Here is a 144,179-nt window from a genome sequence, read left to right on the forward strand (position 1 = left end):
AGTTCTTCATCCTCCATTGGGGCAACTCTCTGATTCTCCACCTTGGCAGCATTCCATGTTCCAGAGCGTTCTTACCTCTCCCACCAAAACATCACACTTTATTAGCTCTGTATCCAGGATATTTGGTCTAGTTCACGATAAGGCCAGCACCACACTCATAAAGGAAGAACAGAGGAGCAGGTGACAGGGTGCAACTCACCAGAAACACCGTTCCTCTTCTGTACCCTTATTCCCGCTTCCTTTATCTCTTCCATTTCCTAATCCCAAAATCAGCCCCCTCCCTTTCTCCTTGTCCCTACATGGGCATTAAAGGAGGGAAGGGCCACATCATTCTGTGTGACCGCTGTCCACAGTTACACATGTCTATCAAACCCAGACTTGCTTTCGGTTTGGTCTTCGACTTGCTTTTCAGAGCAAAGGGATGACATAAGGGGCCTGAGGAGCTTGAGGGGAAGGATCCTCTGAGAGAGTAGTGTTATTAAAATACATGCATCATGGAAGGAATGGCCCACCAGAATAGTCCTCTAAGAGCTTGCAGTTGAGTTGTGATGGAGGTAACTGAGAATGGTGACATCCACTCAGGTGTCTCGTCTCCCGCCTGAAAAAAACGTTAACAGAAAGAGAACGGTCAGCGTGCAATCTAGACCTAGTACAGTCTTCAAGGAAGAATTCACCAACGTGTCTCCAATATCGTCCAAGGCTAAGGAAGAAGTTGCCCTAGACCAGAGAACATAAGCATCATGGGTCCTAAACTAGCCCATCCCCACCGTGAAGAAGGGTGCCCGGGGGCTCTCACAGGCATGAGTCGTTCCAGGGAGCCAACTCACTCACCTTCTTCTGGGATGGCTGACCCACCAACTCACTCCCCTTTTCTACGGGGTTGCTGACCCACCTGCGTATAGACCTCAGTGTGTTAGAATAGCTCCCTTTATGATTTAATAAACTGGTGTTCCGGTTCACAGCTCAGCTTTTTGTGAACTTGGTTGATGTGAATCAGGCATCCTGTATTTCATGACGTGGGGAACTACTGACAAAATCACGTCTGGGACCACTTTGACCCCACCGAGCTGCTGCCCTCACCTCACCCCCAGCCAGGCCTCCCTCTCGCTGAGGTCTTTCAAGTGCCTCTAGTTCATACCTTTTTACTTTAGGCTTTCAAACCTAAATATCAATAAATGCATTTTCAAACGTCTCAAAAAGCGTTCCTTGTCGCGTCATTCACAGAGACGTGTCCCAAACGCTACGCTACGTTCGGCAGGGCCCTCGGCGTAATGGGCCCAAGTGCAATACAGCACATCTGAGTTTTCGTGGACCTTGCTAGTCTGTGATTTCGGGATGTCTCGTTCCTTTATTCAACAAATATTCAAGGACTGAACACTGTGTGCCAAATGCTGACGTGTTCGTCAAATATGAATCCACGTTTATGTATCTTGGGACGGCACTAAAATGATGTATCATGAAAGGAGGCCAGAATAAAAATGAGTGAGGCTGATGCTTCACGAACAGAGGAAGCCAGTTCTGCTCTTGTTGGCTAAAGGAGGGAGACACAGGAGACACTCCGATTGGCCGCCTTAGGTTTGAGGAGGATCCTGATTCACGCGTGCAAACGCGTTACTTCATGTTTGAATGACGAACGGTCTGGAGCCCCAGCACTCCAGGGTTGATCAAAGTGAGCCAGTCGAGGCCCCGTGGCCACGGAGACCACACCGACAAAGGCCGCAAGGGGGGGTGGCTTGACACTTCCTGGGACGGGTCCTCCCCGTGGCAGAGAAAGAAGATCCTGGGCCCCTAAGTCTCCCAGCCACGGTTCTCCTTTTCCCGCATCGACTGAAGTCATCGGGAGCCACCTGCCGCGTGTGGCCACAACCCAACACGTGGGGGGGGGCCCTAAAGCCCGCCGGAGAGCCAGCGGCTTCACAGCCAGGTCCTCGCTAGACTCCACCCAGGGCGCTGGCAGTGGCCACGGAAGAAGCATTTTAGTGCTTCCCAAATGGCTGCAGCTACTTAACCTAAACGGGTGGAAACACACCACTGCAATATTGGAAGCGACAGGTTAGAACAGAACTCACGCTGAGGGAAGAAATGTGTGTTCACGCAGGGCGGTCATCTTAACTCGCTGCTTAAGTATGACGGGTTTTGGTTCTTCTGAAGCTCCGTAGGTTCTTTTCTTTTTTTCTCTTCTTTTTTAACACTTATTCATTTTTGAGAGTGAGAGAGACAGAGTGCGAGTGGGGGGAGGGGCAGAGAGAGAGGGAGACCCAGGATCCGAAGCAGGCTCCGGGCTCCGAGCCGTCGGCCCAGGGCCCAACGCGGGGCTCGAACTCACGGACTGTGAGATCGTGACCCGAGCAGGCGTCGGACGCCCAACTGACTGAGCCACCCGGGGGGCCCCACGAAGCCCTGTTGTTTCTGATGGTGGGAAAGGAGCACTGTCCAATTTTTCTGCCAAAGGAGAAAGAATGGGTTTTCTCCCCTACTCTCCGAAACCGTGACAGACCAGGCCACAGAGTCGCTTCGTTATGATCTCCCAAACAGCTTCCGAATGCTTCGGACACCATCAAAACCACTCTGCCCACTGAACAGATGAGGAGATGGAGGCCAAGATAAGGCCGGGCCCAGAGGAACACGCTGGAGGAGTCAGGACTCGAACTCAGGTCCCCCACTCTATAGAGCTTTCAGACAGCCGGCTGTTTTTAGGGCAGCCGGGGACATCTGCAGGTGACCAAATCAAGGCCAACAGGTCGTCCGGAAGGTAGAGCGGCACACTGCGGCTGCGGCCGCTGCCTCGTAGCAGGCATTCGGTGACACAACACGTGTGGGACAGACCCGCGGGGCTGGGCTCTAGCCTCTAGCCCGGCCGTGCACACTGGGCCTTCCAGATGTGACACGCGACTTCTAGAACAGGTTCGTCGGTGTCCTCCGGCACGCAGGCATTCGGCAACGTTTCGATTCAATTGACTGCAGCTGTGCCGGCTAAGACCCAGCGGGCCACGGCGGACCACTCCAGAAGCTGAGAGGCCCGCAGAAGCCGAACTTCTCCCCACGCAGAGCAGCTGTGGGGGACCAGGAGGCCGGCTTCAGCCGCCCCCAGGCCCGTCTGAGCCACGCCCTCGGGAACCGGGGCTCCTCTTGAATCCGAAGCTAAGGCCGGCTAGAAATCTCATGGTTAAAAGCCCCCCAAATCAACGTGTTCTGCAAACCGCGGAGGCTGCCGAAGGAGTCCCAGGGGGGTAAAAGACTGGAATTTCTGCCCCTTTCAACCAGTCCGGGCACGCCGGCCACTCTACTCATTTTCTCCGACGGTAGTTTCGAGGCAGACCTTTTCCCACCCTAGCCTTGAACTTAGGGCTTGCGTTGAGATTTGCAGTTATTTCAGCCTCGAGCATGGGAAAAGTTACCAGAAAGAAGAGTAGGACGCAGATTCTTTTATCTATAGAAATAGATATACATATAGATATAGATAGATGATATGTAGATATATAGACACAGAGAGACAGAGATAGAGATACAGAGATAGATAGATATATAGATATAGATAGATATAGATGAGATATAGATATAGATAGATATAGAGATATATAGAGATATATACAGATATAGATGATATATATAGATACATATAGATGATACATATAGATGATATAGAGATATAGATAGAGATAGAGATAGAGATACAGATATAGATATAGATATATAGATATAAAGAAGCAATGGCTTCTGGAACAGGGCCACAGCATTTTCTCCACACCCTTACAGAACAACAGTAGGATTTCGAATGCCCTGCCAGATCGTTTCACTTCGGTAGGAGTTTTCCCAGTTGGTTAAGAGAAGGGTAGAAATAAGGACAGGGATATTCCTGATTCCAAAGACTTCTTTTCAAAAGGTTGCTTCATTGCAATGTTAAATATGGGATCTTAATCTATAAAAATTTGCTGAAATAGCAAATCTCCTGGATGCTGTCATTCTTAAACTTTTAAAAATGCAGTCCTCTGTGACTTCTCCAGATCAGTAACCGGGAAGTGGCTTAAGCACTGACCTCATAACGATAAAGTGGTCCCGTGATTTATGCTGTCGAGGGGCTCAAACCCCACGAACCGTGAGATCATGCCCTGTTTGTTTCTTAAAGAGACCCAGTTGTTTAACATTTACTAACCTACCAGTGGGTGCAATCTAATTATTTGACTAAAAAGTCTTCATTTTTACAGTCCTGCTACTCAATTATTGCTGTAAGGGAGCACTAAATAATACTGTGAATTAAAATACAGAAGTTACTTAAGAAAGCATAATATTCACAAGCTAGAAAGCCTAAAAAATCAGACCTTTAAAATTGTTCTCAGAGAGCAACAGGTACTTTATGTAGTCAAAGAAAACATAACGTTCCTTAAATGCAAATATTTCTCCTATATAACACATTCACACAGTGGTAAGTTGACAAAGGTTTATTCTGTGCTCAGCTTTCTGCTGGTAAGCTCGTTCACGGTAATTTGTATGATATTTACAAATGGAATAGAGTGGAAAAGAGTTCTTGACAGTTCTTGACAAAGAGAGTTCTCAGCCAGCATGTAAGATTTAAAATAATAATAATAATCCCTGGGGCGCCTGGGTGGCTCAGTCAGTTAAGCGTCTGACTTCAGCTCAGGTCATGATCTTGAGCTTCATGGGTTCACGCCCCACCTTGGGCTCTGTGCTGACAGCTCAGAGCCTGAAGCCTGGTTGGGATTCTGTGTCTGCCTCTCTGCCTCTCCCCCTGCTCATGCTCTGTCTCTCTCTCTTTCTCTCTCAAAAATAAACATTAATGAAAATTTAAAAAAAAATCTGCACAGGGATGTATGGAACAGAAGTTTGAGGCAGGGCTTCACTACATTTCAGTCATCAGGGGATAAGACATTATATTGCACTTTTTCAGTACTGAATTAAAGTGAGCATAGTTTTCTACAGCATAAAATGTTTTGGATGCATAAAAATGTATAGAGAATAACATCATGAGCTCCCACGTATGAATACCCATCCATTCCTTCTCTGTCCCCGACCCTCAGCTACCAACCTTAATTTGATGTTCATCATCATCCAGCATATACTTTTACTTTACCCATTAAAAGTACACATCTTTTAAAACTTTATACAAATGGTATCATATTTATCCTGCAGTTTCCTGTGAGATTCATTGATGACAGCATAGCTCTAGATCTTTTATTTTTTAATTTTTTTAATGGGGGGGGGTGTGCGGAGAGAAAGAAAGAGAGAGGGGGAGAGGGAGAATCTCAAGTAGGCTCCACACTCGATCCTACGACTGGGAGATCATGCCCTGAGCAGAAATCAGGGATCATGCCCTGGTCGGATGCTCAACCAACTGAGCCACACAGGTGCCCTGAGCTTATATATATATATTTTTTTTATTTTATTTTAGAGAGAGAGAGAGCATGCAAGTGGGGGGGGGAGGGGAGAGACAGGCAGAGGGAGGGGGAGAGAGAGAGACAGATAGAGAGAAAGAGAATCCCAGGCAGGCTACACACAGTGCAGACCCCAACAAAGGGCTCAATCCCAACGCCCCTGATATCATGACCTGAGCTGAAATCAAGGGTCAGACGCTCAACCGACTGAGCCACCCAGGCGCCCCCTCTAGATCTTTCCTTTTAACCTCTACACAGTATTTTGTTGTAGAATATTCCACAATATTCCATTCTTCTGTTCAAGGTCATTCCTGTTGTCTCCAAATTTTGTACTGTGCTACTATGAACATTCTGGGACACATCTCAAGCACGCGTGTGTTTCTCTGGGGCAGATATTTAGGAACGGAACTGCTAAGTTATACAGTACTCATCTCAACTTTGCTTACTATTGGAAAATTGTTACCGAAGTGTTGCACCAGTTTATGCTCCCGGTAGCACCGGGTAAGAATTCTTGCTTCACATCCCACCCCCTCCCCCGCCCCAGCGCTTGGTGTTTTCAGAATCCAGGTAGATTTCTAAGGTACTAATTCCGGTATGTAAGATGGCTGTTTTGCACTGAATTCAGGTATTTTAAAACTAGTTCATTTAGCTGAAGGAATACATCTTCATGAAGTCCAACTTCACTGGCTGTTCTCAATACACGTTAATAGTCCTATCTGGAGGTCATATGCTGAAACCATCTCCCCAGAATTTAGTGCGCTAATTTGTACGTGTGAAAATGAGGTGATCAACAAACATCGGATAGGCGCTCGCTAAGTGCAAAGCAAAACTGAAGACCTAAATATATCATGCATGAGCTTTAATATATATAATACATTTTGAACTAAAAAGGAAAGCCTATTGTCACTTCTACTGATTTTCTTTTCAACAGTACAAAGGGTTTAAGTTTTCTCTTTAACACTGGTTCCTTTTTTTTTTAATGTTTATTATTTATTTTTGAGAGAGAGACAGACAGACAGAGTGTGAGTCGGGGAGGAGCAGAGAGAGAGGGAGACACAGAATCCAAAGCAGGCTCCAGGCTCCGAGCTGTCAACACAGAGCACAACACGGGCTCGAACCCACCAACTGTGAGATCATGACCTGAGCTGAAGTTCAACACCTAACGGACTGAGCCACCCAGGCGCCCCAACACTGGTTTGTTCCTAAGCGTTTTGCTGGCCTTGGGCAGGCCCCATGAAACCAATCGCAAACTGACCATTTCAAATCAATGTAGGGAAGTGTACCAAAATGTGATAAAAAATAACTTGCTTTGACAATTACTTGCTTGAGACTTGATTCGTTAAGCACTCTCGAGTTTACTGCCCCTAGGGGAAGCAGGTTCCTATGTTCTAATACCTATTAATAATGAGCATTTTTCTCAGAGAAAGTCTATTGAGTGAAACTGGATTGATTTCTGACCAAGCCCCAAACAGAATCACTAATTTCTCTTCCAGTGAAGCATTATACTCCCTTACATTTGCAAAAATATACTCAGAAATGTCCTCGCTTCTTAAGAGAATACTAGAGCCCAGATGTCAGGATGGCTTTCATAACAACTCCATGAGATTCATACGCAATTTTGGAAATGTCACCAATAACGTTTACTCTTCAGCCAACATCGGAATAAAAACTGGAATACCCATTTTAATTTGCAAGGAGCTCTTTGGAGATTAGCTTCTTTCTAACTAGTTCACTGAAAGCACTTGCCCAAAAAAAAACTCAAAGTAAATGTAAAGGCAAAAGAAATGTTTCGTTGTGCGATGAGATGCTCACTGAGGCATCTGAAACATCTCTCAGTTTTTAAAAAACAGAAGATTCAGTTGAACCAACTTGATAGATTTTTGTTCCTTCTCTATGTTAAGCCCAAAGTTCTGGTTCCCTAGTGGGCTTTGGAAGAGGTGAAGTCTGGTGAACCCAACTAGGTGCCCTTTGCAAAAACAATGGTTCAGAAAACCATCTCAGAGATCTAGCTGTTTTCCGGGTTTCCTTGGGCTCCATGATATGGAAGCAGATTTTTTTCAGAGTGTAGAAATATCCACTCACCAATGTGGCTATCCATCTAACCCCTGAAACCTCACTTACAGCTATCCTGGGGGAAGAAACTGTTTTTAAGTTTATTTAGTTTGAGAGAGTGACACATTGCAAGTGGGAGAGGGGCAGAGAGAGGGGGGAGACAGAGAGAATCCCAAGCAGGCTCCACACCATCAGCACAGAGCCCGATGTGGGGCTCGAACTCATGAACCGTGAGACCACGACCCGAGCCGAAATCAAGAGTCAGACACTTAACCGACTGAGTCACCCAGGAGCCCTAGAAAAAAAAAAAAAAGTCAGTTCTTCTTTATTTAAGTAATCTCTACACCCAACATGGGGCTTGAACTCACGATTCTGAGATCAAGAGTCACATGCTCTTCTGACTGAGCCAGCCAGGCACCCCTGGAAGAAGAAACTTTTTGAGCACAACATTTTATCCTAGTTCTAGTCAGATCTCTCCATCTCTGTCTCTCAGGGAATTATGAAGCAAGGCTCAAGGTAAACATCTATTTTTCCCCATTTTCTTAGCATTGTTTATTAAACAGTCCCCCATTTCCCCACATGCCATGCTACATCCAATAATACAGCAAATTCCATATGTGTAAGACTTTGTTTCTGGTTTCTCTTCTCTGTTCTATTGTATCTGGCTACCATGAGGCTAATTCTCACTGTTTTATTTATTACCGCATTATGACGAACCTGAAGGTCGACATTTAACTCAAAATACCTCTGGTATCTTTCGGGTGTCGCTAATAAAGGAGAGGAAAGGAGGGTTCAACATATAATTGATACTATACTAAACTGAAAAAAATACACGACTAAATTTAAGGTCGAATATTTTTAATGTGGAATTAACACAAGTACATTTACATTGTAAGTACATTTACAATGTAATTAAATTTTGAAGACTTAAAGGGAAATTGCTGCTATGTTTTATAGTAACACACATTTATAGCCCAATAAAATTAATACAGTGCATTTCCATGTACAAATACATATACAAATGTAGCATTCATTGTACAGTGATTAAGACATTAAAAGACTATAACTGTATGTTTGAAACTACAGAACTCAGTATCGTCTTAAAGGATTAAAATCGCTAGTTTAATACCCTAAAAATGAAGACGTTTTGTGCAGAGGGGCATCATCAATCAAAAATTTTATCTCCTAGCTGTGTCTTCTAACCACAGGGTCAGCACTCAAGAGAAACGTGCTTTAGTCTCATTTTGTTGTTGTTATTGTCGTAGAAGCATTAAGCGAAACATCACATTTATGGGCATTTTCATGAGCGAGTTATACATCAATCATCATAAATTCGGCAAATTGGACATTCGAAGACTTATAATTTGCGGGTACCTTTGAATAAAATACAATCGGTTTGTCATACAGACTGTTACATCAAATGATACCACTGGCATTAACTATGATCTTAACATGACACATAAACCTACTTAAAAGATACATTTATGTCTAATATAGTTATTGTGGTGTTTATCGTAAAACCAATAATCAAAAACCATGCGCCTAATGTGCCAACTTGACAGGAAAACTCACAACCCGGGATTCAAAAGGCAGCAATTTCAAACCATTGTCTTCAGTGGTCCGTAAAAGAAAATGCTCCAAGCATAAATTCAACACCGCATGCACAAGCTGGCCCTGGGCTTTAAAGCGAGTGGTCACGCTTTTTACATATTTAGAAGAAAGACATCTCTACACGGATCACCAAAAAAAAAAAACCCAAAAAACAAAAAAACACAAAAAAAACCCACAAAAAAAAACCCTAGGAAGAGACACAATATAACTTAAGAACACCTTTACCAGAACTGCTTTTTCTACAAAACGCAAAAGCAAGTGAAGACACTGGAAACGTAGAGCTTTGTACCAGGAACACCTCTTGTACAAATAGGAGTCTTTCACTTAAAGCTGTGACACGTGTATCCAAGTTTCAATGCGTAAAATGTAAACTTCAACACATCCTAACCACAGGATGTTTGGCTTTGGATCTTTCCAGAGCCGTAAGACAGCTCTGTCAACCCTAATACCAGTCAAAGTGCAAAAGAGGTCCTTCAGAACACATCCCTTTGGGACGTTAGAGTCCCACAGGTAACAGAAGTAAATAATGAAATAAAACCATCAGCCCGCAAAGGGGTTTAAACTCTCTGGTTATCTCTCTTCTCTCTTTGGAATTTCGTTTTGTTTTGTTACTGAAAAGTTACCCCGAACATTACAGGGAAAGCGTTTTGCCTGGAAATGTTCCGAGTGACTGATCTCTGGGTTTTAGATGGAGTCCGAATGCGTGCCGTGGAAAACCCTACTTGGAAGCGAAGTAACCTGCACTTGTCACCTGAGGGGGGGGGGGGGCGGAAGGTGTGAAGATGATTCTTGCAAGAATGAGACAAACTGCGAATGACGAAGTCCTTCTCAGTCCTGAGGAAATTCTGTGAGTGTCATGGGCAGCACAGATCATCCTGACTCTTGTGCTATGTATCTGTAACGCTTTTAAGAAATATAATCTAGTTCACACCTCCAAAGGAAATCTTATTTCGAAAAGTCTGTTCATTCTCCTTTCATTCAAGGGGAACTTAGTTTCCTTGTGTTACTCAGAGCAGCAGCTACAAAATAATGAAGAATGATCAACGTGAGGATTCAAAAGGTGCATCCTAAATCCAAAGGTGATGTCTCTTGCTTGTTTATTTCACTACGAAAGGTGTTATTCTGGTACAAGATTATTTCTTGAAGCCATCTAGTTTATGAATGGCATAGCTTTACTGGCAGCAAAATAAACAGAATTCACATCTCCTACAACCGGATTTCATAAATATTATATGAGTTATGCTTGTGTGCATATAGATAACAGGAAACATGTTAAGCACGTAAGTATCAAAGAGATGTTTACCCTGTATTTGCCAGATTCCAAATAAGATAGCCTCGTATCTATCTTTAAACCTAAGTGCTGCCGACAGTTGCCTGTGTGGTCAACTGTAATTTCCTAACCCACTAACTGGCACACATTCAATTTTTGTAGGCCACAATACACTATTTTGCTCCATGCGGTGTCACAAGGGTAGATCTCAATCCAGACCACTTGATATTATAGCATTCAACAAAAATCTACCAATGAGTATTAATGTGTCAAAGGACTTAAGTCATAAATGCACGTGATGGGAAAGGCATACATGCTCTCAAAAGGTGTGAAGTCAGAACTTTCTAGAGAATAGGGACCAAGGGGACCTAGAGCCTGGATCCAGTAGCATACCGCGTTGAGAGCACTAAATGCTTTAAGTGCTGGTGATCTATCAATACGTTACATTTCTACCCTCCTGATGGCATGAAACAAAGAAAAGGCTATTGGAAAACTATGCGTACGGTAGAAAATTAAAAGAACTAGAAAAGATAATGCGGTTTTTGCCAACTAAAGCATACACGTTAACAAACACAGAGTAAGCCCTTTGCCGTCTGGCAAACAAGCACTGGCCCAAAGCCAATGTGAGCTGTTCGGCCACGTGCTTTCCAAAGGGTAGTGACACACACTGAATCTACGGTGATTGGTTACAGTCATGGAATCACTTCAAATTAAAGCTAATCGAATATGTAATTTTACGTGTCCCACAGTTCAGTTAGCTGAAATGTAATGTAATTAACTTTGTCCCGAATTAAGTATGAGGGCAATCTGGCTCTACATTTAAAATGATGATACAGATGATGGAAAACCTACCAAGTCTTCCTGTATTATATATATGGAAGCTACATGAACATACTTGGTGTTTTCAGTTTTGAATCTTGGAGACCGGAGCACAAGAAATGCCATTATTTTCCAATACACACATGGCTTTATTGGTTTTTGAACTGCTTCATAAAAAATGATTTATATACGTTACTTTCAACAGCTTCTCCAGCATGTACTTTCAGGGACTCCTGTATTTCTTCTCTCATGAATCATTTATTTTATTTTTTTTTGAGAGGTGGGGAGAGGGAGAGAGAATCCTAAGCAGGCTCGATCTCATGAACTGGGAGATCATGACCTGAGCCGAAATCAAGAGTCGGACGCTTAACCGACTGAGCGACCCAGGCGCCCCTGTCGTCAATCATTTAAATAAGCATAAAGCAGTTAGCAGAAAGCTGGCCATGTTGATTTTCAAACTTTTCAATGTAGCAGATGGAATCAGTGAAATCTGGGGGGAAATGTGATTCGGTACAACTATCTGACTTCTGAAAGTGTTGGCTTTTAGTATCTTAGATTTTATCTTATTCTAACAGATTCAAATTTTTACAGTTGTATGTGCAACTTTCAATTCAGCATGTGCAAGGTTTCTATTTGATACTCTTCTTTTATAGTTAGTGCTTCTTCTGCCTCGTATAATGCAAGAAAGAAAGAAACTGTTAACTACTTGAAGTTATGAAGATATTGTCCTGTGCTTTCAGATTTCAGAAGCTTTCACTCTGGGTTTTATGTTCAGGTCTATGATCCAACTCAAACCGCTTTTTGTATACGGTATGAGATGTACGGATGAAGGTTCATTTCTTCTCCGATACGGATACCCAGTTGCTCAAGCACCGCTTGTTAAAACAACCTGCCTTTCCCCATCCGGCTGGCTCGGTACCTTGATTGAACATTTTTCGATTATGTGCATGTGGATCCATTTTAGAAATCTCTATATCTTTCTACATTTACATCAATACCACATCGCATTTGTTACTATAACCTTATAGTAAGTCCTGAAATCAGATATGTAAGTCCTCCAGATTTTTGAGATTCTTTTGTTCTGGATTTTTTGCCTTTCCATATGCATTTTTTTTTATTTGAGAGAGAGAGAACATGAGTCGGGGAGAGAGGCGGAGGGGAGGGAGAAGGAGAGAAAATGAATCTTAACCAGTCTCCACGCTCAGTGTGGAGCCTGATGCAGGGCTCGATCTTCGACCATGACATCATGACCTGAGACAAAATCAAGAATCAGACGCTTAACTGACCGAGCCACCCAGGCACCCATCCATATGCATTTTAGAATAAACCTGCATTTTTTTTAATACTCAGATTTTGAGTGCGTGAACTCTATAGGTCAATTGGGTGACGATGGATTTTTTTAAAGTTTATTTTGACAGAGTGAGAAAGCAAAAGTAGAATAGGGACAGAGAGAGAGAGAGAGGGAGAGGGAGAGAGAGAGGGAGGGAGAGGGAGAGAGGGAGAGAGGGAGAGAGAGAGGGAGGGAGAGAGGGAGAGGGAGAGGGAGAGAATCCCAAGTAGGCTCTGCACTGTCAGAGCCCCAGTGAGGGCTTGAACTCATGAACCGTGAGATCATGACCTGAGCCAAAACTAAGAGTTGGACACTTAACTGATTGAGCCATGCAGGTGCCCCAGGGGACAATGGATTTCTTAACAACACTGAGATTTCTTAACAACACTGTGATTTCCAATCCTTAAACATGGTATCTCTCCCTCCCCTTTATTAAGTTCTCTTATATATATCTCAGCAGTGATTCGTGGTTGTCAGTATAGAAGGCTTAGACATCTGTTGTTAGATTTATCCCTATTTATTTTACATTTTATATTACTAATGTAAATGGTATTGTTTTTTGAAATCACAGTTTTTTCAATTCTCTGTGGCTAGGATCGAGAATTACAGTTTATTTTGTATAATGATTTTGTACACTATGGCCTTATAAAATTTTATTACTTCTACTAGGGTCTTTTTGTGTAGAGGTTCCTTATGGTTTTGTACAAATATGTGATCTGCTCGGCATGACGGCGCTGCCTCTTCCCTTCATTTTGTTCTCTCTTTATCTTGAGTTATGAAAATGGCTATAATAGAAATGGTGAGAGTGAATATCCTTGGCTTGTTCCCAATCTCAGGGCGAAGGCTTCCAATATTTCACCATTAAGTATGATGTTAGTTGTGGTTCTTCATGAGTGTACATGATCAGATTGAGGAAATTCCCTTTATTCGTCTGGTCAGAGTTTTTATCACAGATGAATATGGACTCTTGTCAGCTATTTAAACGATGACATAATTTCCCCCTCTGTTACGTTCATATGGTGAATCACGGTGACTTTTAAGTTTGTAATACAAGTATCTGAACATCCAATTTGAAATAGTTCTAAGTTCTCTTGTGCTCTCTTTTTTGTCCCACGTGTTCCTTGGAGGTGCGTTGCTTACCACCCAGAGATCCACGGACATCCATTTCTAATGCTTTTTAAGACTTTATATGATTACAGTCTTCTGAAATTTATTGGGACTTATTGTAATGACCCAGCATATGATCTATCTTGGTGAATGTTCCATGTACACTTAAAAAATAATGGTGTATTCTACAGTCGTTGGGTGCAGGTTTTAAGTAAATGTCAACTAGTTCAGATATGTCAGACTCTCCTGATTACTAATTATGTAAATCATTCAATAATTATCTAAATAATTCAACAACCGGTGAGGAAAAACTCTAAAAGGTGACCCAGATTTAGGGTACCTAAAAAAGCAAACAAGAAGTGACCTTTATTTATTTAATCTCTATACCCAACCTCTATACCATTTAATCTCTACACCATCTAATCTCTATCCCCAACGTGGGGCTTGAACTCACGACCTTGAGAATTAGGTTAGACCTCTCTCTAACTGAGAATTCTATTACAAGTCCCAAACTAGGAATTCAAAGGAAATATGTGCATATGATAATAATGTTCACAAAAAGTCTGTGTTTTCGTGGGGGTTTTTTTGGTGATACCTTTTGATAGAGAGCTCAGTATTACTTAGGGGGAAAATGTAGAAGAATACTGGTTTATTTTCAAATACAGAAATTTTATGTATTAAGTGTAGGGTTAATAGAAGGGAATATTAGGTCAGCACTCATTACTTTATGCTACCTTCATATATTACGTCTTGGACACAGACACGAGTGTGTGTGTGTGTATGTGGCCGAAAGCTAACAGAAGGAAACAACATACTCAGAACTGAGTGAAATACACTGGTAAAGCGTTCTTGGACAGTATAAGGCTGGTACTTTAAAAGCACATCATCAGTATTTAGTTCTGAAGGATCTCTTACAAGACACCTTGGTATCTGAGACTCTCTTCCATACCAGTCACCCTCGTAGGGAAAAGTGTAACATGTTTTAAAAATCTTTCTTCATTATTTTAAAGCTATGAAAGGAAAAATAAAATAAAATCCTAGCCAACATAATATGCTTGCAGCTCTATTTCTAAGTGCAGAGAACTTCTTGCCTATGTCGACTGCATCCTTGGTGAAGCTTTAGAACTGCTAGCCTTTAAACAAACAGTATACAGTCTGTTCATATTATACCTGTAACTTTGGCATTCCGAAACCTATAGTCACCAATTAAAATCTGCGAAGTGTTCCCGGGAATCAGACCTTCTTTTCTTCTGTTTAGATTTTTCACCAACCTAAACGATAAATGAATTAGTAGCCAACAGTGGTAAAATACGGTAACGACAACCACAAAAACCACATGTAATCCAATGACCTTCATGACACTGTGCTTGAGTCCTGTGAGTGACCTACAAGGGACTTAGGTTACTAGCAAAAATGCTGATTACTTTAATGATCCGTCATTACTTTTCACCCTGGCCTGTACTCGTCCACCTTTAGAGTCAAAGTACACACTCCATGTAGCCTTTCAGCTAAAGTCATGGGCACAGTGAAGACAACAATCATTTCATAGCAAAGTTCCAAAAGACTTATGGAAGTTTCGTTCACTCAGTCCTCTCCCAAACAAGATTTCCTTCCTGCTTTGGACTCTCTATAATTACACCGTATATTCGGCAGAACCATCTTGGCAATCGGTGCTAAGTGAAGTCAAATGCATTAGAGTAGAATGGTAGGACTAAAAAGTCAATATGTGAATTGACAAAGAGAAGGTGACTGTGTCGTAAAGTAGCAAAGCATGGATCCTGGCACACACTGGTAGGCATTCATTAAAAATGAGATGAGTTAATGAGTGACTTCAACGACCAAATGTAGTGGGGTCTGTAGCCATTACAAAGCCAGGTCTCTCAGTTGAAATGTCTGAGCCAAGGGTAAACCACAAAAGAGCATGCAGACTCATAGCATTTCATTCTTTCAAAGCATGTTTCACTCACCAAAGGTTAACATTCCTTTCAGTGAGCTATATAGGCATAGCTGAAGCAATGAAAATGAGATACTGATAAGAAATGTGATATTTCTGCTTCTTGGGACTGTATAACAAAGATACAAGTAAAGCGGAACATTTGATTAGATATGCATGTGCCCCCGGCAAAGGTCATCATAAGCACTGAGAACACACTTACCATTGACCTTCGGCATCTTCATGGAGAAACTGAAAGACATCTCCATTTCTGATCAGGAGGTCTTCTGGGCCTCTCTTCCTGCCATCTGCTAGGGCTTTGTAATTGCCTGGAGACTATAAGGTTGTTTTGAAAGATCACATTACAAATTTGACTATAAAACGGCCTGGGTAACTGCATGCGCTATGACATAAAGAATTCACTCTTCAGTGGGAATAGTGGTGGCTACAGCAGCCCAGCGGGGATGAGCAAACACGGAACCGTTTGTGATGGGGGAAGAAAAAGCAGAACATGGCCTTATGGAGCCTGAAGAATTCATTTTTATTTGCAACAAGGAGAAGTAGAGCACGAGCTACACAGAAACTAACAGAGCACGATGACTTTAACTTCTATGAATTATAAGCACAAACCCACGGGGCACCTGGGTGGCTCCGTCGGTTAGGCGTCTGGCTCTTGATTTCGGCTCAGGTCGTGATGTCACAGTTTCGTGAGCTCAGGCCCCGCATCGGGCTCTGCGCTGTGAGCCCAGAGCCTGCTTGGGATTCTCTCTGTTCCTCTTTCTCTGCCCCTCCCCCCGCCTCTCTCTCAAAATAAATAAACTTTAAAAAAAAAAAAAAAGCATAAACCCAGAAAAAAAACCCAGTGTGAAACTAATTTTTCAATACGGTTACTTGTAAACTGCTCCCATGGAAAATTTATCTAGACACACACAAAAGGCAGCAGCCCTAAGCAAAGACTCACTAACACCCTCAAAAGGATTTCTGGGATCTGTATCATTTTGCACAGGTAAAAGTAATGAACACAGACATTCTGGGTCCAATAAAAGCACATTAAACCATACTGTTGTGCTTAACTTGGCCTTAATCTTTTGACAGCTATCATGTGAGCTTGACTCATTAAGAAGCTAAATAAATTATCTAAGGCCCACTGATTGCACTTTGCTACAACGTAGAGAGAGACGAAATAATTTTCAAGTCCAGAAGTATTCTTTTTTTAAAGATTTTATTTTTAAGTAATCTCGGGGTGCCCGGGTGGCTCAGTTGGTTAAGCGCCCGACTCTCGATTTCAGCTCAGGTCATGATCTTGTGGTTCGTGGCATCGAGCCTCACGTCAGCGCAGAGCCTGCTTGGGGTTCTGTCTCTCCTCTCTCTCTCTCTGCTCCTCCCTCGGCTCGTGCTTGCTCTCTCAAAATAAATACATAAATAAATAAACTTACAAAGAAAAAAAAGAATTTATTTTCAAGTAATCTCTTGAATTTTAACCCAATGCGGAGCTTGAACTCACAACCCCAAGATCAAGAGTCGCGTGCTCCACCGTCGGAGCCTGCCAGGCTCCCCAAGTCCAAAGGTGCCCTGAGATGAGGAATTTTCCAGCACAGCAGCTCACCCATTGAAGACGGGCATTTAAAAAGGGTACCGTAACTAAAAATCTTTTAAACGAAAGAGTCACGTGGTATCGATTCTTTGCCCATGCCAAGGAATTAACCTGAAAACAATACCCACATCACTCGGGCCAAACATCTTTTGAGCAGTACTTTTTGCTCTCTCGTATGTTCTCCTTAGTAGCGCAACTCAGGGAATAACGGCGAGGAGACAGAGCTTACAGGGTCTTCTCCATCCCCATCCCCTGTGATGAAAGTCACGCTGCCTACACGCTTCGTTTTCTGCCACCGTGGCTGGGAAAGCGCTTACTCAGCACCTTGGTAGCTCCTGACGAGCCCTTCACAGAGCATCTGCAGAAAACATCTAAACCCGAACTGGCTTCCTCTGAATTTTTGCTCACGTCTGAACTCTCTCTCCCGTCCTCAGATAGTATTTAATTAAGGAAACTCCCGTCCAAATATGTATTACGGTCACTGTTGCATTCAGAGAAAGACTACTGTTACTTTTTTTGAAGGTTTGATTTATTTTTGAGAGAGAGAGTGAGGAAGCACAGGGGAGACAGAGAGGGAGACAGAGGATCTGAAGCGGGCTCTGCACTGACAGGAGAGAGCCCGATGCGGGGCCCGGACCCACGAACGAGATCATGAGCTGGGCTGAAGTCAGATGCCTAGTCAACTGGGCCACCCAGGCGCCCCTAATTCTGTTACCTTTTTAAAGAAAGCATTCCAGGGTCGGCGCTACGCAGCTCTGTGACTATCCACACCACTAACTCCCTTAGCCCAACATGAGAACGGCCCAACTGCATTTGCTGCTCTGAAGGGCACCGAGGAGAGGTCCGCTCCACGGGAGTGTTCCCACCCTCCAAGCTGCTGACCTCGGAAAACTGTACACAGAACCCTAAACAGTCCTAACTGCCCCTCTCCTAATAATCGGCTCGGATCCTAACCACAGCACACACTATTTCTTCCAGAAGTTACTTTTACTCTAAAACAAACTTTTAGTTTTATGGGGTGCTCCCTTGCTCCGTCAGGCCGATGTGGCACCACTGACACATGTTTTGGCCACCCACAAAAATGCGCTCCCCAGATGTTATCAAAGAGTTTCATACGTGTAAAGTTTATTCCTTAGGTTTTCCAATCTAGAATCGAAACTGATCGTTAAAGTAGACGTGACTCTCTCCTGTGCTCTCTGATTTTATCTCCGCCGCTGCGATTGAAGACAGGGGTGAAGTTCAACGAGAGAGAAAACTGGTCCATGTACAGAGACTCGGAACTGACAGACCAGATGTCCCATCAACCTCAGCAAGAGCGCCACAGGGAGCTCAAACCGGTTCTACCGGCAGAGAGGAGTGCTTACTAATGAATGTTCACGGTAAGACTGGTTTCAAATCTTTTGGCTACGAAATACACCTAACGGCCTCGAGGATCTGGACGGAAGACTGCCCCCGCGTGCCTCACTATTGCATCAGTAAAACTGCCCCAACCGTTTTTCTTCATTTATTTACTTGCATATGTCATTACTGACCATTAGGGGCCTTTCTTCCTCTTCATTGTCATCATAAGAAGAATAGAAATAGTTGCTTGACCACTCCTCAGGGTCTTCAGAAATTTCTGCAGGTGATGACATCTGGGTCCAAACTAGAAGAAAAACATGGAGGGGGGCAGTTCCTTAATGGTGCTGGTCTAACACAGGGAGTGAAGTAAAACTAACTGCAGTCATCAAGGCTATAACCGTCAATGGCCCAGAACAGTATCTTTATATAATAACACCTCCAATTAGACGGTACTAGTTTAGAATTTCTGATATTTCAGAAAGGGCCTGGGATGTCATATACTTCTGTTACTTCCTAGGATGGTTGCAAGTTGGAGTTGGTGGGAGAATTATTAAAACTAATAAGTTAAATAACATTCCAGAGAATATTGACCCTTTCAACATAGAGAATATTATAGAGAAGAGAATATAATCCCCGCCAAAGTTGTTTTCTATGGAATTGCTATTGGTCCTACTCAAACAGCACTTACAACATCCTACCTAATAATATTATTATCTCTGACCTGTCTTACTTCCTTACTAGGCAAAGACTGTGGGTCACACATTGTATATCCGTAAGAGTCCTGCATGTAAGAGGTGCTTAATTCATAAAATATATCAGGGGCGCCTGGGTGGTGCAGTTGGTTAAGTGTCCGACTTCGGCTCAGGTCACGATCTCACGGTTCGTGAGTTCGAGCCCCGCGTCAGGCTCTGTGCTGACAGCTCGGAGCCTGGAGCGTGCTTCGGATTCTGTGTCTCCCTCTCTCTCTCTACCCCTCCCCCACTCATGAGCGCGCTCTGTCTCTCTCTCAAAAATAAATATACATTAAAAAAAAATTAAAGGGGCGCCTGGGTGGCTCAGTTGGTTAAGCATCCAACTTAGGCTCAGGTCATGATCTCGTGGTTTGTGAGTTCGAGCCCGCATCGGGCTCTGTGCTGACAGCATAGAGCCTGCTTCCGATCCTCTGTCCCTCTCTGTCTCCGCCCCTCCCCAGCTCTCACTGTGTCTCTCAAAAAAAAATAAATAAAATAAATAAAAACATTAAAAAATAAAATAAAAATATATTGAATTGATACAGATTAAATAATCTCATACAGGCAGAGAACTAACAGAATCTCATCTTGGCCACACTAAACCATTCATGTTATCTTGGAAAAATCACGTCAAATTTCTCTAACTTGGTTTCCTCATCTGGCAAATGAAGGCAACGGTACCAGGCCCTCATCCTGACTGTTCAAGGGGCCGCAGCATAGATGACCTGAAGGAAGTGACTTTCAGTTGAACAAGGCTGCCATTGCTTGTTTCTCTTCGACTAGGAGAGAACTCGTCCGGACTGAGGACCTTCTTATTTACGTATCAAGTATCAGACATTTGCTAAGCATTTCTCTTAAGCATTTTTCTAGAAAAGTCTATGCTGTTTATCCCAGAGTTGTATAGATGACCCTGCCAGGTGCTTCTACAGCAATCTATTATATTTCTCTATTATAACACAGTAATTCCTTCTTAAATGACCGTTCTACCCTCCTGGCTTCATAGGGATGGCAACTGAGTGTATCTTTTTGTTTGTTTGTTTTTTAAAGTAGGTTTCACACCCAGTGCAGGGCCCAGTGTGGGTCTTGAACTCACATCCCTGAGATCAAGACCTGAGCTGAGATCAAGAATCAGAGGCTTAACCGAATGAACTACCCGGGTGCCCCACAACCGAGTGCATCTTAAACAGACTGTATGCCCAAAGCTTTGCACAATTCCTGGCACACAGCCCGGGTTATAGGTGTTGAATTAACCAACTTGTTTGAAATCAGCTTAAATGACACAATTTGCAAAAAAATAAGTAAAGATTCTAGCTGTAAATGACTCTTCTCTATTCATTAAAGCTATGGTGAGTGAAGTGTGCATTCCTTGAAGCCAGGACATGTTTCACTCATCCCTGTGCTCAGTGGGTTAAGCGTCGGACTTCGGCTCAGGTGGTGATCTCGCGGTTTGTGGGTTCGAGCCCCGCGTCGGGCTCTGTGCTGACGGCTCAGAGCCTGGAGCCTGCTTCCGATTCTGCGTCTCCCTCTCTCTCTGCCCCTCCCCTACTCATGCTCTCTCTCTCTCTGTCTCCCTCTCTCTCAAAAATAAATACACATTAGAAAAAATTAAAAAAAAAAAAAGAACCACATAGAGAACGTGTTAAATCACACATGGCTGGGTCTCACTCCCAGAGTTTCTGACTAAGAAGGTCTGGGGCAGACCCAGGGAGTCTGTCTTCCTTAAAAGTTCCCACGTGATGGTGATGCTACTGGTCCAGGCACAGCTCTGACACCCAAGGGGCAGGGCCCGCCAGCGTTATCTTGCACGCGGAAAACAAAAGGACCTTATGAAAATGGGTTAATTTTGCTTTCTCTATACTAAGGTAGCGGACAGGAAGATTTTCCAAATTAACAACGGGAGGAAACACTGTGCACAGCCATGAGTCTTACCTTCCCACGGCCACTATGCATACCTGTGTTCGCTTCGGCCTGAACCAGTGGGACGGTCTCCCGGACGTCCACCACAGTGCTGCTGTGTTCTGATTCAGTCTCCCCGGCACCCATAAAGGATCCGTGTTGCCTTCTGAGACAGTAAGTGTGTAAAAACAAGTGAGCTTTTATATGCTTTAAGAGTCACAAGAAATTAAAGATGGACGTTTTCCCACTGATCTCGTGCGTTAGGAACATGCTCTAAGAATCATTCAAACCCAGCTGATCGCCCCCTGAATTTCAGCCCGTGGAATGGTAGTAATATCAGAAAAGCTGATCCAAGCCAGCAGGATCTCTCTTTAACACAGAAGGAAAAATGTACTCCCTTCAGGGCCCACGACAGGCATATTGTTTAAAATTCTTAGCATGTGCTGTATTATATGATTGAAATTTGCTGAGAGGTAGACCTTTTTTTAAAATAATTTTTTCAGGGGCGCCTGGGTGGCGCAGTCGGTTAAGCGTCCGACTTCAGCCAGGTCACGATCTCGCGGTCTGTGAGTTCGAGCCCCGTGTCGGGCTCTGGGCTGATGGCTCAGAGCCTGGAGCCTGTTTCCGATTCTGTGTCTCCCTCTCTCTCTGCCCCTCCCCCATTCATGCTCTGTCTCTCTCTGTCCCAAAAAATAAAATAAAAAACGTTGAAAAAAAAAAAAGGAGAAAAAAAAAAAAGGAAAAAAAAATAATTTTTTCAAAGTTTATCTATTTATTTTGAGAGAGAGAGAGAGAGAGAAAGAGAGAGAAAGATTGATTGATTGAGAATCCCCAGCAGGCTCCATGCCACCAGCACAGAGCCTGACAACACGGGGCTCGAACTCAAGAACCGTGAGATCATGACCTGAGCCGAAATCAAGAGCAAGATGCTTAACCGACTGAGCCACCCAGGCGCCCCTGCTAAGAGGTGGACCTTAATGCTCTCGTGACACACACAAAAGGATGGTTGGGATTAATATTTCACAACGTGTATGTATATCAAGCCAAGTTGTAAATATATATCGTTTTTAATTGTCGACTATAATGCAATACAGTTGGGAAAATGGAAACAAAAAAGTCCCATAAAAGGAGGAATTTATTGGCTCTTGTAACTGAAAGTCTAAGGATTAACACTGGACACATATGGATCCAGGAGCTTAAATAATGCCATCAGGAATCTTTCTATTTCAGCGTGGCTCTTCCTCTGTGCAGCAGTGACTGCCGGTCCTTGGTTACTCTTACAACTCTCTTTCTCCAATCAGATTGAAGGTGACCAAAAACATTTTGAACAGAAAGCCACGAGTGCAGCCATTGTTTGCCAACACGCTACTCCCTCCAGGATATACTGAGGACAAAGCATCTGTAATCATGTTTAAAAATTAGCCCAGGGGCGTCTGCGTGCCTCCGTCAGTTAAGCATCTCACTCTTAATTTTGGCTCGGGTCATGATCTCATGATCGTGGGATCAAGCCCTGCATCGGCCTCTGTGCCGGGTGTGGAACCAGCCTGAGATTCTCCCTCTCTCTTCCTCTTCCCCTCCTGTGCTCGTGTGCGCACACACATTCTCTCTCTCAATAAACAAACAGGTAGATAGATAGATGAACATCCTCTCAATAAAGAGGTAGATGGATAGATGGAAAGAAGGAATAAAATAAAATAAAAATTAGCCCAAACTCTGGGGCGCTTGGGTGGCTCAGTCGGTTAAGCGTCCGACTTCGGCTCAGGTCATGATCTCACAGTTACTGAGTTCAAACCCCACGTCGGGCTCTGTGCTGACAGCTCAGAGCCTGGAGCCTGCTTCGGATTCTGTCTCTCTCTCTCTCTGCTCCTCCCCCACTCATGCTTTCAATCTCTCTCTCCTTGAAAAATAAAGAAACATTTAAAAAAATTAGCCCAAACTCTCCTATTATTTTTAACATCCAGAGAAACAATAGGATAATATTAAGGACCATTAGGCTCCACGTATAAGGATAGAGCTGAGAAGATGATGTATTTATGGAATTTGATGAGTTACTCCTAAAAGAGAGGGTAGTTTATGTCAGAGATACTTTATAATAACAGTGTCTCGTGGACATACAGAAAACAGAAGACGGCAGGAGTGATAATTTCTTAAAGAATAATCACTTACGCATCAATCTGCTGAGTAGGAAGCTGATCCTGTTGTGTTAACTGATTGTGTTGCTTTCGTTTTTTAGCTGTGAAAGAAAACAAAGCTTATGGGAGCACCATTCACAAGCTGTACTTCTTCCATGAATCATGCACACGCATGCACATACATGTACACACACACACACACCCCATTCCCATTAAAATTAACCTTCACAGACCGGAAATAACCAGGGGAAAAGGCCGGTCTGGATGTGAAATATGGAAAAGGACTGAACTACGTAGTATTTTATCGAGAAATTCAAGTTTATAGCTGTAACCATCACCCTGCGAACATTACTTGAGGTCCCTGGCAGAGTTCACTCATGGGAAGGACCTAGAGTTAATACAGTTAGTTTGCTGTGTTACTTCTCAAGCAGTGGAGTTCAGTTGCCAGTGTAAAGTCCATTCACCAAGAGAGTTCAAACAACCCCTTGAACCTTGGTCTTCTACTAATTAGTTTAACAAACCGTTTCACTATAAATAGTATAAAGTAAATATCAGCCCCATTCCCGGTACAAATTATCCCAAAACAGGAGTCAATGAGCTGTTACTGTACTTCTTGTTCTGAAGAATGCAAGCTTGAAATTACCTGTCATCAGTTCCTGTTGCTTGAACAAAATACTTCTTATCTCTTTTAACCATGTCATTTTCACATCGACATTCGGAGCCTAAAGATTTTCAAAAGGGAGGAGGAGAGGACAGGTTTCCTTTGACAAAGAACGCTTCACGACAAAACAAATGTAACTGAGTATATCACACATGATCTACATCCCAAACCACCAAATTCAAACTCTACCATTTGATTCTTAAAATTTCTAAGAAGTAGGTAGCCATCAGATGAGATGAGATCGTCAAAACCCTTTTGAAACCGCCCTTAAAAAAGTAATGCTCAGGCAAAAAAAAAAATAATGCTCAGAGAAAAAGCACAATACAATCTAACTTATTTTTCCTTTGTAGGAGGGTACTTTTAAAAATATAAACGTTGACGGGAACCCTCTTGCCCGTCATTCTTGGTGGGAATGCAAACTGGTGCAGCCGCTCTGGAAAACAGTGTGGAGGATCCTCAAAAAATTAAAAATAGAACTACCCTAGGACCCAGCAATAGCACTGCTAAGAATTTACCCAAGGGATCCAGGAGGGCTGATGCAGAGGGGCACTTGGACCCCAATGTTTATAGCAGCACTTTCAACAATGGCCAAATAATGGAAAGAGCCTAAATGTCCATCAACCGATGAATAGGTAAAAAAGTTGTGGTTTATATATACAATGGAATACTACGTGGCAATGAGAAAGAATGAAATACGGCCTTTTGTCGCAATGTGGATGGGACTGGAGAGTGTGATGCTAAGTGAAATAAGTCATACAGAGAAAGACAGATACCATATGTTTTCACTCTTATGTGGATCCTGAGAAACCGAACAGAAGACTGTGGGGGAGGGGAAGGGGAAAAATAGTTTCAAACAGAGAGGGAGGGAGGCAAAACTATAAGAGACTCTTAAATACAGAGAACAAACTAAGGGTAGATGGGGGGGGGGTGGGAAATTGGTAATGGGCATCGAGGAGGGCACTTGTGGGGATGAGCGCTGGGTGTTGTATGGAAGCGATGAATCATGGGAATCTACCCCCAAAACCAAGAGCACCCTGTACACACTGTATGTTAGCCAATTTGACAATAAATTATATTTATTAAATAAATAAAATTATATTTATATATACGTGTATATGTATATGTGTGTATATGTATATATACACGTATATATAAACACTTTTATGTTTAATTTTGGTAAAAATGAAACAAGTTCTCCTGATTCTGAAAAGACAACCTACTGTAATCTTGATAACTTACAAATAACAGCACATTCACAGGTCACAAGTCATATACAAATACTTATCACGATGACAATATCCTCTTGAAATGCTCTCATTCGTCTCCCCTTCCCTGAAACAGGTTGGACCTTATAGTGCATCAGGCCAGGGCTTTAAGCGTATGTTTATTTTTTTCATCATGATTAAGGGTACTCTGAAGCAAATTTTTGAGAGACAATGATCAAATCTGAACTGTCATATCACTGTATCTCACACATGAGAATACCGAGCCCAAGAAAAACTCCTAACCATTCGAAATCTGTAACTCTAGATGCTTGACGGGGACAGAGAAGCCCTGCCAAGTTCTTGGCTATCAGCTCCGGTTGATAAGTATCCTTGTAGTTGCAAAACCTCAAAGCCCTAGAGGGCCACCCGGGGGGTTCAGTCGGCTAAGCGTCCAACTCTTGACCTTGGCTCAGGTCACAGTGCCACAGTTTGTGAGCTCGAGCCCCACGTCGGGCATCTGCACTGATGGCAAGGAGCCTGCTTGGGAGTCTGTCTCTCCTTCTCTCTGCCCCTCCCTTGCTTGTGCTCTCTCTCTCTTTCACAATAAATAAACAAACTTAGAAAAATTCATTTAAAAACTCAAAGCCCGAGAAAGCACCATAGACCCATCTCAAGTTAAAGAAAACATGTGCTACTGAAAAATATTTAAGCGACCTAAGTGAGAGGAATGAGAACTTTTACAATGGAACCAAAATTATTTTCGCTTGTTGCGGGTTATGGCTTCTAGAATAATTCTTAAAGGACCAACCTGGACAATATAAACTTCTTCCTTGCCAGCATACCAGATTTCAAACTTGCGGTTATCTCCTTTTGCATATTCAGTGATGCCAACTGCATCCATCTAGAATATGTTAGTCAAAATTGTCATGAGGGTTTTATTTGGAATACGAAATTACATTAAATCTACACTCGTCGTACTCTAAATGAAACAGAATTTCTCCCTGGGCAAAATACACATTTTATATTCAAGAATATGAAATGATAAATGCAACCACAGACCTGAGTATTTAAGTGTTTTCACTGAGCCGTGCGCTTACAGTATAGATTACATACTCCATTCCAGTGATGGAAACAAATGTTACAAATCCGAACCCCCAACTAGTCCCCATAAGATCGAACCCCATTACAATGAACTGCACACTACGGAAACAAATTATTGTGTCAAACGCAGAACTAAAAGTAATTAAACATCAATAAAAAAGCTCATCCCAAAGTAATTTAAACGGTTACTTTTAATAATCCTTTGTCAGATAAATTCATCTGACAGATTATTACTTATCTCTATGGAAGCCTTATAAGGGATAAACAACCAATTTATGGGGTGGGGGAAAACCAGCTAGGTACACAAGGGTCCCCTCTATTCCACCAACCTCTCAGCCTCTCTGGAAAACAAATTATCTGTCATAGCAGAGTGAGATCTTCCTGTAGCCAGTGAAATTGTTTTTTTAATGTTTATTTACTTAGTTTTGAGAGAGCGAGAGAGAGCGCACGAGCAGGGTAGGGGCAGAGAGAGAGAGACCGAGAATCCCAAGCAGGCTCCATATTGTCAGTGCAGAGACATGGGGCTCGAACTCATGAATCGTGAGATCACGATCTGATCGAAATGAATTAACCAACAGAGCCACCCAGTCGCCCCAACCAGTGAAGTTTTTGTATGCAATATCCCTTCCTTACCACAATTTTTTCTTCCCTGTATGATTGTGCAAAGCACAAACTTTTCAATTTTCTTTCATCCTGTGCCAATAGCTTGGTTAATTCTATTTTGTGCCATTTCACTCCCTCACACACACATTCTCTTGTAGTTCTCTTCTGCCTTCTGTTTTTGTTCAATTCCCGTCTAATTATCTAAAGGAATATCTCATTCTTTGTTCCATTTATAAGTACCCCAAACAGCGCTGATTAGAGTTGCTAAGCATTAAAAGTATCCCTAGTGAGGTCACCATATCAAGGGAAAGGAAAGGGGGGCACCTGGGTGGCTTAGTTGGTTAAGCATCCGACTTCAGCTCAGGTCATGATCTCATGGTTTATGAGTGAATTCGAGCCCCATTCTCTCTCTCCCTCTTTCTCTGCCTCTCCCTTGTTTGTGCATGTACTCTCTCTCTCTCTCTCTCTCTCTCTCAAAATAAACATACACTGAAAAAAGGGAAAGAAAGGGGATTATGCTTAGAAATGAGACGCATACATATAAGAGTCTCTGATGTCTACCCTGAACGTGGTCCCATGTTACTTCCAGAGTCTCCAAAAATACTTTTTAAGGTTCTTTTTTTTTAAGTTTATTTATTTATTTTGAGAGAAAGAAAGAGAATCTCAAGCAGGCTCCATGCCGTCAGTGCTGAGCCTGGTGCAGGTCTTGATCTCACAAACCACGAGATCATGATCTGAGCGGAAATCAAGAGTTGGGATGCTTAACCAACTGAGCCACCCAGGCGCCCCTTCTTTTGAGAGAGAGAGACAGAGAGAGACAGAGAGCGAGCGAGCATGTGCACAAGCAGAAGTGAGGGGCAGAGGGAGAGAAACTTAAGCACTGAGCGTGGAAAAATATCTCCATATTCCTACTCAACCGCCCCAACTAAACGTACTTTGGCTGAAACATCGGGATTTAAGATAAATAATCTCATGTTCAATCTCTATTTAAATCGATTGCATTTCAACACATACTTTTAATCGCTTAAGATGGATCACACCTGGGCTTTGGAGTCTGCGAGGCCCGGGTTGGAATTTCATCTCGTATTATTAAGAGCTATGTGTTCTGATGGAAGTTGCTTAACTTTTCTGAATGGCAGTTTCCTCAACTCTAAAATGGAAAGAATACCTTCTTCACAGGGTAGATTAAAGGATTAAATAGCATGCATTAAATGCTTAGATCGTATAATGAGCTTTTCAAAGTATGAGTTTGCTTTGTAAACTTTCCCTTGTTTGAATTGCAGTTTTGTTATTTTTTACTTCATACCTATAGCATACGTAGCATTATAGATTAAATGAGCTTTTTTTGATTTGCCCTGGTAATCTAACCATGATGTCGATCAGACAATCTTGTTCTGAGTTCCAAACAAGTCACTTACAAATGATCTACTGGAATGCAAAGGTTTTACTGAAAGGTTGTCAGATGTTACTAAATGTCACGATACCATGAAGTGTTTACTATACCGTGAAATTTACTCCGTTTTAGAATCTGCAGGCAGTTAAAGGTCTAACTATATGCACACAGTTCTATAGTACTCTATAGTACATATTATATATAATAACAAGCCTGATTCTATAGTTACATCCGAATTGTGGTCTCTGCTGCATCTATTATATTTGCATTCATATTCCTGGTAGCTATGAATATAAATCCTTTATTATAAAGGATTTTATCTGAAGACATCTCAGTGTGTCAAGTGTTGAGGGCTCCAACTTGTAACCTAATTTTTTGTCATCAAGGTAATGTAAAGATGTCAAATCTTTACATTGTTAAAAGTCATCCAGTGGGTCAAGAACTCAGCAACGATCACCAACAACTACCAAGCTGAAGACATTTATATGTATGGAATAGAATGTATTTACTTCTTGGGTTAGTATAATTTAAAATATTGAGGGCCACCTGGGTGGCTCAGTTCGTTAACCATCCGATTCTTGATATCGGCTCAGGTTGTGATCTCATGGTAGCAGGATCGAGCCCCACGTGGGGCTCTGCACTGAGCCCGGAGCGTGCTCAGGATTCTCTCTCTCCATCTCTTTCTATCCCTGACTCACTCGCGCTCTGTCTCTCAAAATTAAATAAGACAGACATTTGTTTTTAAAAAAATTATTTTATTTTTTAATGTTTATTTACTTTTGAGAGAAGAGTGTGTGTGTGTGTGTGCGCGCGCGCGCGCACAAGCAGAGGAGGGGCAGAGAGAGGAGGACAGATAATCCAAAACGGGCTCTGTGCTGACAGCAGACAGCCCGACGTGGGGCTCGAACTCACAGACCGTGAGATCGGGCCCTGAGCTGAAGTTGGACACTGAACTGACTGAACCACCCAGGCACCTCAATAAAATAAATATTAAAAAAATTGATCTTGAATCACATTAACAAAAAATGTAGCTAAAATGTAAGTGCTATGAGGCAGGTACAAGGAAGATAGTGGGTATAAAACGGTAACATGGCTGTATCTTAAAAACAGTTTCTGAGACCAAAAAGAAGAAGAAAGAAAAAAGAGAATTATAACGGAGTACAATTTATGCAAATTAAACTAGATGCGCACAGAACATCGACACACATTTAACAAAAACACGCAAACTGAAGGATATACATCAAATAAATGAGAATGGTTGCTACAGGGGTAGAGAGGAAATTAAGTGTGGAGAATAGGGAACGACGAAAGGCATGAAAGAATGAACAAACAAAAAAACAAGGCCTTCCAGCATGGTGCGGTGATTAACAGCATGGACTCTGGAACCATCTACCTGGGTTTGAACCCTTGCTGCGCCGCTTACTAGCTATGCGCCCTTGACCAAATCAGTGGCCTCTCTGGAACTTGGCTTTCCCACCTTCAAAATGGGGCTCACCATAGTTCCTACTTCATCTAAAGTTGCCATCTGGGTTCAATGAGTTAACAGTGCCATTTATAAACACTTAGATCAGCTTCTAGCAAAAAGTAAGCGCTCCATGCAGGGTTATTAAATTAAAAAACAAATTAGGTGATGATAATAAATGCAGGAACTGAGGAATCTGAAGAACTCGAACCTCTCCGTCTGGCTGTGACCTGAGGGCCTTTCCTTTGTACAGAAGCGGCCGGCTTAAAATATAGCATGCAATTGTTAGGCCACGGGATTCTAGCTTGATAGGATGAACTCAAGACAACGGTCCGGGAAAGTGACATGGACAGAACCGGGAGCCAGGCGAGGGGTAGTGAGAAGGAGATCCCCGCCCGCCAGGCAAAGATGACCTTTTCCTTTTCCTTTTTTTTTTTCGTAGGAAGTGTATTCTGGTTTTTTTTAATTAAAAATTTGTTTAAAGTCACGATCTCACAGTTCGTAGGTTTAAGCCCCACGCCGGGCTCTGTGCTGACAGTGCGGAGCCTGCTTGCGACTCTCTCTCTCTCCCTGCCCCTCCCCGATTTGTGCTTTCTCTCTCTCTCTCTCCAAATAAATAAACAGACATTAAAAGAAAGAAAGAAAGAAAGAAAGAAAAAGAAAGAAAGAAAGAAAGAAAGAAAGAAAGAAAGAAAGAAAGAAAGAGAAAAAAACTAGCCCAATTTACATCTTTGTCTGTCAGTGCGATCACCATTTTCCTGGTACTCCTGGCCTAAACCTTTGCAGGCAGCGCTGAATAATATTTTTTATTAAAAATATTAGACATTATCGGGAAACCAAAGAAAAAGGAGACTGATTTTTTTTTTCCCTTCAAATGTCAGGTATTATTTCTTTCCTGTATCTAGTAAGTCACCAAGCCCGTCGGTCTCCTTCCACTGAAATGTTTCTTGCATCTAGCCGACCCTGTTTCCATGGTAACCATTATAGTTTGAATTCTCATGACTTGGTTCCCGCATACCAGTCCCTCCTCACTCTAATGTACTTCAGAAACATTCTGTTGCCCACCACAGTGACAAATTCAAGTTAAAAAAAAAAAAATCGATACAAATCAGAAATACAACATTAGGTACTGGCTAGGTCACTCTACGAATAAAAAGCTAACCAAACGCATTTGGGTCCAACACACCTATGGAGAGAAAGTCTCATCCCCAGAAATAGGCACAGAGACAGCAAGAGATCTAAACACCGGCTGAGGTCAACCATAAAACCTTGGTGCTCAATCGATGTTTGTTGGAGACATAAAAGAACAACGGAGATCTGGGGGACGTGGAGGCGGGCTGCTGATGTCAAAAGGGCAACTCGGTGCATTTGCTGTAAAAGCAGCCGGAGTTCAGGAAACTTGTGGCGCTGCTGAGGGTTCAGAGCAAAGCAGGGGAAACTCGACAGTAGGAAGAGGCCCGAATCGGGTCGTAACTCTGGGTAGGAACTTTGTTACCAACAGCCTGGGACTGTCGGCCTTGTGGGGAGAATCAAGCAGGGCCTGCTTATCTGGGAGACTCCAGACACAAAACACCTCGGGACACACCGCTTATCCTCTGTCCCTGCTGCTGAAAACGTCATCAATTTTCAAATGGCTGACAACGAGGAAAGAACATGCTCATAAAAAATGACTCAAGTCAGGGTGGTTGGGGAGGCGAGGCAATAGTTTTCTCCATGTTCCAGTCTTCCCATAACAAATGTTATATTGCCTCTACAATTTTTTTTGAGATTTTATTTTTAAGTAATCTCTACACCCAACGTGGGGCTCGAACGTACAACCCCGAGGTCAAGAGTCACATGCCCCACCGTCTGAGCCAGCCAGGCGCCCCTGCTTGTACAATTTAAAACTTGAGGGGCGCCTGGGTGGCTCAGTTACGCAACCGACTAAGACGGTGCTGACAGCTCAGAGCCTGGAGCCTGCTTCAAATTCTGTGTCCCCCTCTCTCTCTTGCCCCTCCTCCGCTCATGCTCGCTTGCTCTCTCTCTCTCTCTGCCTCAAAAATAAGTAAACATTAGAAACAATTAAAAAAAAAGACCTCTACTTAAGATTTTGAGGGTTGGGGGAGGACAAAACAGGCAAAGGTAGTTCGAGGGTACAAATTGCTAGTCAGAAAATAAGTAAGTCCTAGAGATGTCATGTACAGCCTGGTGACTGTGGTTAATAATACTCTATTGCATACGTGAAAGTTGCTAAGACAGAAGATGTTAAAAGTTCTTACCATAAGAAAAAACTTACAACGGTGTGGTAATGGATGTTACCTAGGTTTATCGCGATCATTTTGCAACATACACAAATATCACATCATTGTGTTTTACACCCGAAGCCCATATAATGTTATACGTCAATAACGCCTCAGTAGAAAGATTTCATTTTAAAAAAAAAAGGGATGTGAGGGACACCTGGGGTAGCTCACTTGGTCGAGCGTCTGACTCTTGATTTTGGCTCGGGTCATGATCCCAGGGTTGCGGGATCGAGCCCCATGTTTGCGGGATCGAGCCCCATGTTGGGCTCCACACTGAGCGTGGGAGCCTGCTTGAGATACTCTCTCCCTCTCCCTGCCTCTGTCTCTCTGTTCCCCTCCCCTGCTCGCATTCACGCTCAAATAAAAAACAATAAATCAATCCATAAGTAAGTAGATAAATAAATAAAGGGATACGCATGTATAAAACCCACTCATTTCACTTGAAAAGGTGCACAAGCTTTTTTACATATGAAATAATATGACGTTACACAATTTAAATTGTCTTACTTTCAAACAGTGCTTAAAGCTGTACGATGGGTATCTATCGGACCCTTCTCCGCTTTCAACGCGCCTCTTACAAAAGACAATGGCTTTTTCATACAAGAACAGATGCCGCTGCATTGGTTTGAATCTAGCAAAATCCTTCATTTTTGTAGCACCTTTCTTGTGTCCAGTCCAAACACTGAATGCTCCCTGCATTACCATCTTGCCCAGTTCATTTAAGTTTCCCTATGAAGGAAAATCAACACTCATCAGTACAAGGTGGAGCTACATTCGGGCCTCTGACGTCAACGTCGTACTGTGTAGGTCGAGCTACTAAATTCCTGCAACACAATTTGTACGGTCTTTAAAATTTCATTCATCACAACTTTACATGAAAACGCGCCATGTGTCACACGGGTACATAATTAGGGCGGGGACAAGAGACAGAAGACAGCTCCTTTTCCCTGGCTTCCTGTCTCCATGTGGATGTATTTAGGGTAGGCCCCCACCCCCCACCCATCTTCTCCTCAGTCCTGATTGGCAATTGACATCTACCGGTCCTGGGATCCCCACTAGGCAGAGCTAAGTCTAAAGACTTGATTTTTTTTCTTCCGTATCTATCTGGGACTATGCGAGCAGCAGTTCCGGGACAATACATCTCCTTAGAAGACCGAAACATTCCTTCAAACAAGATCTCCCATTCTTCGGCTCTTTTTTATTTCTCAGTTGGTTCCAGGTGGCAACGAAGAAAGAGATCTGAACTTGCTTACCCACAAAACTGCGACAATCGTTACAATTTACTTACAATATAGCCATTTATTGCGATCTGATGCATGGAGTCATTAACTGACTTCAGTAAATCCAGCATCGTGTCCAGAGCCTCCTTTAATTGTTCAGTCCCTTGGCAGCCGTTGCTATATTTCAGCAGCTCCTGTGATTAGAAGTCAAAAATTAATATTGGGCAGATATTAATAGCGGGAGAAAATGAATACATTTCTGGCTAACATGCTTTCAAGGAGGAGTCCACAGATAATGTCATTTTGTGAGTAATACCTTTCATTTGCTATCCGTCCCATTAGTACTATATTTTAAAAACTGTGTCAAAATTTGGGAAGAAATGGAATAGTGACTAAACGGCATCGAGTCAAGGGCACTCGCCGCTCTTGAAGCTGCAGAAAAACAGCTATTAGGACCCACTAGAGATTTATGTTTAAAGTAATCACACTTTTCTGGCCTTCGACATACAACAATTTGTGTTATTCATTTTGCCTCGACCACAGAACACCGTGAAAACATACTGTCAAATAAGCTCGGTGCTTACACTTAACACAACATTTTTGTAACCTGAATTTCAACGTGACACGAGGGGTGAGCCTCCTCCAATTTTCATCAAGAAGGCTGCTACGAAATACTGTCTTGTGTGTTTAGTTCTTCTCAACCATAGTAAAAAGATTGGGGCGCCTGGGTGGCTCAGTCAGTTAAGCGTCCAACTTCGGCTCAGGTCATGATCTCGTGGTCCGTGAGTTCGAGCCCCGCGTGGGGCTCTGTGCCGACAGCTCAGAGCCTGGAGCCTGCTTCGGATTCTGTCTCCCTCTCTCTCTCTCTGCCTCTCCCCTGCTCGCTTGCTCTTGCGGTCGCTTGCGCTCTCTCTCGAAAATAAACATTAGGGGCACCTGGATGGCTCAGTCAGTTAAGTATCCAACCCTTGATCTCGATTTGGGTCATGATCTCAGAGTTCATGGGTTTAAGCCCCGCATGGGGCTCTGAGCTGACAGCTCAGAGCCTGGAGCCTGCTTCACATTTTTTGTCTCACTCTCTCTCTGCCCCTCCCCCGCTCATGCTCTGTCTCTTTCTCTCTCTCTCTCAAATAAATAAACATTAAAAACCTGTTTTTAAATAGTAAAAGTTCGGCATTACACATACATCAACGTAACTGGTATGGATAATTAACTCACTATAAAGACTCCAGACAGCCTCAGATTACATCTATGCGTCGGGCACTTTAAGGGCCACAGTGAACCCAGGCCCTGAGCCTACCTATTCCTGGTGCTTCCTAGTCACCTGCTTCCTTTTTCATGGCTTTGATACATTTGACCCACAGAGGGGAGGGGAGGGGAGGGGAGGGGAGGGGAGGGGAGGGGAGGGGAGGGGAGGGGAGGGGAGGGAAGGGAAGGGAAGGGAGGAAGAAAGAAAGAAAGAAAGAAAGAAAGAAAGAAAGAAAGAAAGAAAGAAAGAAAGAAAGAAAGAAAGGCTTTATGTAATTACCTTTAACAGTAACTGATACTTAGTGATTCGTTGCACGGGTTTGAGTAAATAGGAATCCAGACCAAGCCTGTGTTTTAATTTTCTTTGACATTCCTGTCATTAAAATATAATTATCAATGAATTTAAGACATGCACCCATGAAAATACCAAGCATTCACTGATTAGACCCAATGCATGCAGGTTTCTTACATCTCAAGGGAAATTTACCAGGAAAACCACTGTTACATATGGTGTGGAAATTATAAGCAGCGGTATACACAAAAAAACCACTGTAAATGTTGCCTTAAGGATTTGAGAGGTATAAAATGCCAAGATTTCAAATACTAATAAGTTTTTACATAAAATTTGCATTGATGTGGAATGCCTAAAAGATGAGAAAGCAATGAATGACCATAGATGAACATGATTAAACATGAAACATGACTAAAAAATGTACGTAAGAAAATTTTTAAAGGGCTCAGCTGCACAGGTCAAGGCCAAGAAAAGAAACAGGTTGTACTGAATATAAATCAAACTGGGTATGAGGAGAGGTTTTTTGAACACCACAAGAAAAATGGAGACCTCATCAACTGGTGCTATATTTCATCTGATTATTGGCTCACTGCCACTATAAATATGAGGGTCATGCCTTTGGGTCCTGGGAACATCGTAGGGTCCCTAACTAGGGCGAGATGGGGCTGATTTGGATGAAATGTACATGTAAGCAGTACAGAACACAGAGAGAGTAGGAGAGGCTATATACGTGTAAGATCTGGGACCTGCCTCTGAATATAGATAAAAACCAATATACAATCTAATTCACACAGTTAGCAGCTTATGGTTAAAGATGATGGACCGATACATGCATTTAGCTCCCCTTACTCATGAAACCCAACTGAAATGATTAAAAAGGTAATTTTTACAAGGCAAAACCCAAAGTTACAAAGATGGGAGAGGAAAAACACATCAACCAAATATGGAAACTGAACGCCAAAGTGATAACGTTAGACAACTGTGCACGCTAGAGAAACGTGACTCTCAAGTTGGCAGAGTTTTTGGAAAAGCCAAGGAACAAGTCAGTTTATGTTATAGAACACCTTCCCCCCGCTTCCACAAAGACTCCAGAATTACAGACATCAAGGACCTCTGAAAGGGGGGAAATGAAGGTCAGGTTTCAAAAAATGTGGTTGTTGAAAGTCTGCTTAAGAAGTAAGTAGAGGGGCACCCGGGTGGCTCAGTCGGTTAAGCGTCCGACGCCTGATTTCTGCTCGGGTCATGATCTCACAGTTCGTGGGTTTGAGCCCTGCATCAGGCTGTGCACTGACAGTGCGGCTCCTGCTGGGGTTCTCTCTTTACCCGTCCCCTGCTTGCTCGTACTCTCTCAAAAATCAATAAACTTAAAAAAAAAAAAGTACATCGAGATACTGGGGTGCCTTAGTGACTCAGTCAGCTAAGCGTCCAAGCCTTGATTTGGGGCTCAGGTCATGACCCCAGATTCATGGGATCAAGCCCGGCATTGGGCTCTAGGCCAAGCATGGAGTCTCCTTAAGATTCTCTCTCACCTTCTACCCCTCCCGCCGCTCGCACATGCTCTAAAAAAAAAAAAAACAAATAAATAAATAAATAAATCTATACCTTTAAAAAAAAAAAAAAGTAGACACTAACACACATTGGTGCGAGTGTGCAGTGATCAGGACATCACACACTGCTGGCCGCGATGTAAAATGGTGCAGCAACTTGGGAAAACAATCCAACAGTTCTTCAAAAAGCTAGAGAGAGTTACCAAATGACCCAGCAATTTCATACCCAGGTACATGGCCAAGAGAAATGAAAACATATGTCCACAGAAAAACTTGTACATAAGAGGTGGAAAAGAACCAAATTACCATCAACTGATGAATGGGTACACTGAATGTGGAATACCCAGATAGTGGAAAGAAGAACTCATATCTGCCACCACATGGATGAACCCTGAAAACATCATGCCAAGTGAAATCAGCAAAACACAAAAGATCACATATTTTATGATTCCATTTATATGAAATGTTTAGAACAGGCAAATCTAGAAAGACAGAAAGTAGCTTACCAATCACAGAAGGCTGTTGGATGGGGGGGCGGGCAGGGAACAGGAGGTAATTACTAAAAAGGTATGGGGGGGGTTGTTTTTTTTTTGTTTTTGGAGTCATGAAATTGTTCTTAAACTGATTGTAGCGATGGTTGCCCAACATTGTGGACACAGTAAAACTACTTAATTACACATTTGAAAAGGCTGAATTTTATGGAACTTTAATTACATCTCAATAAAGTGGTTACCCCCAAAATTAAATGAGCAGAAAAGTTAAAAAAAAAAAAAAAGGAGAGAAGGCTCAGAGAACCATGCCACCTTGCACAACTAGGTGGATGCCTGTCCCATCGCATAGCAGGAGAATGGATGTTTACCTGACAAAAGTAAAATGGAAGGCCTATGAACTAGGGAATATCTGATCCAGTTGAAGACAGAGTACCATATTGAAAGCAAAGAGATTACTTGACTATTTATGTACCAAATTAAATACTCTCAGCGTTTTCACCTAAGGTGGCTACCAGATCCTTATTCACCAGGTAGTAGACTTAGGAATCTAACCAGCTTGAGAAAGATACAGGTGTGGGGATCCCCTCAAGGAAACACCTTGACACAAATCACTCAATAGTGAGGACCATGGTCAATAAATCCACATATGTGCAGGAAAATTCCAGCGAGCTTTGCATTCTAGTGCTTACTCTCAAGGTAAGTGGCCAAACAAGTGTCACCAGACATTTGTGGGAAGTATCGAATATGAGTGACAGGAACAAAACGAAGAAAAAGAAAAAACAAAAGCAATCTGAAGACAGCAGAAATTATGCAAGGAGAAGAAAACTAGTTTTAAAAGGAAAATGTATTCTTATTACTCTCATAAAGATAAGTGAAGATACTGAATTCATGAAATGAAAACAGGGTTCTATTGAAAGGAACATTGAGGGAACAAAGAAGGGTAGAGGCTCTACAAAATTAAAAATATAATGGCAGACACAAAACTCTCAATAAAAGGACTGAAAGACAAATTCCAAAAAATAGAGCAAGACAGCCAGAAAATAAAAAGAAAAGATCAGAGAATTAGAGGAATGGTCGAGAATGTCCAACATCTGTACAACAAAAATTCCAGAAAGACAGAATGGAAAAATTGTGCAGAGAAAATCAAAGAAAAAAATCCAAGTAAATTTGGACAAGAGGCTCCAAATTCAAAGGGATCGCCACAAGACTAACATAATGGATGAAAATAGTGCCAATGTCATGGCACTATTTGTGAAATTTCAGAACTCCAAAGATACAAATGTTCCCATGAGCTTTCAGAGAGAAGACAAAAATAGGTTACACACAAAGGATGGAAAATCAAAATGGTGGGGCACCTGATAGCTCAGTCGGTTAAGCATCTGACTCTTGATTTCAGTTCAGGTCATGATATCATAGTCATGAGAGCGAGCTCTGCATGGGGCATGGAGCCCACTTAAGATTCTCTCTCTCCCTCTCCCTCTGCTGCTAGCCCACTTGTGCTCACTTGTGTGTGTGCATGCTCTCTCTCTCTCTCTCTCTCTCTCTCTCTCTCTCTCTCTCAAGAAAATAAATAAATAAAAATAGCATCAGATTTCTTAACAGCAACACTGGAAGCCAGAAAACAGTGTAGCAAATACCTTTAAAATTCTGAGGAAAATTATTTCTTACTTACTGGGTATAGACTTCTATACCCAGCCAAGCTAGCAATTAAGTGTTAGGGTAGATACACTCAAGACATTTGTAGACATGCAAGTTCTCAAAACTTTTACCTCCCAGTAGACATACAAGCTCTCAAAACTTTTACCTCCCAGGCACACTTTCTCAGTAAAACTGCTGGAGGATATGTTCTACAAAACAAGTGAGTGAAACAAGGAAAAAATATGGCACCTAGGAAACAGGAGAGCCTACGCAAGAGACCATGAACAGAATCCCAAAAGTTATATTCAACAAGATCCCAGGTTGACAGCTGTGCAACAGGTCTAGTGAGCCTTGATGAGCAGATCAAAAAAGTCCAGGAGAGATTAATTCAAAATGAAATTCAGAGAAAAAAGAATATGTTTAAATGTACTACGAAGAAATTTATGTAACTCTCTTAACTCAGAGAGTCTATGGGTAGGTAGAATAGGGAAAAGTATCTAAAAAATTAAGGAAGTAAAAAAGACAATTGCAGGGGGAAAAAAGGGATGGAAAAGCAACCATCTTATACTGGAGGATTCGTCTGAACATAGGAATTACCTAGTCTTACTAATTTACCACTGTATCTGTATAACTAAACTTATAACCATATTGGATGTTTTGGAGGAAAAGGAGTATGTGTATGTATCCGATGGTGAGGCAGGGGCAGTGAAAGAGGGCTAAAGTAGCGATATAAATGTTATTCGCCAACATGGAAGTAAATATCAAAGGAAGCGGCTGAAAGAACCGAAAGTGGTTGCCTCTGGGAAGCAGCATACAGATTTGTGCGCATGTGCGCACGCGTGTGCACGTGCACATCGTGTGGCAGGGTCAAATTGTTCTTTGAGCTATCTGTATTATATACAACTCACAGTAGGAATGGATTCATAAATAAGAACTATCCCAGTGTCTTCCGGAAAGAGTATATCCAATACCTGAATAATTACTATACCTGGAAAAAGGCGCATTCTGAATACTTCTTCCAAATTGCCTCTGATCTGGGTTTATTCTGACAGTATTTTGCATACATCTGAAAATCATCTTTCTGTGATAAAAAGCACATTCAAACGTATTATCAATCTGTGAACATGTACTGTTCTTATCAAGAAAGGCTGAGCTAGAATGAGTAGAGCCAAGCATGACATGTAGCCTAAAGGGCCTGCCACACTGGCAGTAAGTCAGGATCCCTCTCTGGAATCCAAGAAAAACAGGCCCACCAGACTGGGCAGAGGAACACATAAGTATCTCAGTAATCTCACCACCTCCACTTACCAAGTTGGAGAGCTAGGGAAAAGCCTTCTCCGACTGAACTATACAAATAGATGAATTTGTTCACAGCTGTAAGCCAAGAGGGTACCAAGGAACACGCCGTCTCCATGTCACCAGCCTCTCAGTTCCCTAGTGAATGAACTTGTGGCTAACTTCCAAGTCCCTTGGCTTGTCACTGGGATATCATCATTGTACCATGACCCCGCTGGGTGTGTGACCATGCTATTCTCTCCCCCTGGAATCGTCTTTCCTGGACCCTCATCTAATGGGCTACCTCCTAGTCACTCTCTAACTCCCACCTCATGAGTCATCTCTTCTGGAAAGCCATCCTTTATAGCTCCAATCTATGTCAGATACCCCTCTTCTTGGCTCTTACGGGATCTTTCGTATATCCCCGATATAGCACAACTCACACTGTATACAATGATTTTCCCCCTGTTCTTCTCTGTGAATATAGTCTTGGTCAAATATAAAATCTCCAGCGAGCAGCACAGACATTAAGTACTATATGAGCCCGAAGGAAAAAGACTGGTGTTGCTTAGGGAAGTCAGGGAAGAATCTGGCTACCATTTAAATATGTTTAAAGTCCGAATATATTGAGAGAGGTAAGGACAAACAGTTTTTTCTTAACCATATCATATTCTGAGTCCATTAACGCTTTCTGGGATAAGACATCTCTTTGGAAGCTTTCAATGATCACCGTTATCAAATTGACTCTCAAATCAAGATGGAACTGATTTTTCAGGAAGAGGAGGAAGTAGATAAGTAGATAAGCAGAGAATATTCTAAGGAAAATTCTAATGGAGGAGAGTATGATTACAAAGCTTGGGAAGTCCATTGTGCTAAGTATTCTCTTGGGATGTGGAGAAATGAGCCTCCCTGAATGATCTCATAGAATAAAAAGAACAGACAGCCCTCTGTTTCGCAAAGTCCCCATGATAGATGCCCTGGTGTCTGAAAGCCAGACTACTCTTGATTCTAAGACTTTACATGCATTAGAGGGGAATACCAAGGCATCTCTTAGGCTAAAAATTAACCAATCCAAGAATGGTTGAGCTAAGATGATTCCTACTCTCACATCTTCATAGCCAGGCTGGTCCCTGGACTCCTGGGATCACCCAGAGGTCAGTGGGCACAAGCTGAGCCATTGAAGCGTCTGATTCCGTCAGTCTGTGTAACAAAACTGGGTTTACCATTAAATACCTGCTGGAGTGATGGGTCTCGTCCCAAAACATAAAGACATAAAAAACAATGCCTACTTTGTCTCTAAATCCGATCCTACACAACGAGCTGCTATTTTAGTGGCCCATATTTATATATTTTTAAATAATAATTAACAAACCCTTTCGAGGAAACAAGGTCCCACTCTCTCTGGAGCGTCAACGCAATTTTCCAGACTGCTCAAGAAAATGCTGTGAAAATGTCAGAGGAAAAAAAAAAAACACGATATAATTTTACATCAAATACAGTAAATTAGTCAACAGCCCTTTAAATAATACGATGCCAAAGAAACATTCAATTCGGCAATTACATACTCGTTATGGAATTCATAGATTTCTGCCATATTTCCAAAGAGGACATCCTTTTTATTTCTCAGGAGAGGTGGCATAAGATCAAACATCTCAGGATTATCCATCTCCGCTCTGTAGCCCTACCCAAAATAAATACATTTGTTCATTTAAAACACGTTCACCGTAATACTCGGTTGGGCCACCAAAGGGTATAGCTACAACAGAAATGTGTACAGCGAGACTCCTGGGTGAAAGCTGTTTGTCACTCCAACAATCAAATCTTCCAGTACCCGAAGTTACCCATTTACAAAAAATTGACGTTTTCAGAAAGCCAGACAAGGAAATCATCGTTGCCCGCTCAGGGCGTAGAACAAAGTGACTCTCTTGGCCTTCGGGGTAGCTGATGGTATAGGAAACAAACTAGAAATCAAGCAGGAAAAACTGTATTACAGGTCATTAAACCTCTCCTTAAGCTGCCAGTAAGTGTGTGGGTTTTTAGAGCAAATTAATATTATGACAGGTGTGTCAAATGAATGGTTTTCTTTTACCTTTAACTCTTTCCAGCACCGTTTCTACACAGCACAATTCTCACTACTGAGGGAGAACCCGAATACGCACATTTAACGCATGGGCAGCCTCAAACAATGGGAGAGACACCTACTGCTGGCACGTGACAAGGAAGGAAAGAGACAGAGAAGACTGTCCTCAGTACTTCCTAATGAATGTAGCAGGGAGAGCACTGGGGCGAAGGTGGGAAAATAGAATTTGAGTCACTTACCAACAAAACAGTAAACAGCTCGTGAACATAGACCCTCTCTGTCTGTATCAGCTCATTTAGGACGTGGCTAAAGCGAAAAGACAATATTTATCAGTTATTTTGTTGCCTTGGAATTATGATCTTTCAATCGTTATCATCATAAATTGTCTAAGGTAAAAATTGTTAACACCTAGGAACTACCAATGGTTTTGGCTTTGTCATCAAAATACGGAGTGAATCGGAGAGTCTCTAGAATAAATATCACCCACAAGACGCTTTAAAATATATTGAAAACAGAAAATAAAATATATTGAAAACAGGGGCGGGCACCTGGGTGGCTCAGTTGGTTAAGCTTCCAACTTCAGCTCAAGTAATAATCTCATAGTTCGGGAGTTCGAGCCCCGCATCGGGCTCGGTGCTGACCGATCAGAGCCTGAAGCCTGCTTCGGATAGTCTCCCTCTCTCTCTGTCCGTCCGTCCATCCCTCCCTCTCCCTCTCCCTCTCCCTCTCCCTCTCTCTCTCTCTCTCTCCCCCCCCCCCCGCCCAAATAAATAAACATTAAAAAAATTAAAGAATAGGGGCGCCTGGGTGGCGCAGTCGGTTAAGCGTCCGACTTCAGCCAGGTCACGATCTCGCGGTCCGGGAGTTCGAGCCCCACGTCGGGCTCTGGGCTGATGGCTCAGAGCCTGGAGCCTGTTTCCGATTCTGTGTCTCCCTCTCTCTCGGCCCCTCCCCCGTTCATGCTCTGTCTCTCTCTGTCCCAAAAATAAATAAACGTTGAAAAAAAAAATTAAAAAAAATTAAAGAATAAAAATAAAATATATTTAAAACAAAGGAAAGGGGACTCAGGACTTATTTTTCAAAATGAAAAAAAAAGCCCACTTTATTTCTATCTCACTAAGCTTAAGAATCAATTTATTAAAAACTCAAAAATCTATTCCTAAAACTTTGGTTTATTTGTTGTGGGGGGTAGGGAAAAACACAGTTTCTCTTTCTCCCTCTCCAAAAACATAATGACATTAACATTTAATGTCCAATTTTCCCCTTTCCCAGTAATGTTCTGAAATTTTCCAAGACCTGAAATGGATTTATTTTACTGGTTTTCCTAAATATAGATCATATTTAAACCTTAGTAATTTTGATCTCTTTAAAATAAAATACATTCTTCTTCCAATGTGATTTCTAGTTGACACTTTTTTTTTTAAGAGAGGGAGAGGGAGAGGGAGAGACAGACAGACAGACAGACAGAGAATCCTAAGCAGGCTCTACGCTCAGCAAGGAGTCCAACACAGGGCTTGACCCCAAAACCCTGGGATCATGACCTGAGCCGAAATTAAGAGCTGGATGCTCAACTGACTGAGCCACCCAGGCAACTCAATACCATATTTAAAATCCATTTCCTGGGGCCCCTGGGTGGCTCAGTTGGTTGAGCGTCCAACTTCAGCTCAGGTCATGACCTCCTGGTCCATAAGTTCAAGCCCTGCATCGGGCTCTGTACAGACAGCTCAGAGCCCGGAGCCTGCTTCAGAATCTGTGTCTCTGTCTCTCACTGCTCCTCCTCTGCTCATGCTTTGTCTCTCTCTCTCACTTTCTCTCTCAAAAATAAATAAACATTAACAAAATAAGACATAAATAATAAATAAAATTCATTTCCTCACTCTCCAATACAGGTAACACATTTAACTTCTACCTTTGCCTTTCTTTTATTTTTACATTTATAAGCATTATTTATCTGAATATGTATCGCCACACAACTCTAGGATATAAAATTTTAAAGGTGAATCTTCTTCTTTTGTTTTAATTTTTTTTTAATTTTTTTTTCAACGTTTATTTATTTTTGGGACAGAGAGAGACAGAGCATGAACGGGGGAGGGGCAGAGAGAGAGGGAGACACAGAATCGGAAACAGGCTCCAGGCTCCGAGCCATCAGCCCAGAGCCCGACGCGGGGCTCGAACTCCCGGACCGCGAGATCGTGACCTGGCTAAAGTCGGACGCTTAACCAACTGCGCCACCCAGACGCCCCTGTTTTAATTTTTTTAACGTTTATTTATTTTTGAGAGAGAGAGAGAGAGACAGAGCACAAGCTGGGGAGGGGCACAGAGAGGGCGAGACACGGAATCAGAAGCAGGCTCCAGGCTCTAAGCTGTCCGCACAGAGCCCGATGCGGGGCTGGAACTCACAAACCGCGAGATCGTGATCTGAGCCAAAGTCGGATGCTCCAACCCACTGAGCCGCCCAGGCACCCCCCCAAAAGGTGAATATTCTTATGTCTAAAATAGTAACGTTATAAAAGTGAGCACGCTATTTTTAACATCTCTAAAATAACACTGTATATCTAAATAATCCTTGTAGTTTTTGAAACAGCGACTGTCCCGTTCCCTGTCATCTCTTTTACAATAGAGGAGATGAAGAATCTAGAAAACTCTGGCTAATTTTCAAGTCACACAAACAGAGCACATTCGCCTTGACCACTGAATCAGAGATTCCTACTGGTAGATGCGTATAGAAGTGTATGTCAATAAAGAAACGATACTTCTGTAAAATATCCAAGCTATTGTCATTGTCCAGACTGGAGGATTGACGAGAATTTCTCTGCTCCTGACAATCATGCACCACTTCGATCTGAAATGATGAAAATAAGACTTAAATTAGCATCTATGTACGTATAGTTCCTCTTGAAGGAAATCTAGTTCAAACTAAGTTTTCTCTAGGTCCTAACTGTGTACATAACTTGAAAAATAACACTAGGATTTTTTTTTCAGATTTAAGATGCTAATTAGAATTTATTTTACACATTAATGTTTTATTTGGCACTTTGGGGAAGTGAGGTTAATTTATAAAACGTTGAATTTCCAGATAACTCAAGTTTATTTACTGAAGAAAAAACCCAGCTTTGTAACCTTAATGATTTTTAATGGAAGCCTTTCTAGGAAATATTACATGAATCCTGGAGTCCTTTAATCAAGGATACACAACATCATTGACTCTCTTTCCAATGATCCAGTGGTATCATCAGGAACATGAATGATGTGATAAAATCCAAGGATAACACTCTGGGGCTAATAACACGTGGGTAACTATTCTTTCTTAAAATGGCCGTAACTTGTTTATTTCTGTCTCTGCTCTCTGCCCCATGTCAGTTTTTGCTACAGGTGATTTCTCTGACCCTAAACGACGATCTTATTTCGAAGATTCTACAGTCCTTGAAGAATATCCGATGGAAAAAGAGACAATCTCTTTAACAAATGGCACTGGGAGAACTGGACAGCCACATGCAGAAGAATGAAACTAGACCACTGTCTTACACCATTCACAAAAATAAACTCAAAATGGATGAAGGACCTGAATGGGAGACAGGAAGCCATCAAAACCCTAGAGGAGAAAGCAGGAAAAAACCTCTCTGACCTCAGCCGCAGCAATTTCTTACATGAGACATCTCCAAAGGCAAGGGAATTAAAAGCAAAAATGAACTACTGGGACCTCATCAAGATAAAAAGCTTCTGCACTGCAAAGGAAACAATCCACAAAACTAAAAGGCAACTGACGGAATGGGAAAAGATATTTGCAAATGACATATCGGATAAAGGGCTAGTATCCAAAATCTATAAAGAGCTCACCAAACTCCACACCCGAAAAACAAATAATCCAGTGAAGAGATGGGCAGAAGACATGAATAGACACTTCTCTAAAGAAGACATCCAGATGGCCAACAGGCACATGAAAAGATGCTCTACGTCGCTCCTCATCAGGGAAATACAAATCAAAACCACACTGAGATACCACCTCACGCCAGTCAGAGTGGCTAAAATGAACACATCAGGAGACTCTAGATGCTGGAGAGGATGTGGAGAAATGGGAACCCTCTTGCCCTGTTGGTGGGAACGCAAACTGGGGCAGCCACTCTGGAAAACAGTGTGGAGGCTCCTCAAAAAATTAAAAACAGATCTACCCTATGACCCAGCAATAGCACTGCTAGGAATTTACACAAGAGATCCAGGAGTGCTGATGCAGAGGGGCACTTGTACCCCAATGTTTACAGCAGCACTTTCAACAATAGCCAAATGATGGAAAGAGCCTAAATGTCCATCACCCGATGAATGGATAAAGAAATTGTGGTTTATATACACAATGGAATACTACGTGGCAATGAGAAAGAATGAAATCTGGCTTTTGTAGCAATGTGGATGGGACTGGAGAGTGTTACACTAGGGAAATAAGTCACACAGAGAAAGACAGATACCATATGTTTTCACTCTTATGTGGATCCTGAGAAACCTAACAGGAGACCATGGGCGAGGGGAAGGAAAAAAAAAAAAAACATTAGAGAGGGAGGGAGGCAAACCACAGAAACTGAGAATAAACTGAGGGCTGATGGGGGCTGGGAGGAAGGGGAAAGTGGGTGATGGGCATGGTGGAGGGCACCTGTGGGGATGGGCACTGGGTGTTGTATGGAGACGAATTTGACAATAAGCTTCTTATTAAAAAAAATCAATAAAAGTAATGTTAGTTTCAAAAAAAAAAAAAAAAGACTCTACAGTCCTTGGACTGGCCCAGTGAGTCAACTACAGGAGCTCCACGGTGGCTATTTGTTCTTCAGAAGCATCAGAAGTATCTTCCAGGGATCCTGGCTGTACGGGACTTTTGAGCTTGCAAAAATCTCTGAACTCCACGTAAATGTAGCGCTAGAACCCAAAAATGAAGTACAAGATCTCGCGGCTAAAAAGCATTTCCACAAAATATGACAAATCCATGTGGAAAGGAACAAACACCTATCGACTACTTCCTATATATTCCTATCTATTGTGCATATATTGTATCCATTCCCCGCCCCCAGCAATTTACCAAGCTACGGCACACTTATCCTCATTTTATATACGGGAAAACTGAGGCTCAGGGGTATAGCAACAGGGCCAAGGTCACATACCTAATAAGTGATGAAAGAGTCAAGCCTGTGATGTGTCACCATTATGCTCCCTCTTCAAGACTACGGTTTGATTTACTCTATCTGAATGTATTAACTGTTACCATTTTCATACACTGAGACTGAAAATACCATGTACGTCACTCATCAGATAGGTAAGCATCATTTACTCCTAACAGGTTTCTGTTCCAAGGTTGGAAAGTTTTGAAACGTAACTTTATACCTTTAAATGCCTAAGGATTGTGCAAAATGGCTAGAATTGGAAGAAGGTGTGCCTTCTGGAACTGGGTCCACCAGCTAGAAATCTCACCAAGAAAATGTACAGAGCCACGGCCTATTTACTCCCTGAGATATGCAAATAAAAAGATCCACATAGAGGAATGTTAAGGTGTCACGAGAGGAACGTGGAACCGTAAGACACGTAAGATGAGGGAATTTGGCATTCAGTCCGTTTCTCTCTTGAAAACACAAGCCGCGACCACACAACGTGATAGCCAGGCATGGTATATCAGTATAGGCCATTCGCTGGCCTAATAATGGCGTTGGACACTTCGAACACTACCGTATGCCACGCATCATTGGAAATACTTCCCAAATATTGTCTCATTTTTACACTAACTCTATGATGAGGGTGTTCTATTATCCCCATTTTATAGATAAAGAACGGGAGTGTGAGAGCATTTACCCGAGGTCATACAGCCAGTGACTGTCAGAGTTGGGATGAAAACCCAGGTAGTCTCTACAATTGCTCAATAATCCGTATCACTGCTATACTGCCTCTCGGAGATAGATGTTCTTGTCCTTACTGACCATCAAGAAGACACAAGGAAAATGTAGGGCCCTACAGTTATGACGAAGCTACTCTCTGCAGGTACCAGAATATCATGGGTAACTGAGAAGGAATCTCGTCTCTATCAAGAAATGAACAGATGTGTGTTTTTTGAGCCCCGAGTATGGACCATTAGAACCTGTCCTCTGTCCGTGTTCCCTACTTATGGGAATGTAATCAGTTATGAAAGAAATCTTTTGTAGAAAGGTGCAATACTTATTTAAGTTTATTGAAGTGGCGTGCGGGAAAGAAAAGCTGGGACTTATAGATGCTTTACAGAAACTAGTTCTGAACTTGAGCCAAGACTTAAGAAACCGCTCATACATCTGGGGATATGTCAGTACCGCAATTAGACACAATGCATCAGTAGCAGCTTTTTCTTTTAGATTAAAGAGGCTTTTGAGCACACAATATTGGTTTAGTGGATTAAAAATATGGTTTGAGCCTCCACACCGATTCTGCAACTACAGCAATAAAGCCAATGGTGAATTAATTAATGATATTTACTTTTAAGTTGCTCTGATTTTGTCTCCAACTCTTCTTCCCTGGTAGAAAAATATGAAAGAAGAATTTCAGACCAGAATGAAAATCAACACTTTTAATTAAAATACACGAATGTTTATTCAGCAATTAGAGACATGGGACTATTCCAACTTATTTATACGAGTACTTTTAAATCACGCTACACGAAACAGTTGACTGGTCAGATTTATCTGTAGGATTTCGACTTCTTCTTCAGCATCATCTTGCTATGTGTTCACCCATTCTCTGACTCATCAAGCATTCCCCTGATTGCCAAGTGACCACGAAGAGTTAGTGACATTTATTTGGCACTTACTGCATGCCAGGTACTGTTCTAAGCCCTACACGGCCATTTTGTTCTTTAATCCTCCAATCGACCCTACCCGAAAGGGACGATTTCTATCCCCACTTTGTAGATAAGTATGGTTAGTGTCTTGTCCAGGAAGCAGAGGTGGTATTCAAATGTGCATAGTCCGCGGTCAGAATATATGTTTCTAACAGCTACATAAAACAACAATTCTGAAGCACGGTAAGATGCTAAAACAACACAACTTTGTCAAAATCCGAGCTTTAATCTTTCTGCTCTTCCTGTTTAATCTCTCCTCTGTCCTCTTTTTAAACACGTTGAAAGGAAAGTCATCTGTATTTTTTTTTAAGTTCATTTCTTCGTTTTTAGTAATCTCTACACCCACCGTGGGGCTCAAACTTATGAGCAGAGATCAAGGGTCGTATGCTCTTCCGACTGAGCCAGCCAGGCTCCCCCCTCCTTTTCTTTCTGTTCTGTTTATGATGGGTAAGCCCCTATATTATTAAGCAAGGAGTCCAAACGTCCCTACAAAGCCCAGGGCATGGTCCAAGTGCAAGACTAGGTTGTTATTTGCAGCTAAAAAGGCTGCCACCCACACAGGCTTCATGGATCTCTTCTCTCTATGGAATATACTTTTTGTCCTTTCCTCCTCGGCAGAAACCACTGCAAGGCAACCTCGGGGAAAGGCCGTGCTGTTTTGTTCTCCAAATTTTATACTTCGCTTTCATTATTTAAAAATATATTTTAGGGGCGCCTGGCTGGCTCAGCTAGTAGAGCATGTGACTTGTGATCTCATGGTTGTGTGTTCAAGCCCCATGTTGAGCAGGGAGCCTACTTAAAATATATACAGATGTAGAATGACTGTGCTGTATGCCTGAAACTAAAGTAGCATTGTGTGTCAACTATACTCAAATAAAAAAAAATTTTTTAAATATGTATTTTTTATATACAAGTTTTACATTCATAGCATCAGCTATATCAATATATAAGTTAGACGTAGTGGCACTTACCACATGAAATCAATTTCTCCATGAACACTGATGTCTACCATTTAAAAGACACCTGATCCACAGAGATCCGAACTTATTTATAAAGGTAACTTAGGGAGCCTCTCTAATTAGCTTTACTAATTGATTCCTTGCAACTGCACTAAGAGATGAAAAACGAATATACACAAAACTCATGAGGAATGCATCCTTTTTTTCCTGAAAAGCAACGTAGACAAGTTCATTCTCGCAACAACGTAAACGTACGGTAATACCTTGGCTCGCGAGCATGATTCGTTCCAGAAACATGCTTGTCACCCAAAGCATTCATCTATCAGAGCGAATGTTAAGAACCACTGGCTCAGCTGTCACGCCGCGGTCGGCGTCACGTACTCCTCGTAACGGAGGACATCGCTCGTGCACGAAGGCAAAATTTACGGGAAATGTTTGCTCGTCCGGCAGAACACTCGCGGACTAAGTCACTCGCGATCCGAGGTTTTACTGTATCCCTAAAATTATGGAGCACCTAGGGTACGTGCTAGGTTCTGTGTTTGGTGCTGGGGATGCAAACGTGAACTGAGCACCGTCCCTGTCCTTACAGAGTTTACAGGCTGACAAGAGAGACCGAAAAGAGGCAATTACACAAAAGCCGTGAAGACCCAAAGTGGGGGGTTGTTAGCCCACAGCATGAATACCTAAGCGAACTGGGCGTGGGGCAGGGGGGGTGGGGGGGGGGAAGAGAGGCAGGAAAGAAAAGCTTACCTGAAGAGAATGGACTAGAGACAGGAAATCGGCTGGAAGAAGAGGAGCTAGCAAAGGGGAAAGGGAGAGGGAAGGGACTAGCATCCCAGAGAGAGAAGAGTATTGTAAAATCCAACAGGCAAGACAGGTAGGGGCATCTGGGGAGGCAGGGAGACAGCTGCGGTTGTCAAGGCAACAGATGTTAGCTGGGATTAAGGACGCGGCAGTGAGGGCTAACAGTGGGGTTGGGAAGAAGGTTTGCATGTGGAATCTGACTTGCCTATAGGAAATTCAAGGAGGCGAATTGTAAATGCCACGTCCGAAGCGTGTAGACTAGAGCTACAGGTTTTGCAGCTCAAACCACATGTCACCCCTCACAATGTTCTTCGCTAACTTATACCCTTTGTAGTAAATCGTTAATTCAACAAACACTTATCGCATCCTGCTAGGTGCCAGCACTGCGCTAGGTATGGGATCCTGTCTGACGCAAATTAATAAAAATAAACAAAATCAAACCCCCCCCCAAAAAAACCAGTTTGACGCACTGTATGAAAAACGAACACAACTTGATTGGACCAAATCTTGTATGTTTGGCGTAGCAATGCCTGCAACGTAAATAATGCTTTGATTTCATTTCGAAACCATGATAAATAATGGGTAAAATCACTTATCCATCCATATCATTTATTCGGTAAGCTGCCTTCTTCCTCATAAATACATGAGGCAGTCTTAAGTTGAAGCCGATCTAAGCTGCTCCCAACAGATAGCTGTACTGCGGATGACACCCGAGTCGCTAAAATGAAAGAAACCTTGATTTAACATCGCCGATTGGTTTCCCTGGTTTCTTTTTACGAGCGGTCATTCGATGAAATGGGAGTTTAGAGGCATCATCTACTTTTCATACAGTCGTTTCCCCAGGTAAGTTGAACGCTAAGAGAATAACGGATGCGTGTTATGAAAAACGGGAGAAAGTTAATTGCCGGCAACATTCAAGAATAAATTGCTGCTGGCTTTAGACGTCAAACTGGTTTTTCACGTGTGCACAAACTCAGAAAATGGACCGAAGTAATAAAGATGAGTACCTTTTGAAAAAAGTTTACATGCTTGAAAGAAAGAGTATCCAACGCCCACTGCAGGACAAAAAAAAAAAAAAAAAAAAAAAGTGTAATGGCATCAAATGAGACTATCAGAAAGAAAAAATAAATAAAACAGAATGGAAGAGATTGTCTCGTTGCAACCCTTTGAAGGCAGCAGGCGTTATTGTTCCTGTTTTACATACAAGGAAACTGAGGCTGAAGAACGTGCAGCGAACAGCCCGAGGTCACACAGCCAGGAAACAGAGCCCGAAGTCTAACTGAGGTCTGTCTTCTGCTAAGGAATATCAACGTATTCTATTTTTATTCTCCTAGCGGTAGATGCTTATGCCCTTATTGGTTTTTGGGTTTTTTTTTTTTTTTTTGGTTTTTTGGTTTTGTTCTGTTTTTTTTTGCCCAGTATCTTCTTAGTCGACATTATTCATGTGTGAGTATATTTTTATATTTAATAACCATGAGCTACATAGCTTTCATCATCTTAGCTTAGTTACATGCCTACATCACCTCTTTCTCAGATGATCCATGCTGGGACTGCCCTGGGTTTTTATACTCCTTCAAGCTTTCTCTGCATTTCAAAGCATTTCGTACATATATTAATGAAATCTGTGATCCTCTCAGATTAGACAGACCGAATTTAGTCCCATGTTCACCCATTCAACTAACTTAGGGCCCCAAAGGCCAAATTATTCTCCCCAGAGGTCGCGCAAGGGCAGCTTTGGGCAATCGAATCATCTCACGTCCAGATTAGTTCAACACCACCGTCACGATAATTATTTTATCCCACAGAATGCGGAAGGGAAATGGGTATTACATGGTTAAAACTCGTCTACAAATATTAAAACAAGAGAACGGACTCTAACAGTTCGTTTCTAGCAGAATCATTCTATTTATCTGCACTTACTTAGAAAAGGCAATCCATTCTGTAATCTGAGCCATTCACTTACTAGAAGCGAATAAGAACCAAGTAATAGTTTATCCATTTAAGTAGTAAATATGTGTGAGCGCGTGCACACGCTTGCGTGTGTAGACCAGATCCATATCCTTTCCTCCACCTGCTCAAGAAAGGGGTGAGTTTGGGGCGCCTGGGTGGCGCAGTCGGTGAAGCGTCCGACTTTGGCTCAGGTCACGATCTCGCGGTCCGTGAGTTCGAGCCCCGCGTCGGGCTCTGGGCTGACGGCTCGGAGCCTGGAGCCTGTTTCCGATTCTGTGTCTCCCTCTCTCTCTGCCCCTCCCCCGTTCATGCTCTGTCTCTCTCTGTCCCCAAAATAAATAAACGTTGGAAAAAAAGAAAGGGGTGAGTTTGATGCTGGTAAAACGTTCATGCTCATTGCAAGGTTGGACTATTCAGTCCACATTTTCATCAGTCCTTACTACGCTGTATTCCTATGCTTTACTGTCGTATGATCCTCTCAGCCGTGACTCCTGCCCTGTGCAACAGAGTTTAAACGTGACCAAAGATGCTTACATAAAATCTCCATCTATCAGGATTGAAGAACGAACTCAGTGTTTACATCAAGAGTAACAAACGACAGCAGGAAAGGAAGAGATTAAAAGAAGTGAATGCAAGATACTTTACCATGTTTCGGTGACAAAAAGGATACTCCGGATCTGATCAAACTGTCAGAAGCAGGTACCACAAACTGGATTGGCTTCACACGCTTGTCCGTCAGGTTCCTGAACCCAGCTTGTTGGTTCTCAAATATACTCCGAATGTTTTCAAGCTTGAGTTGCACTGTCTGCATTTGCACCTACAGGTCGCGTAAGAATTCTATGAAGTGTTTTCTGAACTGGGCTCATTACAAATCTTATTACATTTCTCAGACTCAGTCAAAAAATTAATTTAGAGTTTAAAATGTAACTAGAAAAAATGAGGAAAGTAACAGAAAACAGATGAATGCAATGTCTTCACATGGTTATAAAACCCAAAGCTCTCAACCAAAACAACTTGAAAAAGCAATTTACTGGGGCTCCTGGGTGGCTCAGTCGGTTAAACACCCGACTCTTGATCTCAGCTCAGGTCCTGATCTCATGGTTCGTGAGTTCGAGTTGGCAGCACGGAGCCTGCTTGGGATTCTCTCTCTCTGTTTCTCTCTCTGCCCCTCCCCCGCTCTCTCTCTCAAAATAAGTAAACAAACTTTAAAAAATTATTTAAAAAAAAGAGTATAATAAAACAAAGAAATTTATCAAGCAGTCATGAAATCGGTCACTGTATAAAGTGCTTTACCCTTCACGGCTGGAACAAAGCAACGGCTGGAAAAGAAGGCATGTTTAAGCACAACAAAGCCACCAAGGTAAGCACTGTCCTAGAAGTTTGTTATGTTGTAGCCCGCGGGACATTCTATAGCTCTCTGTGTTGTAAAAAGCTCCTCCTTGACTCTCCTCGATGATCTGAGGCAGTTAGTTTCGCTTGGTGGCTTCCAGAGAAATCACTCGGTTATTGCTATAGGCACGTTTCTGATTTTCTGGGGCATCCCCTAAGATGTGCAGCTAAGCACGGTTTTAGATAGTGTTCCAATTAAGAGTCAACTACGCAGGGGCACCGGGGTGGCTCAGTTAGGCGTCCGACTCTTGATCTCAGCTCAGGTCGTGATCTCACAGCTCGTGAGATCGAGTCCTACGCTGGGCTCTGCGCTGACGGCACGGAGCCTGCTTGGGATTTCTCTCCCTCTTTCTCTGCCCCTCTCCTGCTCGTGCTCACTTGCTATCTCTCAAAAGTAAATAGTTAAGCTTTAAGAAGTTAAAAAAATTGTCTTTTAATTAAAAAAAGATAAAAAAAAAAAGGGGGGGGTCGACTATACCGTCTGGCCACAAATAGCATCACAAAAGCTCTGAGCGACAGTGTGGTGAGAGGGCTTCACGACATCTCCAACAGGGGGGCACCGAGCTAATCCACAGGTCTCTGCCTCATTAATACCAACATCTGTTGGCACCCCCTCCCCAAGAAGCTGGTGGTGGTCACGGCAGCAGAAAGACAAGACGTTTGCCGTAGAATGCTCTCGACACGGACCCAGTGCTCTCCTAGGACAGCATTGGCCCCGTCTCCAAGGATGCACAAAACAATGGCACGTGAGAGCTCCTCATTCCTCATTACACAGCCAAGCATAAACCTTTGGATTCTTTCCTTTTTTCTTTAAGTTTGTTTGTTTATTTATTTAAAGTAATCTCTGCGCCCAACATGGGGCTCAAACTCGTGACCCCAAGATCAAGAGTCACATGCTCTTCTGACCGAGCCAGCCAGGCTCCCCGAGCCTTTGGATTCTTTGATGCTTACCCGTGGGACTAAATATCACCCCTCCTCCTTCAGAGAGCCGTGTAACTACAATTTGAATAAAGTGAGCTGTGAACTTGACTGCAATCATAGTTTTTAAAAAATGCGTTTATTTGGGGGGAAAAAAATCACAACAGCCTCCTACCTTAAGCTCGGGTGATAAAATTACATCAAATTCATACTGTAGGGTATCAGGATCGTAATTGATAAAGGGCAGAGCCATTTCAAGAAAATTTTCAATGTCTTGGAGGGCTTTCTGAGCATCTTCTTTAGACTGAAACCTCTCTACTTCTTGGTTAGCTAGAAGGCATTCTCCTTCATCACAGCACTGACGAGCCTGGTGAGCAAATCACACACGCACGCACACACACAAAACCGTGAATGAATAAACAGAAATATGTTCGCCTTTTAGGAGTGTTTAGCAGCCTCTGTGAATCAGAGTTGCTTCCAGAGCTAGCTGTTAAAAAATAAAGATACCTGGGTGCAGCCCCCAGAAATTCTGATTCAGTAGCTCTGGGCCCTAAGCCAGGCGTTCATAGCTCCGCAGAGCTCCACAGGTATTTCTGATGCACGCATAGCCAAGGCTGAGAAGCACGGTATTTTCTTTCACAACAAGGACTTCATTCTGCAGCCAGAGTCTGACCATTGTCTCAGCGCTAACACGTCAGCTGCGTGCTATTTTCCCCAAATCAGTAAGTGAAATATGAAACACCTCGCAAAATACATAGTGTCCTATAAATGTGTAGTGACCCGCCAAGGACAAGGATGAAAGTTTCCTTGCCAAACAAGGAGGGGGGACAGGTTAAACTGTCCATGCTCAGATGCGATGTCTGTAAATGATATCCCTCGTTTACATTCCGCTTCCGAGGCCAGATCTTCCTTTCGCTGCCTCTTTCTGAAAGGGGTCAGACCCACAAGCCAGGGAGGAGTTTCTGGCGTTAGCAAAATGCCGCTAGGGCTGTGAAAAGTGTTCCGACTGCAAATTATCACCAGAGGAGAGGATGCAGAGATGTACCCAAAATAGAAAGGAAGCCATCGCGACCGTGATCGCAATGTTCACACCAGAACCCGCAATGCGTACGATACTAGACCTGCCAGGAATACTGCAAAGGTACGTGGATTAAGCAACCATCATCAAATTCAATCCTTCCACCCCTTGCACATTCAACTCCGAGGCTATACCAGACCCTCACCCTAGAACGCAAAAGCAAAAACAAACGGTCTTCTCATGAAGAAATGTATCAGGTCTCACGACACTACCTGCTGCAGGAGTTTATGCATTTTGAAGATCCTGCTGAGCTGTACCCGTTTGGCTTTAATCTCGTTAACCAAAATATCGGACAGGTAACGGAGTTCATTGCACCTCTGGCAGATCAAATCAAGTGCATAATGGTGATTTGAAGCAAGTCTGTGTCCGTGTAGTATCACAAAGCGGGCCTTCACTAACAGATCCTAATTTTAAGAAAGAAGTAAAAGAAGCACATGATCGCTGTTCAGATAGAGGAGGGGGCAAAAAGAAAGCGACGGAGAAGCAAATTGGCTTAAGCAGGGCGGACGGAGTGCCAAAAACATGATTGGATGTCATACTTCTGCAGGCTGTCAGAAAGCTCGGGGTTACAAGTAACTAGCTACGGCAGTGACGTCATCAGAAGCCCACGTGTTTCTGGTAACAGAAACAGAAAATGAACCAGCCTGCTCAGAGTGTGGACGAGATTTGCTTCTCCCGGTACGTACAGATTTAGAACAGCACTGCATATATCAGATGAGGGACACACCAGCCAAACGAAAGCGGACGGATTTCGTGCCATCTCAGCTCTGGAAATCTCGTTAGAGTCAGCACCTGCCCGCCTCCTGGACATCCTGAAGTGAACACCACGGGCCTCTCAAGTCCAAAGGGATCTTGGCAGCCTTGCCTCCACTCTACCAACGACTGGCATCCCGCCCCCCCGCACCCTGGTCCCCCACTTGCTCCCGACCTAGCAACTGAAAGAGCAGGAGGTCAGGAAATATTTGGCGAGGTAAACTAAGGAGAACTGAAGCCCGGAACGATGAAGCGACTGGCCTACCTAGCCGGGGGGAGACACAGGATTATAACAGGGACTTATTTTTTTAATGGGTACGGCTTCCGTTTTGCAAGATAAAAAAAGTTCTGGCAATCTGTTGCACCACAATGTGACTATAGTTAACGCTACCGAACCATGTACTTAAAAAGGGTTAAGATGGGGGCGGGGGCGCCCAGGCGGCTCAGTTGGTTAACTGTCCGGCTCTCGGTTTGGGCTCAGGTCATGCTCTCGCAGTTCATGGGTTCGAGCCCCGCGTGGGGCTCTGCGCTGGCAGTTCAGAGCCTGGAGCCTGCTTCGGATTCTGTGTCTCCCTCTCTCTCTCTCCCCCTCCCCAACTTGTGTTCTCTCTCTCTCTCAAAAATAAATAAACATTAAAAAAAAACCTAAAAAACAAAAAACAAAAAACAAAAACCAGTGGCCTTGCTCTCTCATACAAGACAGAAGAGCAAAGCTAGTTTGTTAACTGTTAAAGCCATGAGTCCAAGCTTTAAGACCAGCAAAGTGATCATCGTTTTGAGTACTTATTATACAACCACACTTTCCGGGTATTGTGCTAAGTGTTTTATCTACAACATTGAAAACAGTCCTCCCCTAATCATTCCGCAAAGTAGGCCACTTTAGCCCCAATTTATAGATGAAGACGTTGAGGCTTAGAACATTTAATCACTTTGCCCAGGGTCATGCAGCTAGTAAGACGAAGCAGATTTATCTGTCTGAATCCATATTTGGTTCAACTGCAGATACCACATGATGGGTATTTAAGAAATTATGCTCTTGTACATTTCTATTGTTTCCAAGTAGCATTCCTGAGAGCCATTTTGCTGGCTTCTTCAGAATGCTTTAAGCTTCTGTTCCTATCGGTGGGCCTGAAACCGCTCACACGGTGACCTCAGAGACTGCCCGTTGCAACTACATGACGCATCGGCAGGGTCACCTCTGGCCCACGTCGATTGGAAAAGAATACAGACCAGTGTTATTAAACCCATTACGTAGACTGTTACCAGGAAAAGTGAACCGGGAGGGTTCATGCTCCTGAAAAGCATCACAATGAACTATTACAATAGTGACCGTCTGAGATGTCCTCTTACCTGAGAATTTTCATCTAAGTTTTCCAACTTTTTAATTTTTTGTTTTACTTGACCTAGGTTCCCGGTGACGTCTGCCAGCTCTGCTTGTTGGTTTAACAGAAGTTCGACTTCACTCACGAGCTGCAAATAGGAAAAAACCAAGGCTTTAAGCATACAAATTATTAAGCATTTTTCCTTTGATCATTTTTGTAGGCAGTGCTCTTAAATAAGAAAAATCGCACATGTGACAAACACTTCTGTCATTTTATTCCCAGGAATCGATATAATCTATTAACACCCAACCTACTAGATATCAGTGTATACTCATGATCTGTAAATATCTCTATGTACATGTGTTGGCATGTATATGTGGGCACGTATGGAAGTCCGTGTATGTATACATACTTGCATATATACTCCCCAGCGCTATGGCAAGTGGTCCCAGGAAAGAAGGTTCCCCCAGTACTAATTAGCAGCATACTTGGAACCCAGATCTTGGTCTTCCCTATCATATCTCAGAAAAAGAAACCAAGGCTCCTCAGGAAAATGGCTGGTTCCACAGCTAAAGCAGAGGAGGTACAAGATGGGCTTGGAACATCTCTTTATGCCAGAAAGTAAAGAAGTGATAACCCGAAAAAAGTCTGGATGTGTCACAAGGGCACAGTAGCCAGTCAGAAACACCAAAATAGTTAAGAACAGTAAAGAATCACAAACCATGAAGAACTTCTGATGAGCAGGAAGATATTTGCGTGACCTTAAATTTTCTCCCCACACGTTTCCTACTACAACTTACAAGTTCCTTCCTAACTTACAAGTTACAAGTGGGGGAAAGTCATAGTGGAGAAACTCCACGGAAGCCTGACTGGGTAATCGAAATGCACATCAACGATGAGAGGCAGGTGGACTTCATTAACTCCCTCGGTTGGGGAGGAGCGAAAGATCGGGAAGGGCCAAGAACAATACCCTCGGCAGAACACATCGCTCATAGAGTATTCCTGCTGGTCATACAATGGTTAATCTAATCATAAGAAAAACGTCAGACAGGGGTGCCTGGGTGGCTCAGTGGGTTAAGCGTCCGACTTCAGCTCAGGTCACGATCTCACAGTTCGTGGGATCGAGCCCCATGTCGGGCTTCTGTGCTGTGAGTGAGCAGCCTGCCTGGGATTCTCTAGCTCTCTCTCTGCTCCTACACACAGCCCCCCTCTCTCAATAAATAAATAAACTTCAAAAAAAAGAGAGAGAGAATGTCAGCCAAATGGAAAATGAGGAACATTTTATATTAAAAAGCACTGTGTTCTTCCGAAATGTCAGTGTCATAAGAGACAAAGAAAGGCTATGGAAATGTTTGTTCTAGATTAAAGGTGACTAGACAGGACAACTTATCCAACACCCAACCCTCTAAGACTGACTCCTGTACTGGGGGGGGGGGGGGGATGACATAAATGGCACTATTGAGCCAATTGATAAAACTGGAATACCAATGGTAGGTGATTATAAAAGGAATGCATTATTGTTAAATGTCCTAAATTCGATAACTGTCCTGTGATTATGCAAGAGAATATTCCTATCCTGTAGATTCAAAAATATCTCAAGTTTGAGAATATTCAAATTTTTCTGTACATCTGAATTTACGAATAAGACCTTTTTTAAGTGAAGTTCCTAAATACACAGAACCTATCGACAAATCACCATGAGATACAGATCACGTCAGTGAGGTTACGATCCAAGGAAAAGAACAATACCGATTAGAGGCAACACGGATTTGAAGAAACAGAATGTAACTCCAGGTCAAGAACGTAGTATGGATGCAAACTAACACCGGAGTGGAGGGACGATGGGGCACATTCAGGAAGAGTGTTATTCTTACATGGATTCGGTTGGGGAGGAGGGAAAGATCTGGAAAGACCAAGAGCAACTTGGCCTATTCTTTCTTTAAGGAAGATTTCACAGAGAGCATGGCATTCCAAAATCTGTTTGAGTCACAGGAGGGAAAGGTCTGGCAATCCCGAGCCCTGTGTCCAGAATGTGGCACCCAAACCCAATTCTGCTCACACAGATGAAATACCAAGTAAGTAAGAAAGTCATGGGTAGAAGCCAGCCACATGTGAGAGAGAAAAGAGGTGAGTTTTCTTCGGATCTCCTGGAAAAGTACTATGAAAGAGACTATGTCGCTTGACCAAGTGTGATGTATTTTCCAGAAGCATCCAACTAGAATGTACTTTTAGCCTTTCAAATAATGCATAATTGAACACGATTTCAGTTCACCCATCAGGCTTTTCATAGAAATAAATTACTGGATCAGAAAAAAAATGTTTTGGGGTGCCTGGGTGGAAGAGTCGGTTAAGCATCTGACTTCGGCTCAGGTCATGATCTCACGGTTCGTGGGTTCGAGCCCCACGTCGGGCTCTGAGAGCCCTCTCCCTTTCTCTCTGCCCCTCCCCCACCCATTCATTTTCTCTCTCTCTCTCTCTCTCTCAAAAATAAATAAACATTAAAAAAAAAGAAAAATGTTTTTGTTAGGTCGTATTAAATACGGTCAGTATAAGTATCTGGTATTAAAACAGCAACAACCACAAGAAGGAAGTGGGTATTATTTCCTTGGAAACCTAGTCCATAGCCTGAAAGCATTTTGTATGTAAAATGAGTTTCAAAGATAAACATCAGGGTGGACAGCAACTGAGTCCTCCTTACAAGTTCAGTGCTTTATCCTAGGAGATTAGTAAGCCAGAAAGACATCTTGGCAGGGTTCGCTCACATTTGCTCCCTTTCCATCTTGCTCTGGGTGTCAGTGGGCATCTCGCGAGACTGTACTTCTCATGATCAAGGAGCAAGTGAGAGTCGCTGGCAATAACGAAAAACCCCGTATAAAGGAATGTTTTAACTGACCTCTTGAAAATCCTGCTCAAACTTCCATAGTTGCAGATACTGCTCCATTTTTAGTTGGTGTTTTTCCCAAAATCCATCAAAAGCTATTTCCATATCACGTACTTGAGTCAGCAATCTTAACAAAGAAAAGTCGTTAGAATTCCTTCACACCAGCGATTTGTTCTGTAGGGAAGTACATAAATCTGGCCTGGACATTAAGAATTATAAGGAGGGGCCCCTGGGTGGCTCAGTCGGTTGAGCGTCCGACTTCGGCTCAGGTCACGATCTCGCGGTTCGTGAGTTCGAGCCCCATGCCTGGCTCTGTGCTGACAGTTCAGAGTCTGGAGCCTGCTTCGGATTCTGCGTGTGTGCGTGTGTGTGTGTCTGTGTGTGTGTGTGTGTGTGTGTGTGTGTGTCTCTGCCCCTTCCCTGCTTGCACGCGCTCTCTCTCTCTCTCTCTCTCACTCTCTCTCAAAAATAAATAATAAAAAAAAATTTTTTTTAAAAAAGAATTATAAGGAAAGTCAGGGCACCTGGGTGGCTCAGTCAGTTAAGTGTCTGACTTCAGCTCAGGTCGTGATCTCAGGGTTTGTGAGTTCGAGCCCCACATCAGGCTGTCTGCTGTCACCACAGACCCCACTTTGCATCCTATGTCCCCGTCTCTCTCTGCCCTTCCCCCACTCACGTGTGCCTGCACACGTGCGCTCGCTCTCTCTCTCTCTCTCTCTCAAAACTAAACATTAAAAAAAAAGAATTATAAGCAAAGTCAGAGACCATGACACTTGGTCCACGAAGAGCCCATCAATGTCCACAGAACCTCTCCTACAAGCAAACTGATGTCTGTGAGACGAGGGAAGTTGTTCTCAGATTCCCAAAGGTCCAGAAATACTTGCACACTTAAGAGACTGAAGCAAAATTAGAATTCCCGTTGAAAAGTGTAAGATAAGTCATTCCAAACCAAAAGGAGAGTACTCACTTATTAACGGTTTGCCAGTCACCATTGACTTGTGGCTGATGTTCAAGTCTTGAACTGGCGACATCTTCAATGCTAGGCACTTCCAGACTTGTGAGGAGGATTCTTCCTTCTTTGGTTACAGCTGTAATATCATTCTGGAAAAAGGCACGGTGGGATGAATTAGCCTGCTAGCAACCCATCCCGCATGACTTCACGACAAGGAAGCATACACCTAGAGCACGCTACAGAAGAGAAACGGCAGTTCTAGAACGGCCTCTACTGAATCCAAAACCCGTGAGGATTTCCAAGAAGCCTCTGCCTACTGAGACGGGTGTTGCGATCGCTATTTTTATAAGATCTTTATAGGCAGCAGTCCCTTGTGGTCCAGATGCAGTCTCCTTCTCTTACTGGTAGAAAGTTCTAACTCATTCTACTCTACTAATATTTGTAACGTGCTCTAATAAAGCAGTCGTAGCGTCATGAAGTCTACCACATTGGAAAGCATGCAGTTAACATAATATTTAATGCACATTCAGGGATAGGGAGATTGTCATCAACCGCCGCCTGCCATATTATGTTACGTCACATTTGGGTTCATTAATTCCTCACAGAGCATACGCTGCTTTCTATTCAGAAGGTCTTAACCTTGGTGGGTAGATTCTTCGGGCATCTAAGAGTGAGCTATGACTCCCTTCAGGAAATCCAAGGGTCCTCTGAACTGTTAGGCAAAAATGTGGGTGTCCCTGTATTTGTCCGGGAACAGGTTCTAAGCCACGACCAATATAAATAAGAACATAATCACTGAGAACTAATATTTCCCGGGCGCCTGGGTGGCTCCGTCAGTGAAGCGTCCGACTTCGGCTCAGGCCATGATCTCACTGCCCATAAGTTCGAGCCCCGCGTCGGGCTCTGTGCTGACAGCTAAGAGCCTGGGGCCCGCTTCAGATTCTGTCCCCGTCTCTCTGCCCCTCCCCTGTTCATGTTCTGTCTCTGTCTGTCTCTCTCCCAAATATAAAATAAAACATTAATTTTTTTTTTAAAAAAAGAGCTAATATTGGGGCGCCTGGGTGGCTCAGTCGGTTAGGCGTCCGACTTCGGTTCAGGTCATGATCTCGTGGTCCGTGAGTTCGAGCCCCGCATCGGGCTCTGTGATGACAGCTCAGAGCCTGGAGCCTGTTGCAGATTCTGTGTCTCCCTCTCTCTCTGACCCTCCCCTGTTCGTGCTCTGTCTCTCCCTGTCTCAAAAACAAATAAACGTTAAAAAAAAATTTTTTTTAAAGAGCTAATATTTATGAAATAGCGGCTATGTGCCAAACGTGGTTGTACATATATCACTTCCTCCATTTCATCCTCATAACAACCCTACAAGGTACACACATATCAGCATCAACCTCGCTGTGCATGTAGGGCAACCATAACTCAGAGAGAAGAGGCAAACTGCCCGATCACACAGCTTATGAGGGTCAGAGCTTTCTCTCCTTGAACAGTTTTACTTTGAGATTATGATTCACGAGTTCAGTCTCTCTCCTCTTCATCTACAAATGTCCCCTCAAAAAGCAGTTCAAACTAAAATACAGGTGTCGTCTCTACTCAGAGCTCGTATCCGAGCGCCGCCTCCGAGCGCCGCCTCCCCCCGCCCCAGAAGGACATGAGTGATAGAGCCTGGTGCTTCTTGAGATCATTCTTCAACTTTCGGGAGAACGTGCATCTCATAGTACTTGGTGATTGTCTGAACTGTGACTCAGAATCTTTTACAACCCAACACTCCAGACAACTGGGTAGGAGGGCAAAGTCAACTTGCCATCTAAGGTCTACGGTAGAAAACAACAAAAGCTAGTACTCTGGGGATGCCTGGCTGGCTCAGTCGGAGCGCGTGACGCCTGGTCTCAGGGTCGTGAGCTCAAGCCCCGTGCTGGGCGTGGAACCTACTTTAAAAAAAGGAAAAAAAAAAACAAACAAAACTAGTACTCTGTGCAAAAGAAAGCTTGTGATCAATTTAACAATGTTTGCCTTGGTCGCAGGCCCCCTGACTCCTCATCTGGTTCTCCTTCTCCACTTCACGTCACACCTGGGGTGGGCGTAAAACTAGAACACCCATCTGCCTTCTGATTCTCCAGCTTTCCAAATGAGCGGGTCTTTTGAAAAGATAAAGAATCCGTGATAACAAAGAGGACTGTAGACTTCTTATTCTGGGGCAGCATGGACTCTTCCATTAACAAATAAAGAACTTCTCAAGAGAGTGCACCAGTTACAAGGGGGCCACTTACGTTCAACAGATCCGGGCCATTTTCCCCTTGTGGGTCCCCCACCCACCAATCAGTGTGAAATGCACGTGCGCCGTAAAAGAAAGGCCATGGGTCATGGTTGTTTGTTGACGCTTTCAGACATACCTTTAACATGTGATACCTCTCGGCACGAAGCGCAAGGATTTCTTCTATTGAAGGAATATCATCTGGCAGTTCTGTCTCCGCCAGTTCAGTTCCAAAGGACTGTAACATCTGAGCCATTTCCTTCACTGTGAGAGCAAAATTTTCTATAGCCTGCAAAGACCCAGTGATCCTTTTAATTCCATGGAAACTGCCAGCACATCAATACCTAGATCAGTAACTGTACTCACTTTCATCTAGGTATGACAACAAGCACATATACTATGACCTCTCTTCTGCTAAGGAAAGTTGGCATTGCCCTTGGCAATCGACGCTACCTTTGTAGCTAAGCCTCTACGAAACTGACGTGAGGTTAAAGAGTCTTCTTGAATGTCTTTTATCTAAACTTCTGTACTCATTTCTTGAACGCCAATGAGAACAATGTCTTTGTTTTAAAGTTTCTTTCTTTTTTTCTAGTAATCTCTACACCCAGCATGGGGCTCGAACTCACGACCCCAAGACTCGAGAGTCGCGTGCTCCTCTGACGGAGCCAGCCAGGCGCCCCTGAAAACAATTTCTTAAAGATGCCGTGGACTGAGTCATTCGCTTTCTGACTTTGTTTAGGTCTATCCCATTAGACCCTGCAAATGTAAAATCACTTTATGCTAACTTTACTTTGGAAGAGAACATCAAAGCCACCGGACATTTGTTATAACTTATGAGCAAGCATTAGCATTCCAACAAAGCAATGCACAAGGGTGATGGGGGAACAGACTGGCCACGACAATTCATTCAGGCACAAGACTTGAAATTGTGATCGCGAAGGTTCGGTCGCCCTCCAATGTCAAGTCGCGTTGCTCTGTTGATTGTTTCCAAAATCAACTGCTCAGGAAAAGAAAAGTCGGGGGGGTGGGGGGGCAATCCGTAGAGACCTTACAAACCCTCTGCTTACCATGCAGCTCGAGGTGATCTGCTGTTTCGTTTGCAGTTTTAGAGGTTATGAAAGGCTAGACACTAATTTTGACGATACACTTTCGTATGAACAAAAAGAGCTGCTGAATGACAAAGATGAGGAAAACAGGATCCTGATTGAATGAGAAATCATTTCCTTCAGAAGGGTTCCCTTATCGCTGGGATCTGGGACAAAGATTCTTCTAGTATAAACTCACATCTGCGAGGCACAGGGTCTTTGCCTATTTGCCAATTTCCAGAACCGAACGAAACTCTACTGTGATCCTAACTGCCTCAGAAGCATCACTAGGATGACATGAATCGTATTACTTAGCATGTTTTGAGGGCTTGTCATCTGTTAGGCACTGTGCCACGCAATTTACATTTGTTATCTCATTTAATCTTCCCAATATCCCTATGACGTAAAGTAATATTATTCCCATTTTGTAGTTGGGAAAACTGAGAGCCAGAGAGGCTATATAGCGTGCACAAGGTTACACGGCTAAAAATCAGCAGTGCTGAGGTCTGAACCCAAAACGCTTTGTTTCTCCAAGTTACTACATGGCCACCGGAGGCAGTGGACAGAGCACGATCGCCTTACTCCCTAGGCCTCTCCTTCAATTGCCATCCTCAGTGCCTCTTCATCATTTCTAGATATTTCCTAGGGAAGAAAATCAAGATGTTGAATTATATGTGTTTGAAAAACAGGAGCCGCAGCAAGCTGTCTTTCCCAAAGAGGAGAACAATGCCGAAACTAGATTTTAAAGGCTAATATGAACTACAGGCTCTACAGTAAGAGCAAAGGCAACATACATTTCTGAAGATGATCCATTCACTGTTGGAGTACTGCAAGGTGCCGCCTAACTCAGGGGTTAACTGCTTGTCATCAATGTATGTCAGCAAATCACTAACTGAGCTCAGCATAACCACCTATATAAATAAGCAAGAGAGATACTGTTAACTGCCCTTCGCGGCATCCCTCCATTCAACTGTACAATGAACTTCAGCATTTCCTCAGCACAAAGTTACCTTTTGCAAATGGTTCTAATAGTTCTCTCCTGTACACCCTCCCCCGCCCACATCCGTCTGCACTACGTTCTTTGGTAATAACAGTTTTCACATACGAAACATTTCTCTGTAAAGCAAAGTTAATCTCCATAGAAACCCAAATCGCTGGTTCTCCTTGATCTAAAATTTTGCATTATTAATGGCCAACCTTCCGAAAGAGCGTTATGCCTACAACGGAGGAAAAGGGCTTTCTGTAGTAAGTTATAACTTATCAGGAGGGGCTGATCTTCACAAAAGTACCATAATTTACGAGGACCCTATCCCTAACCCTAAATAAACGTATAAAAATATATTTAAAAAAAAAGATCATGGTACTATGAACTAGCTCAGGATGCTAAGTTCATGGGAGTTCAAACACGTAAAACACACGCTCATTTTTTCCCTAAAAATAAAACGTCCTGATTTTATACACACACGCACACGTGCATATACACACACATAAATAACATAGGTGACATATATCTCATTCAACAGGGATTGCTTTGTTACAAATCGATGAAACTCTTCCTGTAGTTTAACAATAGAAACAGAAGACTTGGGGGGATTTCAAGTTTGTAGTTTGGGAAGCCAAATTCTATTTCTTTTCTTTCAGATGCTTTGTGAGCACGGGTAAAGCATCAACAGCATGGTACAAAGTCCTCACAAGAATTAAAGAGACAAAACATTTAAACAATATACTCTTACTGGTAACTTCAGCATGAAATCCTCCTGACTAAATCGAAATCCAATGTCCGTGAAAGTCCTTTGAAGAAAACTGCTGGGACGTAGAACCAACACCAAGTGCAAGTTCCCAGGAAAAGAAACCTACGGAAAGGAGAAACGCAGGAAAGGAAGAACAAATCGTCAAAACGTGCACTCGACTGAGCACGTATCAGAAAATACGTAATTAAAGGAAACCGTTTTTAAAGCAATAAAAGCCACTAGAAGGGACAAAAGTCGGACGCTTAACCGACTGAGCCACCCAGGTGCCCCTGAAACATCATTTTAAAGTTAGTCATTTGTATTTGAATTGCATTTATTCCCTGTGAAACGGAATTAGAACGCAGGTTCCTAGGATAACCCCAAAAGTCAAAGGGAGCTTAAACATTATATACATGTACTAAGCAATGGAAGAAACCTGTGATATGGAATCATATTTTTATTTTCATCCAAGCAACATTCACAGAGTCTCTTCTACATGTCCATTCCATGTACCTAAGCAAACGACTGTCGCGCACTGTTAGCAGTCGGTGTCCCCAAATTAATAAGATGTAGTCCCTACCCAGTTTGCAAGAAAATCAGTCTAATGGTGCAGTCCATTAGCAATCGTTAACTCTATAGCACAAGTTGGTAAGTGAAACAAAGGAAGTAGAATAATCCGCAACAGACGGTCAAAACGGTCTGTTTGAAGCCTAAGAAAAGGAATTACTTAGATCAGAATGTCATTCTGGTGCACCGATGTTTCCCCTGTTTCCAGAATACGGACATGTAGGTGGTCAAGAAATAGTTGCTGAAAGAAAGACAAGGAGGGTGGACGCCTGGGTGGCTCAGTCAGTTGAGCGTCTGACTCTTGATTTTCGCTCAGGTCATGATCTCACAGTTCACGGGATCGAGCCCCGCATCAGGGTGTTCGGTGACAGCATAGAGCCTGCTTGGGATTCTCTCCTTCCCTCTCTGCCCCTTACCCACTTGTGCTCTATCTTAAAATAAATAAACATTTTTTAAAAAGATAAGGAGGGGACGATGGAAAATTAGCGAGAGACAGAACAGTATGGCCCAACATTAATAATGAACTACCATATATCAAATGCTTACTCTATGCCAAGTATTTTGCCAACATTATCATAGTTCCTCTTCATAATAACCGTGTGAGGTAGTTAAGCTGGCGTCTTTTACAAATAAAGCAAGCGGGGGCGCCTGGGTGGCTCAGTTGGTTGAGCGTCCCAACTTTGGCTCAGGTCATGATCTCACGGTTGGTGAGTTCGATCCCCACATTGGGCTCTGTGCTGTCAGCACAGAGCCTGCTTCAGATTCTCTGTCTCTGTCTCTCTTTTTCCCTCCCTTGCTCGCTCTCTCTCTCTCTCAAAAATAAATAAACATTAAAAAAAAAAAAGACAGAAAGAAACTGAGGCTCAGAGAGTTTAACTTGCCCCGGCTGGTGAAGTCTTAATCTATGCCTGTATCAGTGCTCTTTTTTTTTTTAATGTTTATTTTTGAGAGAGAGAGAGAGAGAGAGAGAGAGAGGCAAAGAGAGAGGGAGACAGAGAATCTGAAGTGGGCTCCTCACTGACAGAGGCACAGCCCAATATGGGGCTCCAAGTCCCCAACTGCGAGATCATGACCTGAGCCGAAGTCGGACGCTTAACCCACTGAGCCACCCAGGTGCCCCGTAAGTTGGGGCTCTTAAACACTGTACGCTTCCCTATCTCTTCGAGACGTCCCGGTCAGGAAGGCTAGAGGAAAATGATGCTCGAGAGTGTAGCAACGGGAGATGGTGCTAGAAAGACAGGTAGATGCCAGATCAGGAAAGACCTTGGCTTTTTCGTGGAGGCAAGGGGAGGCTCTAAGAGGTTTTAGGCAGCGGAGCAACACGATCAGCATTTTAGAGGGATCACTTCAGCTTTAGGAAAGGACTAGATTTGGACAAGAGTGGAGGCAGACAGACGAGCTAGGAGGTGGGTATTAACAAAAAGAGGAACTTTCACTCAGGTTTAAGACCTAGACTCTTGGGAAATACACATTTGAAACTGGGGATATTTTAAATTCAGTTTGAGGGGTGGCTGGCTAGCTTAGTCGGTGGAGCGTGAGACGCCTGACGTCGGGGTTGTGAGTTTGAGCCCCACGCTGGCTGTAGAGGTTACTTAAAAATAAAATCCGTAAATACAACTTGAGACGGTGATAAAGCATCAACAGTTAAGTGGCCAGGAGAACCAGAGCAAGGGAAGAGGACCGAGTGGGAGACTCACAAATAAGTGAAAGAAAAGAGGTCAAAATGAAATCAATAAATTAATCAGTGATTATAAACAGACACAAATCGGGCTGGCTGTCCAACTCCGACCTCCCCCAGGTGGCCGTGCCTCTGCTACCCTCTCCCTTCAGGAGAGACTTCTTCCCCTCTCTCAGGTACTAAATGGTTATGTCCCCCAAAGTCTGTGCTGAAACCCAGCCCTCAACGTGATGAGAACGGAGCCATCAGAAGGGGACTCGTGCCCTCTTAAAAGAGACCCCAGAGAGACCCCTCACCCCTCCTGCAGCCTGCTTCAGATTCTGTGTCTCCCTCTCTCTGCCACCCTCCCCCGCTCCCACCGTGTCTCTCTCAAAAATAAAGATTTAAAAAAAAAAAAAAAGAACTGTGATCTTCCTACATGACCTTGCCGCCCTAACACACAGCGATCAGTGGTGGGATGAAGTCCTGCCCTGGGATTTTTCACACCAGTGTCGAGGGAAGAACACTTTGAGGGTGCGGTTCCAGAGCTGCTGGTCGCCGTGAACCTGCTGGAGAAAACTTACTTCAACGCACGCAGCTAACATGCGTATAGGACTAGAAGCAGAGACAGAGTCCCAACGATGCCTCTGTGATGTACATAGTGTGTATTTTATGTTAAACATGGCACGTACTTCCTATAGTTATCATAAGAATTAAATTAAATAACGAACACAGAGGAACTTTGTTAAGCCCCAAAAAAAAGAAGATAGGCTTTAAATTTTACCTTGCATTCTTGGATCTAAAGACGAGTAGGCTTAGGTAGAAAACTTCCAGGATATTGATAAAGGCTTGCTTTTTTTTTTTTCATTTGTTTCAATTCAAGTTAGTTAACATACATTGTCGTATTGGGTTCTTTTAAGTTTTTTTATTGACTTAGGGAGAGAGAGAGAGAGAGAGAGAGAGCGCGCGCAGGGGAGGGGCAGAGAGAATCCCAATTCTCCCTCGATGCAGGGCTCGATCCCATGACCTTGGGATCCCAACCTGAACGGAAATCAAGAGTTGGATGCTTAACCGCCTGAGCCACCCAGGGGCTCTGATAAAGGCTTGCTTAAAGGGGAGATTCTGACAGAACCTTGGGAGAACTCTGGACCTATTTTTAAATTTTTTTTTAATGTTTATTATTTTTGAGAGAGAGAGAGAGAGACACACACAGAGCGCGAGCAGGCCAAGGGCAGAGAGGGAGACACAGACTCCAAAGCAGGCTCCGGGCTCCGAGCTGTCAGCACAGAACCCGACGCGGGGCTTGAACGCACAGACCGCGAGATCATGACCTGAGCCGAAGTTAGTTGCTTAACCAACTGAGTCACCCAGGCGCCCCTCTGGGCCTATTTTTAGATAGAAAGCATAGATTCTAGTTCGATGCCATTTGCTTTAGGAGTTAAGCCTCTCCTTCTTCTTCACACGGGTAAGTTCCCAAAGCCATTATACTTTCCTGCCTTGACCCAGCTGCCTTTCCACTTTTTCTTTTTTTCTGAAAAAAATGTTCTGAAAGATGGAAGTGAAAGCACCCGACCTCTGTCAACACTTATGGCAAAATGTGTTTTGTTCTTTCATGGACCCTAGGTTGATCTGGTCTCATCATCTTTTTCTCTCGGACTTTCCTTAACACCATAGTCTCTGGTATCACATAGGAAATCTTTAGGTGGCCCTAAGCCTGACCAACTTAAAGCCTGGCAACTCTCTGCCTGGGGTGAAGGCCCTGGTCTCTAGCCTGCCACGCCAGGGAGAGCAAGGTTGTCCCAGCACCTAGGTCCAAGGTCCATCACACGGCAGGGAACAAAGGAGAGAGGAGAGAAAAAGCAGAATCATGGTCTATAGAATCCACAGGGAAGCAAATCCAGGCAGGGTTTGGGGGTGCTCCGCTGCTTAAAAGTCAGGGATGTTATGTAGCTATTATTTTTAACATTTTAACCATCTCATTTAACTGTCTCGTTTACTTATTTATGTCTTCATCTATTTATTTATTTAAGTGATCTCTTACACCCAACGCGGGCCTTGAACTCACGACCCCGAGACCGAGAGTCGCACGCTCTTCCGACTGAGCCAGCCAGGCGCCCCCGTTTACGGAATCAGTCATTGCCTATATTTGACAAAGTGGTTTGCCCCAAACATGGACACCTGGAAAAAAAATCCTTCTAAGGAGAGTTCTACATTCTAATCATATCATGCTTAAGGAAAACTTCCTGATTATTCTGCCATACGTTGTCCTTCCTTAATTCCTTCAAAATGTTTAGGGATTCACTTGTGGCCAAAAGCCCACAAAATTAGCATTTTTAAAGAAAATGCATCATCAAGGATGAAAACTTCAGTTATTGCCTGCATACTTGCATTTACAGTGTTTTTCGTGATGGGATAGGTAGAGAATCTTTATTTCGCGACCACACAGATCGTCCTGGAACACACGGGCTCCGTTAAACTAACAGCTACTCTCAAATTTAAAAGCCATTTAGAGGAATAAATCCATCTGACTGGTCGGTTATTTATGTATTTATTTTTTTTTAGAAAACGAAATCACACAGTTCAGACCACGTATATGGTTTGTGTCCCTCCCACCCACTGAATCCCCTGTGCCAATCGGATAGACTGGAGTTTTTGATCCTGGTCCCATTTACTTTCCCAACCTAAAAAGGTGCTTGCCATATTTGTCTAGTTACAGCAAATCCATAACCTCGCATGAATGACTCCGTTTCATAACTCTCTCGAGCAAACACTTACATACGTGCAGCGCAAAGAATTCCGAAAATGAGACTGTACAGCCTTGTAGGGTAACAGACGATAGCTACCCTTGCCCCGAGCACAGTAGAACTTATAGAAGCATCCAATCACTGTGTTGCACACCTGAAACTAACATGACTCTGTGCGTCAACTATATTCGAACACCAACATTTTTAAACTTTTTTTAAAAGTTTATTTACTTATTTTGAGAGGAGGGGGAGGGGCAGAGAGAGAAGGAGAGAGAGGATCCCAAGCAGGCTCCCCGCTGTCAGCATAGAGGCCGATGCAAGGGCTCGAACTCACACGCCATGAGATCATGCCCTGAACCAAAACCAAGAGTCAGACACTTAACCGACTGAGCCACCCAGGCGCCCCAAAACTTTTTAAAGTACACACACACACACACACACACACACACACACACATTTATGTATGTTTGGGACCTCTGAAGGCCTTATGGTAAGGGAAAGGAGACTGACTAGCTGGCCATGGGTGAGAATGTCGCTTTTTACTGAAAGCCTTTTACAGGAATCATGATCACCATGAGCATAATTACGATATTGTGCTGAGTGCATACATTAGATTCTAATCTTATCCTTATTTCACAACTGGAGAACTTGCCTGTGGTAGGCTGAATAATCACTCCCCAAAGATGCCCACATCTTAATCCCTGGAACTTGTAAATATATTACCTTATAAAGCAAAAGGGACTTTATAAATATGAGGAAGTTAAGGGTCTTGAGATGGGGAGATAATCCTGGACTCTTGCAGTGGGAACAATGTAAGCACAAAGATCCTTACTAGACGAAGAGGGAGGCAGGAGAGTCAGAGAAGATGTGACATGAGAAGCCCAGGGCAGGGATGCAGGGCCGAGAGCCAAGGAAGGTGGGCGGTTCTAGAACCTGGAAAAGTCAAGGAAGTGGATTCCCCTCCAGAGTTTCCAGAAGGAACGCTGCCCTACGAACCCCTTTCTTTTAGCCCAGTGAGACTCATTTTGGACTTCTGATCCCAGAACTGTTAACAGAATACATTTGTGTTGTTTCGAGCTGCTAAGTTTGTGGTAAGTTGTTACAGCAGCAAAAGGGAAGTAATACACTGAGGTTGTGGGAGGTTAGCAATTTTCCAAAAACTTCTAGCTTGTAAGTGGCAGAATGCAAACCCAGATTCACCTGGGGCGCCTGGGTGGCTCAGTGGGTTAAGTGTCTGACTTCGGCTCAGGTCATGATCTCACGGTCCGTGGGTTCGAGCCCCGCGTCGGGCTCTGGGCTGACAGCTCAGAGCCCGGAGCCTGCTTCGGATTCTGTGTCTCCCTCTCTCTCTGCCCCTTCCCTGTTCACACTCTGTCTCTCTCTGTCTCTCAAAAATAAACAAACATTAGAAATTTTTAAAAATTAAAAACAAAAAACACATTCCCCTGACTCTTAAACAGGCTATGATTGAAAAATAAAAAGAGTATTTTCACTTCAGCTTTCCTTCCTCTGGAGAAACTCCTAATGGACAGAAAAAGGAGCAACAGGAGGAATCTGGGGAAGCGTGGCAACGATGGTACAAGGATCGGGTTCAAGGTCAAGAGTCTAAACCTGAAACCCAAAACAAAGGTGCCCAATGTGAATGCCTACCATGTGTTAGGGGAAGAACGGAAACACGTGAAGTAGGCAGGGTTTCATCAAAACACAGCCTGAAGGAGGTGGAAAATGGCAACTCACACTCTTCCCGGATGATGAGTAGTCACAGGAAATGGTGGGGATTATGGTGAACTGGAGAGCATTGGGGGGGGGGGGGGAGGGGCACCACTAGTCAGTTTCAGCTAAATGTCAGGTGGAAAGGTGGGCTTTGCCAAATCTTCAATTTCTCAAAAGAAGCCAGAAATCCAGAGTTGTGTGAAACGTCAGGATTTTTAAAGATGGGAAACAAGTTCAAAGTTTGTTGAAACACTGTATGACCTAAACAGAACACATCTTTGGACTACCAGCTTGTGACCTGTGACCGAAAGCTTCATGTCATCTGAACACGGGTAGGTATCAATATATGCTCCTCTCTCTGATCGCTGGCTAGGAGAATCTCGACGGGACAGAGCACTCGAGAAATTTTAACCAGAAAGGCCATATGGATTTAAGACCAGGTTGCATATGTTTGACTATGAGCATACACATAGGGAGAGAGAGTGCTTTTTCTCTATACAGTATGCACACATTTGCCTAAAAGTTTCAAGGTAATCCATTTTAAAACTATTGTTTATTTTTTAAGTTTATTTTATTTTCAGACAGGAAGCGAGCGTGCACAAGCGGGGGAGGGGCAGAGAGCGAGAGAATCCCAAGGAGGCTCCGCACTGTCAGTGCAGAGCCCGACTGCGGGGCTCAAACTCAGAAACCACAAGATCACGACCGGAGCTCAAATCAAGAGTCGGATGTTTCACTGAGCCCCCCTCCAGGCGCCCCAAAACTAGTGTTTAAATGAACAAACAGCATATCACCTATCATAACTAGTATCAGACGCACATATCTTACAGCAAAGATAACCCAAGACCATTGAGCTTTTCCATTTCTGTTTGGGGATACTACATTTCTAAATTCTTTGGTATGCTGCTTTAAGAATCCCTAATCTTTATGGTTATATAAACATGAAAAAGCACAATTTCTATTTTCTCCACAAACCCCAGATTGTAAAACTATAAATCGTGTTTGAGAGCCTGTCAAAAGAGCAAAGCGATGTGGCCAAAGGTCAGCCTTATTTGATTTTGTTTTTGTTTTTATTAAAAAAAAAAAAAGCCAGCACGGGAGAGGAAACAGCATTGCTTTTAGCTTCTTGCGGGCATTTTTTTTTTTGTTTGAGAGTTTCAACATGTGACTGCTTAAAGGCACCTCCGTAGAATGAACATGCTGACATTTCTCCAGTCACTATGTGTGACACGCCCCCCTCCCCCCCCCCCCCCCGCCCCCGCAGCAGATCTCTCTGGTTCTTCCGGTTAATGGGCACAGAATTAGCTCGCTCTCTCTCTCACCTTTCCTTCCTAGAGAAGATCTGCTCCCTTCTCCTCACGCCTACCCTCAAATTCCACAGCTACATAGCCTTATAGCAGTACGGACAGCAAGAACAACAAAAGGCATACACTTGGATGCATCATCTCGCTCCTGAAGTCTGGAAATTAACCTCGCCTAAATCCTTTGTGTAGTACCAAAGAGAGGCAATTCATACACCCTGTATACACTTGTCTGTGATTCTGTACTTATTTCTTTTAAAATGTTCAGGGGCGCCCGGGGGGCTCAGTCGGTTAAGTATCTGATTCTTGATTGTGGCTCAGGTCATGAACTCACGGTTTGTGGGCTCGAGCCCCGTGTAGGGCTCCACGATGACAGTGCAGAGCCTGCTTGGGATTCTTTCTCTCTCTCTCTCTCTCCTCTCTCCCCTCTCTCTCTCCTCTCTGCCCCTACCCCACTGGTGCTTGCTCTCTTTCTCCCTCTCTTAAATAAACTTGGGGAAAAAAATGTTTAAAGTGCGTTATACATCGCAAAAGTTTGGTTACGTTACGATAAAACAACTTCTATTCCTACAGACTTTCTCCGTGTTTTAATCTCTAAGGCAAAGCAACGCAGTAACACTAAGACGGAACCCTTGACTGAAAGCCTATTACAGATGTGCGAGGCTTGGTACACACATTACCTGGTGAACCCCCATAACACTGCGGTCAAGTAGCTTTTACGGCCTTTTTCGGATGCACAAACCGAAGCACAGAGCAGTGCAGTAACTTGTCCAGGGTTCAGCCAGTGAGCAGGGGCACCCAGGCCTACCTGAATCCTCAGGGAAAGCTCTTTCTAAGACACAGAACACTTTTCAGTGTTACACAGGCTGAATGCACACTGACACTTGCTGCCTGGCATTCAGGAATCACTTGACCCGAACATCTAACAGAATGGGACAAATATTAATGGTCAAAAGAAACTGGGGGAAAGAATCTGGCATCATGGAGCCCATTGAACAGAGACTGCTCTAATCCAATAGCCTAACAGAATAGAACGCTCAGGCGTGGCCATGTGATTCACCTTGATACGGTCCGAACTACCTCTTCAGAATACACCGAGGACAATTTCACGACTTCAGGTACAGAGAAGAATTTCCAGCGTCATGAACGAATTCCACACTGTTCTCCCACACCGCGCCCTTACAGAGTACAGGAAGTAGGAGTGACTCTGCAGACCTCCAAGTAACTTGCCACATGACCTCAGGGGCAGAAGAGTCGTGGGCAACAGTCCTTCCTTGACCTCTGTCCTTCTCGTCACTTATCTGTTATCATGCCCTCCCTCCCACTTGGCCACAGTCATTGCAATTTCCACCAAGTAACCCATTTAATCTTCTCTCTGGACTTTAAATCCACTGTCCCATCTTCTCAGGTGCTACTTACATCACAGTCTCCAAAATCAGCCCAACTCCAGAGATCCTGCAAGGTCAAACCGCTGTGTCACCGGTGAGTTTCACATTTTTTACCCTGGTCAAGCCAACCCATGTAAACAGAACAAATGAGACTTCCACTAGAGTTCTGGGCTTCCGACTTAATGCAATAAATTGCATTTCAAGACATTGATCCCTAGGGGCCACTTGAAAGAATTCATTTAAGAGAAGAATGGAGGAGAGAAACAAAGAAAGGTAATAGAAACCTACGTTCTTGCTTAAGGTCCAAACCAATATTCATTTCCTTCATGAAGCCATCCACCTGGAAGTTCTTTGGTAAGAGTTAGTTATGAACATGTCCTCCCTTCTCGAAATAGATTGAGAGCTCTTTCAGGGCAACAGTCACGCCATAGTTACCTTGGCGAAACCTATACTGTGTGTAACGCAGTAGTCTATTGGTCTACTACTAGGTATATGTAGTCAGTGAGTGCTCATGTCCTGAATTCACTTGTGTGTCTATTAACGTAGGTGCGTATACACGAAACTAAATTTGTCACCGACAAAATATCTGTGTACATAAAGGAATCGGGAACTTTCCGGAAGCTTAAGCCAGTTACTTCTGATAACAAAAGTACCGATGCCAGCTGCCCCCGATGCCACGAAGCACGTACAAAGGCATTTCTTGCACACTACAAATTGTCGGGTCTGAAACTATTTATTCCCAAAGTACAAAATCATGTGTAGAGCTAAAGATACACAATTTTGTCAAAATAGAAAGATTCATAACCTAAACTATAATTTAAACTACATCATTCTGTGCTAAGACCTTGAGTAGAAAATAAAGCATTTACTCACCCATTGAAGTTAACACTCCTTCAACCACAATAAAACTCTTCCTGGTTTAGTTTCCTTATCTTACTTTTGATTCCAGATGTCATTTTTTTTCCTAAGGCTGATTTTTACTTTCTCATGTTTGTGTGTTGTCTTGATTTTTTTCAACGAGCAAGGATTGTATTTTAAATCCTAACATCGATAACATTAACTTTTCAAAGAAAAAGAGTGACATTTAAAACCTTGTGGATGACCAGATATTCAATTAGTGTTATTTCACACACCCCCAAAATACATCTAAACGTCACTTAAGAAATTTGCTGGGAATTTAGTACACAAGTGAACCAATGAAGGGAAAAATTTACTTAGAAAAGTGAAACCTATTGAATGGAGAGATTTCTAAATTCTAGTCTATAATAAAAATCAAGTCACTTCTTTCCCTTAAAAAAAAAACGTTGTCAACAGGCTCGAATTCTGCATCTTTAAAGTTTGAATTTGGAAGACAATTGCAATCAGAAAGATTTCAAGTCATCAGACTTTTAAAATTTTTCACTGGAACAGTAAGTAACACCCAGGAAGGGCTGCCTTTTCAAACGCTGATGAAGTCAGCTCCAGACCTGTCCATGACATCACACTCTACTTGACCATGGTGAAAGGATGAATCTTTTTGTTAGATATTATCTTAACTCGCGATTTAAAGCTACTCTGCCAAACGATTCAAAACCGCTCACGTGGCCTTCGACAAATAACACGCCTGACGATGTTTCCTCATAAACTTGATCACATTTAGATTTTGAAATTGCATTCAACCTCCTTGACTCCTTTATGTTTCCCTATGTCAAGATCACAGTGATCGCATCAATGCAATTCATGCAAACACAAGTCTCCATTCTCTCTCCATCTGTCCTTTAAAAGCCTCATTCGGCAGCAGTTTGTGCTACAGCACCATGCCGCAGCATCCCTGCACTTGAACTTGGGAATAGAGGCTTTCCAGGACCGCAGGCAGAGCCCTTACCGCATTCCTTCTGAACCTCATCTTGCCTCTCGGGGGAGTTGCCTCTGCCATCTCGCCTATACACAATAACACTCTTCTTCTCCAGTTGTCAGTGCAACACGGATGAAATATGAGCTGCTTCTTGGGTAGTATTTAAAAACGGCAGCCAAAAAGCTCTATCAAACAAAGCTACCGTAGCTGCTTCCATTACCAGCGTGGCAGCACAGCAAAAACACCCACTCTTCCTGATTAGTCAGCTGACGAGCCTTCCCGGCTGCTCATTGTAATTCAGAGTTGACACATTCCCCCAATTACTTAGCCAGATTGAACCTCATGGATTAGCTCCTGCCGGACCGCTGAAGATGAGGCATGTCCTAAGAGTGGAGAAAGGGGGAAAAAAAAAAATGACTCTCTCCTAGGGGCTTGCTGGGACTGGCTTTCTCCTCTACGCAGTTTGATTTTTAAGGTGGAATGCGGAGAATCTCTGTGAAGGTAGTATTAACGGATACCCTTATTCTTGTCCTACCCTGATCCGTAACTGAAAATTCACTCCAGGTTTGTTGTTGTTGTTATGGTTAAATGCTAGTCTGAGTTTAAGCCTTGTGACAGCTTACCGGTTGGTGGAATGTTGTCTTGATGATAATCTAGAAAGAACACACAAACTTTCTAATAATGGATAGGCTTCTCTTCCAGACTGACATTTCCCCCAATTGTACAAACGGAAAATAATCTTGTTTCCCATCATTAAAAAGTATAACCTGACTGCAGTTTATTTTGGAATTTACAAATTAAGGTCTTCAAATTGAGTTGTGTAATTATTTCATGGATGTTTAAGGTAACATACCAAAGATAGTTACACCTTATCTTTTCAGTGGCAATTTTCGCCAGAAATCCTTTTTGCTGAATCCAACTTTTGCTCTCGAAATTAGCGTGTATTCAGTATTTATCTTTAATGCAAACAGTGCCCGATGGCTACTAATGGTTGGGATGTAATTAACGTGCTGGCTTTTTAAAAAATGTTTACTTATTTATTTTTGACAGGGACACTTGGGTGGCTCAGTCCGACTTTGGCTCAAGTCATGATCTCACAGTTCGTGAGTTCGAGCCCCGCGTCAGGCTCTGTGCTGACAGCTCAGAGCCTGGAGCCTGCTTCGGATTCTGTGTCTCCTTCTCTCTCTGTCCCTCCCGCACTCACGCTCTATCTGTGTCTCTCTCTCTCTCTCAAAAATAAACATTAAAAAAAATATTTTTGAGAGAGAGACAGAGAGAGAGAGAAGGAGGGAGGGGCAGAGACAGGGAGACAGAAAATCCCAAGCAGGCTCTGTGCTGTCAGTGCAGACCCCGACATGGGGCTCGATCTCACAAATCATGAGATCACAACCTGAGCCTAAATCAAGAGCTGGAAGCTTAGCCGACTGAGCGACCCAAGCACCCCTGTAATGAATGTGCTCTTGGGTATGGGTGTAGAAACTATACCACAAGCAGAAACATTTAACCTGTTAAAAAGAAACAACACCTAAGGTAATCTATAGCTGGTCATACGTCTTCATCACCTGGGCCCCCAATCTTGCCCAGAGCCATCACTTTGGCAGTAAAGAGAATGAAGGAACCCTGCGTGCCAAGGTCTGTGCTGAACAGGGTTCACACTTCCCCACTGAAAGATCGTCCCTAGGAAAGCAGAAAGCGGAGCTACACCTCCCAAGAAACAAGTCATTCCTGCTCCGTTGACTTGCAACCAACAGCATGAAGACCAAATCTGATATTTCTCTTTAAAAAAAAAAAAAAAAAAAAAAACCCTCTGTTCCAAGTGGCCTATTTGATTAATAAAAATAAAACCTTAAAAAAACTGATGCTATGTGCCAAACGGTCACTCAACGAAAATTAATTTAATCAAGCAGATTGTTTTGGCCAAAAGAAAAAAGCTGGGCTGGGTAATAAAAAGTGTTTTATTGTAACAAGTGCTATATTAAGTAGAAAAGAATTGTAAACTGAAATCTCGTCAACAAGCGCAAGGACAGATCCTAAAAGGCCAGAGCAAGGTCAACAGCTTTGACTTGACTTTGCCCCATTGACACGGCTCAATAGTATACACCAGGCAGATTTATGCTCTCCAAAGGAATTTTACCTTTAAAAAAAACCCAAAAAACAAAAAACACTTAAGGGGCGCCTGGGTGGCTCTGTCGGTTAAGTGTCCGACTTGGGCTCAGGTCATGATCTCACAGTTCATGGGTTCAAGGCCAGAGTTGGGCTCTGTGCTGTCAGCTCGGAGCCTGGAACCCGCTTGGGATTCTGTGTCTCCTTCTGTCTCTGCCCCTCCCCCTGTCAGGCTGTCTCTCTGTCTCTCAAAAATACACATTAAAAAAATTTAAAAAAATTTTTTTTTATGTCTATCCACAAGCCATCTGGAAAATGATAGAAAGCAGCAGGTGGAAAGTGCAACAACTGAAGTTCATGACAATTCAATTCTTGCTCCGCCTCTTTTGGTTACTTAGATATTTGACCTTGGATTTCACACAAAACCTTTCCTGAGTGTGCATATCGACGTAATTCCCTCAGCTATGAGACAATTATAATGATACCTGCCTGCAGTACTTAGTCGGGAAACAGAATGACCATTACTTAATAAACGTGAACACTTGAAAAAGCAAAAATATATTACATGAAGTCAAGGCTTTGCTATTTTATTTCAGTCACGTGTATGAATTTGGTATTCTTCTCTCCATTGCTTATAGTTAAACACTTCTGTTAAAGAAATAAACAAAAAAAAAAAAAACCCACTTGGCTGATTGGCTCAAGATGAAGAATCATTCAAGCTGGGTATGAACAGAATCTCATGCATTTTACCATGTGAGTGCCGGTAGATTTCTTACGCTCATTGGCTAGGTTAGTACAGGAAAAGGTACACCGGTCAAGAAGTCCAACAACTTAGATCTCTGGCTTGCCTTCGCCACTAAATCAACCTCCTCCGGTGAGAGTGGCCTCCCATGTCAGTGGGGAGACGAAGATTTCTGATGATGGATGATGCTGGACTCTCAAAGAAAAGAATGTATTGGGGGCGCCCGGGGGGCTCAGTCGGCTGGAGCATCCTCCGACTTCGGCTCAGGTCACGATCTCGCGGTTCGTGGGATCCAGCCCCATGTTGGGCTCTGTGCTCCGAGCGTGGAGCCTGCTTGGGATTCTGGGTCTCCCTCTGTCTCTGCCCCTCCCCCACTCATGCTCGGTCTCTCAATAATAAACATTAAATAAATAATATATATATATATATATATACACATATATATACACACACACACACACACACACACACACACACACACACATATTGATTCCCAGCTACTCTGGTCTGATAGAGGAGGTTAACCGCATGGTACTTCTACAGACAGCCCCAATCTTGCCAGCTAGGTAGTCTACGGGTCCCACACTGCCCTCCTCTTCTATGAAGAAGGGTCTGACAATGCCACCACACCCACGTGAGCCTAGTGATGTGAAAGATCACCCAGGCTGTGAGCAGGACTGCAGCTCTCATGTTTTTCTCTTAGGGAAACTGTTTTCTCCATCTGGGTCTTGGGAAGCTAGGGGCTAGAATCCAACAGGGGAGCTAAGTTCTATTACTGTTGAGTCACTGCCCTACTCTATCCCAGGGGAGGAAATGTCTAGAAAGACACATCAAAATGTTAACACATCAAAATGTTAAAAAGTGGGAGCACCTGGGTGGCTCAGCAGGTTAAGGATCTGACTCTTGATATCGGCTCAGGCTGTGATCTCAAGGTGGTGAGTTCAAGCCCCGCATCGGGCTCACCGTAGTCAGCACAGAGCCCACTTCAGATCTTCTGTCCCCTTCTCTCTCTGCCCCTCTCCCGCTTGTGCTCGCTCTCAAAAATGAATAAAACATTAAAAAAAAAAAAAGTATCTGCAGAATGCATTGGTACTTACTGAGGTTTTTTTTTTTAATTTTTTAATGTTTATTTATTTTTGAGAGAGACAGAGACAGAGTGCAAGCGTGGGAGGGGCAGAGAAAGAAGGAGACACAGAATCCGAAGCAGGCTCCAGGCTCCGAGCTGTCAGCACAGAGCGCAACGTGGGGCTCGAACTCACAAACTGTGAGATCACGACCTGAGCCAAAGTCGGACGCTCAACCGAGCCAACCAGGCACCCCAGTACTTACTGAGATTTTCTGAAGAGAAATTTTGAGAGAAGACCATGTATCCAATCTTCGATCAAGAATAATGGTAAACCGGGAGTCAGATCCATTGTGCCTGTAAGATAAGAAGAAATCATGTTTTGCTTAGTAACTACCCAAATTTGCTAGGTATGTCCTTAATTCTGACTGTTTCATTTACATTTGCCGTCTCAGCTAAAGATAAATTTATTTGGATTGGGAAAGCTATCACAAAGCGCTACACGGGAAAACCAGTTTAATTCCATGTTCCACCACTCAATATTGAAAATTTCTTTTTCAGCACTAATGTCATTCTTTTTTTTTTTTTTTAGGTTTATTTTGAAAGAGAGAGAGAACGTACTATCAAGCACAGAGCCCAGTGCAAGGCTTAATCCCACAAACCGTGAGATTATGACCTGAGCCAAAATCAAGAGTCAGATGCTTAATCGACTAAGCCACCCAGGTGCCCCTAATGTCATTCTTTTAAATAGTCAAGGGATAGCATAATGCAAATAGGTCACTAGGATAAATTTGGCATAGTGCAATCCTGGGTGTGGGAAAACTTTATAGACAGCTGTCCTTCATTACATCAGATTTAACTTTCCATGGCAATCCATCAAGAGCCCATGATCCATCCATCCATCCATCCATCCATCCATCCATCCATTCACTCACTCAGAAAAACACTGTTAAATACAGGTTTCTATCCTGTCTGTGCCTTTAGAGGAGGAAGTTTAACGAATGTTTTATTTGCCCTAAAAAGACCACTTTTAGGCTTTAAGGGGTACACTATAAATTTAGTTTTCGGGGCGCCTGGGTGGCTCGGTCAGTTAAGCATCCGACTTCGGCTCAGGTCACGATGTCACGGTCCGTGAGTTCGAGCCCCGCGTCGGGCTCTGGGCTGACAGCTCAGAGTCTGGAGCCTGTTTCAGATTCTGTGTCTCCCTCTCTCTCTGACCCTCCCCTGTTCATGCTCTGTGTCTCTCTGTCTCAAAAATAAATAAACGTTAAAAAAAATTATTTTTAAAAATAAATAAATAAAAATAAATTTAGTTTTCTGTGATTTTGACTTTTGTTCATGAGACTCTTCATATTTTTACCATTGTAGACTTGTGCCCTCTTAGTCTTCAGGGTTAATAAGTGGAAAATGTTTCCTTTAAAAATCTGTTTTTGGGGGAAAGTGGGTGATGGGCAGGGAGGAGGGCACCTGTTGGGACGAGCACTGGGTGTTGTATGGAAACCAACTTGACAATAAATTTCACATTTAAACAAACAAACAAACAAACAAAATCTGTTTTGGGGGTACCTGGGTGGCTCAGTCGGTTAAGTGTCCGACTCGACTTCAGCTCGGGTCATAATCTCACAGTTCATGAGTTCAAGCCCCGCATCCAGCTCTGTGCTGACAGCACTGAACCTGCTTGGGATTCTCTCTCTCTCTCTTTCTCTCAAAGTACATAAATAAACTTTTAAAAAAATAAATAAAAATTTGTTTTCAACCTAAATACAATCTTTCAGGAAGCTTTGGAAACTTACCCTCACTCTTGGCTAGGAAGATTTCCTTTTAGGCAAATCGAAGGCTTTAAGTTTGATCATCGTTTTCAACGTATGCTTTTCTTCACGAAGACAATTATTTCTAGACTCCCAATTTTGTTTTCCTAGATTCTCATTATAATTTTTTTTTTTTACCAATTTAGGTGGCTGTCCGCTTCCCCTTACACGTTTTCTTTCTTATCTCCTCTGAAGGTGAGTCTTATAATCCACTTACAATAATAATTACAGCCACACTACAAAGGCATTTTCCTGTTACATTCAAATGGGTACCTGATACACAACAAATTGAAAAAAATGTAACGAAACGCCATACCTTGCAATAGATGTCAAGTAAGTCAGCACTTTCGCTATCACTTCTTCCGATATACATCTGAAATTACAATTTTCTGGAAAAGTAATGATCCAAGCATTATCCTTTCCCCGGCCACCTAAAACAGTATGAAAAAAAAAAAATCAGCCGAATTAACAATTCATGTGACAACAATACAAGAAAGAGGATTCGAGAGGGGCGGTTAGAAGACAGTTTGGGGCCAATGTAACTTATATAAGGATGATGGTCTCCGCATAAATCAAAATGGCAACATGCTCCAAAGTGTAAGAAGCAGCCAAGTAGTTCTAAATGAAAACAATGCAAGAAAGAAGAGGGAGCAAGAGAGAAGGCAAAAGGAGTGATTAGAGTCAGAAGAAATTTTCATACAATGCATATAATAAATGTAGTCGAAACCACAGCTGAGCCCTCATATTGGACAGCCAAGAGTATTGGGGAATAACTGTTTCCATGCCAATGCTAAGGGCCTAAATCCCAACTGGTGACTGACAGCCTGACAGGAAATAGAAACCTTGCTAGAATCAACCACTTACAGCTATGGTGAGCCTGAAAGAATACAGGATATAAACTACAGGAAATAAGCAATGTTCAAATGGATTTGTGGAAGAAACAGCATAAGCCGTAACGGCGACAATGGTATAGAACTCTTACTGATGAATGCAGAAACAGCAAAGACCATAAATTCTTTGTGAGTTAAAATTCAGTGCGCACCCTACCCCAGAGCCCTCCACATAGCTCGGAAACTATGGAACGTTCGGAATGAAAGCCATCTAAGTGCAGGGATGAGCCTTACACGTTTAAGGTCCTACTCTACAGCCTGCCCAACAACTGGGCACAGAGTAGGTGCTCAATAAATACTTAGTGCTAAATGGAAGTTGAAGGATTCTTTTAGGAGGAAAGTTATAGGGTGGCCTTCGAATTTAGCTTGCTAATAGAAATTTTTTGAGAAGTTTAGTTGTAATTCTTATTTGGCTGAATTCAAGTGAATAAAGATATCAGGATATAAAAAAAAATTCAATGTGCAATGAAAATATGACAAGGGCAAGGCTCCTGGCTGGCCCAGTTGGAAGAGCATGCGATTCTTGATCTCAGGGTTGTGAGTTCAAGCCTCACGTTGGGTGTAGAGATTACTTAAAAAAATAAATAAACTTTTAAAAAACTATGATGATGGCAAAGGAGAGAAAATGGAGTAAAAATACTTAATGCAAAATAAAGCAAAACTGGAGCGAAAAAAACAAAGAACTAATGGGACAAGTAGAAAACAAATAGTAAAATGGTAGATTTCAACCCAGCCATATGAATAATCACATTAAATGAAAATAATCTTGACATCCCAGTTCAAAGTTAGAGATGATCAAGTTGGATTAAAAAAAAAAATCAAGACCCAATTATACACTACCTACAAGAAACACACTTTATTTTCAATTTAATTTTTGTTTAGAGTTTATTTATTTATTTTGAGAGAGAGAGAGAGCAGGGGAGGGGCAGAGACAGAGACAGAGACAGAGAGAATTCCAAGCCGGCTCCACGCTGTCAGCACAGAGCCTGACTCAGGGCTCAATCTCACAGTTCGTGAGATCATGACCTAAACTGAAATCAAGAGAGTCAGATGCTTAACCGACTGAACCACCCAGGTGCCCCTCAAATGATTTTCTTAATATCTAGTAATATTCCTGACTCTGAAATCTATTTGTCTAAAATTAGATGGCTTTATTGGGTCCCTCACACTCAGCATGGAGCCCGCCTGGGATTCTCTCTCTCTCCCTGTCTCTGCTCTTCCTCCGTTCTTTTGTGCACACGCTCTCTTTCAAAATAAATAAACAGACTTTAAAAAGAAAAGAAAATCATTTGATAATCAAACAGTGGTAAGTTCATCAAAAGAACATAATAATCCTAAATGCTTATGCACCTGATAACAGAGCTTCAAGATACGTAAAACAAAAACTAATACAGCTACAGGGAGAAACCGACAAATCCACAACTTGAGTCCAAAAATTTCACCACCCCTCTCTCGACAACTGACAGAACTAGACAGGAAATTTGCAAGGATACAGTATACTTAAACAACAATCTTTTTTTTTAATGCTTATTTATTTTTGACAGAGAGTGTGAGCAGGGAAGGGGCAGAGAGAGAGGGAGAGAGAGGATCCCAAACCAGCCCTGCGCGGACAGCAGCGAGCCCTATGTGGGGCTCGAACTCCTAAACCGTGAGATCACGGCCTGAACCAAAGTCGGCTGTTTAACTGACTGAGCCATCTAGGCTCCCCCCCTCCATGTTTATTTTTGAGAAAGAGAGAGAGAGACAGAGACAGAGAGAGATCATGACCGGAGCTGAAATCAAGAGTCAGACGCTTAACTAACTGAGCCACACAGATGTCCCAGAATATTATTCAGTGTTTAAAAAGGGAGGAAATTCTGACATATACTGACATATACAACTTGGATGGACCTTGAGGCTATCACGCCAAATGAAAGAAGCCAGCCACAAAAAAGACAAATCCTGTATGATTCCACTTATATGAGGAACCTAGAGTAGTCAAATACCCAGAGACAGAAAGCAAAATGGTGGCAGCCAGGGGCTGGGGGGAGAAGAGGACAGGGAGTTATTTTTTAGTGGGTACAGAGGTTCGCTTTTGCAAGATCAAGAGTTCTGGTGATGGACTGCGGGGATGGCTGCACAACAACGTGAATATACTTAATGCCACCAAACTATACATTTAAAAACGGTTAATGGGGCGCCTGGGTAGCTTAGGCGGTTAAGCATCCGATGTCAGCTCAGGTCATGATATCGCGGTTCGTGAGTTCAAGCCCCACATTGGTCTCTCTGTTGTCAGCAGAGTCTGCTTCGGATCCTCTCTACCCGTCTCTCTCTCGGCCCCTCCCTGCTCATGCACGCTTTCTCTCTCTCTCTCTCTCTCTCTCAAATAAATACATATTTAATAAAAAATGGTTAAGATGGCACCCTTGGGTCCTCACTTCCAAGATAACCAAGAAGAGAAGGAATAAGGGTCATGACACAAAGAGCCATGGCCACATGCAGCCTATTTGCTGTAGCAACTGCATTCATTGCATGCCCAAGGACAAGGCCATTAAGAAGTTCGATATTCCGGGGGCACCTGGGTGGCTCAGTCGGTTGAGCTTCGACTTCGGCTCAGGTCACGATCTCACGGTCTGTGAGTTCGAGCCCCGCGTTGTCGGGCTCTGTACCGACAGCCCAGAGCCTGGAGCCTGTTTCAGATTCTGTGTCTCCCTCTCTCTCTGACCCTCCCCCATTCATGCTCTGTCTCAAAAATAAATAAACATTAAAAAAAATAAATAAGTTCGTTATTTGGGGGGGGGGTGTGAGGGGGTTCTGGCTGGCTCAGTCAGAAGAGCAGGTGACTCTTATCTCGGGGTGATGAGTTTGAGCCCCACGTGGGGTGTAGAGAATAGTTAAATAAAACTTAAAAAAAAAAGTTCATTATTCAAGAGGTACCTGGCTGGCTCACTCGGTAGAACATGTGACTCTTGATTTCAGAGTCATGAGTTCAAGCCCCATATTGGACTCCATGCTGGGCATGAAGCCTACTTTTAAGAAAATGAATACAATCTTAAAAAAAAGAAGAAGAAGAAGAATTTTGGTATTCAGACCACAGTAGAAGCCACTGCCATCAGGGACCTTTCCCAAGGTAGTGTCTTCAATGCCTATGTGCTTCCCAAGCCGTGTATGAGACTACACTTCTACGCAAGGTAGTCCGGAATCGCTCTCGTGAAGCCCCGAAGGACCGAACACCCCCACCCCGATCTAGACCTGTGGGTGCTGCCCCACGACCTTGACCAAAACCCATGTCACGAGCTAAGACCTTGAGGACCGAAGAAAAACTGTTCTCTGGAAAAAGATAAAGTGGAGATTATACTTTCTTTGAATGTTTCTTTCTTTTGAGAGAGGGAGCGAGAGAGAGCAGCAGAAGGGTAGAGAGAGGGAAAGAATCCCAAGCAGGCTCCATGCCGTCAGCACAGAGCCCGACACGGGGCTCGACCACACAAGCTGTGAGATCATGATATCAGTGGAAACCAAGAGTCACATGCTTAACCCACTGAGCCAGCCAGGCGCCCCAAATGGAGATTATACTTTTTAAAAAATGGTTAAGGCGGTCAATTTTACGTTATGAGTATTTTATCACAATTTTTCAAAACTACGTACAAATGCGTATACATACACCAACGCATAGAACATATATGTGAAAAGTAAAACTTTCTCGTAAATGGAACTCTAAAAAAAATAACTTAGTACAAGCTGCTTAATTAGGGTCACTTGATGGCATTTGTAAGAAACATTTAAATAATCAGAGGGGTGCCTGGGTGGCTCCATCGGTTAAGTGTCCGACTCTGGCTCAGGTCATGATCTCACGGCTCGGTTCGTGAGTTCAAGCCCCGCGTCAGGCTCTGGGCTGACAGCTCAGAGCCTGGAACCTGCTTCAATTCTGTGTCTCCCTCTCTCTGCTCCTCTCCCACTCGCAGTCTGTCTCTCTCTCTCAAAAATAAGTAAACATTAAAAAACATTTTTTTTAAATAATCAGAGCTCCGGCAGAAGAGAAAATCTCCAGGAAGTCACCTCAGTTACCACCCTCTCTCTCAGACTTCTGCTTGCAACTATCACAGATTTCCAAAGGCGTGTCTGAAAGGCAAACGTACGAGGGTAGCAAGATTGTTTTCATCACGAATCGAAACACACTTAACCTCTATTCTGTAAACATCTATTTGTTTAGCAACCATGTGCATAATGCATAAACGTTCATTAAAATAGTGCCTCTCAGCAAGCAACTCTCGATCTCGGGGTCATGTTGAGCCCCACGTCGTGTGCAGAGATGACTTAAATACATAAAAAGTTAAAAAAACAAATAAATAAAACCGTGCTTCCCAAACTCCGCGTGCACCTATATGTATGGCTACTTATATAATAAACGGGTGACCACACTCGTTTTGCTAAGAAATTCGTTCATTTGGGACGCCTAGGTGGCTCACCCAGTTGGGCATCCAACTGTTGATTTTGGCTCAGGTCACGATCTCACAGTTCGTGGGTTCGGGCCCCACGCTGGGCTCTGCACTGACAACGAGGAGCCTGCTTGGGATTCTCTCTCTGCCCCTCCCCCGCTCGCTCTCGGTCTCTCAAAATAAATGAGTTAATTAAAAAAAAAAAAAAAACTACACGCGTTAGAGAGTGAGGAAATACATAATTTACAAAAAGAAATTCATACACTGTTCTAGTCTAAACATACGAAAAGTCTGCTTACCGGACAAGAAGGCGATATCTTGCATTAAGAAATGACTGATGTCCTTCATATGGAGCAGCAGCTGGGTTTCTATGACAAACGAGAAAGGGAGAGAGATGACATGCGTGTTGGAGCTCGGCCGGAAGCATCCGCACGATTTCTCATCATGCCGAAAAGAACCCCGGGGGTCCCGCACACACACCGCTGCCCTTCCCCCTCTACTCCTCTGGGCTACACCGCAAGGAAATCGCACTCTTGAAAATATTGCTGGGGAAGCGGGACCAGTGTCCCGGTTCTCAGAGTCTATACCTAGGGCAAAAGCTACTCTCCCTCACCAGAAAGCCAGGGGCCAAGGTCCCAGCTCCAGGACGTCCCGATTTATTTAAAGGGTAGACTGTCACACAGAGACACCGTAGCGGACGGTCTTCTACTTCTGATAATGATAATGCCTTTCATTCTGCAAAGCTTATTAGCGATTACAGAGCACTTCTCGCATCTTTCAGCTTATTGGTGTTCAGGAAACGGTAACATATGAACTTGCCTTTGATTATTAGAGGCGGAACGACATCCAGGCATTGCTAAGTGGGTTTTAGTTGCCCCAGATCTTCAGTGCTAATTTCTCATGTCCCTTTCCAGTGAACTCTACAGGAGCCGAAAATCAAAGCCTACTACCTGCCTCTGGTCCATGGGTAAGGATAACTTTTTAAAGGAAACGGGTCATGAAACAGGGCTATTTTGGATGGCTGGTTTTAATGCCTGTGGCTCCACATCCCCTACAGAAGCCACGTTTTCCACGGCTCTCGGACACAAAGGGCCTTCAAAGACCGAGTAGATGGTGGTGTCAGGCTGATGGCACATTAGAAAGGACATTAGAAACCCAAGTTCTCGGTGGGTCCACCCTAGACAGCGTAATGGGTATCAGTCATGGAATGACCCACCCTCACATAAATCCTCCCGATGTAAAACATAAAAAAAAAAAAAAAAAAAAAAAATTCAGTGACGTATCATTTTCATAAAACGCGTGCCATTAAAAATCTGCAATCTGTCAGGACACAACAGTCAATTCCCCAAAACGTCTTGTCATTAAAAAAGTAGATTCCTTGGGGCGCCTGGGTGGCGCAGTCGGTTAAGCGTCCGACTTCAGCCAGGTCACGATCTCGCGGTCCGTGAGTTCGAGCCCCACGTCGGGCTCTGGGCTGATGGCTCGGAGCCTGGAGCCTGTTTCCGATTCTGTGTCTCCCACTCTCTCTGCCCCTCCCCCGTTCATGCTCTGTCTCTCTGTCCCAAAAAATAAATAAAAACGTTGGAAAAAAAAATTTTTTAAAAGTAGATTCCTGCTACATCCCAGGCCCAGGCCCGTGCATTTCCATCTGTGAGCCTTCACATCCAGACTGCTGAACAGTTATTTGTTTAATGCTACAAGTTTCCTCACATCAAAGAATGTGTTTGTGGGGCCCCCTGAGTGGCTCGGTCAGTTAAGCGCCCGACTCTTGACTTTAGCTCAGGTCATAACCTCACGGTTCATGGGTTCGAGCCCCACAGCGCGGAGCCTGCTTGGGATTCTCTCTCTTCTTTGTCTGTCCCTCCCTCCCCCACTCCAAATAAATAAATAAACTTAAAAATTTTTTATTTTGTTTTAATATTTATTCATCTTTGAGAGACCGAGACAGAGCATGAGTGGGGGCGGGGCAGAGAGAGGGAGAGACACGGAATCCGAAGCAGGCTCCGGGCTCCACGCTGTCGGCACAGAGCCCAATATGGGGCTCAAACCCACGAGCCGTGAGATCATGACCTGAGCTGAAATCAGATGCTTAACCGACTGAGCCACCCAGGCGTCCCTAGCCTACAATTCTTTAATCCGTTCATGTAGTAAGAGGCACCAGGGCGTAAAATAAAATTAGGCCAAGAGCTGAGCAGGTTACTCCAGACCACCAGCCTCACTGTCCCGGTTTCAGAAAACAAATGCTTTCTCGGTCCCCTTCCATTCTAGGAGATCCAAGAGCAGGTAAAATCCATAGTTACAAGAAAAACTGATGTTTCTATAGTAAAATATCACCCCCAATTGTGCCACAAAAGGAACATCTCCACACTAATGAAAAAGGGGGAAATAATGGGTGAAAGGGAACACGTCACAACTCTAAGAAATGATCACGGGGCGCCTGGGTGGCTCGGTCGGTTGGGCCTCCGACTTCGGCTCAGGTCACGATCTCACGGTCCGTGAGCTCGAGCCCCGCGTCGGGCTCTGTGCTGACAGCTCGGGGCCTGGAGCCTGCTTCGGATTCTGTGTCTCCCTCTCTCTCTGATCCTCCCCCATTCATGCTCTGTCTCAAAAATGAATAAACGTTAAAAAAAATTAAAAAAAAAGAAATGATCACGTTCTGGATCGGAAATAGACTGAAGGGAGAGGAGCCAGAAGACACAGGGTTATCACTGAGCAGCCACACTAAGAGCTCTGCGGGACGACGATGCACTTGAACCGTCTAACATAACCACGCACAACCTAAAAGCAAAAGACAGGTAAAGTGCTTGCCAATTCATTCATTCCATACATAAGACTAGGAAGCAAACGAGGACAAGTTTTTACTGCCTTGACCATAAATTATGAACCGATCATGAACGTTTCTTTTATAAAAGACAGTTGTGCAGGGGCGCCTGACTGGCTCAGTCGGCGGAACATGCAACTCTTGGTCTCGGGGTGGTGAGTGTGAGCCCCGCGTTGGACATAGAGATCACACACACACACACACACACACACACACACACACAAAGGTTTGTGTAAATGAGGAGATGAGCTCAGAATTCCAATCTGAAGAATTTAGGGGCTCTGTTAGTAGAGCACACAACTGTTAATCTCAGGGTTGTGAGTTCAAATCCCATGGTGGGCATGCAGTGCACTTTAAATTTTTTTTTCAGTGTTTGTTTATTTTTCAGAGACAGAGAGAGACAGAGCGTGAGCAAGGGAGGGGCAGAGACGGGGGGAGACACAGAATCCGAAGCAGGCTCTGGGCTCCGAGCCGTCGGCGCAGAGCCCAACGCGGGGCTCGAACCCACGAACGTGACCTGAGCCAAAGTCAACTGACTGAGCCACCCAGGCGCCCTGCATGGAGCCTACTTTAAAAAAAAGTAACAAAAAATATAGTTTTTAAAGATCGATGTCGTATGCATTCGCTTTTTTAAACAAACATTTATCCAGTCCCTACTAGGTGTTACACACTGTTAAGTTCGGATAGATGTTCTGGGTGAAAGTAAAGGTTCGTGTTCACAGTAGTTTGTGAAATCGTGAGTCTGAAGCAAACCGCAACATCCCCCAGCACATACGCATACGCACCATGCAACTCCTTGGGCTATGTCTGCAGTATGCGTGCTATTCGATCACGTACTTTCGGTTTGTTGGTTGGCTGATCTCGCAGCTCATGAGTTCGAGCCCCACGTCGGGCTCTGTGCTGACAGCTCAGAGCCCGGCGCCTGCTTCTGTGTCTCCCTCTCTTCCCGCCCCTCCCCCGCCCATGCTCAGCCTCTCTTCCTCTCAAAACTAAACAAACATGGAAAAAAGTCGTTTTAATAAAGAAATAAAATAAATAAAAAATACAAGTCAGAATGCTCTGTAGATGAAATGACTGCCATGGGAGGTAGACAGAGCAGCCCTCCCCCGTCACAAATAGGGTTTGAACACAGGCCGAGCTGCTCTGTGGGAAGGAGGCTGGCGAGGACAACCAAGCACGCAGCTGGGTCGGAATAAATGCTCTCTCTCTCGTGTTCTACTTCTCCAAGAGTCCATGCCTCCATGATGTGAGTACGTATTTCCATTCCAAGGAACCACAACTCCACTGGGTTTATCAACCCCTAGAGGGAAAACGGTAGTTTAGAAAGTTAGGTAACTTGGCATCTACGAGCATTCTCATTTTTTTTTTTTTTTAAGATTTGTAAAAAAAATTTTAACTAATCTCTAACAGAAAACCATGGAGGAGGGGAAGGGGGGAAAAAAGTTACAAACAGAGAGGGTGGGAGGCAAACCATAAGAGACTCGTAAAAACTGAGAATAATCTGAGGGTTGATGGGGGTGGGAGGGAGGGGAAAGTGGGTGATGGGCATGGATCACCCATGGGCAAGGGCACCCGTTGGGATGAGCACTGGGTGTTGTATGGAAGCCAACTGGACAATAAATTATATTTTTTTAAAAAAAATTTTTAAGCAATCTCTACACCCAGGGCATCTGGTTGGCTCCGTGGGTAGAGCACGTGACTCTCGATCTCAAGGTTGTGAGTTCAAGCCTCACGTTGGGCACGAAACCTACTTTAAAAAAAAAAAATAAGTAATGTCTACACCCAACGCGGGGCTTGAACTCACAGTCTTGAGATCAAGAGTCACACGCTCCACTGACGGAGCCCGCCAGGCGCCCTATAAGCATTCTCGTTTTATAGAAAGCGTTTTTTACTCTACATCCTGCTGTGTAACAGCAATAATTCCAACCCTTGAGCTTTGTTTCACAGTGACGCGCTCTCCCAGGGACGTTTATCCTTTCTCCGGGGTTTCTGTCCCTAGACGATAGAAGAAAACGGAGTTCTGAACCGTGCTGCACCCACACGCCATTCTGTCCGGGCGCGAAAGAACCACGGCAAACAAACTGCTTCAAAGGCCAAACACCACTATATCCTCAAGTTTTCCTAAGAATAAGAAGCAAAAACGGAGCTCAGATTAAAATAGAAGGGAAAACAACAGAACCGTCAGCTGGAGGGATCCAGTCTCTTCCATGGCCACCGCCAGGATGAAAACAGACGGGAAAACTGTAGCATATGATTAGCAGTACACGTCATTTGCCGAGCACCTACTATGTGCCAGGCACAGCACAGAGCATTTTGGATGCATTTTCTCTGGTCTCAACAACAAACTCCCAAGATGTGTATTAAAACCCTCACCTTCCAGATGAGGAAACAGGCTCGGAGAGGCTCCCATTCACACGTATTCATTCAAGAAATTCACACTGAACAACCACGAGGCAGCAAGCACTGCTCAGACCCGTGGTAGAATCCAGTAGATTTAGCAGAAGCTTTTACAGCCCTATCTATTCGGTCCCCTAGCCTTCTTCAGACAGACGGTCTAAAATCTGCCCTCGGAAGAAAATACACAATTAGCTCTAATGCAAATTACTAACTAGGGAGGTCTCCATCACCTGCCCTTTCCTTCCAGGAAGAGTTTCATTCCAAACTATACCAAGATTGTTTACCAACAATCTTTTGCAAGAAACACCATTATTTTTCCAGCCTGAAATTCTTAACAATGATGCTTACTTTTAGCCATCATCTCTTTGAAAGTTCCCTGTTGCTGATGTGCAGAACTCAGATAAAATTAGGTCTTGAGTCCTAAATCCTGTCGCAAGGCACATGGGATTCTAGGGGTGTAATTTTTTCTCTTTCGATATGAGAGGCAGATACACTATCCATCTGTAAACAGCAATGACTTAGCACATGCAACACGCTGAACTTGTGTCATGCTTTAAAAAGTAGAATCAGGGGCGCCTGGGTGGCTCAGTCAGATAAGCGTCTGACTTGGGCTCAGATCATGATCTCACAGTTTGAGAGTTCGAGCCCCGCGTCAGGTTCTGTGCTGATAGCTCGGAGCCTGGAGCCTGTTTCCGATTCTGTGTCTCCCTCTCTCTCTGCCCCTCCCCCACTCACACTCTGTCTGTATCTCTCAAAAATTGATAAATGTTAAAAAAAAATTTTTTAAGTAGTATCAACAAAAGGGTCATTCTGAAACCATCACAAAATGGGGGCGCCTGGGTAGCTCAGTCAGTTGAGCATCTGACTTCAGCTCAGGTCATGATCTCGTGGTTCACAAGTTTGAGCCCCACGTCGGGCTCTATGCTGACAACTCAGAGCCTGGAGCCTGCTTCGGATTCTGTGTCCCCCCCTCTCTCTGCCCCTCCCCCACTCGTGCTCGCTCTCTCTCTCTCTCTCAAAATATAAACATTAAAAAAATTTTTTTAAAGCTTAAAAATTAACAGAAGATACAACATATAAACAACCGGCCATAATATATACTGCAGTATGTGCTATAATAGAAATATACAATATAGGATGTAAGAGGTGAGAATTATGACATCTAAATTGAGGAAGTGAGAAAAAAAGGACAGTTTCAGAGATGATGTAACATCTGAGCTGGGCCCTGAAAACTGATCAGGGTTCAAATACGTGGACGGCGAACGGAGGACATTCCAAGTAAAAGAAACAAGGGGCCTGCGCAGGAGCAGGTGAAGGTATGGGAGACTCCGTGAGGCCTGATATGGTTTGAGTTTAGAGTACGGGATAGTCTAGCCAAAGCCAGAAAGCACGACTAGAAGCAAAAAATGGAGAACTCTGCACGCCTCCAGAGAACAGGCTTCTGAGATGCCTCTGATCTAGGATCACTGACTTAGCATGAAGATATTTTCCAGGCAGGCAACTCCTGCAACACGACAACAGAGCTGTAGAGACTGGTGGATTCCATGATCGGTTAGCTACCCACTTCCGGTATAACCTCAGGCGATTCACCGAAGGTTCCCGGAACTCGGGTAATTTCTAAGCACCTACACAACAAAGCGTGCAGGAAGGAAAAGAAAAGTGTGTGTTCCAAACTCCAGAAAAAACTTGATTTGAGTACTATTGTAAAATGCTCTTTTTTATTTTCCAATGTTAACATTTCTGAAATCTGGAGATACCTTAGATTCACCATCACATTTTATTCAGTTTTTCATTCTTCCATCCAAAACGCTATGTTATTAAGTACCTCAGAACAAATCGATTGCAATCATAACAAGGAAAAACAGGAAATTAAAAATACATTCCCAATCTCTTTGTGGTTGAGATATATACACATACATATACATGTATACACACACACACGTAGACACACATACACACATCATTAGATTTCACAACTGTCATTTGATTTGTATTTTTCTAAACAGGCTCCATACCCAACATGTGGCTTGAACTCACGACCCGGAGATCAAGAGTCACGGGCTCTACCAACTGAGCCAGCCAGGTGCCCCCACAGCTGTCATTTTAGATGTACCAGAGAGGTACATGTTACAACTGAGGAACCCAAATTGACACAACATTATCAATTGATTTTTGACAAGGACAAGACAATTCAATGAGGAAAGAATAGTCTTTGCAACAAATGGTGATGGGACAACATGATGTCCACATTCAAATGAATAACGTTGGGGAAAAAATAAAACTGGGCCCTAGCTTACACCATATACAACAATTAACGCAAAGGAATCAAACATTGAAACAGAAGACCTATGGGTGCCTGGGTGGCTCAGTCAGTTAAACGTCTGACTGTTGATCTCGGCTCAGGTCATGATCTCATGGCTTGTGAGATTGAGCCACCTGTTTAGCTCTGTGCTGACAGCACGGAGCCTGCTTGGGATTCTCTCTCTCCCTCTCTGCCCTTCTCCCACAGTCACTCACGCTCTCTCTCTCAAAACATTTTTTTAGTTTATTTATTTTGAGAGAGAGACAGCTGACAGCATGGAGCCCGATGCAGGACTCAAACTCACAAACTGTGGGATCATAACCTGAGCCAAAACCAAGAGTCGGACACTTAACCAACTGAGCCACCCAGGCACCCCAATAAATAAACATTACAAGAAAAAGAAACATAAGATCTAAAAACAATAAAACTCTTAAAATATAGGAATAAATCTTCGGGACCTTGCATTAAGCAAAACCTTCATCTACATGACATCAAAAGCACAAGCAACAAAAGAAAACATAGTTAATTTGACTTTGTCAAAATTTAAGCTCTTGTGCTTCGAAGGACACCAACAAGAAAGTGAAAACAATCCACAGAAAGGGGGAATATATTTGCAAATCATTTATCTGTTTAAGGAATATGCATCTGGAATGCATAAACACTTACTAATCAATAATAAAAAGGCAAGGGGGCACGTGGGTGGCTCAGCTGGTTGAGCATCTATCTGACTCTTGATTTCAGCTCAGGTCATGATCCCAACGGCCGTGGGATCAAGCCCCACATCGGGCTCTGTGCTGACAATGCAGAGCCTGTTTGGTATTCTCTCTCTCCCTCTCTGTGCTCCTTCCCCCCTCTACTCGCACTCTCTTTCTCTCAAAATAAATAAACATTTTTTTAAAAAGAAAGAAAGCTAAATAGAGAATTACCATATGGCCCACAATTCTAGTTCTAAGCGTATACCTCCCCCCAAATGAAAACAGGGGTGCCTGGTTGGCTCAGTGGATGGAGTCTGTGACTCCTGATGTCGGGGCTATAAATTCGAGCCTCACGTTGGGCGTAGAGTTCATCTAAAAATAAATTCTTAAAAAAATGAAAATGTACATCCACACAAAAACATGCACAGAAATGTTAATAGCATTATTCCCAATAACCAAAAGGTAGAAACGATGCAAACGTCCATCAACTGAAGAATAAAGGTAGCACATCCATACAATGGAGCATTCGTTGGCAATAAAGTAATGAAGGGCTGATACATGCTACAACATGGATGGGTCTGGAAAATATTTTGCTAAGTGAAGGGAGCCACAGATTTTATTATTCCATTTACATGAAATATCCAGAATAGGCATACGGAGAGAGACACCAAGCAGATTCGTGGTTGCTTAGGGCTAGGGAAATGGAGGAGTTGAGGGCATGTTGACAGAAGGGTAGAGTTTCTTTTAGGAAGGATGAAATGTTGGGGCACCTGGGTGGTTCAGTGGGTTGAGGGTCCGACTCTTGATTTACGCTCAGGTCATGATCTCACAGTTCGTGGGCTTGAGCCCCGCGTAGGGGTCTGTGCTGACAGTGAGGAACCTTCTTGGGATTCTCTGTCTCCATCTCTCTCTCCCCCTCTTTGCTCCTCCCCCACTCATCCTCTCTCTCTGAAAATAACTGAACTTTAAAAAATTTTTTTTAAAAAAAGAAATGATGAGGGGCGCCTGGGTGGCTCAGTCGGTTAAGCGGCCGACTTCAGCTCAGGTCATGATCTCGCGGTCCGTGAGTTCGAGCCCCGCGTCAGGCTCTGTGCTGACAGCTCAGAGCCTGGAGCCCGTTTCAGATTCTGTGTCTCTCTCTCTCTCTGACCCTCCCCCGTTCATGCCCTGTCTCTCTCTGTCTCAAAAATAAATAAACATTAAAAAAAAAATTTTTTTAAATAAAAAAAAATGATGAAATGTCTTAAAATTGATTGCAACAATGGTGCCACGATTCTGTAAATGTGCTAAAACAGTGAATTTTATACCTCAAATGAGCAGATTGTATGATAAGTGAATTATATCTCAATAAAACTTACAAAAAAAAAAAGAAAAAAAGAAAGAAATGAAGGGCAGAATTAGTGTTTGTAAGAAAAAAGTTCCTCGGAGCCAAGGATGCACCTTTTCTACTTCTCCTTCCTTGGGAAGTTAATCACGAAAAACCAACAGAGAAGTAAGCTCAACTTTTGGAAATAAATGTTAAGGAAAAAAAAAAAAAAGATGAAGGTTGTGCATAACGATTCAGCACAATGACATCACAGAAGCAATAGGTTAAAATGGTGGTTTTATTCTGGATTTTATCTTGGGTGATGTATACACATAAAATTCTGATTTTTGGGGGGGTCGCCTGGGTGGCTCTGTCGGTTCAGCGTCCGACTTTGGCTCAGGTCATGATCTCACGGTTCGTGAGTTCGGGCCCCGCGTCGGGCTCCGGGCTGACAGCTCGGAGCCTGGAGCCTGCTTCCCATTCTGTGTCTCCCTCCCTCTCGGCCCCTAACCCACTCGCATTCTGTCTCTGTCTCTCTCAAAAATAAATAAACATTAAAACATTTTTTAAAAATTCTGATTTTTTTTTTCCACACAATTTCACACAAATAAATATTTCTTAGAGACGTCATATAGCACAGTACTTTTGAGCACACGCTTCAGGGACAGATTGCCTGGATTCCAATTTCGCCCTCAGCACTTGCAAGTTGCAGGACCTTGGACCCTAGACGACCTGCTAAAACAGCCTGCGTCTCAGTTTCCTTTACTGCTCAAATGGGGACGGTGATAGGACCTATTTCACAGGGCTGCTATAGTGAGCAAACTCGTTGGTACACACGAAGACTTGGAACACTGCCTGCTCCAATGGCAAGTGCTCAATAAACGTGAAATTGTTAAAGAATAAAGAAAAGTCACACTGTGACGTTAAAGGTTTAGCGTACCAGTGAGCAATCAGGCGGCAGATAAACATTTACTTATTTATTTTGAGAGAGACAGAGATAGTGGGGGAGTGGGGGAGGGGCGCACAGAGAGAGAAGACCCGAGAATCCCAAGCCGGCTCCACGGCACCAGCACAGAGCCGGATGCGGGGCTCGAACCCCCGAACTGTGAGATCGTGACCTGAGCCGAAACCAAGAAGATGCTTAACCAACGGAGCCACCCAGGCGCCCCTACTTCCATCTTTTGGTTCATCTGCAAACGGGGGAATAGGTTGTGGTTCCTTGTCCGTATCTCAGGTCTTGTATACTAGGAAAACTCTTAGAAGATCTCCTCTTTGACCATAAAACTTGAACTTTCAAATGTATGGCTGAGCTGGAAAAACGAGGAAATCCTCAGAGGCCAAAACCATTACGGGGGTGCAGATCCTGAGAGACGGGCCAACTGAGAAGAGCAGTTGCCCCATTGGCACCTGCCAAATCCCAGGTGACTTAGAACTTGGTTTTCATGGTCACGCACTAGTAAAGATTCAAAGCCTCCGGCACTGGGAATCGGATCAGAGAAAATACAGGACACAAGCAGCCCAAAGCATAAAAGACTGATCGTTTAGGCTACGTTAAATTTAAATTTTTCTTTCGTCAAAAGACATCATAAAGAAAATGACGAGATAAGCCACAAACCATGTGCGGGTGTTTGCGAAACACAGTGACAAATAGAATCAAGGATATGTGAAAGATGTATGAAAGTCCATAAGAAAAAAAGACAAATCACCCCATAGAATAGTGAAAAAAAAATAACACAAACGGGCATTTCACAAAGATGACGACACGTTTGAAAAGGTCCTTGGGGCACCTGGGTGGCTCAGTCGGTTGAGCATCCGGCTTCGGCTCAGGTCATGATCTCACGGTTTGGGAGTTCGAGCCCCGTGTCGGGCTCTGTGCTGACAGCTCGGAGCCTGGAGCCTGTTTCAGATTCTGTGTCTCCCTCTCGCTCTGCTCCTCCCCTGCTTGTACTCTATTTCTCTCTCTCCCTCAAAATAAATAAACATAAAAAAAAATAAAAAAAAGAAAAGGTCCTTGATTGCATTTGTACTGTGGGAAATGCAAATTTCAAGGACAATAAGATCATCTCTTCTACCAACCACTTAAGCAACAATTTTTAAAAACCAACATTAGCAAGCACCTGTACATACAACAACATAACCACAGGTATGCTTTGGTTTTGGCCTTGGCTGTTACTACAGATTTCTTTTTCCACGGAGCATCCAGTTCGAAAGAACCACCTTAAAAATTGTTTTAGCGATAACAGTAAGAAAATGTATCAGGTAGAGTTTCTACCCTGCTAGAGCTGAAGGATAAATATGGCGATTAACACAGTCTAAAATGGAAAATTAATCAGTTAGATGTGGCAACAAAGAGCAAAGGAACTCTGAGGTCCCTTTAAAGACACGTATAACGTCAGGGGTGCCTGGGTGGCTCAGTGGGTTTAGCGTCCGACTTCGGCTCAGGCCATGATCTCGTGGTTCACAGGTTCGAGCTCTGCGTCGGGCTCTGTGCTGACAGCTCAGAGCCTGGAGCCTGCTTCGGATTCTGGGTCTCCCTCTCTCTCTGTCCCTTCCCAGCTCATGCTCTGTCTCTCTCTCTCAGAAATAAACAAACATTAATGAAAATAAAATAAAATAAAATAAAATAAAATAAAATAAAATAATAAAATAAAGACACATATGACGTCAAATCACACATTGGGAAGTGTGGCCTGAGTACCTACTATGCATTCAACACCATTTTACCACTTGCTTACACTGCACATGACAATGAATAGGTTCCAATTCAGGGAAGAAAATCCACAGGTCTGGCTGTTCTCAGGTGCTCAACCTTTTAATTGTGCTTTGAAGGCAGGACCCGTGGGACGGTTTTACCCCAGCAGCACCGAGTGGAACTCTAGGGGAAGATGGGAAATGGGAGGAAGAAATGAGAGGATGGAAGGAAAGAACAGGAAACACAAAACAGGAATCCACATTGCGACCCAACGTTACATACATGCCTCTCATTTATCGATCAGCCACACGAACCACTCACGTATTCCTTTCGACAAACCATCGTCAGACTCCCATCTCATGCCAGGCTCTGTGCGGTGCTGGAGACACAGAAAGCGCTTAAAACCTTGACCTGGACCCCACAAGGCTCTTCGTCCGGGAGCAGGAGGCAGTAACCGCCCAGAGTGCGGAGTTAAAATAGCACTGAGCCCAGGATGCTGGGAGCACAGTGACAAAAGGACATCCAGCACTAAACCCACAAAACAGATAATGTAGAAAAACAAAACAAGAACAAAGAAATAGTTTGATGGCCTAACCTATGCCGAATACCTCCTGGGACTCACTGGCAGCATCGAAGTTTCAGATCGTGACCGCACCTTACTCTAAGGTGACCTGCTTCCAACGAGGAGAGCGGCGAGCTTCCTCGCCTTTCCACGGATCACACATATTTGTTTATGGGTTTGCACACCGGTACGTAGCGCTCAGATAGGAAAATTTTTAGTATTGCCATCAGCCGCGTGGCGAGCCTGGAAAGCTCACTCCTCCGTCTTTAAGATCACTTGTAAAGTCAATACGCAATATGAAGAGGCTCACAGGGACAGGAAAAGGTAAAACCTGAAGTGTGGAGCCTTTTCGTACTCTTCACCCCAGCTCTGAAGCTCTTGGGTGACTTGAACATGTTCATGAGTTCGAGCTCCGTGCCACCCGCGTGCAGCCCGCCTGGGATTCTCCCTCTCTTCCTCTCTCTCTCTCTCTGCCCCTCCCCCATTGTGCTCTCTCCCTCAAAATAAATTTTTAAAAAACTTGTAATAATTTTAATTTGCAGCCCCTTAGTCAACCACGGTCAAAAAAACAAAAAACAATGATAAAATAACATAAATTTACAGTCCCCCCCCCCACACACACACAATTGATTAAATCTTTACTGATGCCAGAACTCTGGTAAAAGTACTTTTATTTTGCTTACGTTTTATTTTTTTATTTTGAGAGAGACGGGGGAGGGGGGGTGGGGGAGAGGGACAGAGAGAATCCCAAGCAGGCTCCGTGCTGTCACCGCAGAGCCTGATGCAGGGCTCGAACCCACGAACCGTTGAGATCATGACCTGAGCCAAAATCAAGAGTTGGACGCTTAACCAAATGAGCCACCCAGGCGCCCAAGTAAAAGTGCTTTTAAAAATGTATCCCCATCGGGGCGCCTGGGGGGCTCATTCGGTTGAGAGGCCAACTTTGGCTCAAGTCATGATCTCACGGTTCGTGGGTTCACAGTCTCAGCTGTGCTGATAGCTCGGAGCCTGTTTCAGATTCTGTGTCTCCCTCTCTCTCTGCCCCTCCCCCACTCATGCTCTGTCTCTCTCTGTCACAAAAATGAATAAACATTAAAAAAATTCTTTTTAATGTATCCCCATCATCTTCAAAACTATACAACTTATGAAAATAAATGTCTTTGAAGGGCATTCTGGCTCACTCAGTAGAGTGACCTTGACATTGGGTTGTAACTTTGAGCCCCGTACTGGGTGTAGAGATTACTTTACAGTCTTTGAAAAACAATAATAAAATCTTTGAAAATAAATGTCTGAGAATTAGCTTCCTTGGGTGCTTCTGAAAGCACAGTTTAAAAAAACAAAAACAAAAACAAAAAAACAAGCCTCTTCGGGACGCCTGGGTGGTTCAGTGGGTCGAGCATCAGACTTCAGCTCAGGTCATGATCTCACGGTCTGTGAGTTCGAGCCCCGCGTCGGGCTCTGTGCGGACAGCTCAGAGCCCAGAGCCCGCTGCGGATTCTCCGCCTCCCTTTCTGTCTGCCCCTCCCCTGCTCACGCTCAGTCTTTCTCTCTCTCAAAAATAAACGTTAAAAAAAATTTTTAAAACCCTCTTCATCGCCCAATTTTAAATGTTCCTACTCATTCCGTAACACAAGAAATTTGGGGAGAAGCCATGTAAATCAAAGGGGCATCATTTTATTTGTCCAAATCATCGCAATTCAGTGCCCACAGTACAGATGAGCAGGGACACGTTTGAACACGAGCTTAAAGACAAAATCACAGTACCCAACGACTACAGCCACCGCCACCACTAGATAATTCTGAACATACTAGCTTAGCAATAGGTAAACATTAACCTTAGCCTCTTCTTAAATCTTTAGTATAACTTCAGGCCTTTCGAGAGCAGCTATTTAAAGCACGAGCTATAAAAGTACACAAGACGGACCCACTAATGTCAGAACTCACGATATCCACGCAGCCACACAACTACCCGCCACATCTCCTACTCCGTGCCCATCCGCCTCTTCTCGGGTTCAGAAAACCTAATTTTGAAATACCCAGCATCTGCAATGGTAAATCCAGTGAAAATGACTTACTTCATTTCGCTTATAAGGCATGCGAAAGACACACATCATCTGTTTGTGGTCCCTGGAATGTGTTAACTAAGGAAGCAACCGTGACCCTCTTTTGTAAACTGTCAAGTGCAAAGTGGCAATAAAAACCAGGGCTGGCTGCTGCATTTTGCTGTGATTAGTCACATCATCTGGCTTGCAAACTCAGAGATGCCCCTCAAAAACACACACGTTACTTTTAAGTGTTATCCACGAGTCTAAGGATATCTCATCACACCATTTCGGTTCGGTCGGCCGTTTGTTTGTTTATCAACATTTAGTTTTGAGAGACACAGAGAGAGTGAGCGAGCTTGAGCAGGGAAGGGGCAGAGAGAGAGGGAGACCCAGAACCCGAAACAGGCTCTGGGCTCCAAACTGTCAGCCCGTGAGATCATGACCTGAGCCAAAGTCGGACGCTTAACCCACTGAGGCACCCGGGCGTCCCCCATCTCAGTTTAAACAGAGGAAATGTTATTTAAAATCATCCCCTGTGGTTTTTCTGATCAGACTATACATTAAACAGCTAATGCTTCACCTTAACTGCGGGCCGCGAGTGCAAACGAAGGCTTGAGAGACAGAAAACCCAGTGTTCCCGAATGAGAACTCTCCTGGCTGACATCACCCGCAGACGTTGACCCAACCAAAGTAGATTTGGAGAGGCAACTCAACCACTGCCAGGCCAGACTCTCTGGCCACGAAGTTATTTAAAATTAATATTCTAGTAGCATCTACAAGCTTTCTTCTGCCTGCAGGCTTTACAAAGAAGAGTCATTAGCAACTTACTAAAAATGAAATCAGCATATAATTATATATATGTGAAATACATATACACATATACATACACATATTTAATATGTGTGTGTGTGTGTGTGTGTGTGTGTGTGTGTAACTTGATTTTAAATCTTATTTCCAGTGCGAAAATGTCATGGAACGGTTTTGGGGGATGGGAAGTGATAACTTGATTTTTTAAGGTTCAAACTTCTAGGGGCACCAGGGTGGCTCAGTCAGTGAAGCGTCCCGACTCTTGACTGCGGCTCCGGTCACGATCTCGTGGTTCGTGGGTTTGAGCCCCGAGTCAGGTTCTGTGCTGACAGCTCAGAGCCTGGGGCTTGCCTTGGATTCTGTGTCTCCCTCCCTCTCTGCTCTTTCCCCACGTGTGCTCTCTCTCTCTCTCTCTCAAAAATATATAAACATTCAAAAAAAAAAAAGTTCAAACTTCTATCTCTAAGAGATCATTTGAATAACAACAAATTAATAACAGTGACACTGAAATTATATCTTCAAGCCATTGGCCGTATACATCCATAAACACATAGCAGACAAATGAGGATCGGTTTCTTCAATAATGTCTCTATTAGAATCTCTTGTTGAAAAAAAAGAAAAAAATCTCCTGTTCATCTTAACTAATTTCCTAAGTAGCTGGAGGTGGTCTCAATATGAAATTGGTCCCGTCTAGATCAAGGAAATACAGAAAGATTCAATAAAATTTTATCTACTTCAGACAGAAGCAGTGTGGATAACTGGGTAAAGAATGCATCCTTCTCAAGTACGACAGCTTCTCCCTGGGTTTATTTCAACCCCCGGCCCACTAAGACAAAACTGGACAAATGCTTTTTTTGTGCTGAAAAGGTGGAGTAGCCTTTGTGCTCTACGGAAGGAAAACGCTCGAGTAACACAGCAGAATGATTTCAAAGCACGTATTTTGTTTCTTGAAAATTATGAAATCCGGCTCTTGGTTTCGGCTCAGGTCATGGTCTCATGGTTTGTGGGTTCGAGTCTTGCATCAGGCTCCGCATTGCCAGTGCAGAGCCTGCTTGGGATTCTCTCTCTCTCTCTCTCTCTAAGATGAATAAACGTAAAAAAGTTTCCACAATGAAATCATTTAAAAATAAACACATTCACGTGTAAGCCACAGATCAACACATGGGGTATGATCCCACTTCAGTAAAACACCTAGATACGGGTGGATTCTTAAATTGTCGTCCTCACCGGTTAGAAATAAGCTCCCTGAGGGCAGGGATTTGTGTCTGTTTTGTTCAGCGAAACGTGCCAACAGTGTTTAGCACGTAGAAGGTGATCAATAAATATTCACTGAACTATCTATGCCCACAGAAAATTCCCTACGGCCAAACTGTTCACGTTTTCCTCCAGAGAGTAGGACTGGGCTAGGCAGAAGGGTGACTTTCAACTCATTAGTTTATGGGCATATGCGGTTTAGATGTTTGACAAACATCATACAGACATGATTTAAGCACATAAGAAACTGGAAAAATAAAAGATACTTCCTCCCTGCACGCAAACAAAGAAACACACGACACACACAGGAAAAAAAGGCGTATCTAAGGCGCCAGGCAAGGAGGTGAGAGCTACACAGAAGAAACCGTGAAGAGAAAGCAATGAAAGGGCCAGAAAGTCCCTGAGGAAAATGAGGTACAGCAGGTGGGAAGGGACGACCTCTACCCCAGGGCTTGGTGTCCCAGATTGCCGGGCCTCGCCCATGTCTGCAGTAGGTCTAATTAGGAGCACGGCTCTGGGGGCGCCCGGGGGGCTCAGTCGGTTGGGCGTCCGACTCTTGGTTTTCTTGGTTTCGGCTCAGGTCACCATCTCACAGTTCATGGGTTCGAGCCCCACGTCAGGCTCCGCGCTGACAATGCAAGCCTGCTTGGGATTCTCCCTCGCTCTCAATCTCTCTCTCTCTCTCTCTCTCTCTCACTCTCTCTCCGCCCTTCCCCCCCCAAAATAAATAAATAAATAAACTTAAAAAAAAAAAAAGAGCATAGCTATGGAAAGGTTTTCCTCCCTCCCCCCTTCAGATTAAAAGCCACCCAATGGGGACAGCAGGTTTTCCTAACTACAGGCAGGTACATTTTGAGAGGGACTGAACCATTTCATAAAGAACTCCATATGTGATGATTTACTGGAAGGAAAACTAGGGATAAATAACTGGTTTTTTTTCCTCCTTAAAGCAACAGCAGGGCTGACCTAAGCTTACCCGTCTAGCCTTTGCAATCTATTTTCGTAAAAGACCTCTCCAGCCAGCCGCAGGGATGCGGCTGGCACATTTCACTGACAAAAGGTCTTGCCCTGGAAAGGTCTTTGCAGATTCCTGGTCAATATAGTATCAAAACACGTGCCTCTCATTTTCTCTAGCTTATCCCACCCCGCTCCCACACAGACTTGCACAACAAAGGCTGAATCACGACCACTGAGGCAATGGAGTTAGTGACTATTTCGCTGTTTGTGTCTTTGCTTGTGCTTTTGTTTTTCCTTGGAAAAATTCTTGTGGATATTTTTTTTTCTTTTTTCTTTTTTCGCCTCTTAAGCTTTCGGCAGGGGCTCGAGAATAATTCCCACAAGGGGAATGAGTTCGTATATTGTAACCTTCCTAAACTCATGAAAAACTACAGACGAATCTACAGACGAATAACCATCCAAAATGAGCACTGACTGACGGGCCAGAATGCATCATAGTTCCTAATTTCCAAATACTTTAAATGTGACCACCCCAAATTTAGGGAAACCTCATAAAAATGAAGTTCAGGCATTCCTAAAGTTGATCCACAAATTCAACGCAAAATTCCTAGCAAAATCCTGGCTAGTTTTTTTTAATGCAGAAATTGACAAGCTGATCTTAAAATTAATATGGAAATGCAAGGGTCCCAGAATAGCCAAAACGGTCTTGAAACAGAAGAACGAAGTTGAAAAATTCACGCTTTCTGATTTCAAATTTTCGTACACAGCTGCCATAACCAAGACAGCGATACAGGTATGAGATAGACTTGTGGATAGATCAGTGGAATTAAACTGAGAGTCCAGAAATAAACACTTACATTATGGTCAAGTCATTTTAAACCAGGGTACTCAGACATTTCGGCAGGAACGAATATTCTTTCAACAAATGATGCTAGGAACACCTGGACACATGTGCGTGCAAAACAACGAACTTGGACCCCTAACTCACATAATGCACAAAAATCAACTCAAAAAGGATCAGACCTAAATGTAAGGGCTAAAACTCTAAAACTCAGGGGCGTCTGGGTGGCTCAGTTGGTTAAGCTTCGAACTCTTGGTTTCGGCTCAGGTCGTGATCTCACAGTTCATGAGATCGAGCCCCGTGACAGGCTCTGCACTCATAGCCTGGAGCCTGTTTGAGACTCTCTCTCTCTCTTTCTGTACTTCCCCTGCTTGTGCACGCTTGTGTGCATTCTCTCTCTCTCTCAAAATAAATAAGTAAATAAATAAACATTTAAAAAAAACCTAAAACACATATGAAAACATAGGTGTGATTTTGTGATCTTGGATTAGGCCGGGTTTTCTCTTTTTTTAACGTTTATTTTGAGAGAGAGCAAGAACCCACATGGGTGTAAGCGGGGGAGGGGCAGAGCGAGGGAGAGCGAGTATCCCAAGCAGGCTCCTCGGCGCAAACTCACGGGCTCGAACTCAGGACCGCGAGATCATGCCCTGAGCCGATATCAAGATACCAAGAGTCGCCTGCTTCACTCAACTGAGCCACCCAGGTGCCCCAGGCCAGCTTTCCTCATATGGGACACCAAAGGCAGAGGATGCCAGAGAAAAAATAGGCCAAGAAGTACATTAAAAGGGGCTTAAACAATTACCCAGTCATCAGGGAAATGCGAACCAAAACACAGTGAGCTATGACCTCACACCAGTCAGGATGGGCGTCACCAAAAAGAGAATTAACAACTGCTGGGGAGGATGCGGAGAAAAAGACGCTCCTCGTGGGCTATGGGGTGGGAATGTAAATTGGTGCAGCCGCTCTGAAAAACAATATGGAGGTTCCTCAAAAAATTAAAGACAGAACTACTAGAAGATCCAGCAATCCCACTTCTGGGTAGCTACCCAAAGAAGACAAAACACTAACTCAAAAAACCATCTGCCCCCCACCCCGCCCACATTCATTGTAACATTATTCAGGATAGCCAAGATATGGAAGCAATGAAGTGTCCATCCATAGATGAATGGATGAAGAAAACTGGTGTGTGTGTGTGTGTGTGTGTGTGTGTGTGTGTGTGTATGTGTGTGTGTGTGTGTAATGGAATAAATTCAGCCATAAAAAGGAAATGTTGCCTTTTGTAACAACATGGATGGACCTTGAGGGCATTATGGATGATCTCACTTACATGCAGAATCTTTTAAAAAAAAAAAAAAAAGCAAGCTCAAAGATACAGAGAACAGACTGGTGGTTGTGGGGTGTGGGGGCGGGGCGGGGGGGAGGGAGGTAGTGCCTGGTTTAACAAGGGTCAACATGTACAAACTTCCAGTTGCAAAATAAGTCAGTCTGGGGGACCTAATGTACAGCATTAATAATTCTGTATTGCTAAAAAGTTGCTAAGAGAGTAAATTTTTAAAGTTCTCATTATAATAAATATATTTTGTAAACTATGCATGGTGACAGATGTCACCTAGAGTGAATGTGATCGTTTTGCAGTATATGCAAACATCGAATGCTGTAGATCTGAAACGTCTGACATAAAAAATATGTATTATTTAAAAAAGGGGGACACCTGGGTGGCTCAGTCGGCTGAGCGTCTGACTTTGGTCCAGGTGGTGATCTCATGGTTTGTGGGTTCAAGCCCCCAGTCGAGCTCACTGTTGTCAGCATGGAGCCCGCTTCGGGTCCTCTGTCCCCACCCTTCTGCCCCTCCCCCACAGGCCCCTCCGCCCTGGCTCTACCTTGGCAGTGTGGAGACTGCTAGGGATTCCCTCTCTCTCTCTGCCCCTCCCTTGCTCATGCTGTCTTTGTCTCTCTCAAAATAAATAAACTTAAAAAAAATCGTTTTAAAGAGAGAAATGAAAACATACATCCACACAAAAACTTGTCTAAGAACGTCCACAGCAATATTACTCACGGTAGCCAAAAAGGTTTAAACAACTCAAATGTCCATCAACCGAATAGATCATTAAAATACGGTAGATCTTCATACAACAGCAGTAGTATTCAGCCACATGAAAGAATGAATGCTGATACATGCTACAACATGGATGAACCTTTAAACGCTATGCTAACCGCAGCCAGCCCCAAGACATCACATATTATATGATTCTATTTACCTGAAATGCCCGGGATAGATACATCTAGGAAGGTAGAAAGCACTGTATAATATCGGCCATCAGGGGTTGGCGGGATGAGCGGTGGGCAGGTTTGTTTCTGGGGTGACAGGGATATTCTGAACTTCTGGTAATGACTGTACAACTCTGTGATTATCCTAAAAACCACTGAAATGTATACTTTAAATGGGTTAATTGCATGGTATGTGAATTATATCTCAACAAAGCAGTTTAAAAAAAACCTTGAGGGCCGCCTGGGTGGCTCAGTCAGTTAAGTGTCTGACTTCGGCTCAGGTCACGATCTCATGGTTGTGAGTTCGAGCCCTGCATCGGGCTCTGTGCTGACAGCTCAGAGCCTGGAGCCTGCTTCGGATTCTGTGTCTCCTGCTCTATCTCTGCGCCTCCCCCCCCCCAAAATATAAACAAACATTAACAAAATTTTTTCAAAAACCTCATTTCTCCTCCTCCTTGCTTTCCCTTTTCAAAATAATGCAAAAAACAAAATGATGCAAAAAATTATCTGAAAAGAGAGTAGATGTATCTCCATATGGGTGCTAGCACATAATTTTCAAGAGACAGAATACACATATGTAAGTTTTAAGTACTGCAATAAAACCCAGCATCTGCAGGGTTAACAGCCAACATAACCTCTTCATGACAGAGATGAGAATATCATTACTAAATATTTGAAAGTCAGAGCGAAGATAATCTATTTTTAAGAGTAAATTTCAGGGGCGCCTGGGTGGCGCAGTCGGTTAAGCGTCCGACTTCAGCCAGGTCACGATCTCGCGGTCCGTGAGTTCAAGCCCCGCGTCGGGCTCTGGGCTGATGGCTCAGAGCCTGGAGCCTGTTTCTGATTCTGTGTCTCCCTCTCTCTCTCTGCCCCTCCCCCATTCATGCTCTGTCTCTCTCTGTCCCAAAAATAAAAAATAAAATGTTGAAAAAAAAAAAGAGTAAATTTCAGTATATTAAAACGTCACTATACTTGCTATCTGGGGTACCTTGGAAAACCACGACTCGACTATTTGATAAGCCCCAAACTTAATTCTTAATTGTGAGTGTACCATGGTCCTTCTTTCCAATATGCCATCACCTTTTGGTTTTTCCATTAAAATATAATTTTTTTTTAGAAAATTATACCATGGGGGGGGGCGCCTGGGTGGCTTAGTTCAGCATCCAGACTCTCGATTTCAGCTCAGGTCATGATCCCAGGGTCGTGGGATCTGAGCGTGGAGCCCACTTGGGATTCATTCTCTCTCTATCTCTCTCTCCCTCCCCTCCCCCTCTCTGTCCCTCCCGTCCCACACTATCTCCTCCTCCTCCACACGCCCCTCTCTCCTCCACACGCATGCGCTCTCTCTCAAATAAAAAAAATTTTTTAAGTGCAATGGTTTAAAAAAAAAAAGAAAATTATACCAGGTATTGAAAATGATAGGAGATAAATGAATAAAGTTCTCAACTGGAAAGCAATAACGGCTGCTTAATATTTCGACTGAAGGAAGAATAAGATGGGAAGGGATTCCTCTCCGGCATGAATTTAAACCATAAAAGAGTAAACTAGAGAATCTGTAAAAAGAAGAAAAAAGGGAGGGGGTTGTGTAATAAACTACCGATCTCGTGTCCCCAGTAAAGTAGGATCAGTTACCGTTAAAGCTGTAGCTTCTCTCATTGGACAGCTCTGAGCACAGACCTCTTCTCCACCCCCAGGCATAGATTACACCGGTTCTAGACTGTGAGCAAAGGAACACGATGAGTCCAAGGGACCCGGGAGCCAATCCGACAGCACGAACGTTTGAGCAACAAATCCCAGCAACGCTTTGTCTTTTTGGAGCAGTGCTTCCACTCTGCGCCCTCGTTCCTCCTCAAGTACATTTTGCTTTGGGACACAAACAACGGTCTCTCGTGACTGACCTCTTCTCCATCTACGCTCGCGCATCCAGGCTCTAAACACCACCTAGAAGCCTGATGGCGCCCAAACCTACACCCCCGTCCGAGGCCCCTTCCTCGAATGCCAGGTCCCCGCGTCCCATCGCCTACTGGACACCTCCACGAGGACAGCACGTAGGCGCCTCTGAGTTAAAAGGTGCCAAACCAGACCCCCGCCCTCCCGATTCTTGTCACAGACCCGCTCCCCCTGCACACATGTCCGTCTCGACCGATGACAATCCCTCCTCTTTCTCTCGGACCTTGTAACCGAAGCATTTTGGCAAACGCTTTTTGGCTCCACCTTCAAGAGATCCAGAATCTGAGCAGTGCTCACCACCTCTGTCACCACCGCGCTGGTTCGAGCCACCATCACCAATCCTAATGGTCTCCTCTTTTTTTTTTTTTTGCAGTTTATTCATTTATTTATTTTTCTGTCTCTCTCTCTCTCTCTCTCTCTCACACACACACACACACACACACACACACACGAATGCAAAACACACTGCTTCAGCCACACGTGTCCCTGTCCTGTGGCTTGAACTTGTCAGTATTCTCTCGTGTCAGGGCCTTTTAACACCCACGGTCCCCTCTGCCTGGAACACCCCCCGAGTCGTAAGGTGTTTGTTCCACATCACCTTCCTAGTGCTGGAGTCGCCAGCTGGTCAGATCCTTACGTGTGTCATACACATACGACGTGGGGATGCTTTGGGTGAAAACTAAGTAGGAGAAAGTGCTGTGACACTGGTCTCTTGCCAGGAGCGAGCTGCCTCCGGGACAAGACCTTGGCGAGCTGCCTCCGGGACAAGACCTTGGCGGCAACAGAGAGGGGAGACTCACCTTGACCACAGCCAGATCGGGGGCATCTCGCCCTCCGGGGCTGACCCGCTTCCGCCCTGGGGCAGGTGAGGGGCAGTTCTGTCACCCCCAGAGGGTGCCTGTTACAGAAGACGCTGTAATAGGGATGTTTGCTTTCCTTGGGGGGGGGGGCGACGTCTAAGACTGAGGTGCCTCCTGGGGCCCGAGAAATGCAATGGAAAAAAGAAACCTTGACTTTCTGACAGATCTTGAACAAACGCATTCGTCTGTTTTCCAAGAAACTAAAATATTACTACCCCACGTGACAGGAGAACACGGGCTTTTCCGGATAACTTACTTAACATCACCAACCCTCCAAAACACAACCAGCAACGAGAAAAACAGAAAATAAAAGGCTTTTAAGCAATCAGAACTGACAGCACAGAGTCCAAGTGTGAAAGTTCACATACATTCATGGAAGTAGACTCCCCGAGGCCCCACTCATAATTTACTTACTCCTATTTTGCAGACAATTCTAACGGGTTTCGTCACCTGCATGTCTGCTCAGAGCAGCACGTTAGAAGAAGCCAGTGGCAGAGGAACCAGAGGACTAGACACGGACTGCTGGTTGGTAGAAAGTTGTGGGGGTTTGTTAAATGGTTTTATTTTTTATTTTTGAGAGAGAGACAGAGACAGCATGCGCGGGGGGGAGAGGCAGAGAGAGAGGGACACACAGAATCCGAAGCAGGCTCCGGGCTCCGAGCTGGCAGCACAGAACCCCACGCGGGGCTCGAACTCACAAACCACCCCAGAAACAGTTTAAAACGACAGCAGTAGGGGCGTCTGGGTGGCTCGGGGGGCGGGGGGGGGTTTGAGCATTCACCTTCGGCTCAGGTCACGATCTGGCGGTTTGTGACTTTGAGCTCCCGCTTGGGCTGTCTGTCCTGGGCAGGGAGCCGACTTCAGATCCTCTGTCGCCCCCCCCCTCTCTCTCTCGGCCCCTCCCCTGCTGGCTTTCTCTCCCTCAAGTATAAATAAAACATTTTAAAAAAAATAACAGCAGCAAAAAATGAGACCTAACAGACAGGGGCTATATGAAAAGATTAGAAAAGCGGGCATTACAAATTAAGAGGCAGAACTATCTGTACCCAGTCTAATGGAGGGACAAACAACCCTCCAGACTTTAGAAGCCCCTGAGACAACACTATATACAGCACTTTAAAATAACTAATGCTATTATAAGGATAATCTTGAGTCATCAAAAAAAAAAAAAAAGATGCAGTTATCACCAGGTTCAGGAGTTAGGAGACTAAATCATCTTTCCGAAAGGCTTTCCACCCAAAATGTGACAGATTTGGGGACAACGGGGGGGGGGGGGGGGGGGGGGGGGGGGGGGGGGGAGGGGGATGTATCAAGCACCAAAAGTGCTAAACCTCATTTACCCAGAAACATTCGGTCATGTGGAACACGTGTTGATTTTGTAAGGGCGTAGCTCCAGAAGATGTGTGGATGACAACACAAGTTAATTACTCAGTATGCGACGTGTACGCCCTCACAAAATAAACCTTCCAGCGAGCAGGTGCTCACAACTACTTATCTGAGTTATCCGAGGTATAGTTTGCATTCTTTTGTCCTGTAAGGAATGTAAAACATTACTTTCTTTTTTCCTCTTTCTTTCCATCCTCGGGTAAGGAAGGTGTGGCTGGGGGGGGGGCAGCATTTATTTGAGGACAAATTCAAAAGGTAATTTTATAATAACCTATGGGCTATTTTTTTTTTCATTTGAGAGAGAGAGACGGAGAGAGCACTGGAGGCGGGGCGGGGGGGGGGTAGGGAGAGAGAGAGAGAGAGAGAGAGAGAGAGAGAGAGAGAGACTCTTAGGCAGGCTCCACCCTCAGCGCAGCGCCCAACACAAGCCTCGACCCCACAACCCTGGGATCATGACCTGAGCTGAAATCAAGAGTCAGATGCTCAACCGACGGGGCCACCCAGGCACCCCAAGTGTGGGCTACTTCTGTGCTGGACTTCCTGAGTTATCAAGATAACCCGTGTAAGCGGTTAAGCACCTGACTCTTGATTTAGGCTCAGGTCATGATCTCACGGGTTCCTGGGATCTAGCTCCGCATCTGGCTTGGTGCAGACGGTGCAGAGCCTGCTTGGGATGGTCTCTCCTATTTCTCTGTTCCTCCCCGTACTTGTGTGTTCTCTCTCTCTCAAAATAAATACATAAATTAAAAAAAAAAAAAAAAGATTTGCTTCTTCCCAGCTCAAGACCTACTGGTCAGCTCTCTCTGAATGTTCCACAGAAACCACACCCCCAAAACTGAACCCAAAACGTGCTCTTCCTCCTCCACCCAGTCACCCTAAGCAGAAATCTGGAATTAACGGGTCTCCTTCCCTGTCCCTCAAACCTCACGACCAGTCACCGAGTCAAATGACTTGTACCCTCTCAATTCTCCAAGCTTGCCCCAGGTCCCAGAACGGGCTCAGTCCAGGACTTAGTGCACGCTTACTCGGCTTTCTACAAATGCCTTCTAACTGGCCACCCTACCTCACGGCTTCCTCTCTACTGCGTTGTCCGCACACTGTGTCCTCCACACAAATGCCAGGGTGAGATCTGTAAAAACAAGAAGCCCCACCATGCGTTGCCACTGTTGATCACCGTGCACACCACCCACTGTGCAGTCCTAGCGAGGGCATTGTTCATGGTGCAGTAAATGTGAATGGAGCCCCTAAGGGTTGTGCAGTGCGCAACCTGTACAACCATATGCAGCAACCTTGCTGTATTCCTCTCCATTGGCTCCCCCATTGCCCTACAAATGAAGTAAAGCCCTTTAGCATGCATTACAAGGCTCTGCCTGATCCAGTCCCGGCCTACCTCTCCAAATTTCTCTCTCCTGTACTTTCCACACTTTGCACTCCAATCATTAAAAAACAAAACAATTCCCCAAACCTACTATGCTGCCCCTGTTCTGCTTATTTTTGCAAAACTTAGTTCCTTTGCCTAGAATACCGTTCTCCCTACCTATCCCCACCACTCTATCCCCCGCCCCCAGTGCACTTGCAAACTGTCCACCCTGAAGACTCAAATAGAGGCAACCATTCCCTCTCTGGCTGGCCCCCAGCAGATACTGCACAAGCACGTGTAATTTAGCTTATTACACGGTACCATGCTCCTGGTAGTGAGCAGTTTATAAACGATCATTAGTGAAACCATCTTTCAGGAAGTTCTGCCCCACAATGAAAATCACTGTAAACACATTTTTTAAATACATTAGCATTCTTAAAATATATGAAATACACATGAAATCCTTTTTCACGCGTGAAATTCTGGTACCATGGCCTGTGTTCTAACAGCACGGGTACGCACCACTTCCAGGACACTTTGTTGATCCACAAGGTGAAAGGCATTCCTGCCAAAAATGCTGAAAGGCAGAAAACTACCGCAAGCCCCTGTAAAGACAGCACAGCAACTGGTATTATTTAGGTGCCGTGCTCTGTCATGATGCCAAGGCCACAGGGACCTGCCCACGTGCAGGAGCTTTCCACAATACCGGAAGATGAAACTTCACAATATAGAAATAAGGGAAATCACCAGCGGTAGAAACGTCAGCTTGGATTTCACAGCAGCGCTAACTTAATATCTGCGTCCGTCACCACATTGCCCCCTAATGATTTATTACATATAGAAATCACTACTGACCGCCTCAAAACCCAAACGGACAAGACCAACGAGTTCTGTGTTCCAAAGGTGCACAGATGGCCGTCCCGATCTACTCTGGTCTAAGTAAAGGGGTTTGTGTGGCGGCCTCCTCTGGACTCGAGGATGACCCTGAATAAGGAGGAATCTTTGGAACGTGTGTTGTGACCCCCTGATGCGCAGAAAATTGCCAACTCTTTTTTTTGTTTTGTTTTTCCGGATGCCCAAACTCCCACTGCAAGGCTGAGCACCTGCCGAACCAAAACCACAACCTGGGCGGACCGCGGTGCCTCGCAGATCTGTCCCGAAAGCCTCGGCTGAACTTAAGGTCCCAGAGTTGCACCCCGTCCCCGGGGTGTCCCCACGCCCCGGTCTGCCCGGTCCCGCGGGGAACCCGGCACCTCCGACTAGGTGAACGCGCACGCGCCCCGCGGCTGGCAAGTGGCCAAGGCCACGTTACGCCGCTCACGCCCCTTTTCCAAAACGCGGCGGCGGCGGCACCGAAAGTTGTGCGAGTCGGGGGGCGATTTTGTCTGTCCGTCCTGTCACACACCAAAACTTCTGCCATCGGAGTGAGGACCCCAGGAGGCAGGAGGCTCGCGGGCCGGCTGGGGACATGCACCGCTCCGGGGGGAGGGGGGCGGGAGGGAAGCCCCGGCGGCGGCCGCACCGTCTCTCTACCCCTCCTCCAACTGCGGCTCGCGGATCCCAGCGCCTTTTTGGACTAGGTTTCCCCGGCACGTGTTACTCGCCACCCCCACCCCCCACCCCCCACTTTCCCGGCATTCAGGGACCAGCAGAAGGGAAGCGCGGCCCGGGGGAGGCCTGTCTCGGGTCCGCGGGATGCGGACCGGGAAGAAGCCGTCCGGCCCCACCTCTCCCGTGACACGCGGCAGCGGAGACCTCCCCGCACCGCCCGCCCGCAGCGCCGCGCCCGGCCCGGGGAACAACGGGCGCCCCCCGCAGTGGGGAAGGGTGCGCGGGGTGCGAGCTCAAACAAAGTGTGCGCGCCGGCCGGCCGCGCCGGGGAGGGAGCGGGGAGCCGAGGCGGCCGGGCGGCGGGCGCGGGGAGGGAACTCACCTGCCACGAAGACCGCATGCAGGAGGCAGAGGTAGCTCTTGCCGTGCTTCTCGGATATCCTCACGCGCTGCGGGGCCATGGCCATGTCCGCCTGCCCAGGGACGGCCTGGGCGGCCGGCACGATCGTGCAGCCGTCCCTTTTCGGGGGCAGGCCCGGGGTCCCGCCGCACAGCGCGGGGGGCCGGGGCGCCGAGCCCAGGCGCGCGGACCGGGCCGGCGGCGTGGACGCGCCCGGGTGGGGCCCGGAGCCGGCCGCCGCCACCCCCGCCTCGGGGTCCGGGCCGCGACCCCCGAATTCCGCCGCGCGTCCGCCCAGGAGCATCTGGGCAGGACCGGAGGGGGCCCGCCACCGGCTCCGCAGCCCGGGCGCGCGCGCGCGTCCCCGGAGCCCGGGAACTTGCTCGGAGTTTGGGGCCCCGGCGCACTGCCTCGGACGGCTGCCGCAGCGAGAGCGACCGCTCCGGGCAGCGCACACACGCCCCCCTCCCAGCTGCGCGGAGGAAGAAGAGTGGAGGCGGAGGAGGCGGAGGAGGCGGAGGAGGGACTCAAGGCGCCCGCGGGGAGGACCCCTGCAGAGACGCCTATTGTCAGGGGCGGGAAGGCCGGGCCCGGCGAGCACGCGTGGTGGGAGGGGACGGCCGGCCTCGCACTCCCCTGGCAACTCCTGCAGGTCTCGACGGTTCCGCAGCATCCCCGCCCGCAGCGGCCAGGCGGGGATCCGCCGCGCGGGGGCGTCGCTCAGTGAGCGCACGGGCGGGTGGCCCCAGCGGGACCGCAGTCCCAGCTGGCGCCCAGAGACTGGCCCTGGATGGTCTGAAAAGGGTCTGTGCTGCAGCCGGAAGATGCCCTCCCCGCCCCCAACGCAAACACACACACACACACACACACACACACACACACACCAGTCGGATCTCTTGGGGATGCTAAGCCCCTTGCCTTCCAGATCCCCGATTCTCAAAACGCCGGGGTCCTAGGAAGCACGCGGTACAGACACCTGGGCTGCCGTCCCTCGGCGACTTGGGGATCTTCGCAGGTCTTAGAGCACAGGAGTATAGAGGCCACAAGAAAACCGAAAGGCGAGAGGAGGCGACCCCCCTGAAGAAGCCGAGTGGGAAATGGGGCAGAGGAGAGATGGGGTTCCGCAGTGCCTGCAATGAACAGGACCCGCGGGAGCCCTCCCCAGGAACCCGCGGCCTGCTGAGGAGAGGCCAGGGAATGTCAGTATAAACACGGCACAAGTCTGAAACCGACTCAATGCCACCGGGATTCGCCCCCAATTTTGCTTCGATGCTAGAAGTCTTTGTGGGAATTGCAAGGGCCAGTTCTCTCTTTAATCCTTATCCTTTTTCAAAGGTTTCTGTCGGGAAGAGTGGTCTGATGTTATACAGGCCAGTCCTTCCAGGTGGATCTTGCAAACACTCTGTGGGGAGCCCCTGATTTATACCCGAGGAAAGTGGGTGCGGGCAAGTACAAAAGTAAGGGGGGGAAGCGCGCTCCCGCACACGCTCACACACCTCTCCCTCTGGCCAGGGTACACGCTCTCTGAGTGTAAGTCAACAGGCACACTGTTTTCCAGCCCTTCTCTGGAATATGTGCTGAGGGCAGAGGAGGAAAGGTTTATAATTGTCCCCTCCGTTGTGGAGAAGATGGTATTAAGAATTCCACCAGCGCTACACTTGTTGATCTTTAACGATTTTATTTTAAGTTAAAAACCGGGGCACCTGGGTGGCTCAGTCCAGTTAAGCGTCTGACTCTCGATCTCAGCTGAGGTCATGATCTCAAGGTCAGGTCATGATCTCAGGTTCCTTAGATGAGCCCTGGGTTGGGCTCTGTGCTGACAGTGTGGAGCCTACTTGGGATTCTCTCTCTCTCTCTCTCTCTCTCTCTCTCTCTCTCTCTCAAAAAGAAAGATAAAGAAGTACGAACAGCAGTCCATAAAAGTATTGGATGACTAAATAGGAGGCTATCTTTATAATCATGGGGTAGAGAAGGCTCTACTTAGCATAACAAAAAAAAAGTATGTGATTGATCCACAGATGGAAAGATGCCCTGCTGTATTGTCTAGTGAAAAAAGATGCAAAACAGTATGTATAGTTTGATCTCCCATTTCATTTTTTTAGCCCACTTTTTTTTTTTTTTCAACGTTTATTTATTTTTGGGACAGAGAGAGACAGAGCATGAACGGGGGAGGGGCAGAGAGAGAGGGAGACACAGAATCGGAAACAGGCTCCAGGCTCTGAGCCATCAGCCCAGAGCCTGACGCGGGGCTCGAACTCACGGGCTGCGAGATCGTGACCTGGCTGAAGTCGGACGCTTAACCGACTGCGCCACCCAGGCGCCCCTTTAGCCCACTTTTTAAACACTACACATATGTATGTGCGTAGAAAATGGTCGAGAAGGATACAGACTGCTAACAGTGGTGATCTCTGGAGGGTGAAATTGGGAGTCACTTGGTTAAGGGGGAGCTCTTGCTTTTTGCTCTATAAGCAATTATGGCAGGGGTGCGTGGATGGCTCAATCAAGCATCTCTTGGTCTTGGGGTTGTGAGTTCAAGGCCCATGTTGAGTGCAGAGATGAAAAACAAAATCTTGGGGGGCGCCTGGGTGGCTCAGTCGGTTAAGTGTCCTACTTCTGCTCAGGTAATGATCTCCCTGTACGTGGGTTCGAGCCCCACATCAGGCTCTCTGCTGTCACTGCAGAGCCCGCTTCAGGTCCTCTGTCCCCCTCTCTCTCCATCCCTGCCCTCTCAAAAATAAACATTTTTTTTAAATCAAAAATAAAAACAGAGATTCTGATATATGCTACCACATGGATGAATTTTGAAAGCAATATGCTTAAGTAAAAGAAGCCAGGCACAAAAGACCACATATTTTATGATCCTGTTGACATGAGGTGTCCGGAATAAGCAAGTGTATAGAGACAGAAAGTAGGATAGTGGTTGCCAGGGAATGGGGAGGATGGAAGGATTGGAGGTAACAGATAAGAGTATTAGAGTTCCTGTTTACGGTAATGAAATGTTCTAAAATTATGCTGATGGCTGTTCAACTCTGTAGATACACTAGCAGTCATTAAATTGGGTGTAGTTTAAACGGATGAAATGTATGGTATTTTAATTTTATCTTAATAAAGCTGTCACATAATATCCTTAATATGTAAAGAGTATTTATAAATTAATAACAAATGGAAATGGTCAGAAAATAGGAACAGATAAAACTCAGAACTTTTTTTAATGTTTTTTTTTAATTACTTTTGAGAGAAAGAGAACACACAAGCGTATGAGTGGGGGGTGGGGGGAGAAGCGAGAGGGGGTGAGAGAGAATCCCAAGCAGGCTGTCAGCACAGAGCCCCACAGGGGCTTGATCCCAGGAACTGTGAGATCACAACCCGAGCCTAAATCAAGAGTTGGACGCTCAACTGACTGAGCCACCCAGGTGCCCTGCTCAAAAACATTTAAAAAATCTAATATATACATATGTGTGTATCTATGTAAATGTTTACCTTCAATGATAATAAAATAAACTTTAAAAATCCCAAGGTATCATTTTTCACTCACCAAATTGGCAAAGACTTTTAATACTCAACTTTAAGTTGGTACAGCCTTTCTGGAAAGCAACTTGGCAATCGGTATTGAGAACCTTAAAATGTACATATCCTCTGACTCAGCAAGCTCCTTCAAGGAATTTCCCCTAGAGAAATAATCCGATATTTTGGCAAAGATTTACATACAGGGATGTTCTCTACAACATTATTTCCTATAGCCCCAAATTGGAAGCAACCTAGATGTCAAAGAATATACTGGTTGTGGCATTGTACTATACTTTTGCAAGGTGATGTCATTGGGGGAAACTGCATAAAGGGTATTTGATATCTCTCTGTATTCTTTCTTACAACTGCTTCTACATCTACAACTATCTTCAAATAAAAAAATCTCATTTTTAAACAATATGCGGTATAATCTGAAGTACATGCCATCTATAAGCACTGAAAACATGTCGGAAGAAACATTGAGCAGATAGATTGATCGATGGGTCGATTGACAGGCAGGTGATAGATAGATACACAGGCAAATTGATAGGAGAACGAGAAGACCGGACTTACACAAGCTCCTTCTGTGTCGTCCACAGGATGGCTAATTATGCCATCACTAAAAATGATTATCTCCTCTGTAAAGCCTTGCCACGCTCTCTGAGCCAGATACCTTCTCTCACGTCCCTTTGTCCTGCCTCCCACACACTGATTCTCATCGTGTGTTGTAACTGCTTGTAGGTCGGCCATCTGGATCAGTTCTGAGGTCCTCGAGGACAGGAGAGATGTCTTATTAAGCACTGTCTTCCGGGGCCTGGCATAGAGCAGGCACTCAAAATGTGGGTTGCTCAAATGGGTGAATAAAGCAATAGTGGCTGAACGGTCGTTTATTTTTGCTGTGGACCCGTATTCGAAAGAACACTAACCTCAGGGGTTCTCAGAGCTGAAGAAGAAAATGCATAGCTATGACTCAATCTTCCCCAGTTTGTATAGCACGCTCACATCCCCTACACTGAGTTGTTCTACAGAAAGGTCGTTGGGGCCCTTGACACAGGCCCTACGATATAACTAACATCTTTGGAAATAAGGTCCTTTGTGAGTTTGTTGATGGCCTTGGATGAAAGCTAAGGACTGTAACAAATGAAAGCTAGACTTGTAACAAATTCCTTCCTCTACTAACAGTGATAGGAAAACATTTCATCCCATTTACCTGAATCCGTAAATCCCATCCCGCCTAGGTAGATCAGAAGGGATTTGAGTAACAGGAAATATTTTATTATCGTAAATTAGACACAGGTTTTGAGAAACCAGAATGTCTAAAATGCTGAAAGAAGAAGGGGAACAATAAAATTAACAGGTATCCTTATTTGCCCCTTATCACCTTTGATTTTGAGAAGGTTCTGCAGAATTCGGGAAGTCTATTGACATGTGACAGGGTAACCAAATGAAAACTCATTTGGAGAATAGACATAATAGCGACGTCACAATTTGTCTGGATTAAATATGTTTATAGTACATAAAGGGCTGTCTTGAGTTTCACAATGTGCTAGGTTCTTTGACATTTTTGCCTGCCTAGTATTTATGTATTTCAATATTCCTATAGAGAATCTTCCCTGTCTCGCTCTATTTTTTTAAAGTGTATGTATTTAAGTAATCTCTACACCCAGTGTGGGGCGGGAAGTCACGACCCTGAGATCAAGAGTCACATGCTCTATAGACTGAGTCAGTCAGGTGCCTGTCCCTGTCCCACTCTAAATCCATGTGCTACAGACAAGATTGTCAGTAACACACACACACACACACACACACACACACACGCCCTTAAGGAAGTACCTCAGGTCTACTAAATCAATGTATTCTGTCCCTTGACCACTGTGATAGGCTGAAACCAATGAGACACCATCCCAGGGCTTTTGGGAACCCATGAACAGGAAAATAACTCTCAGCTGGGATGGTTAGTTACAGGGGTGAGGTAAGCCTTGGGGCTGCAAAGACAGCTTGCCGGGGAGTGAAATCAATGTGACAAAAGCAGTTATTGGAACATCTGGATCCAGCCTTGCCTGAAGAAATATCCACCCCCTGGATTTTTCAGTTACATAGATCAATACATTCTTCTGTGCTTAAACCTGTTTGCAATTGGGTTTCTATCATTTGCAACCCAAAGAACCCCAACTAATTATGATGAACGCAACACATAATCTCATTTAATTCTAGATTGGCACCATGAAACCTTCTAGATGCGTGTATTTAACATGCATGTATTTAACATGCTTGTATTTAAATACAGAGGAGCCTGTTTGACACCCTGGGCTAAGTCAGTTCAAAGAGATTAATTAGTTGATCGAGCTCAATCCTTGACATTGACTTAAAGTTCACCCCTTCACAGGAAATTCCACAGAAATCTTTTCATTTGTTACTATTTTAAAATTTTTGATTAGATGCCATTCTAAAAGCCAACCTTTGGTTTCCGAAGAAAACATCGTTTCAGAGGCAGATATTTACATTTCTGTTGTTCGTTAAGTGAAGTGCCTGTTTCTAACTTAGTTCTGATGGCCCAATGCTTTTTTCTTTTCAGCTTTGGGGTATATTTGACAAATAAGCCAAATGCTTTAAGAGTATTTCCAACGGGGGGCGCCTGGGTGGCTCAGTCGGTTAAGCGGCCGACTTCGGCTCAGGTCACGATCTCACGGTCCGTGAGTTCGAGCCCCGCGTCGGGCTCTGTGCTGATGGCTCAGAGCCTGGAGCCTGCTTCGGATTCTGTGTCTCCCTCTCTCTCTGGCCCTCCCCCCGTTCATGCTCTGTCTCTCTCTGTCTCAAAAATAAATAAAAACATTTAAAAAAAAAAAGAGTATTTCCAACGGAATTATACTTGCAGTGCAGCAAAGAATTGCTCCTGTAAATATTGGTAGTCTTTTTATGAAATGCTATGGTACTTTCTCAAGCAATGAGAATATATTGGAAACGGACAAAATTTGAGTCACAAGTAGAAATGTGAAATCATTACTTCCCAGCTCTTTAATTTCTAACTAGGACTGCCTCTTTCCACATTAGCCAAGATTAATTTCAGCCCAAACAATGAAATAGAAATGGATTGTTTTCTGCTGAATTTCTGTACTGCACAAATATTTATTAGTATTTCTTTATTTACTTATTAAGGTGAACTGGAACTCAAAACTGGCATCTGAAAAGATGATCAAGTTAGACAGCCTGATTTTAAGAAAACCACTTTCGGGCCCCCTGGGTGGCTCAGTCGGTTAAGCGTCTGACTTCGGCTCAGGTCATGATCTGGCGGTCCGTGAGTTCAAGCCCGCGTCGGGTTCTGTGCCGACAGCTCAGAGCCTGGAGCCTGCTTTGGATTCTGTGTCTCCCTCTCTCTCTGCCCCTCCCCTGCCCATGCTCTCTCTTTCTCTCTCTCTCTCTCTCAAAATAAATAAATGTTAAAAAAAAAAAAAAGACATGGTTTAAGAAAACCACTTTCACCAAAGTGGTGTTATATAGCTCACATGAGGATGAAAGAAATACAAGTAAGCAACCCAAGCTAAGGTCCATAATTATACATATTACCTGGCTGTTTCCCAAAAATATATATTATTTGGTAGGGGACCAGGGTGGCTCAGTTGGTCAAGCGTCCAACCCTTGATTTTGGCTCAGGTCATGATCTCACAGTTCACAGATCGAGCCCCGTGTCTCCCTCTCTCTCTGCCCCTCCCCCACTCGTGCGCCTGCGCTCTCTCTCTCTCTCAAAATAAATATACATACATACGTATATAAAATTTGGCAACGATGACCAATGAAAAATATAAAACATGTCACTGACTTCATATAATGCCAAATGTAATGATCCAAGCCTACAAGATTAGCAGGTCACCGTCTTTTTTTGGTTTTTTTTCAAGATTTTATTTCTAAGTCATCTCTACACCCAACGTGGGGCTCGAAGTCACAACCCCGAGATCAAGAATCATACACCTCTACCAGCTGAGCCAGCCAGGCACCCCAGCAGGTTACCATCTCAATCTGACATAACTGGAGTTGCTGTTACTAACAATAAGAAAATCAATCAATGTACCATGTTCATTGTCACACTTCATCTTTTTTTTGCAGTCGGCTCCATGCCCAACGTGGGATTTGAACCCATGACCCTGAGATCAGGAGTCGCATGCTCCACCGACAGAGCCAGCCAGGGGCCCCTCACACCTCACCTTTATGTTCCTCTTCATCCGTCATCTCATTTGGTCCTTCCAACAAACCTGTAAGGAAGACTCAGTTTATTTATACCCAGTTTCCAGGCCAAGAAACTGAGGCTTTGAGAGACTGAGAGTCGCCTAAGCTCATGTATTTTAGTCTGTAGCATAACTAGAACTAGACTATATCTGTTGACTAAGTCTTAGCATTTCTTAAGTGAAAACGATCATGCAAATGAATCGTGAGTTTTTTTAAACATTTTTATTTATTTTTGAGAGACAGAGAGAGACAGAGTGTGAGTGGGGGAGAGGCAGAGAGAGAAGGAGACACAGAATCCGAAGCAGGCTCCAGGCTTCGAGCTGTCAGCACAGAGCCCGACGCGGGGCTCGAACTCACGAACTGAGAGATCATGACCTGAGCCGAAGTCGGACGCTTAACCGACTGAGCCGCCCAGGCACCCCCTTATTATTTAATTGAAAAATGATCTGATTGGGGCACCTGGCTGGCTCAGTTGGTGGAGCATGTGACTCTTGATCTCAGGGTTGTGAGTTCCAGCCCCATGTTGGGTGTAGAGATTACTTAAAAAAATAAGATCTTTAAAAAAAAAAAGCCTCATGGAATAGGATCGATGATTTTTAGCATATTCACAGGGATGTTCAACCAGCACAATAATTTATTTTTATGTTATTATTATTATTTTTTAGTAAACACTACTCCCAACGCGGGGCTTGAACTCATGACCTGGGAATCAAGAGTCCCATAGCTCTATTGACTGAGCCAGTTGGGCACCCCATAATAGTTTAATCTGAGAACATTTCATCACTCCAAAGAGAAACCCAAACCCTTTGTAGTCATCACTTCCCAAGCCTCCCATCACCTCCGGCCCCAAACAACTATTCATCTTCTTTCCGTCTCTATGGGTTTTCCTAGTCTGGGTGTTTTTATATAAGTGGAATCATACGATATTCGGTCCTACGTGACTGCCTTCTTTCACTTAGCATAATGTTTGCAAGATTCATCCACATTACAGAATATGTCCGTGGGGCCCGTGGGTGGTTCAGTTGGTTAAGCATCTGACTCTTGGTCTCGTCTCGGAGTCATGAGTTCAAGCCCCTCTCTGGGCATGGAATCTACTTCAAAAAATAATGTCAGTAATTTATTCCTGTTTTTTAAATATTCTTTTAAGTTTATTTATTTATTTAAGTAATCCTACATCCAGCATGGGGCTCAAACTCAGGATCCTAAGATCAAGAGTTGTATGCTCTTGTGGCTGGGCCAGCCAGGCACCCCAATACTTTGTTCCTTAGGTAAGGAATATTGGCTCATCTGCTCATCAGTGGATGGATACTGTGCTGTTTTAATGCATAAATATTGAAATCTGGATATGTTTGAACTAACAAAATAGTTTTCCTCCTTAGAACACTGTCATTTAAAAAAATCTAATCTTGAGATGTTCACAGAGACGTATATCCTGCCTTAAAATTTCAGACCAGAGATACACTCATCGTCAAAGTGTTTCGATAACCCGTCTCCTCTGTGTAAACCCTTCCGAGGTCTCTTATTGTTGTTGAAATGACCGATTCTGGGTTGTTCGTGAAGCTGAGCATGTTTTTCTGTTCCCTTATCATCTATCTGTTCTCAGAATCTGCTTGTACTCTTGGTCAGTTTCCAGAGGTCTCTTAGGATGGGTGGAGGAAACTTAGAACGGGGTGCAAGTGTTAAAAGGGTTGAGGGTAGGGGCGCCTGGGTGGCTTAGTCGGTTGAGCGTCTGACTCGAATTGGGCTCAGGTCATGATCCCAGGGTTGTGGGATCAAGCCCTGCATTGGGCTCTGCGCCAAGCATGGAGCCTGCTTGGGATGCTCCCGCTCTCACTCTCTGCCTCTCTTTCCCCCCATTCTTTCTCAAAACAAAAAGGGGGGTTCCAGGGACGCAAGTTATGATAGGGGGGATTATGAGAGGATAAAGGATGGGGGCCTGGGGTTCTTAAGCTCCGTTCTTAGCTCTTCCCTTTGAACTCGACCACCTCCTGTTCCCTGATTTAGGTCCCCTCTTTGTCCCTCCCTGCTTTTCACCCAGGTCAGATCTCCTTCTTAGTATCCTAGCCCTCCTCCTCTGTGATAATCTATTCACTCAGGACCTTCTTTTTTTCATCCTAGCTGGAGGCACTCAACCCAGTAGGACAGAAGGGCCTCATCCGAGCCTCCCCTGGGAGGAACAGCACATCATAACATAGCAAAGAAGATAACCACATCTTGATTTTGAGGGCACCTGGGTGGCTCAGTCAGTTGAGTGTCCGGCTTCGGCTCAGGTCACGATCTCGCGGGTTGTGGGTTCAAGGTCCGCATCGGGTCCTGCGCCGACAGTGCGGACCCTGCTTGGGATTCTTTCTCTCTCTCTCCCTCTCTCTCTGCCCCTCCCTAACTTGAACTCTGTCTCTCTCAAAATAAATAAATAAAGTTAAATATATATATATATAAGAAGTCAAAAGTTGATAAAGACATCCCATAAACTTGGACCTCATTTTTTATTTTTTTAAATTTTTTTATTAAAAAAATTTGTTTAAGTTTATTTATCCATTGAGAGATGGGGGAGGGAGGGAGAGAGGGAGTGCAAGCAGGAGAGGGGCAGAGAGAGAGGAGAGAGAGAGAATCCCCAGTAGGCTCTGCACTGTCAGCTCGCAGCCCGATGCGGGGCTCAAACCCGTGAGCTCTGAGATCATGACCCAAGCCGAGATCAAGGCTTGGATACTTAACTGACTGAGCCACCCAGGTGCCCCTCATTTTTATTTTATTTTTTTAAGTTTATTTATTTATTTATTTATTTATTTTTTTTTTTTTTTTTTTTAAATTTTTTTTTCAACGTTTATTTATTTTTTGGGGGACAGAGAGAGACAGAGCATGAACGGGGGAGGGGCAGAGAGAGAGGGAGACACAGAATCGGAAACAGGCTCCAGGCTCCGAGCCGTCAGCCCAGAGCCTGACGCGGGGCTCGAACTCACGGACCGCGAGATCGTGACCTGGCTGAAGTCGGACGCTTAACCGACTGCGCCACCCAGGCGCCCCAAGTTTATTTATTTTTAAGAGAGAGAGAGAACGAACAAGTGTGGGAGGGGCAGAGAGCGAGAGCGATAGAGAGAGAATCTGAAGCAGACTCCAGGCTCTGAGCTGTCAGTGCAGAGCCCGACGCCGGGCTTGAACCCAGAAACTGTGAGATCATGCCCTGAGCTGAAGTCGGATGCCTAACCGACTGAACCACCCAGGCACCCCATTGGGCCTCGTTTTTAAATCTGAGCCCGCTGGCAAGAATCACTAAATGTTGAGGCAAATTACGGTGATGGTTGCTTTTATATGTCAGTTTGGCCAGGCGACTGCCATTCAATCAAACACTAATGTGGACGTTGCCGTGGGGTATTTTGTGGAAGTGGTTAAAGCAGCTGCGATCAGCTGGCTTCAAGCCAAGCAAATTGTCCTAGAAAATCCGCACGGCTTTATCCAATCCATTGAAAGGCACAACAGGTTTCCCTGAGGAAGGAGAAATGGGCCTCAAGTCTGTAGCTTTAGCGCCTGAGGGTTTCCAACCTGCAGGCTGGCTCTGTTCCTTTCAAACCTGCCTGGACGGGCCCCACGATTGTGGATGTCTAAGCCAATTCCTTGGAATAAACCTCTGATTCAGTCTGTCTCTGTCTCCAGGTCTCTTTTTACCTGTACAAAGATAGGTAATTTATAGATGTATCTCACACACACACACACACACACACATCCTACTGGTTTGTTTCTCTGGTACAACTCTGGCTGATAAAACTCACCAAGTGGAGGGGCGCCTGGGTGGCTCAGCTGGTTGAGCGTCCAACTTCAGTTCGGGTCATGATCTCACGGTTTGTGAGTTCGAGCCCCGCATCGGGCCTGTGCCGACAGCTCAGAACCTGGAGCCTGCCTCGGATTGTGGGTCTCCCTCTCCTGCTCGTGCCCTCTCTCTCAAAATAAATAAACATTAAAAAAAAATTTTTTTAAGTCACCAAGTGCAAAGAGAGACACAGATAAACAGCGAGAACGATCTGACCACCCCCCTAGCTCACTGGACTCCTTCCTTGCTGTCCCTTTGACGTAACATGCTGCTCTCTTCTGAGCCTGTGACTCCGGGGGGCTGCCTCCTCCTGCAAAGGCTGAGCTGGCTTGCTCCCACACTGTGTTCCCGTCTCTGCTCAAATGTCCCCTCTTGCAGACACACCTTCCCAGACCACTCTAATTTAAAACAGACACCCCCAGGGGCGCCCGGGTGGCTCAGTCACTTAAGCGTCCGACTCTTGATTCAGGCTCGGGTCAGGATCTCTCCAGCTGTGTGCTATCAGCCCGGAGCCTGCTTGGGACTCTCTCTCCCCCTGTCGCTCCCTGCCCCTTCCCCGCTCATGTGCACGTGCTCTCTCTCTCTCTCTCAATGAATAAACTTAAAAACATAAAACAGACCCCCCCCCCCATTCCCACATGCTGTATTTGCGGATTTATTAGTTTGCTGTCTGATGCCTCCACCGGCAGGGAGGCGCCAGGACGGGGACCCTTTGTGCCCGGTTCACTGTTGTGTCACCATCACCTAACTCAGTGCCTGGTCCTTTGTTTGAAGAGCTGATATATGGATGGGAAAATGAAAAACTCGGTGGAACAGAGAACTTTAAAAACATTAATTTCCAAAAACACGAAGTGTTGAGACAGCGAAAGAGCCAAGTCTTTATCCGAATCTACCAACAATAGGGGCGCCTGGGTGGCTCGGTTGGTTAAGGGTCCGACTTCAGCTCAGGTCGTGATCTCGTGGCTTGTGCGCTCGAGCTGCGAGTCGGGCTCTGTGCTGACAGCTCGCAACCCGCTTCGGATTCGGTGCCTCCCTCTCTCTCGGCCCCTCCCCTGCTCCCTCTGTCTGCCTGTCTCTCTCTCAAAAATAAATAAACATAAAAAAAAATTGTTTTCAAAGAGAAAATGTAAACAGTAATGGAATGTTGTGAAAAGGGAATAATTACAGAACAAGGAGGAGAGCTCTTCGGGGTGCCCGGCTGGCTCAGTCTGAGGAGTGAATGACTCTTAATCTCGGGCTTGTGAGTTCCAGCCCCCATGCCGGATGCAGAAATTACTGATAGCACGTAGCTGCTTGGGATTCTCTCTCTCTCTCTCTCTCTCTCTCTCTCTGAAAACAAATAAACATTAAGAAAAAAAACATTTTAATGAGAGCAGGGGAGAGGCAGAGAGAGAGGGAGGCAGAATCCGCAGCAGGCTCCAGGCTCTGAGCTGGCAGCACAGAGCCCCACGTGGGGCCCGACCTTGGGAACGGCAAGATCGGGACCTGAGCGGAAGTCAGCCACTTAACCGATGAGCCATCCAGGTGCCCCGAACTAAACGATTTTTATTTTTCAAAAAATTGTTTACTTTGATCGATAAAACCTTTAAAGAAAAAGGAAGGGGGCTCGTAGAGCTGAAAGCGATCGGCAAACCTTTCCGCGACAGGGCTGGTTTTCAGCTGCCGACTCGACGTTACCGATGCTGGTTCCGGTGAACCGCTGCCGGGTGCAGGTGGGCTAACGTGTTAGGGGCCGGGATGTGCCAATCAGCTCTCCCTTCAGGAGCGAAGGCTGCGTCCTCCCATCTGTTGACGAGGCTGCCAGATAAATGTCTTCAGCTGCCAGCCTCGTGCAGGGGTTGCCCCAGCTGGAAAGAGCCACCTAAGCCAAGGTCCTGCCAAGGGCAAGCCATATTGAATGACTGGACAACGCAGGGTGTTAAGGTCCAGCTCCCTTGCCCCGAACAGGGGCCACTCTGACCAACGACCCCAACCTCCCTCCCGTCGGGTTGGATGACAGGACTTTACAGTGTGACTTCTCTGCCCAGTCATCCCCCCTCCTCCTAAGGAACCTCCTGTATCTAATTTTCCTTCTGAAGGCGGGAATTGACGTCATCAAATGATAGCAAGGAGAAGGAGGAACAGCTGTAGGAACTTTGAGGCGAGAAGGGACAGGTGAACTGGCTAAGAGAGTACAGTGGGATTGCCTGACAGCGTTGGGTGAGAGAGAAGAGACACGGAGACTCAGTTCTGGAGTCCGAGTATCACACAGGAACCCAAGAAAGAAAAAACAGGGAAAATGGGGAGGGACATTTCGAGAAACAGAAGAGACAAAAGAAAAATTTCCTAGAACGGAAGAACACGAATATTTGTATGAAAGGGGCTTCTCAAAAATGAAATGAGATGAGGGGCACCTGGCTGGCTCAGCGGGTGGAGCGTGCGACTCTTGATCTCGGGTTGTGGATTCAAGTCCCGTGTTGGGTGTAGACATTACTTAAAATCTTTAAAAAAAAAAAAAAAAAAAAGGAAAAGGACTTTAAAAAAGAAGTACACTGAAACACACCCTCACGAATTTTTAAGGACATCAGGGATATTGGGGGGGAAACCCCTAAATATATGCAGAGGGAAAAAATTAATCCCTTGCAAAAGAAGAAGAATCAAAATGGCACTGAACTTCTCAGTAGCAATATTGGATTCTAGACACTCATGGAAAAATACACTCAAAATTATGAGGAAAATATTTTGCAACTTAAAATTCTTTACTAAGCCAAAGTCTCGAACAAATACAAAGATAGACTAAAGACCTTTCCAGGGGCGCCTGGGTGGCTCAGTCGATTAAGCGTCTGACTCTTGACTTCGGCCCAGGTCGTGATCTCACAGTTGTGTAATGGAACCCTTTGTGGGGGCTCCACGCTGAGCGCGGAGACTGCTTGAGGTCCTCTGTCTCCCTCTCTCTCTCTCTCTCTCAAAATAAATAAAACGTTTTAAAAAATGAAGATCATAATCTTTAGGAAAAAAGATTACAGACACATTCAGACATCTAAATAATAGCACATAAAAAGCTCATCTTCCATAAACCTTTCTTAGGAAGTTGCTAGAGAGCGTATGCCCCCAAAATGAAGTAACTCAGCAAAGAGGAAGCCAAGGAATCCGGGAAATAGTGATCCAACCCAGGAGACAGACAAAGGAAATTCTACCAAGTTCCGTGAGCCTTACTTGGCCCTTTTTGATGCAAACAGGTTTTAAGAACTTTGTCTATCAGAGAATGAAGGTTCCAACCCTTCATTCTTTTTTTTTTTTTTTTCAACGTTTATTTATTTCTGGGACAGAGAGAGACAGAGCATGAACGGGGGAGGGGCAGAGAGAGAGGGAGACACAGAATGGGAAACAGGCTCCAGGCTCCGAGCCATCAGCCCAGAGCCCGACGCGGGGCTCGAACTCACGGACCGCGAGATCGTGACCTGGCTGAAGTCGGACGCTTAACCGACTGCACCACCCAGGCGCCCCCCAACCCTTCATTCTTAGAAGACCTCCGTGTCTTACATAAATGTACCCACTCCTTTCCCCGAAACTTTGTACCCTCCACGATCAATAACAGAGAGCAAAAAGAAAATGGAAAACTTTGCCTCGCTAGACACTCTGCTCAAAAATAAATAAGTAAATAAAATAAAATAAAAGAGAGAAAACCCCAGGCAAATTCTAGTTGTCTGTCCAATGTGGTCCATAGAGTAAATCCCTCAAATCTGTCAAAAGTCTTGGTTTCATCATGTTAGGGGGGAAAAATGATCTGTTTTTTTTCCTCAATAAGAAAATCTCTATTTGGACAGTTACCCTGTTATATTCTTCATGAACTTTAATTTTTAGGGACATCAAATACTGTAGGAAAATACTGCTAGGAAGGAATTGTGTAGTTCTGGCTTTAATATTCAAAAAATAAAAACAATGGTGTCATAAACAACGTGACAAATGCCATCATATTCTTGTAGAAAACTGTCCTCAAGACCTTGTATTTTTCTGCGCTTTCCAAGGCTATGCTTCCCAGCCTTCTAGGGACCAAAGTGGCTTCCAGGCATTTTGGTTCTAGAAAAATGTTTTGCTTAAAATGAACTGGACACAAATAGTGAAAAGGCTTTTTCCCTGGGGTGCCCGGGTGGCTCAGTGGGTTGAGTGTCCGACTTCGGCTCCGGTCATGATCTCACAGTTCGTGAGTTGGAGCCCCGCGTCGGGATCTGGGCTGACAGCTCGGAGCCTGGAGCCTGCTTCGGATTCTGCCTTCCTCTCTCTCTGCCCCTCCCCTGCTCACGCTCTCTCTCTCTCTCAACATAAATAAACATTAACAAAAAAAAAAGTTTTTTCTCCCTACTGAAAATGAATAATTTGGTGTCCAGATGTAGAGCCAATCTTGCATAAGTTTAGGCCCCATGAGGCAGTTTCTCAGGTTATCACCGTGGGGCTCAGAGTCTGAGACGCTTGGATTCCATAGCGACCCCGCCGTGGTAAAGCTCAGTGACACTCACGGCCAAGAGCCAGCTGACCGGATGTGTTGCACCAGTTAACCCCAGCTTTACTACCGGTGAAGTCCTAATCCGGAATCGGGAAATCTCTGCCTACCTTTCCTTTAGGTCCCCAATTATTTTAGAAGGCCCCGGAAGAGCAGAAATTTGAAGTCGGTTATCACAGCCTGTACGTATGGATACACCTTTACAGGAATTGTAGTGTGTCCTACAAATCATTGGCCCTAGAATGTGGAATTCTGGGGGAAAGGAGACGACTGTAAGAAATGGAAGTGACCAGAATTCTACCTATGGTGGATAGAATATTCCGGGACTGACCCATTCTTGCCTAAATCCATTTTTTTTAAGTTTATTTTTTAGTAATCTGTACACCCCGTGTGGGGCTCAAGCTCACAAGCCCGAGGTCAAGAGTCCCACGCTCCTCCGACTGAGCCAGCCAGGGGCCCCTCAATCCATTTTTTATATCGGCCTAAGGCCAAGAAATCCTTACCGCAAATGTTTGTCCTTGAAACACAGTACATCGCAGCCTATCCGGTCACATGCTCTGAGGGCAGACCCATTCTTGCTCTTGACTTCAAACTAAACTCGAAGATTTGGAAAAATGTTTCCAAATCAGCCTGCTGTCAGCAACTAAAAACGTAGAGAAGCCTTGAAGGAGAACTCAAAAAACGATTTCATAAACCCCCATACACTGTATCACAGTAGAGGAAGGGGAACTTGTAATTGTTTTATTTACAAGGACAACATCGGGGAAGTGGAACTTGCATTCAAAAGAGATAGCCCGCCAGGGCCAAAGGGAAATATGTTTTGCTCACAATGTACCAGGGGCTGGAGAAGAAGATCTTTTTTTTTTTTTAATTATTTATTTTGAGAGCGAGCAGAGACAGGGGGACAGAGAGAGAGTCGCAAGCAGGCTCCGCTGACAGCGAACAGCCCAACTTGGGGCTCCGACCCACGAACTGTGAGGTCGAGACCTGAGGGGAGACCAAGGATCAGATGCTGAACTGAGCCACCCAGGTGCCCCTGGAGCAAAAGATCTTTAATGTGCCTCCTAAACTTAAGATATATAGATATATATCCCTCAAGGCTTATTAAAATACTATCACCTTTACTTGTTCCTTTATCCTTTTTCTCTCTTATCTCCATATTAGAAAATGGCCATAGATTTAGTTTATAATAAGAAAACACGAAACGTATTTAAACACAGACAACAAAATTAGGCTCCGGTGATCTTTTCGTAACTTAAGTCCGATCACGTCAACCTGTTCATAATGCTGCGAGTGTTCATAAAGTCCTTCCTGAGCTTCTACGTGATCCCAACCTTCCCTACCTCGCCAAAACCAAGACTCGGATGCTGAACCAGCTGAGCCACCCAGGCGCCCCATATCGGAATTTTAAATGTGCGCCTCCTTTGCCCCAGGAATTCTCCATCTTTGATTTTATACCGGAAGCTAATCTGGGATGTGTGCAAATATTTTTGTACACGGCACGTTACCATGTCATTCACATTAGCAGGAGGAGGAGGAGGAAGAGGAGGAGGAGGAGGAGGACATAAATGGCCATCAGCTAGGGAATGGTTACATAGTCCTTGTACAGTTGATCCTGAACAACACGGGTTTGAACTGCACAGGTCCACTTATATGCAGACTTTTTGGTCTTTGTAAGTAAGCGTCACACCCAATGTGGAGCCCAATGAGGGGCTTGAACTCACGACCCTGAGATCGCGACGGGAGTTGAGATCGAGAGTCAGCTGGTTAACCAACAGCGCCACCCAGGCGCCCTACAGATCTTTTACAGTACAGTACTGTAAATGTATTTTCTCTTCCTTATGATTGTATTTTTTTTTTAAACATTTATTTATCTTTTGAGAGACAGACACAGAGCGCCAGCAGGGGAGAGGCAGAGAGAGAGAGGGAGACACAGATCCGAAGCAGGCTCCAGGCTCCGAGCTGTCAGCACAGAGACCAACGCGGGGCTCGAACTCGCAAACCGTGAGATCATGACCTGAGTTGAAGCCAGACCTAACCGACAGAGCCACCCAGGCGCCCCTCTAACCTTTTTTTCAATGTTTATTTTTGAGAGAGAGAGAGAAAGCAAGAGCGCCAGTGGGGCAGGGGGAGAGAGAGGGAGGGACAGAGGATGCAAAGCAGGCTCCACGCTGACAGCGGATAGCTCGACGCGGGGGTCCACTCACATGAGGAGATCATGACCTGATCATGACTTTGGACTGAGCCGCCGATTTTAATCTCTGCCACCCCTGTCTCCGACTCTCCGTGAAGAATCATTGGCATCGTGGGACCGTGACATCCTTAAGCCCAGGGCATGGAGAAGAGAACCGGAAGAAACTCGGCACACTGACTACCGTAGAGGAGAAACTAGGGGGGCCGCAGAGGCAGCAAAGGGCATCCCGCCAGGTGCCCGCTCAGAAAGCGCCCTGGGAACTCATGTCACTCTCTGTCCTCTGCAGCCAAGCGGCCCTCAGTTCCTCTGTCGTGCAAGCTTGCCACATTTGAAAATGAACGTGTAAACGACCGGAAATATCACAGCCCTGGTGTTCTCCATAGCACTTTACGTGCACCGTGTTTCCCACAAATGAGCAGCTCTCACGGATCAACGGTGTGTATTTCGGAATTGAAACCGAAAGCGTTCACTGACAAAGTTGTAACGGGACCTCGGATGAAAGCTTTGGCCTAAGAAGAGATAGAAATACTAAACTGTGCAAACTTATTACACTTTGATTCTTTGGGAATTACTGTTTGCTTTTTGTGTTTGCATTTTTTTGATCATGAGACTAACACATGCTCATTGTAAAAGATTTGCAAACTATGCAAGAGCGGAAAGAAACAGAAGAGCATGGGGCGCCTGGGTAGCTCAGTTGGTTAAGCACTCGGACTTCGGCTCAGGTCATGATCTCACGGTTTGTGGGTTCGAGCCCTGCGTCGGGCTCTGTGCTGATGGCTCGGAGCCTGGAGCCTGCTTCGGATTCTGTGTCTCCCTCTCTCTGCCCCTTCCCCGCTCAAGCTCTCTCTCTCTCTCTCTCTCTCTCTCTCTCTCAAGTAAATAAACATTTAAAAAAGAAAAAGAACCCAGCCTCAATTGGGTTATTCACTGGCCGTGGTTAATATTATGGCATTTCCCCCCAGTCTTTTTGAGATCATACTGTTTATAATTTTGAATACTTTTTTTTCACCAAGTATTAAAGTGGACTCATTTCTCACTGGCAATCGCATTTTAATAAGTGTGAAGAAAAACACGTTTAGGCTTTCAATATGAAACCAGCCAAAATTGTATTTTCAATACCACAAGGATAATCAAGGTAAGAATATATGACGCTGAAACCCAAACATTGGATTAGGCAGTATCTTTCAATCAAATGGTCAGAAGATTTCTTATAATCAAAAGGAACGTCTTTGGGGGCTCGAGTATGAAATATGCTATCGGTGAACAAAATGTTATTCACACCCTTTGATGACATTTCAGTGATTGACAAGAAAGTTAAAATTGCTATTTAAATTTTATATATAGGCCAATTTTAAGGCATGAAAAGAAAACAAGATAAAAATCTGTCTTCCCTTTCTAGTTCCAAACTTATTCAATAGAACAGATAATTTAAATGTCAGGAAAAGGCTTTTCAAAAGCTTCCAGAAATATTGACAAATTGCATAAATAACCTTTGCTTGACTAATATTTTTGTCATTTCAGATATATTCTTACTCTATGGAAAAAAAAAAACCCACTGAAGTCTTTACTTCAGTGTTACCTGTTAAACAATAGTACTATTCAATTAAAATTCAAAGCAAATTTATATTTAGATTTCAATAGTACATGTTCATCCTTAAAGGTTATAATTTGTTTTAAATAGCACAGCCATCTGTCCTGTGATGGCTCACATGAGTTTAATTATTGGAGAATTCTGAGTGGAAATTACACTCTTGAGTTCACCATTTTTAGTAGTGCAAATCACTAATGCCTGATCACTAATCACCTTATACATGCATACATTGTATCATACATTTTTCAGAAATTTTTCTTTTAATGTTTACTTATTTTTGAGAGAGACGGAGACAGAATGCGAGTGGGTCAGGGGCAGAGAGAGAGGGAGACACAGAATCCGAAGTGGGCTCCGGGCTCCGAGCCGTCAGCACAGAGCCCGACGCGGGGCTCGAACTCACAGAGCGGTGAGATCATGACCTGAGCCGAAGTCGGACACTTAACCGATAGAGCCACCCTGCCGCCCCTGTATCATACATTTATAAGGCAGTTACTACTTCTAGAATTTTCCCATTTGTGATTGTTCACCTGTTATTGTCATGAGTGTACATTTGTCCTATACATAGTTTTCACTGTATAGAGTTGTGTAACAGATTGCAGTTAAGCAAAGTTACTTATTTTCTTAAGGTAGTCTCTATGCACAACATGGGGCTCGAACTCACCACCCCGAGACGGAGAGTTGTGTGCTCTACCGACTGAGCCAGCCAGGCGCCCGGCAAAATCAGCTATTTGGAAGCAATAACTTGAGTCCCATCTGAAAATGCATGCCTATCCCATTCGCGGGTATCACAGAGCTTGGGGGTAACATTACTACCAGAGATGAGAGAATGAAGATTCGAAAGATCTCGGCCGGCTTCGATTAAAAGCCAGTACAGCGAGGACGGCAGCTCATACCTCAAAGCGTGTCTTCCTCAGGATTCGTCCATACCGGAGGGCATCTAGATCCGCAAGACGACCGGAGTAGCTGGGCGTCTAGAGAAAGGGCCTGTGGGGCCTCACCGGAAGGAAATCACTTAAGGGAAGTGTCAAGGCCCAGGGACAGTAATGGGGCTCGTGATCAGGAGAAGAGAGAAAGACCTCGGGTGCAGTAGGCCCATTAGTTCATTTGTTAATTCATTCCACAAATACGGAGCCCGTGTAATGTCCCAGACGCCGGGCCAGCTACCGGAGGGCCTGTGGGGAGCAAACCCAGGCAGGGGTCCCGTAAAAGCGACAGGGTGAGAGGAAATATGCAAACCAAGGAGGATGCTATTACTTGATCACACGTGGGCGGGGCCTCCTTGGTGCCAGGGCTCCTTCTAAGTGTGTCACATGAGCCGCGGGCACATTTCTCGTCTCCAGTCTATGCGTGAGCAGCCTGACGCCCACGGATATTGAATGACTGGCTCAAGGCGACCCTGCCAGTAAGTGGCAGAGTCCACACGCTGAACTCTTCTGCTGTACTGAGGATGACAAGGGGCGGGTAAGGGTGACAGACAGTGAGTCCCACAACCTTCAGGAGGTGTTCACTCAGTAAAGACAGTGGTGAACAAAGCTGATGTTTTAAATGATTTTTTAATGTTTACTTTTTGAGAGAGAGAGACAGACAGACAGAATGAGCAGGGAGGGGCAGAGAGAGAAAGGGAGACCCAGAATCGGAAGCAGGCTCCAGGCTCTGAGCTGTCAGCACCGAGCCCAACATCGGGCTCGAACCCATGAACCGTGAGATCACGACCTGAGCCGAAGTCGGACGCATAACTAGACTGAGCCACCCAGGTGCCCCCAAAACCGACTTAACACCTGCCCTCAATGGAGGCTGCGACCCAGCACGGAAGGAAGATGTTGAACAAGTGACATGAAAAGGAAAACACAGAGTGCGATGGGAGCAGAGAGCCTCGTCCCCTAACCCAGGTCAGGGAACAAATGTCTCTGTCACTCAGATTGTCCTTTGGCTCAGGCCCCTCGAGGGATCAGGCCCATGGGCTGGTAAAAGAGTTTTTGCAGCTGAAATTAAGTTAAGGGTGTCAAGGTGAGATCAGCCTGGATTATCCCTGTGGGCCATCAATTCAATGACAAGTCTTCTTATAAGATAGACACAAAGGTGAGACACAGGGAGAAGAGAAGAGAGGACCAGGTGAAAACGGAGGCAGAGATTAGAGCAATGCAGCCACAAACCAAGGAACTTCTGGAACCACTGAAAGCAGGAAGAGGCAAGGAAGTATTTTTTTTTTTTTTGAGAGAGAGAGAGAGAGAGAGCAGGAGGGGAGCAGAGGGGGAGAGAGAGAGAGAATCTCAAGCAGGCTCCATGCCCACGACCCTGGGATCATGACCTGAGCTGAAATCAAGACTTGGATGCTCAACTGACTGAGCCACCCAGGCGCCCCAAGGAAGAATTCTTATGGAGCCTTAGTACCATCTTTTAGGAGGAACCTTGATAAAGGGGAGTCTAGTCAGAGCCAAGTGATCAGGAGGGCGATGGTTCTGGAAGGCTCGTCATAGACGATGAGTTGACAGCATTGGAGATGGGAAAGGCTGTCTTGTCAAAGAGGGAGTCATCACGGGGCGTCCGGGTGGCTCAGTCGGTCAAGTGTCTGAATCTTGGTTTCAGCTCTGGTCGTGATCTCATGGTCATGAGATTGAGGCTCTGAGAGGTCCTGAACATATATAAATATATGTGCGTGTGTATTTAAAAAATTTGCGGGGCACCTGGACGGCTCGGTTGGTTAAGTGTTGGACTCTTGGTTTTGGCTCGGGTCACGATCTCACAGCTTGTGAGTTCGAGCCCTGCGTTGGGGTCTGTGCTGACAGTGTGGAGCCTGCTTAGGATTCTCTCTCTCCCTCTCCCTCTCTCTCTCTGCACCTCCCCTTTCAAAATAAATAAATAAAGATTAAAAAAAAAAAAGAAAAGAGGGAGTCATCTTGCTTTGTGAGGCTCCGGGAGGCAACATAGCGTCCATCAGGTGGAAAGCAAAAATGGAAGAGAAGTCGTCTAACAACCGCTGATTGTAGAAACTCAAGACACTGGAAGTATTTGAAAAGGGGAAAAATATCGGCTTCGTAATTCCAGAAGTATGGCATCTGGTTCTGCCTCTGCCGTTAACTGGTTCGTGGGACTCTGGACATATCATTTCCCCTGCTTTGGACCTCGGTTTGCTTCTACGTAAAATGAAGGGGTTGAATTGGATGCTTTCCCAAAGTTGGCTTGTGGTTACCTCCCATTTTAAGGTTTAATAAAGATATGGATGTTTTACAATTTCTTAGTACCTAGTATGTGCTAAGGCTGGCATCTGTGCTGGGTGTTTTCACGTGCATGATCTCATCGAACCCTCTCCACCCATTTTACAGATTAGATCACTGGGAGATCGTGACTTGCCCAAGGTCATACGATCTGTATGTAGCTGAACTGAAACTTGAACTCAGGACCCGCTGCTTCAGAGCCTAGAGCAGCTTCTGATTCCGTCTCCCTCTCTGCTCCTCCCCTGTTCACGCTGTCTCTCCCTCTCTCTCAGAGATAAATAAACGTTAAACAAAAGATAACATGAGGGGTGCCTGCCTGGCTCTGTCGGTAGAGCATGGGACTCGTGATGCCAGCTCGTGAGTTCGAGCCCCAGGTTGGGCGGAGAGCTCACTTAAAAAAAAAAAAATTATATGAAAGGCAGCTGTTAAGGAAATGCAGCAAATATATGTAAAAATACATTTCTGACCGCACCTAGCCCCCATCCTCCTGGGCTGCCTCAATAAAAGACTGGGTGAATGAATGAATGGAAAGCGTTCTTCCTTGGGCTCCCCTCTCCTTACGGATATTCTACACTTCTGGGAGGCCGAGAAGGGCACCTGTGTCCTCAGTCATCCTCCCCCCAGATTACCACCCAAGAGGTCCATCGTCCCAGTCAACCTGGTATCTCCTGGTTCTTGCCATATGGAGGCTTGGAAGTGTCTCCCGAGGCTGGGTGGCCAGGATCCTGTCAGCCTGGAGGTACCCTGTGTTGATCTCTGTTTCTGCTGTTTTCCTGAATGTGCTGCTCAGCCTGAAAGCCAAGGTCCTGCCTGTACTCTGCCCTCAAAGACCGCTTTCTTATTTCTCCCACCCACAGTCAGGGGAAAGGCTTCCGTAATCATTCATTTTCCAAGGCACTCTATGCCCATGACCCCCCTTTCTCTCTCCGCTGCAAACCTTCTACGTTCTTTTTTTTTAATGTTTATTTATTTTTGACAGAGACAGAGCATGGGGGGGGGGGGTGGTGGCAGAGAGAGAGAGAGAGGGAGACACAGAATCCGAAGCAGGCTCCAGGCTCTGAGCTGTCAGCACAGAACCGGACGCGGGGCTCGAACTCACGGACTGCGAGATCATGACCTGAGCCGAAGCCAGATACTCAACCGACTGAGCCACCCAGGCGCCCCAAAACCTTCTACAATCTTAATGATGTGCCTTTGGAGCACAAAAGCCACGAGGTGAGCTGTGCAGGCAATTTTGTCTCTCTGGTGCTATGTATTTTTAAGGTAATGAGCTGGGGCTGGCTGGCTGTGTGAATCCGGGGAAGGTAGAGGGGGAAATGTGAAGAACATTCTCCCCACCTGTTGTCATATTACCTCTTCCCTCTGAGTTCAGAGCCGGTTGAGAAACGGGCGAAGACATCAATCGGAGATAAAAAAAAAAAAAATGTATTCGATCAGCACAAAATACAGCAGCGCCTAAAGCAGACACAATAGCCAGCTATTCTTTGCAAAGTTACATTTTCAAACATTTGGCCTCACTGGAGGTCAAAATGACCTTCCTTGAATTGAATGTATCCATTCGGTCAGAAACTTAGTGGCTGAAAGCCTGAAGCCACCCGGTCGGCCTGCCAATCTGGTCCCCTACCCCCGAACCCCAACGGGCTTCCTGTGAGGAAGATGCAGGAACGGAGAACATCTAGTAGCCTGCAAGCTGGTCGCTCTGAAAGGGAAAGGGCTATCGTGGGCTGCACACACACACACACACACACACACACACCCCACCCCCCTCTCCGGGCTCACCAGTGAGCTACCGGTCAGGGGAGAGAGGAGCAGACAGCCTGTTCTGCACGCTTCACAGAGCGCGAGTTCCTATTCTGCCGCCGGAGGAAGGTACATGGAGAGGGGAAAATGACTTGGCAATTAATATTTCAGATTTCTGTCCAGACCCTCACGAATTGATCTTGACTTTTAAATAAACTGTGGGTGACTTGATCTCAATAGGCTCACTCCTTCATTTAGCTCTAGCTTTTCTAAAGCCAAACGGCGTCTATTGTTACTAACTGAGAAGGCTTTATTCCACCACGGCCTTCTACTTCCATTAATCTCCGCATCCATAAACCATTATGTGGATCGCACTAAGTATATGACAGGAGTGCGTTCAGATGACTTTCTCCACCTTTATTTGCGTCTGATTCTTCATTTCGGCGCGGGTCACCTCGTGGTTTGGGAGATCGAGCCCCGTATTGGGCTCCGCGGAGCCCGGAGCTGACAGAGCGGAGCCTGCTTGGGATTCTCGGTCTCTTTCTCAAAAGCAAACATTAAAGAAAATATTTAAAAATAAAGTTAAAAGAAGCAAAGTGGCTAGAATGTAGCTCCTTAAAGTGTCACCTTTTGTGTGTCTCTACATCCAGTTATAATATGGGATTTGAACCTGGCTCCTTGAGTCCTTGATGTGCTAGCTCGGAGCCTGTTTTCTGTCAGGGCCCTTCCTTGCTGGGCTCCATACTAGGATAGGGAACGCCCCCCTCAACCCGTCCCCCAGGCTCTGATGGTAACTGGCTTCCAGCCAATGGAAGGCACTAGCTGGGGGTTGGGGGGCAGGTGGGAGGAGCCAGGCGGTTTCTACCTTGGGCTGCGTCCGAAACCGTGCTGTGGTCCCAACTGCTCCAGACAGGCCCCCCAGGTTTCTCATTTCTGCCAAATGACTAGGCCAAAGGCTCCAGGATCTTCTCTTTGTCCCCTCAGGCCTCAGAGCCCTTCTGGCCTCCTCCCCTAATCGCCGGTTTTCCAGGTTGGACCTTGACTGCAGGTTTTGGCTTGAAAAACTACCTTCAGATCATGAAGATTAGTCCCATCAAGTGAGTGCGGAGGAGTGCGTTCAGTGTAGAACCCAGCTATCGCTTTATTTCTTAAAGGTGTTCCATGCAAGACTGCTGTCTGAAGAGTTGTTGTTAGATGGTCTGTGCAAAAAGTGACCCTTGGCTTGGAACATAGAGGATCTAGCAGCCAAATAGGTTTCTTTAATATTAGATCTTTCATAGACTTTAATGTCCTAGTATGCATTGTATCTTGTCTGACAGGGAGCAATCATACGTGGAACTTCCCAAAGCTGCTTAACCAGGGAACCCGTCTATCTTTTCAAGGAACACCTAGTAACATTCCCCAAGACTCTAATGTTTCCTATAACCCAGCTGGGAAAATGCTGAACCACAATCATCTCAGCCAGGCTTTTTTTTTTTTTTTTTTTTTAAATTTTTTTCAACATTTATTTATTTTTGGGACAGAGAGAGACAGAGCATGAACGGGGGAGGGAAAGAGAGAGAGGGAGACACAGAACCGGAAACAGGCTCCAGGCTCCGAGCCATCAGCCCAGAGCCTGACGCGGGGCTCGAACTCCCGGACCGCGAGATCGTGACCTGGCTGAAGTCGGACGCTTAACCGACTGCGCCACCCAGGCGCCCCTCAGCCAGGCTTTTGATACGCAGTGGGGTAGAAGCATTTCAGGTCGATAGTGCTGGCCACATTCCCACGTTCTTGTTTAAGCGACGTACACACTTGAGGTACCAGGCGTAGGTGGCTAGCCTGACGCCTCATTATTGAAATTGTATTCTCACCCAGATGGCAGGAAACAGGGGTAGGAGGATAAAACTTACCTCGGGAAATCCCGGAATAGGTAGTACGGGCGAAAAACCCAGTTCAACACCATCAAAAACATTTTTTTTTTTTTTATCATTTGTTGTCAAATTGGTTTCCATACGGCACCCAGTGCTCATCCCAACAGGTGCCTTCCTTAATGCCCATCACCCACTTTCCCCTGTCCCCCACCCCCCATCAACCCTCAGTTTGTTCTCAACACCATCAAAGTTGATGAAAGGGAAAACCCTGGACTGGGGCTTTTTTTTT

At 44.5% G+C, this 144,179-nt stretch overlaps 1 protein-coding gene and 1 pseudogene across 1 annotated transcript; one reads left to right on the forward strand and one right to left on the reverse strand.

The window, feature by feature from the left end:
* Positions 1–2,950: 2,950 nt before the first annotated feature.
* MCF2 (MCF.2 cell line derived transforming sequence) lies at positions 2,951–78,191 on the reverse strand. The gene is made up of 29 exons (XM_043570027.1): positions 77,840–78,191; positions 66,612–66,731; positions 65,673–65,789; positions 63,933–64,082; positions 61,564–61,697; positions 60,609–60,723; positions 57,744–57,863; positions 55,853–56,044; positions 54,738–54,929; positions 52,901–53,072; positions 48,182–48,219; positions 44,458–44,546; positions 41,944–42,010; positions 41,190–41,305; positions 40,997–41,066; positions 39,338–39,430; positions 34,662–34,754; positions 33,202–33,327; positions 32,421–32,642; positions 25,881–25,973; positions 23,850–23,928; positions 23,241–23,307; positions 21,131–21,240; positions 18,639–18,751; positions 16,872–16,914; positions 15,736–15,841; positions 14,750–14,850; positions 9,677–9,804; positions 2,951–3,151 (listed from the first exon to the last, which is right to left on the reverse strand). The coding sequence occupies exons 1-29, from the start codon at positions 77,888–77,890 to the stop codon at positions 2,951–2,953; spliced, it is 3,318 nt and encodes a 1,105-aa protein (XP_043425962.1). The 5' UTR covers positions 77,891–78,191.
* A 98-nt stretch (positions 78,192–78,289) lies between these two features.
* Positions 78,290–87,738, forward strand: LOC122477161 (annotated as a pseudogene).
* The last annotated feature ends 56,441 nt before the right edge of the window (positions 87,739–144,179 follow it).

The sequence above is a fragment of the Prionailurus bengalensis genome, chromosome X, assembly GCF_016509475.1.
Source record: "Prionailurus bengalensis isolate Pbe53 chromosome X, Fcat_Pben_1.1_paternal_pri, whole genome shotgun sequence".
Lineage (NCBI taxonomy): Eukaryota > Metazoa > Chordata > Mammalia > Carnivora > Felidae > Prionailurus > Prionailurus bengalensis.

What these genes read in the sequence shown, in the direction of transcription:
- MCF2 (XM_043570027.1), bottom strand. Translation starts at nt 77,890, where the DNA reads ATGGCAGAGGCAACTCCCCCGAGAGGCAAGATGAGGTTCAGAAGGAAT. An exon ending in GACTGGCAAACCGTTAATAA is followed by an intron (nt 60,724 to 61,563) that starts GTGAGTACTCTC and finishes TTCTTTGTTAAG; the next exon opens with ATTGCTGACTCAAGTACGTG. An exon ending in GCAGAGAGAGAGAGAGGAGA is followed by an intron (nt 15,842 to 16,871) that starts GACAGAACCCCA and finishes TATAGTCTCCAG; the next exon opens with GCAATTACAAAGCCCTAGCA.